The sequence below is a fragment of the Phocoena phocoena genome, chromosome 5, assembly GCF_963924675.1.
Source record: "Phocoena phocoena chromosome 5, mPhoPho1.1, whole genome shotgun sequence".
NCBI classification, from domain to species: domain Eukaryota; kingdom Metazoa; phylum Chordata; class Mammalia; order Artiodactyla; family Phocoenidae; genus Phocoena; species Phocoena phocoena.
Window position 1 is genome coordinate 56,162,261 of NC_089223.1, and position 144,179 is coordinate 56,306,439.

A 144,179-nucleotide genomic window follows, 5' to 3' on the forward strand; every position below is an offset into this window, starting at 1 on the left:
GGTTACTTACGTAATCTTACCTGGACACTTTCAAATCTTTGTCGCAAAAAGAATCCTGCACCCCCCCCCCCCCTTAGATGTTGTTGAGCAAATTCTTCTTACTTTAGTTCGTCTCCTGCATCACGATGATCCAGAAGTTTTAGCTGGTGCCTGCTGGGCTATTTCCTACCTTACTGATGGTCCAAATGAATGGATTGAAATGGTTGTGAAAACTGGGGTTGTACCCCAACTTGTGAAGCTTTCAGGAGCTACTGAATTGCTAATTATGACTCTCGTGCTAAGAGCCATAGGGACTATTGTCACTGGGACAGATGAACAGACTCAGGTTGTAATAGATGCAGGAGTACTTGCCATCTTTCCCAGCCTGCTAACAAACTCCAAAACTAATATTCAGAAGGAAGCTATGTGGACAATGTCAAACATCATGGCTGGCCACCAGGACCAGATACATCAAGTTGTAAATCATGGATTAGTCCCATTCCTTGTTGGTGTTCTCTCTAAGGCCGACTTTAGGACACAAAAGGAAGCTGTATGGGCTGTGACCAACTACACAAGCGGTGGAACAGTTGAGCAGATCGTATACCTTGTTCATTGTGGCATAATAGAACCATTGATGAACCTCCTAACTGCAAAAGACACTACAATTATTCTGGTTATTCTGGATGCCATCTCAAATATCTCTCAGACTGCTGAGAAACTAGGTGAAACTGAGAAACTTAGTATAAGCATTGAAGAATGTGGAGGTTTGGACAAAATTGAAGCTCTACAAAACCATGAAAATGAGTCTGTGTACAAAGCTTCATTAAACTTGATTGAGAAGTATTTCTCTGTGGAGGAAGAGGAAGATCAAAATGTTGTGCCAGAAACTACCTCTGAAGGGTATACATTCCAAGTTCAGGATGGCACTGCTGGGACCTTCAACTTTTAGATTGTACATCTGAGGCATAAACTTGTTTGTTGTGTACTATGTCTGGTAGAAGTTTGTCTTACTGTTTCTCTACTAACAACTCTTTACATGTGGTTTGTTATTGTAGCACTTTTTACAAAGAAACTATACTTGAACAGTTCCAAACTGTACATACTGTATGAAGCTTCTCCTCTCAATGGGTTTCTTATTTCTATGTGGAATTTCATCTCCTGCAGTGTCCTGTGAATAAAGATTAAATTCCACTCTTTTCTTTAAAGAAAATAAAAAATAAAATAGCCAAGACATGGAAGCAACATAAATGTCCATCGACAGATGAATGGATTAAGAGGATGCGGTACATATATACAATGGAAATTACTCAACCATATAAAAAATGAAATAATGTCATTTGCAGGAACATGGACGGACCTAGAGATTATCATACTATGTGAAGTAAGTCAGACAGAGAAAGCCAAATATCATATGATATTGCTTATATGTGGAATCTAAAAAAATGATACAAATGCACTTATTTACAAAACAGAAACAGAGTCGTAAATGTAGAAAACAAACTTATGGTTACTAGGGTGGGAAGAAGGGGAGGGATAAACTGGGAGATTGGGATTGACATATACACACTACTATATATAGCACAGGGAACTCTACTCAGTACTCTGTAATGACCTATATGGGAAAAGGGTCTAAAAATGAATGGATATATGTATATGTTTAACTGATTCACTTTGCTGTATAGCACAAACAAACACAACATTGTAAATCAACTATATTCCAATAAAATTAAAAATTTAAGAAAAATTTGAACGGAATTTATAATGGGATTTTTGGTATCTCCATTCACTGAAACATTTTCTTATTTCTGTGCTGATTTTTTTTTTTTTTTTTTTGCTGTTCGCAGGCCTCTCACTGTTGTGGCCTCTCCCGTTGCCAAAGGAGCACAGGCTCCGGACGCGCAGGCTCAGCGGCCATGGCTCCCGGGCCCAGCCACTCCGCGGTATGTGGGATCTTCTCGGACCGGGGCACAAACCCGTGTCCCCTGCCTTGGCAGGTGGATTCTCAACCACCGCGCAACCAGGGAAGCCCCCAATTTTTTATTGGTTTCTTTGGTTTTGTAATATTGAGCTGCATGAGCTGTTTATATATTTTGGAGATTAATCCTTTGTTGATTCATTTGCAAATATTTTCTCCCATTCTGAGGGTTGTGTTTTCATTTTGTTTATAGTTTCCTTTGCTGTGCAAAAGATTTTAAGTTTAATTAGTTCCCATTTGTTTATTTTTGCTTTTATTTCCATTACTCTATAGGAGGTGGATCAAAAAAGATCTTGCTGTGATTTATGTCAAAGAGTGTTCTTCCTATGTTTTCCTCTAAGAGTTTTATAGTGTCTGGTCTTATATTTAGGTCTTTAATCTATTTTGAGTTTATTTTTGTGTATGGTGTTAGGGAGTTTTCTAATTTCATTCTTTTACCTGTAGCTGTCCAGTTATCCCAGCACCACTTATTGAAGAGACTGTCTTTTCTCCATTGTATATCCTTGCCTCCTTTGTCATAGATTAGTTGACCATAGGTGTGTGGGTTTATCTCTGGGCTTTCTATCCTGTTCCATTGGTCTATATTTCTGTTTCTGTCCCAGTACCATATTGTCTTGATTACTGTAGCTTTGTAGTATAATCTGAAGTCAGGGAGTCTGATTCTTCCAGCTCCATGTTTTTCCCTCAAGACTGCTTTGGATACCATTGTACAAGCTTATATGAAAAACATATATAAAATACATGTGCATTGATTTATTTTGCTTAAATTGAAAGCAAAATGTATGTTTTTAAGATATGTAAAAATTTAGTTTATTGTTTTATTTCCCTATAACTTTTTTGAATTTTTAACTTTAGGCTGCAGAACTAGATATTTAGAATTAAAAAAGTATGGCATTTTGTTTCATTAATAATATTTAGTTAAAAGGGGAGTTCAATAGAAGACATTAAAATTTGAGGTAACCTTTGATAGTTAAAATCTTTAGCTAAACTTATGACTAATTTCAAAACAATTTATTTAAACAGCTTTTTATACAAGTACTTATATGTGATAATGATTTACTATGCACATTTAGCAGTTATCAACCCTATTACACGTATATCAAAGCTGGAAATAGATTAAATGATTCAATTTGGAGGAAGTAAAATCAATGGTGTAATCTTAGTTAAGTTGCTAACTACATGATTTTTTTTTCTGAGATGAATCTATCTAGTGATACTCAAATCCAGCACACATAAAAACAGCTGAACCTTAAATAAACTCTAACCAGTTTATATTTAGTATTATTAAATTGAGTCTTATCTGGATTATTGATTTTTAGTAAAACATATTATTCAGTAGTTTATACAGTTTTATTAAAAATTCTCTGTGCTAGACACTGCATTAAGCCTTTGTAAGATTTAAAACATAAAATGGACAGTATTTGTTTGTGAATAATCTATTGGAGAATCCACACTAAGTAACTGGGAACTGCCTAGGACACACAGCATATGTGATACCCCACTGAGTTAGAGACACTGTACATTAATAGCGATTGCACTGTAATAACAGTTACCAGGTTTACAAAGTTATAGACAATTTCTGAATTCAAAAGATATTTTATATGCATATGGTCTCCTTTAACCATTAGTAAAATGTGATCCTTCTTCAAGATTTTTGAACTTGGGGACCAAGAGATAGTAGGTTTTATATGTTTTTTAAACTGTCTAAATCTCTAAATATCACCAGCTATAGTTTAGCTCAATTTTCTTCACATATAGGAAGCTAATGTATAGAAATAAAGTAAAATTAAACAGATCTGCAGCAAGGAGTAGAGATCACAGGTCAATGGAAAAACCCAAAACCCAAACAAAGGCTCTCTAGCCCTAATTCTGGCTATCAAATTCCCTGTTGCAGGTTTGCTGGACCAGAGGTTTTTTGCTTAACTCTCCCTTATTCATGAAATATTCTAGTATCCCAACCATAAATCTCCCTTTCCTCCCTTTTCCTTTTGTTTTTCACAGTTAAAGTTGGTTTCAGTCACTTGCAATTGAAGTAGTACTTATTAATACAAAATTTGATATTTTTATACTGAGAGGAAATATTTTTTTGAAAACAGAATGCTATACTCTGATCCATAGGGATTATACCACCCAATTCCAGTTTTTAACCAAACTTTTATCCATATGCATTTATCTCTCAAAATAAGAATTCAAAATGAGTAAATTATAATTGAAAAGATAGTGGAATGCACACAAGGAATCTAAACAAAATAACCTACCAAAAGAAAAGACTTAATTCTGATATGCTTCAGTTATTGTTATGGTAACAAAGAGTATAAGTGACTAAAACAAAAATCTTGAAAAGTCATGCTTAAATATAATACATTATGGGTTCATAATTTATTTTAGAATTACTTGTGTATTTATTAATAATATGCTTATAAGTCTACCTCTGAATAATCATCTTGAGTCATTATATAATCACATTGCTATGATAGGTACCAACTCCTACTTGCCCTGTATTTCCAATTTTGATAGTAACATTAATATTTAATTTTTCTTTTGTTTTGTTTTTAATAAGAAAAAAATTAAATTGTTTAGCTCCATAGCCTTATGCCATCTCACTGGCAGCAATCTCTCCCTCTGTTTCATATTTTCTTTCTTAGGAGTAACAAAATTTTTGTTTTATCTTATGTTAATCATTTAGTGAGGGTCTCAGTCTCAGTTCCAAGTGGCTTAACAAAAATATTGCATAACGGTTCATGCAATGCTCTCACCAAGAGGATTTCTAATGAATACAAATAGCTTTGCCCCATTAAAGTACCAAACAACAGCAATAAGCAAGAACCATTTTGAGCCTAATGGGATACTGTAGTCAGTTCCCGTCAGTGTTCTAGCTTACAAGCAACAGAATTCAGCTCTGGCAGAAGTAAGAAAAAAAGTGGAATTATTTTAAAGGTACGGAGGATGAGAAAGGGTCACTAAAGCCTGGAGAAATAGATTTTATATAGGACCAAATCTAGCATGTCTGTGGAAATTAATAATTAAGAACAGTCAGTCAAGGCACGTCCCCACTCCTGTGCATCACCACTACCAATGGATGTCACTGCCCTTGCTAGACACCTTTGAATATTACAGTTTCCTCTCTCTTTTCAATGGAGTCATTCAATCAAGAAACTAAGTTGTTGGCGAGAAAGACTACTTACATAAGCCTAGGCTACCAATATCTTGTCTGGCAAAAAATGAAAATAAGAAGGACATTCCCCTTTCAGATTGCCATGTCCAAGGGGCATAATGGGAATTCCCAAAACTTGTAAGAGGATTCAAATGTCCTAAGGGCAAGAAATTACAAATGTCAGTACCGCTATTTATTAAACAGACTAAAAATATGGACAGCGAATAATAAAAAAGAATAAAAGAGGAAGTAGGAAGAAGTCAAATCTTGTGGTATTTTGACTCAAGTGTTTTAAATTAAGTTTGTTTGTTCTAATTAAAGAGCACATTAAATCAATATTGAGATCACTTTTGCTCATAAAATTTACAGCAATTAAAAATAGCAATATTAGTATTTTAGAGTGTGAAGGGAAATAGTTACATGCACTGCTCAAATGCATAAATTAGTAAAAACTACACTGGAAAATTATTTGAGAGTAGATAGAAAAATATTTAAAATGTACACATATTTTTATATACATTTCATGTTCAGGGACTTATAAATAAAAGAATAAAAATATTCACAATATTTACCTATAAATATGACCTCCTGATAGTCTCTGCCCCTCTACTAACACATCTCCTTCTGCAGTCTTAGTTGTTTATAACAAACCTACCAGCAACTCCCGTTTGTGTCTTGCTCCAGAATTTGATCTGGGGACCAAATTATCCCCACTACTGCCTCTCCAGTATAAGTCCATCATCTTTGGCCTAGAACATTAAAGCAACCTCCTAACTGGACTCACTGCTGTCCACTCTTTAGTCTATCCTCAACAAAGTAGTCAAAATGATACTATTAATTCAGATCATACCATTTCTCTCCTCAGAATCCCCAAAGACTTATCATTTCTTTCCCAGTAAAAGGTAAATCCTCACTACGACCCCTAAAATCCAGCATGACCTGACCCTCTGGTACCATCTGATGTCATCCCATGCTCTCCAATGCCTCCTTCAATCCAGCATTCTGGCTTCCTACTCATGGCATGTTGCCACTTCGAGACTTTGTACTTGCTGTTTTCTCTTCCTAGCATGATCTTCCAGATATCTGTATGACTGGTTTCTTATTCATATGTTAATCAAAACACTTTCTCAGAGAAACCTTTCCTGGACATGCTAATATTTCACACAGCAAGCCCTAATAATCTGTATCCACCTTTCCCACTTCATGTTTTTTTCCTCAACATTCATCTCATTAAAAAAATACTATATACTCACTACTATGTTATTTAGTGCTTGTTTTCACCAAGTAGATTGCAAGGTTTCTGCAGACAAAAATTTTTTCACATTTATTTCACTATCATATCCTGATAACTGAGCATAAGAATGGAGAGATGGGAACAACTTAAATATTTGAAAGCTAGAAGATTGGTTAAATTGGTTTATATATATAATACCATAGAGTCACCAAATTTATGTTGTAGAAGAATATTAATTATCTTGAGAAATAGTCCATGAAACTCATTTATATTAACTTTTCTATGTATACTTTTTATATCTTAGTAAAAACAAAATAGTTGCTTATACTAAGATGTTATCATTTCTTGGAGTTGTGTTTAAAAGTGGTTTTCTGAATTTTTCATATACCACAAATTTGCTAAAATGAACCTGAACTATAATTGTAAATAAAAATTCACACTATTTTTAAAAAAGCTAATCCTAAAGTGAATTTTTGAAGACAAAATGACCAAGACATACATAATTGAATAACACCAATTCTCACACTCTGTTAACCTAGTGATTCCAAAGGATGATAAGTAAAAAGAAATTCCCAGCCAGATATATTTTAGTGAAATCAGAACCAAAGATAAAGAGGGTATCTTTAGAGCATCCTGAAAGGGAAAAAGAGGAGTTGGATGGGATAGATAGATTACTTAAAAAAAGAATGAAAATAGAGGGCCAGTTGATATCTTAGTAGTGACAATGGTTGCATAAACAACAAAATAATATCTTCAAACAACTGATATCAATTGCACACCTAATGAAACTCTCTCTTGAGAAGAAAAGGGGGAAATATTTCCAGATATACAGTATCATACTGGGTTAGTTCCAACAGAGCATCTCTGTAGAAAACTGAAGGATGAGATTCAAGGAAAAAGAAAAATCACCTAAGAAATCTGAGGGAAGAAAATGGTAATCAGAGGAAATAGTAAATGTTTGGAAAATCTAGACAATCATTATTTACAGCAATACTGCATAATAATATGAAATATGTGGGATAAATAAATCAATATAAAACAAACATACTGAATAACAATAGCATGTGTTAATCACACAAAATAATCTAAAGTTCATTATATCACTTCAGAACTGAGAAAATCTATCAAATAGGATTCACATTCTTAAGTTGAATGTGAGTACCAAAATCTTAAGATAAACCATTAACGAATATAAATATGTGTAAAATACCCCCAAAAAAGGAATAGGAAAAAATAGTGTAACAAAAAGGAAAACAAAGAATGCATTAGAAAACAATCTAGGAACGTGGTTAAAGACAGAATAGGTAAGAAACATATACAAAAATAGAAATGAATCCATATTCATCGTATTGGCATATAAGAAATATGTGATAAATGTAAGTGGTCTTAACACTCCAGTTAAAGAAAACTATTATCAGAGTTGATTTTGAAAACCAGATTTCAGTTTCCTTGTTCAAAATAGGATACGACAGTCTGTGGCAGGCTAATCCTTACACTGAGAACAATCAGTAAAACAACTTAAAATATAAAAGTGATTTGTTCAGTCCAGGCAGAGGACTACTGCTGGTGGAAAAAGAAAACAACAGAGCTTTTGGTGGTTGCATAGGGCTGCAGTGACAAATTTGGACACTTGAGAGTCCTGAACAAACAATGGGTCAAAGAAGACATCAAAAGAGAAATCAGAGTGTCTCAAGACAAACAAAAATAGAAATGCAACAGCCCAAAACTTATGGGATGCAGCAACAGCAGTTCTATGAGTGAAGCTTATGGCAATAAATGCCTATATTAAGAAAAAAGAAAGATTTTCAATAAGCAAGCCAACTAGGAATTAGAGAAAGGAACAAACTAAGGAACTAGAAAAAGAACAAACTAAGCCCAAAGTTAGTAGAATGAAGAAATAACAAAGATGAGCAAAAGTAAATGAAATTGAAAGGCAATAGAAAAAAATCAACAAACTGAGTTTGGTTTTTTGAAAAGATAAACAAAATTGTCAAGATTTTAGCTAGACTAAGAAAACCAATGAGCAAACACTGAAATAAATAAAATCAGAAATGAAAGAGGAGACATTATAACTGATACAACAGATATATGAAGAATCATAAGAGATTACTATGAATAATTATATACCAACTAACCTAGAAGAAAGAAATTTCTGGAAACATACAACCCTCCAATAATGAGTCATGATAAAACAGAAAATCTGAACAGACAAGTAAAGAGATCGAAGTAGCACTAGAAAATTTTCCAAAAAAGAAAAGCCCAGAAACAAATAGCTTCACTGGAAAATTCTACCAAACTTTTAAAGAAAAATTAATGTCAATCCTTCTCAAATTCTTCCAAAGAATTGAATAGAGAAGAATATTTCTCAACTTATTTTACAAGGCCAGCATTTCCTTGATATCAAAGTCAGATGAGAACACTACAAGAAAAGAAAACTATAGGCCAATATTTCTGATGAATATAGTTGCAAAAGTCCTCAATCTGGTCTGAGATTCTGGCGCCTCCGAAGTCTTTGTGTTTTTCCAAATCCCTACCTCTGTTCTTAGCGGCCCCCAGGAGATTAGAATATGTCAAGTTCAGTCAGTGACCCAAAGGTGGGGAAATTTCCACATTCCCATTCCCATTTCCAGAGGACTTCTAATAGCCTGCCCTGTCAGCTCCCAGATAGGAGCTGATTGGAAGCCTTTCAGGCAGCAGCTGTGAAAGCTGGGATGTTCTATAGGCAGTCTAGCTCTTCTCAAGCAGAAACTGGGAACTGGTTATTTTGCCTACTAGCTCTTTGCTGAGCCAGAGGGAATAACCACTGGGATGCTTGTGCATCCATATAAAACTGTCCTTTGTCTTTGTGTTCCGGGGGACTTGAAATTGCAGAACACCATCAGCTCCTAGAACTAGGTGATTTAGGAGCCAGTCTCTTGTGTGGCAGCCTTAGAAACTGGGGCACAAGATGGTGGACACTTTCTTCTAGGGAGAAACTGGAGACTGTTTTATTTTGGAGCAATCTGGGAGGAGAAGACAGGGCAAATGTCCAAAAGCCCTTTCAAGCTCCCAGAGGATCCCAGTCAGCTCCCAGATGCAAGCTGATTAGAAGTTTGACCCTCAGCTGGGAAAATATGCAGTGAAACCCCATTCAGGGAAAAACTGGGAGCCTTGAGTTTTCACCTGCTCCTTCTGAGGTGGTCAGGGTTGGGTTGGGGGTGAAACAAAGCTGCCTCTGTTTCACATGGTCCGGGAGACTTGCAAATGCTGAGACTCATCAGCTCTCAGAGGTGGGTAATTTGGGAGCTAGTTTCTCAAACAGCAGCCTTAAAAGTTGGGGTGCTAAATGTGCATCTCTGGGAGAAGCTGAGAGTTGAGGGTTCCATCCTGAATAGAAAACTCTGTACCAGGGGCTGTGTTGTATGGTATGAGTGTTTCTCAGATTTTCCTACTCTTTTCAGTGTGGGTATTTTCTCAGTCACTGAATGTATAGGAGTCACTCAATTAATTTTCGTATTTCTCTCAGAGGGAATTGACCCCTGTGTAGTAGTTTATTCAGTGTGTCTGTAAAAGGAGAGAAAATCAGAAGTCTCTTATTTCATCATTCTTACTGACATCTTGTCATCATTTCTTTTTAAAAATGAGTTACAAGTCCTAATCAGCAGAATAAGAAAAAAAGACAATGTAAAGATTCAAAATATTGTTATTTGCAGACAATTCAGAGAAAGAATATAAATCATACAAAGTTATTAAAGGTAATAAAATATTAGTTTCTCCAAATTGTAATCACAGTCAAAATCTACACAATTTTCCAAGGAATGTGATAACATATATCTAAAATTAATATAAAAGAGAAAGAATCCAAACATATACAAGATATACCTGCTGAACAACCAAATGGGAGGATTTGTCCTAGTTCATATTATGGCTCCTTATAGTAATAAAAGTACTATAATAATGGTACAGGAATGGGCAATTTCACCAGTTGCACCAAATAGAGACCCTGGAATCAGATTTATACGGAAACTTCATATAGAGAGAGCTGGTGTTGCAAATTAGCAAGGCAATAGTGGCCCATTAAATCAATGGTGCTGTGTCCATTTGTTATTCATGTTGGAAAAAATATGAACCCTTCATTATAACATAAATTTTCAATTCTAATGAATTATATAGTTATATTTGGAAGGAAAATTTTGAAAACCTTTAGAAGAAAATATAGAGGAAAAGCTTTACCATTTTAGTAAATAGAAAGTTTTCTTAAAGATCCAAAAACAGTTAGGCAAAGAAAAAACCAACAAATTATACTACCTTGAAATTAAGAATTTGTGTTTATTAAATACACTACAGAGAGGGAGAAATGACAACTCAAAAATTTGTATATTAACAATATACATAAGCAATAAAATTTAAATAGAGAACTGTAAAAAGCCTATACAAATTATTTGAATGAGCAAACAATTCAATATATAAATAAATATATAAACAAAAATCTTGAGTTGGCTGTATTGAACAAGGAAAAGCATATCATCCAATAATCTATGATGACATGCTTGACCATATGAGTAATCTAGAAAATGGAAATTAAAATTGCAGTCAAAAAACATTTTACACATATTGTGTTTGAAAAAATGGGGCTGGTGATAATATCAAGTGCAGAAAAGCTTGTAGGGCAATGGAAATTTTATGCACTCTACTGAAAGTTTATGCAACAACTTTGGAAAACAATTTTTATTTCCCAATACAATTGAACATGTATGCACATGTACTTCTGGGTGTACAGCCCAGCTAATGTGTGTACCAAAGTCATGTTCTTACATTTTTGTTGCAGAATTGTTTGCAAAATAAAAAATTGCAAACAAAAACCCTGACAAACATATAATAAAAAAATTATGTACAATCACAATTAAATAAATTTTACTCTATGCCAAAACATTGAACGATATGATCTGACCATGTTATGTCTAATGATTGGTGACTATATTCTTCTATTGGAATCCCCTCTCACTGCATGCATGAATATATCTAAGTTTCAAAGAAAGTATATTTGGGAGAAAATGCAAATCACAGAAGAATGAGCACTGCTTATATAGATATCAAAAATTGGTTCTCAAAACCCCAAACAATACTATGTTTTTTAGGAATAAATAAGCCAAAATTAAGGAAAGGGTTAACTGAAAGAGAAAGCAAGACAATTTTGTGGAGGGGCATAAAAAGAACTTTAAATTTTTTTTTTTAATTCTATGCCATGATACTTCAGTTTTGTTTTATTAATAGACTTTAAACTTTAAAGCTATATTATGTGGAGCATTTTGTACTCACAATACATTTCAGAAATAAAATGATTGAAACTCAAATGTACAATCACATGTTTATGTGTATTTTCTTTTATATAGACACAGTACCCACTACACCTATATAAACATGCACAAAGATTGGAGCCTATTAGGGTTAAAGTTTTAATATATGTCTCCATCATACAAGGAAACCTCCATTTTGCTTATAAATATTTTCATTTATCTTCATACTTTCTCCTGAACAAACTTTTGGGTTGAAATACTTTGTATCAGACAGTCATTTAAATTTTCCTCAGAAGACTTGGAGTCAAGCCCAGATGTGCCCTTTTTATAACTTTGTCAAATTGCTTAACCACCAGTTAAGGTTTTGCCGTACCCAGTTCTATTTAATGAAAATTTAAACACCTTTAAAAGCACACACACAAAAATACCCTATCACACATGATTATTTTGAGGAGCAGCTAAGATTATTAGAAAGTGTATGAGTGGCATTACACAAAATGTGATAATTTATTTGCTGTTTGTTTTCCAAAATCAACCTGTATGCTTTTCTGAAGTACAAATTGAAATAGTATTAATGTAATTTGAATCAAGAATATAGTTGGTTCTTCTCTGTTCTTCTATAATAAAAGCAAACATTATCTCATAGCAAATGACTTATTTGCTAAACTAATGATGACACAATTCAAATAACTCAGTGTGCCAGGAGCTATTCCACACAATGGAGTTTTCAACATCCAACATGACCTGCCACAAACAGTATAAGATTATGACTAATGATAGTGCCAGAGAACTATTAAAAATGTCAATTTATTTGTTTCATGTTGGCATTGGATCTTCAATTAAAGTATGTAATTATTAAGCAGAAAATCAAACAAAATTATTTTTCAAGTTTTCAAAAATATACATTAATGAAATGAATGTACAATCAAATATGATGATTCAACTGGATTTTAAAATGAGCTTAGTTTTTTCTTAATCAGATTTGAACTAGAAGAGTAAGATCCTATAACTTTGAAGTGTCTTTCCTGAAACCTCTTCAGACATAGAATTTACAAATTTATTACAAACAGTATAAATGGATATTAATTGCTTTAGTAATCTAAAGAGCATATCTTAAAAATTAGCCAGACTTTATAACAAGTTGAAATGAAAAGTGGTATAGAGTGAATATGTGAGTCTGAGCAGCATGCGTGTGTGATAAATATGTTGTTTTACTGATGTAAAACTTTAACACTTTATGTAATGTAACACTAGTATGAACCATAAATCCATTACAGGTTGAGCACATAAGGGAAAGTAACATTTAAGAGAAAACCCCAAATCTGAATCTACTGACGCAGTCATCAGTACACATTAGTTTTTACCCTAAAAATATATTGTCGCTCTGCAAAAGGTAAGCAATCTTTTTTTTAGTGCTGTGGGAGAAGTTTCATTTCCCCATGTGTTCCTTATTTTGCCAGGTAGTGTATTTATTTTCCATTCTCTATTGATTCTAAATTTTCATGTCAATATTCTATTCAATATTATTCTTTATCAGAGTAACTGGATTAATAGATCATTTAGTTTTGCCAAACTAGTAAGCATTGATGTGGAGAATATGAAATACTGAATGACACAGGTTGATTTTTATGAGAAGAATGTATGTTTAGAAATTTGACAAAAAATACTTTGTATAATTATGATGTGGATTAGGGGGAAATGAGAGGCTGTGAGATAGTGCATTAAATAAAATATGCATAACTTTGCTTAAAGAACAATTGCATGATTACTAAAAACATTTTTTAAAGAATTGTGACATATAAGCACTTTTAAAAAATTTAAACTGTTGCTGAACATTAGCTAGCCAGTGTTTGTGTCTGTTCTCAAAACTGGGATGGTCTACATCCACTCTTTTTCTCACTTACTACATGGAAAATGCAAGATATCTATTTAGATTGGCAACTAAGAAATATTATTCTATAGTATACTTGCATAATGTAGTCTACCTGAAGAAAGAAGAAAAGAAATCCTAGAAATTCTTTTAAGAAAAGCTTCTGGTCTAAACATTTTTCTAAATGCAGAGGCAAATACATGTATATTTACATATACATACATTATCGTGTATCTCGTCCATTTTGGTTTTGATAGCTACAAAACTACTAAATCTTAAGACTACTTTCGGCTACAATGATCTGCAGTACATTTAGACTGTCTGCTTTGTTTCATGTTTAACTTATTCAAGATACATTTAATAAATATTTTTCTTATACCTACTATATGCCTGACAATTATTCTTGGTGTTGAATATACAATGGTAAACAAACAGATTACTTCCTACTCTGTGGAGCTTATATTCTAGTGGAAGTAGGAGGAGAATATTTAAAATACATTCTTAATGTGTCAAATGATGATATGTGCTCAGAAGAAATGATGGAGGATAAGGACCCAGACGTGTGGCCAATAGAGACAGAATGGTTAAGAACATCCTCTTTAAAATGATGATATTTAAGCAGAGACCTGGAAAAAAATTTTTAAGTGGTCTTGAAAATTATCTGAGTAATTGGACTCCAAGGAGAGTGAAGACAAGTTGCAAATCTCAGGGGAGAGATGCTTGATGTTTTCCAGAAACAGCTAAACCAGAGTAATGGAGCAGAATGAGCAAAGAGAACAGTGGGAAAAGACAAGAGATTGGGGCTCCAGCAGTACAAGACTCTGCAGTGTACATTATCTTTGCGTTTACTTTTTAGGGAGATGATAAGATAGATTTGGTTTACCCAGGGCTTGGCTTTTGAGAAACAAGATTAGAAGAAGGAATAGGAGTTTGGAGGCTATTACCATATTAAAAATGAGAGATGATGATGTCTTGAGTGATATGACGTCTTCACAGCATTTTCTGTGAAGGTTGTGAAAATGCTCAGATTCCAGCTATTTTTAAACAATAAACTCAACAGCATTTGCTGTTGGACTGGCTATGGATTGTGAGAAAGGAGAGAGAGAAGGTTGATACATGAATGCTGGTCAGAAAAACTAGAATTGCCATTTACTGAAATGTAAATGACTGCAGGGAGAATGTTTGTTGGAGAAAATCAGGATTTTCAAATTTTGTTTTGTTTTTAGACATGCCATACTTGAGATGTCTCTTAGATTATTTATCCACATGAGATATAAGTAAGTAATTGGACATGGGAGTGTGGTGTTTATGGTACAGACCAGAGCTGGAGCTGTGATTTTTTTCCCCATGCATAGGCTGCATTTAAAAGTATATGACTTCCTGAGAATCCATTGCTCACTATTCCACTTTCTTCATGCCTTTGTTCAAATACCACCTACCCAACTTTTCTTAGCACTGATTTATTTTTCTCCTTAATATTTACCACCTTCTACTACACTATATAATTTGCTGTATATTACAGGTCTCTCTACCCAACAGAATGTGCACTCCAGGAGGCAGGCTGCTTGTTTATTTTGTTCATTGATATATCTCTACCTGTTGAAGCAGGCCATCAAAACGATGTGACCACCAATTGACCCGTGAGTTGGACCTGAGCAATTGGAGGCTCCCCACCCCCTCCTTGTCCTTTGAATATGCTTTCAGCTTGCCTTCCCTGCTCCCAGAAGCTGCTCCAAGCATGCAGCCTTGAAATAGAAATGTGAAGCTATCCGTACTGGTATGTGACTGTGACTGAACCCAGTTAGGCTCTAAATAAACTTTTAAGGTTGTGGTGGGCAGGTGAAGAAATCTACTTGTCTTTTGGCTGCCCAAGACAAACCTCATAAGTAGATTCACTTGCTTTTTAAAAGTTACCCCTGCCAATCTGGAGTGGCTACCTTTTCCTTAGGTTTCCCCCTACCCTCTTTGTAAGGGGGCCAGTTTCAGACAATACCCAGGAAGGTCCGAGGAGTTTTTGAAGTAACACTATCACCCAGCATAGTGTCTGGAACGTAGCAGGTGCTAAGTGAATATTTGTTGATTAAAGAAAAAGCCATAAAACAGAATAGTATTATTTAGAGAGTGATTGTTATGTGGAGAAAGCAAGAGTTTTGGGACTGACATAAGGGAAGAGCAGCAGCATTTCGGGGTTCAGGAGGAATTCTAGAAAGAAATCCTTGGGAGACTATGCAAGTGATAAAGAAAGAATGAGGGGAGATGGAGTCTCAGAGGTCAAAGGCTGAAAATGTTTTAGAGATTGTGACTTACTCGGTTAAACACTGCAGACTGGTTTGAAAACTGAAGACAGAATTGATAATTTGATTTGTAAGAAGAGGAAAGGAAATGGGACAAGGATTTCAGATAAAATTTGTAAGGGTTTCTATATAGAGAGGAAAATAGAAATAAAGGGGAACTAGATGGAAGAAGACATGGGGTAAAGAGAAGTTGTTTATTTTTTAATATCAGTGATATTATGACATTTATAAGCTAATATTAATGATACTGTAAGAAGAATTATAACTGGTGATACAGAAAACAAAGGACTAATTGCTGGAACAATGTTCTTAACCAGCAAAAGGAAATGGGAATTTGTGTACAATTGGAGGCTCTCTCCTTAGGTGGGAGAAGGTCAGTCTTGCAATATGAGTCCAAAAAGTAGGAATATATGGGCACAGAGGCAGGTTTATTGACAGATGTGGAACTTGTCTTACCACTGCTTATATTTTCTTATTGGTATGTGAAGAAAATTCAACAGCTGAGAGAGAGGAGGGTGGGGTAAAAGTGCTAGAAGAATAAGAAAAATGAGAAAGTTCCAGACACTCAGATATGTCCAGTTAAATACAGATGGGTCAGGAGTGGGTGGCAAAATGTACAGATTAGCCCTTTCCAAACAAAGTCTCTTACTATACATATTGGGCAGAAGAGAAATGATTTTATAACACATAATCTTCTGTTAACTTTTAAGAACTCATTTTATACATAGTTTTATATATATCAATATTATCACATTTACATATATGCACTTTCCATTTTCATTAGCATTTAACCTTCAAAAATTTTAGTTTAATTTTCAGTAATTTATTCAGCTTAAGTGCTTTTAAGGTCGACAGGCATAATAATAATATTTATTAACAAGAAAGTTAGTAGACATAATACTTGTTACATAAACTTGAATAGATGTAAAATAATGTTAACAGACACATACTTGTTTATAGAAAGATTTTAAATTGTGTTATATCAATGAGGAGTGAAATAATAAGCACATTAATATTCATCACTTAGCTGATGACCTATGTGATATTTAGAACCAACTTTAGAGTGTTTATAAAATCATCCTGCAGATTTACTATTTACAGACAGAAGAAAAGAGTCAAGAGAAATAACTAAATTAGAAGAAAAACAATTTATGGCATTTTTCACAGTTCCTGGTATAAGGTATTGTTGCAATGTAAATTTCATAGTAATTTTATGGTAATTACTCATTTCTATAATTTATTCTAAAGTGCCCTTTATGTGTAGACTCCACTAAAATATAAATGATATGTCATAACAGTGAAACTCATGGCTCTGAAGACAAGCCAGGAAAGGAAACAAAGCTACTAATACACTTACTAGGAGGTTAAAAATTGCAAGATGCCATGGATACCTGGAGGAAAACTCCAGATCCCTACTATTTTTTTCCATTTAATCTCATTGCAAATGAGAAATACATTTTAAATTAAAAGCTTGTAGCCTTATATATTTATTCTTCATCTCTTTTGAGTCATATAGTTTGAGCCTTTTCATTTATACCAGAAGTACTTCTTATTTTTAAGTAGTTACAAGGTTAAAGAGTAACAATAATAATATAAAGAACATCCTTAACCAAGATTTACCATTTTTTGACTTGTGTAAATACATTTTATTTTCCTAAAACTATTTGAGATTTAGTTCCAAACATCAAGGTGCTTTCTTCCTAAATAATTCAGCATTTATTTCCCAAGTACACTTTCTTACATAATTATGTTAAAAATTATTCAACTTAGAACATTATTTTTATAAAGATATTATTTAATATACAGTTCAATGTGTCTTCATTTATCTCAGATTCATCCTTTATAGCATTACACTAATTTCTACCTTATCCTGCATCCAATTGAGAAGTAAATACTAATTATTTTTCATGTTTCTTTAGTCTTTCTTCATCTGAAACAGCTATTTAGTAATTATTTTACATTGTAATTTTGAGGAATTTAGTTCAGATGTCTTATTTATTTTTATCTGATATTTCTTTATGATTAAAGTGAACAATTATTTATGGAAAGAGTACTACAGAATTAATATAGCCTTCTCAGTATATCATATCAGGAGATATAAGATATCAGTTTATGGTATTTTGTTGATGTTAATATAGATCACTTATGGTGATGGCTCCCAGATTTCTTCAATGAAACATTACCACTTTCCCTCTTTAATCTGTGATTATTTGATAGACACGTTGGAACTATGTAAATATAATGTTTTATTGTCCATTGAAGATTCTTGCCAGAAAAATTTTAATATGATGATAGCAAAATTGTGTTTTTGTGGTTCTCTTATTCCTTATTACTTGATATTCTACTGTAAAGAATTGTCATTCTTCACTATTTATGTAATTGCATAGACCAATAAGAAAGGAGATACAATAAAAATCCTGAATTTTATATCTTTCTGATATATGATATTTCTTAATTCATCTATTGTCAGTACATTCTACCAGGAGACAGAAATGGCAGAGTTTGACTCTTCTGTTTTCTTTTCTTTTCTTTTCTTTTTTTACTGAGGTATAGTTGCTTTACAATATTGTGTTAGTTTCGCTGTACAGCAAAGAATCAGCTATACATATACATATATCCCCTCTTTTATGGTTTTCCTTCCTATTTAGGTCACCACAGAGCATTGAGTAGAGTTCCCTGTGCTATACAGTTAGTTCTCATTAGTTATCTATTTTATACATAGTAGTGTATATATGTCAATCCCAATCTCCCAATCCATCCCACCTCCTCCTTCCCCCCTTGATATCCATACATTGTTCTCTACAGAGTATGACTATTCTTGACTGGATGTTTCTTTGCTAATATAATCAAAGGAATATTCTGGTCCCACATACAATCTAACCCAATATTGATATTCACTGTACTTATTAACATAAAACTATATCTTACCCATTATTTTATACCATCTTAAGCATAATTTTTATATTGCCATTCATTTTTACATTCATTAAATTTTTTTGAGCACCTTCTATACTACACACTAGGTATTGTGCTGTATCCTTTCAAAAACAGGTTAAGATAAATACTGATATTTAAAGAAAATACAATTCCTTTCGAGAAACTGCATAATATACCAAATCAAAAGACAAAATAACATGGCTCTGAGTATGGTGCGGTTTAATTTCATTATATAGTAAACAGAAGGATCCTGTGATGGCCTATTTTAGTCCTTAAGAAAGTTGTGTAACTCTAGGTATCACTATGGCCCAAGTAAATTCCAGGATGGCTAGGACGTAGGAATGGCAGGAAAACTGACTCATGTGTCAAATTTAGAGTGAATTGAAGTCAGAGGAGCATAAGCCTATATATATGTCAAGGGACATTATGTTTGTTATTTCGTTAAGAGCAAGCTCCCCAAAGAGCAGCACCAACTGTTCTAAGACATCACACACACACACATGCATTTGTAAGCACAGATATACTCACACATAGATGATATTGTGTGGTTTGCCATTGCAAAATGTGTGTTGATCATTTTGCAGCCACATTTATATTTTGATAATGTATACATGCAGCTTATTGAATGACTTTAACTATGCAATGACAAATAATAGATCCCTACATACGTATTTAGCTCTGTATGTGTATGTATGTGGTCATAAAATGTGATGCTGGAAAGTGATTAAGAACTTGGACTGGTTTGTGACTATGCCACTTTTTTTTTTTTTCCTTTGCAGTACGCAGGCCTCTCACTGTTGTGGCCTCTCCCGTTGCCAACGGGGCACAGGCTCAGCGGCCATGGCTCACGGGCCCAGCCGCTCTGCGGCATATAGCATCCTCACGGACCGGGGCATGAACCCGTGTCCCCTGCATCGGCAGGCGGACTCTCAGCCACTACGCCAGCAGGGAAGTCCTATGCCATTTTTTGACTATTCACTTTGGTGAAGTTACTTAAATTCTCTGTGCCTCTTTCTGCATCTATAATAAAAACTATATTATACAGTTGCTATGTGGATAAGCACTGAGTATATTGTCTGAACCATAATATGCTTCACATGGTCACTGACTATTATTCTGTGAATACCAAATACTTCACTACAAGCATAACTTCTGCTGTTTTCTAAATAGATTATGCAAATCTTGTGGCATAAAATGTATAAAAATGAAAACAACATTACAACCCCAGAGTATCACCAGACAAGATAATGTTTCAAATAGTGCTAGTCAATCTCTCTCCTTCAAGTTGAAAAGGCACCTCAAACATCTCGGGTTATGATACTTAAATTATTTGAAATGTGCATGAAAAACCTAAATAAAAATAATATTACTGACTTTTAAATTATAAGGATGAAGAGTTAATACCCTCACTCTGTTTGTACTGTCTCATTCTTAACTTTCTGATGTTTTTAAGTTTTCTTGAATATCTATGAAACCAAAAAATGTGCTGGCCTCAATTCCCCAAGCCCAAGAAAGAAACTGTACATAATACAGCTGAGTTCTTATTTCTCAAATGGAAAACTTTTTGTTTGACCATGATTTCCTCACAACTTACCAAAGTAGAGATAAAACTGCCTAGAAAGTGTATGCATTTGTTTCTAAATATATATAGACCCCGAGTATTTGGATTTTTTTTTCAAGTTTTTCTTTCAATATTGAGAAAGGAACTCTGTAGTCTACACAGTTCATGGCAACAAATCCCTTGCAGAGGAGGAATAGGCATGGCCTCAGCTCCCAAAATAAAGGACAGCACTTGCCAACACACATCAGAGAACAACTGCAATCGCATGGCAGACTCTGGGAAGGGCAAGCCTGAATGTCTGGAAACTCTCCAGGGATGAATCAGAGAACACAGGAGAGGGCATGGCCAACTGCCTTAATGAAAACATAGTGTGCAATCAAGGATAAATGAAGAAGGAAGAGCTGAGTTAAAGACTGAGATTAAATGGTTTGTGGTGAGTTTGTAATTTATGTAAATGGCCTAAAGAAAACATTTTGGTAAATACTGAACTCAAAATTAAAAAAAAATAGAGACAAGTTAAATAGAAATACATGGTCTGCTTGAAACTGAATATGAAGTAAGTTCCTCCTCTTTTTTACTTTTACTTTTCTACAGATATTTTAATTTTACAAGAAACTTGAACCTTGTACACACAAGATGAGACTATGTTTTCCTCAGTTTAAAAAAAAATGATTAAATCTCCGTTCAATTGATTCACTTTTCAGGAAACCATTTAGTTTCACCATAGTCTTAGTGAAATACAGAGACTTCCATTCCAGTCTAATTTATTAATTACTAATAATGTATAGGATTTCACGGGTCATTTTCACAAACATTATTTTAACGGTACAATAACCTTGTGAGGGAAAGACTACTATGCAGCTCTTATTTCTATTTTTTTTTATTACAGCTGATTTTAAACAGGAAACAAACTTTTAAATATTACTTGGATATTATAGTTCCAAGGATCATTAGATATCATTCTGAGCGTGCATTCATTTTATGAATGATACAACCAGTATTAAGAGAGGTTTCCCAGTTTATCCAGTATCACACAGCAGACATTGGCAGAGTTAGACCAAGAATCTACAACTCTGAATTTAACTCCAGAGTTATTTCCCCTACATTTCAGTCTTTTTTAATAGAACAACTATTATTTACCTACAATCTGAATTAATTTATTCATCATTATTTCTTATTGATGACTGCTTTAGATCAACTATCCTAATCTGTTGGTCAAAAATGTAAAATTGAAACTTTGTCATGGTAAGAACACCTGTTTTTCTTTCTTAATCCTTTCCTTTATACAAGTAATTTATTTCATATAACCAAAATAAATAATTATTATATAAAATGTTTCAATCATTATCTATTAGTTCAAATGTTAACATCAGTGGTTTTAACCACTTAGTAGTTTCAGGACTTTAAGAAGCTTATGTAATAAATCAGGATATAAAATATTCTTTTGGGAAAACTCATATCCTCTGGAGACTCAGAAAATAATTTATTTTCATATTACTGAAGTCCTTTCTATCGCCTTTAGCTTGCCTATTCAGAGCCCATTTCATAGTTCATTGGTATCACTAAAATTGAGAAAATTAGAGAAAAAAATAAGACTATATAAAACTTTATAGAGGAAGAGGTTGATAAATATACTTGCAGATATTTTAAGGAGTCAATTGAACTAGGTTAGAAAACTGTCCGCCCATCAGTGTGGTAATTATGAGTAAATTTCACTTTCCAGTGACTGTAACCATTTAGATTTAGAAAAGTAGAGAAGAGGAATAATCTGAATACTTGAGTAGGGTGATGGGAAAGAAAAGCATAGATCTGATTTGGGGAGGTATAAATCTGATTTTGCAAACCAACACTGAGAATGTATGTTGTATGTGTATATTGAACACCCTCCATTTTTCAGAAACTTCTCTATTTACTTTATATGCATTGTCTGACTATATATCATAAGAGTCTTGTGAAATGCATAATGTTATCAAAATGTGACTGCTAATGGAAAACTTGACATCACATAGCTATTTAAGTATTACAAGGAACTTCTTGAACCCATACTATTTCTACTAAAACTGTTATTTGCTAGACACATATTACTTGCTTATATATTTGCCTAGGTCCAAGTATAGTATGACTTGATGCTTATTTTAATATTCTGCTCCCACCTTAACTTTCTAAAATCTAATTCTTTGTACCTTATATATAAAATTTTCTTATGAACATTGACCAAAATATATCCATGACAAGTGGTTGGTCTTTGGCTTCCTATTTCTTTCTTTTTCACCCAACTAACTCCAGGTTTAGTGTCTTTAAGGATTTACTCAGGAGACAGTACAGATTAAAGACACAGGTCTTATCATGAAGCTCTTTCTATTATCAAAGGAATCCAGTGACTACCTTATTGTGATGTCATTGATTAGTATCAACTTAAAGAGGAAAATTTATTCACATGATGATTTATTCATTCAACAAACAATGTTGAGTACTTAGTATATGCCAGGAATTATACTATGCCTTGAAGGTAGAGTGATGGACAAAATTAGATCTGATCTTTGCCTCATGAATTTTAGTCTGTGGTGGTTAAATATCACAAATATGTTTGGATAATTATAATTTCCATTACTTGACTAAAGTATCAACAAAAAATGTAAATACAGAGAAATGAACTACTCTCTAGAAAAATGGCTGAGAACAATTTATCCAATGATGGGTATAATGTCCTTTCTTTTTACATCTTTGCCATTGATTCAGAGCAAAAGTGTATCAATTCTGTAAATTCCCAATATTATAATTTTATAAGAATATTCATTGTTAACATGCAGATGTTCAAATTTAAGAGACTATGAGTTAGAAAATCCACAATGAAATTTTGGAAATACATGGAGTATCTATCATAAACACTGAACTAAGAAACAGAAGACCCTCAATATTGAAGAAGAAGAACAAAGTCAGAGGGCCAACATTAACCATACATTAAGACTTATTATGAAGTTACCATAATAAGGATGATGTGGTGTTGGCAAAAGAATAGACAGATAGATCAGTGGAACAGAATAGACAGCCTAGAAATAGACCCACACAAGTATAATCAAGCAATTATAGGCAGGCCAATGGAGAAAGGATAGTCTTTCCAACAAATGGTACTGGGACAGCTCGAAACCCATGCAAAAAGAAAATGAATCTATTCACAGACCTTTTATCTTTCACATACATTAACTCAAAATGGATCATAGACATAAATGTAAAATGAAAAACAATACAATTTATAGAAAACAACACACCAAAAGCACAGTCCATGAATGAGAAAAGTTGGATTCATTAAAATTTAAAACCCTTGCTCTGCAAAAGATACTCTTAAGAGAATTAGAAAACAAGACAAACAGGTAGAAGGGATGTGGAAAACACATATATGATAAAGGACTTATATACAAAATACAAAGAGAACTCTCAAAAATCAAGAGTGGGGAAAAAAAAAGCAATTACAATAGGGACAAGAGATCTGGACAGACACCTCACCAAAGATGTACAGATGGCAAATAAGCATAAGAAAAGATGCTCTACATCATTTTTCATTAGAGAATTGTATATTTAAACAATGAGATACCACAACACACTTACTAGAATGGCCAAATTCCAGCAACAGTGATAATATCAAACACTGTGGAGAATGTGGCACAACAGGAACTCTCATTCACTGCTGGTAGGAATGCAAAATGGTACAACCATTTTGGAAGGCAGTCTGACAGTTTCATACAAAGCTAAACATAGGCCTACCGTTCAATTAAGCAATCACACTCTTAGTTCTTTACCCAAATAAATTGAAATTATACTCATACATAAACCTGAACACAAATGTTCATGGCAACAACAAAGATGTCCTTCAATAGATGAATGAATAAGTAAACTGTGGTACATTCATATAACGGGATATTATTCAGTGATTTTTAAAAAACCTCTAATTTTAAATGCATATTGTTAAGTGAAAGAAGCCAGTCTGAAAACATTACATACTGTATGATTCCAACTAATGATATTCTGGAAAAGGCAAAACTACAAAGACAGTAAAAATATCAGTGTTTGCCATGAATTCAGGAGCAGTGCAGAGAGGGATGAAAAGGTAGAGCACAGAACACTCTCAGGTCAGTGAAACTATTCTGTATGATGTTATCATGGCGGATACATGAATTTATCCATTTGTCAAAAGTCATAGAACTTTAGTTTAGTTTAGTCCTAAAACACCAAGACTAAACTCTAAAATAAAGTATGGACTTTAATTCATAAATATCTATCAATATTGGTTCATCAATTGTAACAAATGTTTCACATTAATGCAAGATATTAATAATAGGATGTATAGTGTATTGGGAAGGAAGAGAATAAATATATGGAAACTCCGCACTTCTAATTGCCCAATTTTTGTTTGAACTAAAACTGCTCTAAAAATGTCTATTAATTATTTTAAATGATCTCATAAGAAGTAGCACTTCAAATGGAAAATAAATTGAAATGATATGCTTTCTGTCAAAAAAATGAAAAATATGAGGATAAAGAAAAATGATATTGTAAGCCCCCCTCTTCACATTTTACTGTAAGTAAATGCAATTGGAATAAAGATTCCTGTTTTATGCTGCATTGTTTTATAATAGTTTTTTATTATAAATATATTTAAACTGCAATCTAGTTTAAAGTGGTATGTCAGGTCTAGTATTAAACAAATAGTAATTCATGGTATTAATTTCATTATGATGTATTTAGCAATAATCTTAAAAGAACACCTTAGCATATATAAAACATTTTATTTTTAAAGCTACTTCAAAATACAAAATGAAACAATAAATAGCATAATATCTGAAATGTTTTTTATTCTCTTCCAAAATTTTTATCTTAGGTGATCAGCAGACAAAAATCTACAATTTTCTCCTTTTAAATAATGCCATTTTTTTTTTGCATGTGTCGGTATATGTTTACTTCATACCTTTTACTTTAGAATAATTTTACAAAAACATTGAAAAGAAAGTTTTTTGTGTAGTTTTTACTCAGTTTCCCCTATCTTAACATCTTGCATAACCTTGGTCAAAACTCAGAAATTAATATTGGTACAATACTATTAATTAAACTTCAGATGTTATTCTTATTTTACTGGATTTTCTATTCATTTATTTTCTCTTCCAGAAAACAATCAGGATACCACATTGCATTTTATTCATGTCTTTACATAGTCTCTTTTGATCTGCCACAGTATCTCAATTTTTCCTCATTTTTTATATTCTTGACAGTTTGAGAGAATATTAGGTATTTTTGTAGAACACCCCTCAATTTGTGTTTGTCTGATATTTTCTCATGGTTAGACTGAGGTAATAAACTTTTGGAAGAATACCCCAGAGGTGAAGTGCCCTCATCTCATGATATCAGTTGGTACATGATATCAGCATGACTCTTCGTGGTGATATTAGACTTGGCCTCTAGGTTAAAATGCTGTTTGCCTGCCAGGTTTTTCCACCATAAAGCTTCTGTTTTCCACTTCCATTCATTGTGTTACTTAAATGAAACCCACATTCAAGGGGAGATTTTTATATATAATTTGCAATTCTTGTATATGGAAATTTCACCCCTTGTCCCAATTTATTTATCTATTATTTATTCAATCACTTATTTATAACAGTATGGACTCACAGATATTTACACTGTTCTTTGAGTTAGAATATATTATCATCAGTATTTATGTTCCTACTTGAATTATTCCAGTGTTGGCAATGGGAGCTCTTGCAGTTTGGCACCTGTGTCCTTCAACTATTCTCTTCTTTTTTTTTTTTTAAATAGAAACGATCTCTGAAGATTATATTATATGGGTTGCACAGTTATGTTACCTTGCTATAATGTGCTAGTAGTTTACCTCAGCATGCAATTAATTTACATCATTCTGCCTACACCGTTAAGATACATTTATTGATCGATTATTTATTAGTTGATTATTTGTTTAATACATATGTATTAGGCACCTGCTGTGTGCCAGACACTGTTCTGAGCACTGTGGATAGGTTAGAGGATGAGATCAGAGATATTAAAAAACGCTGATGGGGCTTCCCTGATGACGCAGTGGTGAGAGTCCTCCTGCCGATGCAGGGGACACGGGTTCGTGCCTCGGTCCAGGAAGATCCCACATGCTGCGGAGCGGCTGCGCCCATGAGCCATGGCCGCTGAGCCTGCGCGTCCGGAGCCTGTGCTCCGCAACGGGAGAGGCCACAACAGTGATAGGCCCGCGTACCGCAAAAAAAAAAAAAAAAAAAAAAAGCTGATGATGCAGAGCCCTGTAGACGTTTTCAGAGAAATTTGGCTTTTTCATTACATAAAATAGGAATCCCCAAACAGTGTGTTAAGCAGATAATTGCATTACCTGTTTTAATATAAGGATTGATCACTAGCTGCTGCCTTATAAAGAGACTATAAATTGAACAATATTGACAAAGGGAGATCAGTTTGGAAAAGCAATACAGGTGAGATTGATGCTTTGAAGTTAGCTATGGAGATGGTGACAAGATTGTGTTCTGGATTTCTGATGGATTAGATCTTAGGTGTGGGAGAAAGGGAAATGTTAAGGGTAATCCCAAGTTTAAAGTCTTGAACAACCGGGGTGGTAAAATTGACAATGTGTGTGTGTGTGTGTGTGTGCACATGCAAATATATATACACATACATCTCTGTCTTCTATTTTTAATAATAAATATTGAGTGTGCTGGTGGTCTAGAGTAGGAAAATGATAACTGAACAATGTGTAAGTGAATCTCCAGCACATAATGTGTAGTCCAAATTTTTTAAATTACATACTTTATTTAATTATAAAAGTAAAGATTAGTTTAATGTAGATATTTAGATTTCCCCATCTACTGTTGTAGACATTTCCCTTTTCATGTTTTCATTGAAAATAACATCCCAGAATATTTTCCTGTAATATTCCTTTGAATCAATGACACTACAGTTTGGATTTTTTGTCAGTTGTTCCTTCATCAGATTTACAGGTCTCAGAGTACCTGGAATCTTTCACAAACCCTTCTTTCTAGTTTGTTTATCACTTTTCAGTGTTCATTCTGAGATTATTTGAATTTGCCATAACCTAGTTTTGTGATAAATGTGATGTTTAGTACTGATTTTGTATATAAACTTAATGATCTCCTTATGATGTAATGTGCATAAAAATGTTAAAATAAGGTTTACTTCCTTTTCCTTAAATTATACAGTTCCTCTCTCTATATTCCAATCTCATAGATGATTTGCCATTTTTCTACTCCCTGTATGGAATGAAGAACTTGTCTGTTTTCTATCAGATGTATATGTGTGCATTCAAAACATGGCACAAATCTTTATCCTAGGCAGCATTTACCAAAAAATGTTGTTATGTAATAATGTACTAGGTATTTTAAAATCTAACTATAAGATAGCAATAAGCTAATTTTAAATACATCTACATGTGAATGTGTGAATAATAATATATGTGTTTAAAGATTAGTGTATCCAGAGTTCAGAGATAAAACTCTTGTCTATTCTTATCTTACTTTGGAATTTCAGATACTACTGGCCATATTAAGAAGCAGAGATAAAAGGAGAAAGCTAGAAATAATTCCAATGCTGGTCAAGTAATCTACATTGCAGCAATTCACAATAGTGTGTTATATATAGAAAGAGATCAGTCATTGTTTTCAAGCCTGCTAAATAAAACTGAACTCTTGGAATTGCATGCCACTTGACCTTTCCAGGTTTCACCAGCAGTATTTAACTTGTTTGAAGGGAACACACTTGCAAGTGTCTCCTGTTGACAAGACAGATTCTCCTGGTAGTTCACACAATGTTCAAAAGGCACAAGTTCCTTGCTTCAGAACGCAAGAGAGAATTAACTTCCCCAGGAGCTACACGGTCCATACTGAAGAATGACCTGAGAAATTTTCACTCTTTGTCGCAATTTATACTCTCAGCAGGCCCTCTAAAATCAACTCCAGCTGTTAAACATTCAAAAACTACTCACTTTGAGATTGAAATACTTGATGCTCAAACCAGAAAGCAGATATGTATTGTGGACAAGGTGAGTTTCATTTATTTATTTAAAATTCTCTTTTTTGCCCCAAAGATTACTGATCACTTGCTTAATGCTGATAAGACAATACCAAAATGTATCTCTGGATTTTAATATTAATTTTAAGATGAGTGGGATGGATACTTTATAATATACTTTGAAGTATACTTTATATACTTTGTTTCAGTAGAAAATATTCACTGAATTTTCATACTCAATTTAAATGGTAACTAATAATTACTAGGTTTTGGTTTTCCTCCTAACATTGGCCATTGGCAGGAGGTAAAATTTTAGTGCTCACCTTCTCAGCCTACATGACAAAATGTCTTTCTATTCATGCACTTCCTTGCATATTCAAATTTTCAGAGTCTTAATAGTGTTTGTAGAAAACAGCAAGCAAAAGGCCCCAAAGTTATTAAAAGTAATATTTAGCATATGTGATAAAATCTAGTCATTTGAAAATTATTTATAATTGCTTTAACTGTCTTGAAATATAACAATTTCACTTTTTATGAAAAGTTAACTCATTTCAAAACTACAATGTTTAAGTTCCTAAAAAAAAAGTCTTGCTTAATATGCTATTCCTCTATATTCATATCACATATCAATGTTTCACTAAGGAAAGATAAGATATATACTTCCTAGGTTACAAAATTAAAAAAAACAAATATATGTGTGTATTGTAGATATACATGTGTATGTACAATATTCCAGTCATTTTCAGTTTTCCTAAAGTTTGAAAAAACATTAGTATTTCAATTTATTATGAGAAAGATTGACATTTTTAATAAGACATATCTTTATTTTGCTTTACAGACAGGTTGAATAAGTTTTTTTCTGTTGTTCTAAAATTAAAATTCAATCACTGATTCCATTTATCTATGCTCTAGCTGTGTTTCTAGATAAGAGGAAAAGAGAAGAAATTGTTTACTTGCTTTTAATTGCCAAGAAGATAATAATACTTTCTTATTTAGTAATTATAACACTATGACCAGCCTATTACTCGTGTAATATTAACTTTTATTTACATATGGAAATGAAAAATACAGACCTTTTACAAGTTCATGTAGTTCATATGTGGAAAATATGAAATTCAAAACCATTTCTTTGCAACTCTAAATCATATTCTTTTCTATAGTACCACTGGGGCCATGTATAAATGATAAATATGAATTATGTATAATAGACCTTTAAATTACAAACTTCAGGCATGTTACCATTTAAGTATCTCAGTAAAATGTATTTTTTATATCATACAGGAATAAGACATTTTTTTTAATTGAAGTATAGTTGATTTACAATGTTGTGTTAGTTTCAGGTGTACAGCAATGTAAATCAGTTATACATATATCCACTCTTTATTATTTAGATTCTTTTCCTGTATAGGCCATTACAGAGTATTGAATAGAGTTCCCTGTGCTACAAGGCAGGTTCTTATTAGTTATCTATTTTATAAATAGTAGTGTGTATATGTCAATCCCAATCTCCCAATTTATCCCTCCCCCCCTTATGCCCTGGTAACCATAAGTTTTTTTTCTACATCCATAGAATTTTAAAAATAAAATTATCATCCAGAGGTTGTTGATGTTTGCAGTTTCTCACTACTGAAAATTTAAAACTTAGAAGGAAAATACAATGAAATGAAGGGAAATAAAACAATAAGTGGAATAGATATTATACTGGTCAAGGATTTACAAAGACCAAAATTCTAAAATGAGGCTGGTTGTGTCTTGATATGTGTCTAAATGTTGACACAAAATCTACTTTAAAGTAATGAGAAAATGTTGGGCTACTAATTATTTTCCTAGTACATTTAACATTTCTGTTTTTGAGATTTTATTTGAAGCTAAGACATGGAGCTTTACATTTTTAGGTATTAATTAAACAGCACAAAATTTAAGCATGCAGAAAGCCATCATTCTTTCGAGGTAAGGATTTGGTTACACTTGAACTGTAAGAGTCCTGGTAATTGCATCTCCAGTGGCAAACCTTTAGGGAAACTCAGTAGACTAGCTAGAGGATTAATTTTGGATTCCTCACAGCCTTTATTGCACAATCAACACCATCTGATGTGCAACTTACTGCATCCAAATCTCTGACTTGTCAGCAGCACAAATTTTGTTTTGTCTTGTTTTAGCTTTGTAATTTAAAACTGTCTCATAAATAATGTCTCATAATAATGGCAAGACATTTAAAAGAAAAAAATAATCTGTATTAGTTTACTTTTTTTTTTGCTTAATGATTGTAAACATGAGAAACATTTTGTCCAATATATTGTTCTTTTCTTGGACAGATTAACAGCTATATTAAGAGTAAGGTCATGTTAATTGCCTCTCATTAGACTTGGTTCTACCCAGTATACAAAAGAAGTGTTGCTTATAACTTAGTCCCTGTCTTTCAGTAACTATAATGTTATAAAGTAGTCAAGGTTGAAGGTCATATATTTTGGAACTAAGTATACCTGGACTGAATCCCTGCTACATCAGTCATATTTATCAAAGGCTTGGGAAAGTCACTGAATTGCTGATCCCCAGGACTCTTATTTAGAACATAGGTTAATAAAATCTATTTTGTAAGCCTATAGTGAAGAGTAAGATATGTAACACATTTAGCATAGTGTCTTGAACATAATAGGGGAACTAATTTTTTTAATTTAATAATCACTTGGAAAGAGAAATTTAATCTGCATACAAATCCAAGAAAAAATAAGTGATGAAACTCGTGATACTGGCACAGTCTATAAATTTGACTTCTTGACAATTGCCTATTGACATGATCTGGTATAATGCTTATGTTAGATATGAATTTTCAAATATGAATAGGATGTATGTATTTTAGTAATATATGCTATCTCAGAAATTTTGTTTGCATCTAGATATTATAACTTTAACTTCAGAATGGACAAAGTATTTACTCAAGATATTCATAAGACAAAAACATTAAATGAATTCCTTGGATTAAAGAAAACATATTGAATCATGTTCTTTTACTTACACACACACACACAAACACACACCCCAAAGAACCACAAATCCTTCTACTGCCTTCATTATCTTCTCCAGCTTCTATCCCGTTTCTCTCCTTACTTTCATTGTGTTCATGTTGTCTGTACACATTTTCCTCTTCTCATTCTATACTGAACCCACTGTATTCAGGCATTTGCCTCTATCACTTCAGAATATGAACTTGCTGAGGTCACCAGTGAGGCAGTAATAAATACCTTGCTAAATCCAAAGGTCGGTTCTCATGCTTCACTTACTTAGTATATGGGCAACATCTGCCACTGCTAAGCACATCCTTCTCCTGAAAACATGTTTGCTCTTTGAGTTCCAGAATAACACACACATTTTTAAAAAACCCACATCATTGGCTTCTCCCTTTTCTCCTGCTGCTTCTTCATTATCTGACTTATTAGGTGTGGACTGTCACCAACTCAGTCATCAGGACTTTTCCACATCTTTAGTCATTTACTTTATTGAGTCCTATAGCTTTAAATATCATCTGCATACTGATGACTCATAAACATAAAACTACAGCTTATTCTTTTCCCCTGAAATACAAATCCATTTATCTATGTATGTATCTATCTGTGTATTTATCTATGTATCTGTGTATTCATCCATCTATTTATCCATCTACTTGGATGTTTACTAGGCATTTCAAACTTGGTGTATCTAAAACTGAGTGCTTGGTCTTCCCAAAAAAATTTTCCACAGAGTTTTCAAAATCAACAAGTAGCAACTACATCTTTCAAATAGCTCAAACCAAACACTTAGAGGCATCATGACTCATCTCTTAATCTCACAGCCCACATACAATCCATCTTCTTTGATACTTTCAAATATATCCAGACTGACAAATTTTCACCATCTCTAATGCCCGCACTCCTAAATCTTTCCTCTGCTCTGTCCTTAGCACATTCAATATATTCTCTACATAGCAACCAGAACTAGCCTGTTAAAATCATGTCAGATAATATCATTCCCTACTCAGAACTAGTCAGTGTCTTCCTTTAGGTCTTTACTTACCTGTCACTTTTTCCTTGGGGCCCTTTACCTGTGTAAAATTGCAAAATCTGCCAGTATCCTCTATTACTCTTTCCTGTTCTACTTCTTTGCTAACACTTATCACTATTTAACATACTGCTTATTTTCCTTTTTTTTCATTTTGGTTATTATTTGGCCTACCCCTATTATTCCAGTTTCACAAAATCAGGGCTTTGGGTATTTTCACTCCTGTATCTCCAACATTTAAAACAGTGCTTGGCCCAAAGAAAGTGTTTAACCAATATTTACTGAATAAATTGATGCCTGTTCAAGGGATATATGGATTTGACAATGCACTCATGTTTAGCAGCGACAGTTTTTGGATGGAAGAGTATGATATTTGAAAGTACTTTTTACTATTTTCTAAATCTAATTATCAATCAAATAAATGCAAATATATTCACAGAAAAGGACATTTAATTAAATTATTCCACTGAATGTCCAAATTCCTCTCGGCTTGCTCCCAACAAAAATGTATAGAATTCAACTTTGTACTGTGTATAATTTACTAACAAATAGTCATGTTCTGATTACAAAAGCTAACAAGCCCTTCATAAAGAAGGAAATGCAGTTGGGAATATTTAACTGATGTAGTTATTTACCATGAATAATTAAAATAATATAACTATAAAGAATGATGAAAATGGAGAGCATATTTTTTAAAAATATTGTTAAATATCACCTTAATTATTTTTTGGAACATCAAAAATGTATATGAAAAATACATTTTAAAAATTTAACAGTGTAAAATGGAATAATTTCCAGTTGCTAACTATTCCTGTCTCACTTCTATTTTTTAAAATGTCAGAAGCTTATCTAGTGACAAGTGGATGATTCAAGAGCAAGGAAAGAACTCTAAAATGTTAGGGTTGATAAACATTTCCAATATCATCACATTCTTTTTTCTTTAATCTTTTCTTCAAGGAACTTGACCTCAAGAGCCCTCTATCACCTATATACGCTAAGTAAAAATTCTCAAAAGTTTTTTAAAGGCTTCTTATGAATAAAATAAAGTACTCAAAAATTCTCCTCTCCTTTTAATGATAAAAATACCAATGTTCACCAGAAAACTGTAGAGAGAATAATAGGGTAGTAAGATTTCATAAAAACTGTACTTTTAATACTTCGGTTAGAAAATTTGAGAATTCTTAATGTCTGAGTTTGCCACTTTTAATACTTCACCTTGTACATGCGATTATTAACCATGTAATATTACTTCATGTGGGGTGTCTCTGAATTGTAATTATTGGTTATTTGATTTTTTTAAAAAAATCAAAATGTGATGTAGTTAGTAATATCTTTTTACAAGACATTTGATGAATTACTGCCTAACTGAGCCCTTTACTTGTCAATACTGATCTGTGTGCCATTAAATATATATTTATTATCTGCTTCTCATAAACTTTATTTAATAAAATCCTGTAATAGTCTGAATTTAACTTAATCGCAACTTTAACAGAATCCCGAGGCAATCATTCAGATATAGGCTACTACTTTTTTATAGATAGAAAAGTTTCAAAAAGCTCTCACTCTAAAATCCTTGAGAAACTACTTTTATCTAAAGAGCTATTTTATGTAGAATTCTTTTAACTTTTGACATGATAAGAACACAAACAGCAAGAATAGCCACAAACCCTGAGGTGTTGATTGCTAAAACAAAACTGGCTTTCTTTCAAACTGGGAAGAAAGAAATCAAATAGGTTTTTTGTAATTATAAATAAATAGATCCATAAATTTACTTGCTTTTACTTTTCAGTTGGCATTTCTGGCATCGTATAGACATAATGTCTTCCTAGGCCTTTGTTGATAATAGAATTCAATAACTTAATGCTCCATGTCAGTTTAAGTATGTAAGTACAATTTGGCTAAAATACCTAATTTTCTAGTTAACTGATATTGAGGCTGTTCTGTATTATAATAGAAAAAAAATCTGGACTCAAAGGTTAGCTTTACTTCTGTATAGAAACACACCCATTTCCTCTTTGCCTGATTATGGCTCTTCTATTTACACATACTACTTATCACTAAAATGATGCATAATGTGTATGTGATGGAATGTGCAATTTTTCCATATCTGCTTATTGCCTCAAAGTTATTCATTTGGGAGGTTGAAGAGGCCAACAATCAGCAAGTGTTTGCAACATGATCAAAGTGTCCTCATCAATAGAGAATTCACCTATGAATATAATTCTTTAATGAACTGATGGAGAAAGTCTCACCTGAGCCAGTTTATCAAGCTGCTGACTCTCTAGAATCTCTCCCTGTTTTTACTACATGCAATCAATCAGTAAATCACTTCATTTTATACACAATATATCTCCTTACTGAACTGTACCCATCCAAGTTTAAATTACCATCATCTCTAACATATGGACTGATCTACACTCTACATGATTCTTCACTGAACACCCACAGTATATGTAGCAAAACAGAGTAACTATACTATATATACTAAAAATATACTATTTCTATCAGATGTAGTTATAGCCCACAGTTTCCACAATATTGCCAGGTGAAATAGAATTTGGCATTTGTTATTGCAGGTGAAATAGTTTTGTTATTGCATTATCACTTTGTCACCTAGAGTCTGTTCAATTTACAGAAGCCAGAAAACATATGTCCAGAGGTAGAATTCCTTACCTGTAAAATACTTTTTATTCTTGTGTTGTGGTGTATTTAACAAAAACATTTTACATTTAAAACTGTCAATTGGAACTATGAATTCTGTGCTTGCCTTTTCTACATTTAAGCCTGTGAGATGAGTGTACTCTAGAAGCCTATGCCCTGCATAACTACTGAAGACTAATTTTTCTAGTTTCAAAAGAAACTGATAAAAGTTTCAAAAAAATGTTAACTGTACAACAATGAGGAGAACGATAATGTTATGGTGCCTAATAGCTACCACTTCTGGACCATGAGGAACAGAGACTAAACTGCCTGACATATGCAGTGGGGAAGGAATTTTGATTATTATTTGCTATCATGATTTTATGGACACTATATATAAGATCACACTGGTGATAGAGGTAACTTTGTAATTCATGTAACAAAATAGTTGATCTTATATTTATTTAATAGCTTATGAGCTGACTATATTTTATTTCTGTCATGTACCTAGGAAACTAATGTCTTTCTTGGTCAATGATGGAAAGCCTATGTCTTATGTAAAGCAGGGAAAATGAATTATATTTCATATTCTGTCTCCCCAACCTGAAAAAAAACTAAATTTTCTGGCCTTCCTCTCTTCTCTTCTCCCTCCCTCTCTTCTCTCTCTCTCTAGCATGTATAAAACAATGTTTGAAATATATATGTAACATTATATCTATCTATCATGAGAGTAAAATAACATGCATTGTGTATTCTTACTTAAGACACACAGAGAAACGATGGAAATAGTGCCTGGTTTTATGGTCTTCTAGAATATTCTAGATAATAAAATTTTAATCATTTTGGACACTGACTTTAGAAGCATTAAAAGCATTTTTGGTTTCTCAACATCCATGGGTAGGAAGTGGGCTCTTGGAGAGCAGATACCTTGTCTTTTAGTTCATAGGTCTCTGAGTTGCATAAGTACATAATACCTCACATCATTCAGACATCTTGGACATTGAGATTGATACCATAATTGAAAAGAATTTTTCATTGCTTCTGTGAGGACATGGTGTTGTATTTTGAGTAAATGATAAGGGTGAGTAAAGGATACTCATGAGTAAAGGATAGGGGACCAACTATTTGATCAGAGGTAAATATTAAACTCTGATAAATATTGGTGTTGTTTATTAAGATTTTTTCTTGTTCTCACACAGAAACATGGTAGAATTAAACTTGCCTACCTCTTCAAAGTAACGGATTTTGTTCTGTGAAATGAGAGTGAAAGACATGTATTTATTTCCTGAGGGAAGTTTTAAAAACCTAATCTAATTTCACTACCATTTTTCCCCCTAACTTTTGCCTTGGAAACAAGCAATGTTCCATATGTTGTCTGCTATGTCAATATAGATCCTAGACTAAGGAAAATGCAGAGTAGTTGCATCAGTCAACCTGTGATATACATGTAGTGCATGTGAAAACATAGCATATGTTGTTTCAAACCAATGAGTTTTGCAACACAACCTAAACTATTCTGACAGGTGCATTCAATGAAACTTGAATTAAAGATGAGATTCATGATTTTGTCATTTCAATATTAGTGATCCTTTCATCATTAGAAAAATATAACAGAGAAAGAGAGGAAAAACAGTTATACATATATATATGTATATATATACATATATATGTGTAATGTTTCCTTTTCTATTTAAAACTGTAGGATTACAGTAAGGCAGGACTACTCAAACTAAAAAGCTTCTTCATGGTAAAGAAAACCATCAATAAAATGTAAAGACAACCTATGAAATGGGAGAAATATGTGCAAACCATATATCCAACAAGGGGTTAATATCCAAAATATATAAGGAACTCATATACCTCAATAGCAAAAGAATAAATAACCCAACTTTAAAATAAACAAAAGATCTAAATAGACTTTTTTCCCAAAGACATACAGGCGGCCAACAGGTACATGAAAAGATTTTCAAAATCACTAGTCATCAGGAAAATGAAAATCAAAACCACAATATCACCTCAAACCTGTTACAATGGCTATCATCAAAACAACAAGAGATAATATGTGTTGGCCAGGATGTGAAGAAAAGGGAACCTTTGTGCACTAGTTGGTGGGAATGCAAATTGGCACAGACACTATGGAAAACAGTATGGATATTCCTCAAGAAATGGAAAATAGAACTACCATATAATCCAATAATCGAACTTTTGTGTATATATCCAATGGAAGTGAAATCATTATCTCAGAGATATCTGTACTTCCATGATTATAGCAGTATTATTTACAGAAGCCAAGTATTATTTACAAAGTATTATTTCCAGTATTATGGAAACAACCTAAGTGTCCATCTACAGATGAATGGATAAAGAAAATATGTAAATATATTTTGTGTATATATTCATTGTATATATATTCAATGAAATATTATTCAGCCTTTAAAAAGAAGGAAATTCTGTCATTTGCAACAGTATGAATGAAACTAAAGGGCATTATGCTAAGAGAAATGTCAGACAGAGAAAAATAAATACTGCATGGTATCACTTATATGTGGATTTTGTTTTTAAGTTAAACTCATAGAATCAGAGAGTAGAAAAGTGACTGCTGTTGGCTGGGGGTTGGAGGAAATAAAGAGAGGTTGTTAAAAGGGTATGAAATTTCAGTTATAAGATGAATAAGGCCAGAGGATCTATTGTATAACATGATGACTATAGCTGACACCACTGTATTGTATAATTGAAATTTGCTGAGAGTACAACTTAAATGTTCTCACCAAAACCAAAAAAGTAAATATGTATGGTGATGGATGTGTTAATTAACTCACTGGGGGAGTCCTTTAATAATGTATACATATATCAAGTCATCGTGTTGTACATTTTAAGTATCTTAACATTTAATTTTTAATTATACCTCAATAAACCTGAAACAAATTTTAAATAAAATATTTTAATAAACACATACAGAAAACTGTAAAACAGGTTAATAAAATATCTTATTATACAAAGAAGATAATTCAATAAATTGACTATATTAGATACTCCACCTATTCACTGGATATTAATTTCTTCAGTGAATGTTTAATGAGTACTTAGTGTATTTCTAGTAGGAGATATTGAATAAAATAGGCAGCAGAAGGGGGATGATTCTAAATATAGGAGGTTGGATCAATAGAACTCTGAAATTTCTCAGATAATGAAGTTGAAAATTCATTGTTTATAAAAAAGATTCTAGTTTGAAAAACTCTTTGAATATTAGTGTCATTAATAGAATAGAAACAGTTCTTGGCTTAACCCACATAGCATTCAGTTCTGGATGTTTAAATTTGTGATCACTGTCAGATATCCATGTAAATGTATTAAATATCTAGTTGTATATATAAGTTTGCAGCTATGAAAACAAGTTAGTGCTGGAGATATACACCTGAGGGTATGAAAATACATGGCATTCAAAGTCATGAGAATGCATTAGATCAGCTTTACAGATAAAGCATGTCTTATTTTTACCCAGGACGTAATGTAAAATGATGTAATGAAGGTATTGAAGCTTCATGGCTCACTTAATCATCAAACATTTTTTAGATTTTCAGGCATATTAAATAATAAATTTTTCATTGTTCTAAGATGAAATATACTCAGAATTTGTTTAATTGTTGATGAATTTGTCCATGAACATGCAATACACAGTGAAATTTGAAAAGTAATGCAATCACTTTCAGTGGCTGGCACTCTGTAGTAGCATTTATGAAGGCAGTGAGCCAGTGATGCAGAAATAATTGTAGCATCTATCTCTGTGGTTTGATGTCAAACAATTAATTAATAATATAAACTTTCTAAAGTTGGTTTTCCTCCCTAATTATTTTTTTCTTGAAACTCATTTCACATTCTTCACATTTTAAAAACTGTAACATAATCTTGAAGTAGCTAAAAAGAAGTTTATGACCATCACTTCAAAATTTGAAGTGATCTCTGATGTTTTGGAAGTCATTTAAAATCTATCAAGATTATAAGATATGGAGTCCTTCCACATCAATATGTTTAATATAGTTATCTAAAAAAAAGTCCCACAAATTTTTGAACAAGTAAAATTTATTTTATAAAACAAGTAAGAGTGACTTTCAGTCTAGATTATGCAATGACTCCAAATAATCAATGATGGACAATAACAAAGGTTTACTTCTGACTCGTGGCATGCCAGTGTTGATGAGCTGTGGCTGTGCTCTGAGCTCTCTGTTCTGTAACCAGGTTGATGAAGCAGCTCTTGTCATTGTCATTATCATGTCAGTTTCCAAGTAGAGTGAACAGAGAGGAGGCATCTTAGTTTCGACTACTATAAAAAGTGACACAGACGGGGTGGCTTTTAAACAACAGAAATTTACTTCTCAGTTCTGGAGGCTCGAAGTCCAAGATCAGGGTGCCAGCATGGTCAGGTTCTGGTTAGGATCCCCTTTTGGGTTGCAGACTGCCATTCTCTTATTTTATTTAGAAGACTAAACGCTCTCTGGAGTTTCTTTCATAAGGGCACTAACTCCATCATGAAAGCTCCACCCTCATGACATAATTACCTCCCAAAGACCCCCAGCTCCTAATAACATAACATTGTGGGTTAGGATTTCAGCATTTGGATTTTGGGACACACAAACATTCAGTCCATGGCAGTTGGTGAGCTACACTCTGGCTTGTAAAGCTTCTGCTTGGACATTAAACATTTGTTTTTCTCTCATATTTCACTGGTCAATCTGTGTCAGGGCTGAGTTCAACATGGTAGAGATACCAATTATTCCCTCTAGAAGGCCTGCCCTCAGAAGGACAACAAGTATTTTGAGCAATTATAAATCTACCAGAGTAAGCAGACTCTTTGCAATGAAGTTATTTATTCCAAAATTCATATTCCAAACTTCATTCACTTTAATCATATATGGAGCCCCAATTTCTCATTCAAATTCTACTCACAGATTTACTTAGTTGAAACAATACTGGATGCCTGGTTTATAAGCAAAAAATAGAAGTGACACTGTAGCAAGAGAATGAAGGGAAAAGTTAAGAAATGAGAGCCAGCTTCCAGAACATGTACTTGTCATGGTAGAATTCAGTAGCTCCCAGATGGTCACGTGAAAGCTCATAATGCCTTTTAGGACCTAAGGCTTGAAATTGACATTGCCTCATCTGTCCACATTCCATTGTACAAAGCAAGCCAAAGAGCCAAGTCCAACACAACCAGCATCACTTTCTAGAGAAGTGGAAATGATGAATGAAACAAATATTTGCTAAAATAACTAATATGCCACAGATATTCAGTTTCTAAGAACCATTAAAATTATCCTTCTTTTGGTAGGGCAATAAATATATTTTAGGAAGAAAATTATTCAAAGTGGACGGATTTAAATAGTTGATGCATAAAGAGGTAGGTAAAATCCTACATCTCTAGAAAACTGGCCACCCATAATAACTCTTTTCCCAAGAGATACTATGAATCTTAAACTGTGGATTTCCTTGAATCACCAGGGGGAAAAAAACCTCACGTTTTAAGATCTTATGCAGTGTAAGATTTTGGTTATATTTTTTATTACTGTTTTTTGTTTTGTGTTGTTTTGGTTTTTGCTGAAATTCAGTTTAACTGCATTGTGCATCTTTCAAAAGCAAATACTAGGTATCTTGAATATTAAGGTTAAATATTTATGGAGTCATGAATAGTTTCAGATTTATTATAAAACTAAACATGACATATTTCACAGTGGTACCATGTTAGTTTCACTTTTGCATATAGAATTAGATATTTGAGTGTATTTTTTCAAAGTTAATTGACATATCTCTTTAACATCGTCAGTAGAAAAAAGGCCAAATATTAATTACACAACAGAGTTAACATTGCAGGTGATTTACAAACCTGATGTACAATTTTAAAAAGTAAACATCACCCTTCTGAATTTGTTTGTAATCTGTACAATGAAATGGTTGAGCGATAAATTTCTTTTCCTTGTCCTCCTTACATGATTAATGTTTTTAATAGTTCTTTACCACTTGAGAGAAAATACTCAAAAACTTAGCAACTTAAAATAAAGGCCATTTATTTATCTCATTATTCTGTTATTTGGTGATTTAGCTTATAGTTGTTCAGCAGATCTGTTGATGTCTGCTGGGCTCAAGCCCGCTGTCAGGTAGCTGGGTGATTGATCTGGGAGTGAGCTCTAGGAAAGGGTGCAACAGGGCCCATGTGTCTGTCATCACTGGAGAAACTAACTCGGGCTTCTTTATGTGAGGGTGTTGGCAGAAAGAATAGAAATACATGGCCTGTCGAGTCTTAGATTCATGACTTGCACAGCCTCACTTTCAACACATGCTTTTGGTTAAATCAAATCATAAGGCTAGCTTAAATATAACGTCCAGGGAAATAAACTCTAGTTCTTGATGGGAGGATCTGCAAAATATTGTGGCCAATTTTACAATCACCACAATAGTATAGAATAACGTATACTTTTATTAATAATAAATATTATATACATATGTACATATATACAAAACAGATTATAGATACTACTAATACTGAGCCCATTATTACTTATCACTTTCATTGCTATTTTCACTATATTTGAGCCTTTATTCAAAATATATTTCATGGCACTTATAATTGAAGTATTCATAAACATCACCTTTTCCATTTACAACTAAAAGCAAAGCAACTTTGGTAAATGTTCTTGTCATTGTCACTGCAAATCAATAAATAGAAAACAATTATGTTTTAAGCAATAATTTTTCAATGGACTATAAATGCTTACTTCTTCCAAGACTTTTTATTCTGATTATCATTAGGCAATTATATCACTTAAATATGGCCCTGAAACATTTTACAAACTGCAATTAAGAAAATTCAAACTAGATTTAAAATATATCACATGGACTTTTTATTTCCCCTTTATCTGCATTTATATTTTGATGAACAGTATTATTGATGTAGAATTTTTTTACTTATGGAAAAATCACCTTTTTCAAAGAAATGAATATAAATTAATTTGGATTATGCATAGATACATTAAGTCTTTTCCCTATGATTATGAAGCTGAATGATTAATCAATAGGTAGTAGAACATCATTCATTTGTTAACTATTTTCTTCATATAGTTAATTTTCATGTAACAATATGTGTGACTATTTGGAAAGGAATATGATTGTCATTCGATCACTACAGGGTTTTTTTTGTTTGTTTTTTTCTTTTTAACATAACAAAAGACACCTTTATTACGCTCATCACTTAGGAAGTTCCAAGGGTTTTAGGAGCCAGAAACAAGAGGAAGACAAAATATATATTTCTTAATATAAATCACAATTTCACACAAACCAAAAGAGTTTATAAGAACACATGAAATAATCCCCACTGCTACACACATACATTTTATACCTTCTTAGTGGCAATTTGACTGACATAAAGATCTACCTACTTCATGACATATAATATAAGAAGCAAAGCTAGATATAGACTAAACCTTATGACCAATGTTTGAGCCTCCTACATTACTTAGAAATTACCCAGATATCCAAAATTATACTTACCATTCATACTAGATTTTAAAGTTAACTAAGGGCCTTGGGAATTATATTTAAGCTGACATATTACAGAACTTAATTATTGTTGCTATCAAAAAGTTTGTCAGAATTATACTTCGGTTTAAATAAACATAATTTTTTCTTACTATTTATTTTGTACATAGCAGTGTATCTATGTCAATCCCAATCTCCCAATTCATCACACCACCCCCACCACCCCCACCGCTTTCCGACCTTGGTGTCCATATGTTTGTTCTCTACATCTGTGTTCTATTTCTGCCCTGAAAATTGGTTCATCTGTATCATTTTTCTAGGTTCCACATATATGTGTTAATATACAATATTTGTTTTTCTCTTTCTGACATACGTCACTCTGTATGAGTCTCTAGATCCATCCACGTCTCTACAAATGACCCAATTTCATTCCTTTTTATGGCTGAGTAATATTCCATTGTATATATGTACCACTTCTTCTTTACCCATTTGTCTGTCAATGGGCATTTAAGTTTTTTCCATGTCCTGGCTAAGGTAAATGATGCTTTAATGACCATTGTGGTACATGACTGTTTTTGAATTATGGTTTTCGTAGGGTATATGCCCAGTAGTGGGATTGCTGGTTCATATGGTAATTCTATTTATAGATTTTTAAGGAACCTCCATGCTGTTCTCCATAGTGGCTGTATCAATTTACATTCCCACCAACAGTGCAAGAGGGTTCCCTTTTCTCCACACCCTCTCTAGCATTTATTTATTATAGATTTTCTGATGATGCCCATTCTAACTGGTTTGAGATGATACCTAATTGTAGTTTTGAATTGCATTTCTCTAATAATTAGTGATGTTGAGCAGATTTTCATGAGCTTCTTGGCCATCTGTATGTCTTTTTTGGAGAAATGTCTATTTACATCTTCTGCCTATTTTTTGATTGGGTTGTTTTTTTTTTAATATTGAGCTGCATGAGCTATTTATATATTTTGGAGATTAATCCTTTGTTTATTGATTTGTTTGCAAATATTTTCTCCCATTCTGAGGGTTGTCTTTTCGTCTTGTTGGCAGTTTCCTTTGTTCATAAGAGCTTTTAAGTTTTATTAGATCCCATTTGTTTATTTTTGTTTTTATTCCATTACTCTAGGAGGTGGATCAAAAAAGCTCTTGCTGTGATTTATGTCAAAGAGTATTCTTCCTATGTTTTCCTATAAGAGTTGTATAGTGTCCAGTCTTACATTTAGGTCTTTAATCCATTTTGAGTTTATTTTTGTGTACGGTGTTAGGGAGTGTTCTAGTTTCATTCTTTTACATGTAGCTGTCCAGTTTTCCCAACACCATTTATTGAAGAGACTGTCTTTTCTCCATTGTATATCCTTGCCTCCTTTGTCATAGATTAGTTGACCATAGGTGCATAGGTTTATCTCTGAACTTTCTATCCTGTTCCATTGATCTATATTTCTGTTTCTGTGCCAGTACTATATTGTCTTGATTACTGTAGCACTGTAGTATAGTTTGAAGTCAGGGAGTCTGATTCCTCCAGTTCCGTTTTTTTTCCCTCAAGACTGCTTTGGCTATTTGGGGTCTTTTGTGTCTCCATACAAATTTTAAGATATTTTGTTCTAGTTCTGTAAAGAATGCCACTGGTAATTTGATAGGGATTGCATTGAACCTGTAGATTGCTTTGGGTAGTATAGTCATTTTCAAAATATTGACTCTTCCAATCCAAGAAAATGGTGTATCTCTCCATCTGTTTGTGTCATCTTTGATTTCTTTCATCAGTGTCTTATACTTTTCTGAGTACAAGTCTTTTACCTCCTTAGGTAGGTTTATTCCTGGGTATTTTATTCTTTTTGTTGTAATGGTTAATGGGAGTGTTTCCTTAATTTCTCTTTCAGATTTTTCATCATGAGTGTATAGGAATGCAAGAGGTTTCTGTGCATTAATTTTGTATCCTGCAACTTTACCGAATTCATTGATTAGCTCTACTAGTTTTCTGGTGACATTTAGAATTTTCTATGTATAGTATCATGTCATCCAGAAACAAGAAAGGACACTACATAATGATCAAGGGATCAATCCAAGAAGAAGATATAACAATTATAAATATATATGCACCCATAATAGGATCACCTCAATACATAAGGCAACTACCAACAGCTATAAAAGAGGAAATCAACAGTAACACAGTAACAGTGACGGACTTTAACACCTCACTTACACCAATGGACGGATCATCCAGACAGAAAATTAATAAGGAAACACAAGCTTTAAATGACTAAATAGACCAGATAGATTTAATTGATATTTATAGGACATTCCATCCAAAAACAGCAGATCACACTTTCTTCTCAAGTGCACACGAAACATTCTCCAGGATAGATTACATCCTGGGTCACAAATCAAACCTTGGTAAATGTAAGAAAACTGAAATCATATCAAGCATCTCTTCTGACCACAACGCTATGAAATTAGAAACCAATTACAGGGGAAAAAATGTAAAAAACACAAAAACGTGGAGACTAAATACATTGCTAAATAACCAAGAGATCACTGAAGAAATCAAAGAGGAAATAAAAAATACCTAGAGACAAATTACAATGAAAACACAATGATCCAAAATCTATGGGATGCAGCAAAAGCAGTTCTAAGAGGGAAGTTTATAGCTATACATGCTTACATCAAGAAACAAGAAAAATCTCAAATGAACACTCTAACCTTACACGTAAAGGAACTAGAGAAAGAAGAGCAAACAAAACCCAAAGTTATAGAAGGAAAGAATTCATAAAGATCACAGCTGAAATAAATGAAATAGAAACAAAGAAAACAGTAGGGAAGATCAATAAAACTAAAAGCTGGTTCTTTGAGAAGATAAACAAAATTGGTAATCCTTTAGCCAGACTCATCAAGAAAAAGAGGGAGAGGACTCCAATCAATAAAATTAGAAATGAAAAAGGAGACATTACAACGGACACCACAGAAATACAAAGCATCATAAGAGACTACTACAAACAATTCTATGCCAATAAAATGGACAACTTGGAAGAAATGGACAAATTCTTAGAAAGGTATAAGCTTCCAAGACTGAACCAGGAAGAAACAGAAAATATGAACAGACCAATCACAAGTAATGAAATTGAAGCTGTGATTAAAAATCTTCCAACAAACAAAAGTCCAGGACCAAATGACTTCAAAGGCAAATTCTATCAAACCCTTTGAGAAGGGCTAACACCCATCCCTCTCAAACTCTTCCAAAAAATTGCAGAGGGAGGAACCCTCCCGAATTCATTCTATGAGGCCACATCACCCTGATACCAAAACCAGACAAAGATACTACAAAAAAAGAAAATTACAGACCAATATCACTGATGAATATAGATGCAAAAATCCTCAACAAAATACTCGCAAACAGAATCCAACAACCATGAAAAGGATCATACACGATCACCATGATCAAGTGGGATTTATCCGAGGGATGCAAGGATTCTTCAGCGTACACAATTCAATCAATGCGATACACCATATTAAGAAATTGAAGAATAAAAACCATATGATCATCTCAATAGATGCAGAAAAAGTATTTTGGCAAAATTCAACACCAATTTATGATAAAAACTCTCCAGAAAGTGGGCATAGAGGGAACCTACGTCAACATAATAAAGGCTATATATGACAAACCCACAGCAAACATCATCCTCAGTGGTGAAAAACTGAAAGCATTTCCTGTAAGATCAGGAACAAGACAAGGATGTCCACTCTTGCCACTCTAATTTAACATAATTTTGGAAGTCCTAGTCACGGCAATCAGAGAAGAAAAAGAAATACAAGGAATACAATTGGAAGAGAAAAAGTAAAACTTATCATAGTGTTTTTGACAGATTGTTTTCTTAATGATTACTTATTAGTTTGCCCATAGGTAACACTATTTTATTTGAAATAGTCCTTCAGTATTTATACAGAAACCACTTCATTTAAATAGGATTTGAGCTTCCTTATTTCAGTAATATCATGTTTTAATATCATGTATTAAGTCTAAACTTTCCTGAATGCAAGGATTATTTTCTTGACCTCACAAACCTGCAATAGGAAAGCATAATCAAAGTCATCTAAGAAGTAATCATACACATTAATTTCACCAGACTTTATTTTATTCTTAAATATATGCTTTTAATTCTGTGGTCTTCATGATCCTCTCTAGTCCTAAAATATTCTCGCCTAGTTTATAAATCATACATCCTAAAAAATATTCCAGAAAGACCATTCACCATGGAAAATTGTGTGTTCTATAAACCAGAATTATTTTCTACTTTAATAAAACATATTTCTTTTTTTTTCTTTATTTTGATAGGGTATCAAACTCTAGTTGCAATGTTAAATTTTCTTTCATGTTTTCCATATGTTAGAATTTCAAGTTATAAGACAGAAAACAAGTGTATAGAAATAACCATTTATTCAATACATATTATATAAAGACTACCATTTTCATATTGAATAGAAATGAAATGGCTTTGCAATAAACACTATAAATAAACATTCTAGTCACTAAAGGACATTTAATTTTATTGAAGGATTATAAAAATTAAATATTAGTTTTAGAGTGGTTACTGAGATTTTATTTATGTCTGCAATGTTGAACAAAAATTACATATAATAAAATCAGATATTCAGTCATATTTTTCACCATATTTTCCCTCTACTCATATTTATAATATTTATATGATATATATGTATATGTAATAAGAAAATAAATAATATCTAGGCTATACTCCTAAATAAAATTTATATTTACACATAATTTACTGGGGAGTAAAGTATTTATTTAAAAGCTTATTATTCAAGGTAGTGGGAAGCAGCTGCATAGCACAGGGAGATCAGATCTGTGCTTTGTGACAACCTAGAGGGGTGGGATAGGAAGGGTAGGAGGCAGATGCAAGAGGGAGGGGATATGGGGATATATATATATACATAAAGCTGATTCACTTTGTTATACAGAAGAAACTAACACAACATTGTAAAGCAACTATACTCCAATAAAGATGTTTTAAAAATTAAATAAATAAAATAAAATCAATATCATCAGGGTAATGTTATATTAAAACAATGTGCAAATAGATTTTTTCCAGTTATGAAACTTTAGGATAATAATAAAGTGTCTTTTGTTTTTTTATTTTAAAAAAAACATATTATTTCAGAAGAATATATTTTTGAAAATTTCTATGGTAAAAATTATAAAGAATTTATTAATGTTTATTTTCTTTTTGAATTAAAAATGAGTTGACTAAATGTGTTATTGCAACATAAAAAGAACCATTTGTTATGATACTAAAAATTGAAAAATATGTGTATATATGTACATATATTATTTTGACATAACAAAAACTCATTTTAAATAATCCAGTGTAGTATATAAAGAAATAAAATTGATAGGCTAAAAATAAATTATCTAATTTCTTAAATAGTAAATGAAATCCAGTTAAATTTAAAATGTTTAAACCTTATTAAAACTGATATTTCTGCATATCTATAGTATCATGTCACTTTCATTCATAGCAAAAATTCTTGATATTCTATAAAATATCAAACATGTTCTGAATTTATAAGAATGTTTTCATATAGATTGCTTATTTGTATCTTAGTTATAATCTGAAGGTTATTCACTAGTAAAATAATATATTTTTACTCAGAAAACTTCCTGTCCATTCTGAGTAATGTATATGCAACTATATATTCTATGTGTCTTTTTAGTTTATGTATACTATACAGTCTCTCTGTGTCTTTAGTAAACACATTTTTTTTACAAAGTTCATTAACAAGTTTTGGTTTGCACTTTGCAATTACTCTGTCAAACAAATTTCAAGTTGTTATTTTTCCTTACTATTTAATGTTCATTTCTCTAAGCAGGATAAACAGTATTCTGGAGATATCTGTTCATTTTAAGGAGTTCCTGAGAAAGTGGCTAAAATATAGTTTTAAAAATTAGTAATAGCGCAAAAAAAAAGTTTTTTTGTGAAATACTGCAGTATCTTCACAGGGGGCAAATTCAAGCAAATCCTAAATTTCACTTGAATGTGAAAAGCTTTATCTAAGTCCATCAACTTAAGTGTTGAATAAAGTAATGATGACCCAAAATTCAACTACGATCAGTTGAAATTCAGAGGTAAATTTCTGTTTCAAACATCATTTACCTTGTGTACTTAACATTTTAAGATTAATTTTCTCTAATTAGAAGGAAACATTAATGAAAAGAATTTCAGGATTTCAGATGACAGAATACTTATTTCTTCCATCTGCACAATTAATGGTGATATATAAAAGTGAATACATTATTGTAATGATAGTTTGTCCTTTTTAAGAGGTAAAACTGGCTAAAAAGTAGAAGTTATTACGAATAAACTTCTTGATGAAGCTACAGAGTCATCAATTTAGTAATCAGAAAGTCCTATATGCTCTGTTAATTATCACCTTTTCCTCTTTTTGTGTTCTGAGTACAGCTAAAGTACTGAAAGAGTTGATCAAGCATAGTCTTGTGGCTAATTGAGCAACGCTGTCTGAATCATTTAATGGTTAATTATATTCTTTTCTGCTGTATTTGACTAAAATTGCTCCAGAAAGGTCAGTTCTCAAAGATTTATGCAAAATCAACATTTTAACAAGTGAAAGTCCAATGTAATTTAAAAAAATTAAAAAAAAAATTAAAACTTTGTGAGAAAGCTTTTAATAACAACCCACTTCCCACATGTAGGTATTTTCAGGAGAACATAATCTTAGTCTTGAATGTTTGTAAATTCAGGAAAAAATATCCATATATAAATTAGAATATTGTCATTTAATGTATGCTGGTTTGGGAAAAAAACATACAGCTTTTTGATAGCAATCTACTTGTGAAACACTTCATATCAGATCAAGGAGCTTCTGTTTTCATATGACTTTTCATTCACAGCTTTATTTTTGACTTCAACAAAAGTGACTTAACACTTCCTTATATGCTATGTGGTGTGCTACATGTTGAGACACTAACTGCAATACACCAGATCATTGTTTTCAAGGACCTGATAGATTGTTGGAACCGCCAGCGCATAAGCACAAGATTATGTACTCTCATAAAGCAGAAGCTAAGCATATAGCAAATCCTAACAGAGGAGTTGTTAATTATGAAAATTATTATTTTTTTAAAATTAGATGGCCCTTGAAAAGACTGATGGACCAGTATTTGCTACTGTAGGTATAGCACGTAGATTTTAGGCATCTCTGTCAGAGGACACAACTTATAATAGTGCTTCGTGATTAAGTAACAGTGAGATAAAGCAATGAACATTGTTAAAACAAATCATCCCCTTTTAAAAATATAATTCAAATATCAAATGCAATAATCAAAATTAAAATGAAATATGACATGTTCAAGCAAATAAATATATATTACCCTCTCTAAAAACTTTTTCAAATATTTCCTAACATATTCCAGAAAAGGACAATGCTATGAACAATTTAAAATTTCATAGTAACAGAATAATTTAGGGTTCTTTTAAGCATAACATAACTGGAAATTAATATCATTTTTCAGTGCCCAAATCTTAGAACTTTCTTGTTAGTAAACTATATAAATAGAAAAAATAAGAAAAAAATTCTGAATAGTATATCACACACTTGGTTATGGGAGGCAGTGGAATATAGTAAAAGAAATGTATTCATCATCATGCTTTTGATATATAATACAATATTAAATATAATATAATAATGTTAATAAGAACTGCCTGGAGTATTATTATGTGGCATCCCTTTATGCACTTTTTTTTCATTTTGTCCTCCAAAATAGACATAAGAAGATTTTTAGTGTAGCAAAAAATAAAATAATGTATGCAATATTCTATACATGTTTAGAGAAAGGAAATAAATTTGACTTGTATAATCATGAAAATGTCTTTGATGTAGACTTTGAAGGATTGTTGGGTTTTTCATAAGCCAGTGAAGAATCAGAGGCAGAGGGGAATTTCAGTTGGCAAGTTTGATATGAACAAAATCAGAAAGTCAAAAAGTATTGTGATGGCTTGAGGTGTTTGGATAAAACTCTTATCATGAATTTTCCTATTTAGATGAAGAAATATTTCTCCCTTATGCACTTTTCTAACATTAGAAAGAGGTAATTTTAGTAGATTAGGATCAAATAACAATAATATACTTAAAGATTCCAAACAAAAAGGTATCTAACATAGATTTTTGATGGACCTATTATATTTTTGGATGGAAGTTTTAAAAACATAACTAACTACAGGGTTTAGATAGGATATATTTTTTTTTCTTATAATATTTTGAAGTAAACATTTCCCTCTTTTGTCCATGTAAATCAATTTTATATCCCTGGCCTCCTCTGATAAACTCTTTTACTATATATTTTTTCTCTTTTTGCATTTACTCATACTTTTAATTGATAGTCTCATAAATTTGGAAACCAGAAATTTAATATTATGGGCAGAGAAAATTCAAAAGTATATTTTGAGATAAAAATTTGGATGAACTCACATGATTATACTATTATTATTATATACAAATAGAAAACTTTGGAAAAAGCTATACTGATGAAAATTTTCAAGGTTGTCAAAGCAGTAGTGCCTAAAGAGCTAAACAAAACAAGCTGGCTATTTTGTACTTATTTTACATTTTGAATATATTAAATTATGTTTTCTTCTTAAACAAATATGTAGCAAACAAATGAACACTTTTTCCTTATAATTCTATTTTATTTTTCAGGTGACACAAAAATCTACTATTCATGACGTGAAACAAAAATTTCACAAAGCATGTAAGTTTCATACACAATTTTGAATTTATATTACAGTCTTTTTTTCTCAAATTGCTTAAGATTTACCTGTAAGAATAAGTTCAATATTACGATGGAAAGAGTGTGTGGAAATCATATTTTTACATGGAACTCAGAAATATTCTATTCTATTCTAAACACTTCTTCATTGTGAACATTTTCATATCTAACTTTCTAATTCACATTTTAACCTTCAACACTCTTTCAGTTTTTTATTTGAACTTTTTTCATACCAAACAAGAAACTTCCTATATGTGAAAGGCATTAATCAATATAAGATATTTCTTTACATTTAAGCAAATATAGAGCAAAATTTTTACTTCAGTATTTATACTGGTCAATTATCTTCCACATAGAAATTCTTTAAACAATGCATTTAAATTGTTATTTAATTTTATTAATAGCTAGATTTAAGAGATCTCATTCAGAGGTCTGCTGTTACTATTTATCGGGAAATAATTATATGAGATTTCTTTTATTTTTACAACTTTTCAATTAGTTTAGCTATAATTGTTAACATAGTGGTAATGTCTATAATTATTAGGTAACAATTTTTAAGTAACTAAATTTTTAGAGCAGTTTTAGATTCACAGAAAAATTATGCAGAAAATACAGAGTTCCCATATACACCTGCCCCACAGGGGTACAGCATTCTCCACCACAAACATACAGAGTCGTACATTTTTACACCCCCAAACTTACATTGACACATCATAATTACCCAAAGTCCACAGTTTACATTAGGATTCATTTTTGGTGTTGTACAGTCTGTGGATTTTGCTAAGGAGCATTTTCAATACTTTTGGATTTAGTTGAAAAACATTTCTTTTCTGAAAATAGTTAAAGCTCACAATTTAATACATCAAATTGGTTAACAATACTTGAGAGTAAAATTGGTAGAACTGTTTTATTATTTTCATTATTTTCTTTCAGGAAAAATGTAGACTATTTGCTGAATACTTTTTGTGATATGACATTATGTTAGGCATAATGAATAATCAAATGAAGATAGAAGACATTAGCCTTCAAAAAATTGCTCATGAAGAAGATTATATATATATATATATATATATATATATATATATATAAAATATAAAAATAAAACCCAAGTAGTCAATGTATATAAAATTTATAAATATTTGGGGAAAGCTCTATTTAGAATTTTTAATAGGAACATAAAGCAGATACAGGATGAAATAGAATTATTTGAAATATGCTTAGCCAGTTTAAAATTCTTGAGGCAGGTGAGTTTTGATATTTTGCCATAAAGACATGTAAGATTTGGATATGCAGAAGAGAACCAGAAATGCATTATAGTAGAGAAAAAAGAATGAAACAAGTGAAGTGCAGAGATCTGTTGTGGATTACTTCTCTAACTCTTAGCTTGGTAATTAAATTCTCTGTATATTTATGCCAATATTTTCTAAATTATTGAAAACTCATAATTTCTACCTTAGTACATATGTGAAAGATGTTACCCTGGTTATTTCAAGTATTTCCAGTTTATTTACATTCTAAATGCATTTGTTTTGTTAAGCTAGCAATTGAATTTCCATCCTTTGAAAGACTTAGTAATTTTATCTAGTAAAGTTTCAGAAAGTTTAGATTGTAGTAATAAGTGCGAAGACATTTTAAAAAGACTTTTTTGCTATAAAGCAGAAAGATACAACAAAATTATTTCATTTAAGTTAATAATGACAATGTAAGAATATATTATTTCTATCACTGTCTGGAAACAAGGAAGTTAATCAAAAGCTAATGTATGTTTAGAAAGAATGTGCAGTCACCTTGATGTGTGATATTATATTATTTTTATGTTAGTTTGTATCTACATATAGACATAATTATACGGTGACTTAAAATTTTAGAACCAGATCTACATTTATGTGGTCTAGAGCCTTTTCTAGTAATTAGGAAAGTGAGATGTAATAGCTTGTGAAAAATCCTAGTAACATCCAGTTTCAGAACCGGACAGTTGAAAATATGATGATAATATGGTTAGTTTTAATACCTGTATCAAGACTTAAGGATTTCTTGACCCCGATTATTTTATTCACTTTTTGAAGCACAGTTCTAAACTTTATCAGCTTTAAATAAATTGTAACTTTTTCTACTTTTTCAAAATTACCTTTACTTTAAAAGTATACCCATCACTTAAAGAAAAATAATATTCAGAAGATCTTGTATTTATTATAGTGTATTGCAAAGACGTATTGGTCTTCAGGTTTTACAAAGTACAGAAACACAAAAACATGTTTTTCTGTATCACATTACAGAGAAATATCTAGAAGTGAATTAAATTGGACATTATGCTTAATGCATTTGCCAAATGGTGAAAAGAAATTAAAAAATATTGCTAAATCTAACAATATGTGACTGTATATATAATGGTAAAAAAATTGTGTTGATTGCCTTAATATTTCATGTTTTTAGCATATTTTAAGATTGACCAATATTGAATATTTTATTCAAATTCATAACTTATTTTAACATAAAAATATATATTATATATGTAGTTTTATATCTACAGTTGTTTTATAACTACAGTTTTGTAACAGTAATGTTTTTACAGTTACTTCTTTACTTTTTGACACCAAATCATTTTTGATTAAGATGTTTTGGATGATGTTTATTTTTAGGCCCTGGAGGTATAATAGGAATTGTTAATCTTGTAAAGAAAAGAAAAAAAAAAATATATATATATAACTTTTATCAGAAGACTAGGTTTCCTGAGGGGAAAATTCTCTCTACATGTCATTTATCTCTATCCTTTCTTCTCTTAGGTGTTCTGACTAAACTTGATTTCTTGTCTTCCTCCTATTTCTCTGACTTGTGTTAGTGTAACATTTTTCTTAGCTCTATTTTAGAACTTTCTTTACTGTGATTTTTCTTGTCCTATAAAATGACTACCTTATGCTCTTCTAAGGCTCATAATTTTTCAGTTCTGCTTTGTTATGAGTCATATTTTAGATTACCTTGGTGACATCATAACAATCAGACTGGTGAAGAGGTAGAAAGGGGAGGAAACTACAGTCATAATATTAGCTGTTAAGGCAAAAGGGAAAGAGCAATGGTTTTCATGAAAAAGAGATAAAATTATAAATTATATATATGCATACACATACAAATATATACTTTGGCCTATTTCTCCTCTTCTTATTTCATGTACCAAAATGGTAAAAAGCCCTCAGCTGCAAATCCTCCACTAGTCTTTCTTTATCTCCATTTATTTATTCATTAACACTTGTAATTATCATTCTTGTTTGTATCTTGAAGTCTCTCCTGGAGAGCTTCAGTGATTTTCATACTCATGTCTCTATACACCACACTCTAGTCATTCTCATCTTCTCACAAAGGTCTCACAGAAGAATTAAACCTTGCTTTGAAAACTGAGATGAAAAATAAAGAATTATACAAGTCCAGGTGACATTCTGCCTAAAACTATGTGGATCTTTTTTTAAGATTTCAAGAGACTTAAAAAAAACTTCCCGTGGGCTTCCCTGGTGGCGCAGTGGTTGAGAGTCCGCCTGCCAATGCAGGGGACACGGGTTCGTGCCCCGGTCCGGGAAGATCCCACATGCCACGGAGCAGCTGGGCTCGTGAGCCACGGCTGCTGAGCCTCCGCGTCTGGAGCCTGTGCTCCGCAACGGGAGAGGCCACAACAGTGAGAGGCCCACATACCGCAAAAAAAAAAAAAAAAAAAAAAAAAAAAAAAAAAATATTACTGGAGATATACTTTTGCTCGGATGAGCAACACACATTCTCTGGATACATACCTAACTGCTTCCATAATAAAGCAATATTATGTTTGTTTATTCAGCAATATTTGTTGAATGTTGAAAAATATTTATTGAACATTTACCATGTACTATGCATTGATGTATTCATCATTGATGTAATACATTATTGCAAAATTTACCCTCCTAATTTACAGACTCAAAACAATACTTCAGAATGTCTTTTTTCCCTTTTCTCTATAACTCTGGATATTCACAGATATCAATTTTTAGTAATTAAGGATTGGAAAAACAATTTCATTTAGTATTAGATTCCATGTATTGGATCACTAGAGAAGTTTTTCATACTCTTGTTTGTGATTTATATGTATTTTTTCTGGATATTGCCCATTCAAGGTGTTTACCCACATTTTTGTTTATTCAGGTGTTTTTATTGCCTTAATAATATATGTCTTTATTAATTGGTGTACAGGCCACAGTCACTGTTTTTTATTTTCTTCTGGAAAAAAATAAATCTTATAAATCTAAATTTGGCAATTACATATTTTCTGTAGCTTAGATTTTTTCATCCTCCAAACTTTAAAAATGTTACTGATGTTTTATTTTTACACTTGTAAGTTATGGTTTTGTTTTTTACATAAAATATTTTTGGTATCTGGAATATATCCTGGTATAAGGAATGGATATAGGATTCTCACCATTTCAATTGTCTTTGTCATTTTTAAAATTTTAGCTTCTACTCACATATTATTAATAAATTTATAGAGCTATTTTCTCTCATATAGATATTTTATATATTTTCTTTTTCAAATATCTAAATCTTAGAAATTTAAATCTTAGAGAATTAATTGTACTTTAAAAATGTTCCCATGGTCATTTATTTTGTATCATGATTTCTCTGTTCTTTCATTCATAATTCTCAGAAGATAACTTCTTGACATCCCTTTCATTTATTTTTAGGGTTCTATAAATTTGAATTCTAAACATTTTCAGGGGCATAATGCTTTACAAAATTATAATCCCAATATTTATATAAATCAGTAATATTTAATTTTTAATAGTTACCAAATATCACCCTGAATAGCACTCTTATCTTTTCACCATATAGTTTATTTTATTTTTTAAAATAAATTTATTTATTAAATTTATTTTTGGCTGCATTGGGTCTTCATTGCTGCACACAGGCTTTCTCTAGTTGTGGCGAGCAGGGGCCACTCTTTGCTGCGGTGCAGGGGCCTCTCATTGCAGTGGCTTCTCCTGTTGCGAAGCACAGGCTCTAGGAGCACGGGCTTCAGTAGCTGCAGGAAGCAGGCTCATCAGTTGTAGCTTGTGGGCTCCAGAGCACTGGCTCAGCAGTTGTGGTGCATGGGCTCAGTTGCTCTGCGGCATGTGGGATCTTCCTGGACCAGGGCTCGAACCAATGTCCCCTGCATTGGCAGGCGGATTCCCAACCACTGCGCCACCAGGGAAGCCCTCATCATATATTTTAATGAGTACTAGTTCTCTCTTGAAATGAGTTAGAATAAACTGTCAAATAAAGCCACACTGAAACAGCTTTTATTCATAGTACCATCTAAATGATTATAGGGTAGCATTATAGGGTATTATATAAGAATTCTGTGCATTTTAATATACAGAACTTAGGGTGTGTGTGTGTGTGTGTATGATTAGATGTTAGGGCAAGGTGTATCATCAATTGAGCATATTGTTAAAATATTTACCTTTTCCACCATAGAGCTGGGAAAGTATAGAGATGTTCTAAAGTCTTTTCAGAAAATTATGAAATGCATTTGTATGAATTAAGCAATCTTTCCTGGCTAACTTATTTAGTATAGACAAAAGATTTTCAGAAGCCCCAAATAATGTATATATAATACAAATATATTATGATTAACACGTTACTACTTGTTATATCTATATGTTCTTAACAAGAGAATATCTTAATTCCCTATTACAGTATCACTTGAGTCTAAAAGCCTATCTTGGTCATTTCTGAGCTGTACCAAAATAATGTAGGAGAGTCAAAAGTAAAATGATTTAATCTAAAAAGAATATTTTAGATAGACATATCTATAGTATAATTTGAGGTTGACTGTATGTTCATCAAGTAAAAGTCCTATATTTTGTCATAATCCACAGTACATCATTCATCTAGTTAACTTTTAAAATTTAAGTCATTAAATTTTCTTTCACATAAAACTTCAGCTTCTGTAAGATTCATGTTATTCTAGTTTACTACCTTTCATTCCTCTTTATTTTGTACTTACCTACATAACCGTTCTCTATTTTCTTTGATGGCTCTAGAATCTGACTAAAATTTCACCTTCATTCAAAGTTCTGGCATTTCATTGAAAATTACATCTAAAATAATGACCATCCAGTATGCTAGTCCTAGAACTCCTTGACTTTCTGATATTTTCACTTCCACTCTGCTTTAGCTACTTACCCCCTTATCAATACCATGAGATTTGTCATTAGTTAGAAGTTAATTTCAATATTTGAAACTCTGAACAAATCTTTTGACCATCTATTATTCTAAACATCTCACTCTTTTGCTTCAGGACTTCCAGTTTCTGGAGCTCGGGGAGATACACAGTCTCTAGAACACCACCTGTCTTTGGATTTATCATCTAGCTTAACATTGATTTTTTTTTTTTTTTTGTACTCTACCTAAACTGCTCTCTTTCTGGTTGATCCATATCAAATTCTTAGCTCCACTGTGCAATCCTCTCTCCATATCCTTTAAATAAATGAGATTTATTCCTTTACTCTCATTCTCCTTATATCTTCAAATACTTCCTCGTTATTCTTTTATCAACAGTATCTGATGAATCAACTGACAAAGGATTAATCTCCAAAATTTACAAGCAGCTCATGCAGCTCAATAACAAAAAAACAAACAACCCAATCCAAAAATGGGCAGAAAACCTAAATAGACATTTCTCCAAAGAAGATATACAGATTGCCAACAAACACATGAAAGAATGCTCAACATCACTAATCATTAGAGAAATCCAAATCAAAACTACAATGAGATATCATCTCACACAAGTCAGAAAGGCCATCATCAAAAAATCTAGAAACAATAAATGCTGGAGAGGGTATGGAGAAAAGGGAACACTCTTGCACTGCTGGTGGGAATGTAAATTGATACAGCCACTATGGAGAACAGTATGGAGGTTCCTTAAAAAACTACCAATAGAACTACCATATGACCCAGCAATTCCACTACTGGGCATATACCCTGAGAAAACCATAATTCAAAAAGAGTCATGTACCAAAATGTTCACTGCAGCTCTATTTACAATAGCCAGGACATGGAAGCAACATAAGTGTCCATCAACATGAATGGATAAAGAAGATGTGGCACATATATACAATGGAATATTACTCAGCCATAAAAAGAAACGAAATTGAGTTATTTGTAGTGAGGTAGATGGACCTAGAGTCTGTCATACAGAGTGAAGTAAGTCAGAAAGAGAAAAACAAATACCATATGCTAACACATATATATGGAATCTAAGAGAAAAAAAAAAAGTTCATGAAGAACCTGGGGCAAGATGGGGATAAAGACACAGACCTACTAGAGAATGGACTTGAGGATATGGGGAGGGGGAAGGGTAAGGTGTGACAAAGTGAGAGAGTGGCATGGACATATATACACTACCAAACGTAAAATAGATAGCTAGTGGGAAGCAGCTGCATAGCACAGGGAGATCAGCTCGGTGCTTTGTCCCACACTAGAGGGGTAGGATAGGAAGGGTGGGAGGGAGGGAGATGCAAGAAGGAAGAGATATGGGAACATATGTATATGTATAACTGATTCACTTTGTTATAAAGCAGAAACTAACACACCATTGTAAAGCAATTATATTCCAATAAAGATGTTAAAAAAAAAGAATATCTGTATAAAATAGATAACTAATAAGAACCTGCTATATAAAATAAATAAGTAAATAAAACTTTAAAAATAATAAATAAAAAAGAATATGTCAACTTACAAACCACTTCTAGCAATACCATCACTCCTTCTTCTGTCCACTACTTAGCAGTCACTTCAAAATAGTTTTCTTTGTCAGCATGCCAAAGACCTGTCTAAGGTCACTGGCAGTTTCTGTTTTGCTGAGGCGGTGGATCATTTTTGCTCATGTGTAACTTGAACTCTCAGTTGCATTTGACCTAATACACCATTCTTCTCTTTGATTGTCTTCGTTTGTTTGTTGATTTTAACTCTCTGCCCATTTGATTTTAAGACATTATACATGACTTTTGTCATCTCTAACTTCTTGTTCCCAGACTCCTTTGAGGACTGCTCATCATTTTTTGGCCTCTTAAATATTCATTACTTCTCAGATTCTATTTTCAACAATTTCCCCTTTTAATTCTACATTTCTTTCTCTTATGTTATGTTCTCAACAATTCCCGTGGCTTAGAAAATATCACTAATGAATAAATGAAATCAAAACTGTCTCCTTCTTAGAACTTTCAACTGTATATTAAACAGCCAATCTGGCATCTCAATATCTTGTACATATTGCAGACACCTAAGAGCAATTCATTAGAATTTTGACACACATACCTGGGGGAATAGACTCAATCTGGAAACATTCAAGGTTTTTTCCAAGTCCTAACAATTGGTGAAAACTGAAAAGAAGTAATCTTTGGGACAATATATAATAAAATATACTTCATATTAAATCACCTTGTGATATAAAAATGTCATTTAAAAAGTTCTAGGGTTTATTGACATGGAAGAGTTTCACCTTATGAACTGTTTATCTGCCTTAGCTGAAAACTGTGTTTGGATTTCTCAGTAATTGTAGTAGTTTGATAATGAGAAGTCATATATATCCTAAGCATTTTGTTTATATTTGAAGCTATTGGGTTTGGGGAATGACAAATTAATGTAAACTTTCCTAATCCCAAAAAAGGTGAAATATCTCAATTATAAGAGCAACTATTTGTGTTTGTTTGTATATAGGTCTGGCTGTGCAGGCATGTGTACATAAAGCCATATTACACGTATATTTATTAAAATTCTTAGATTGTGTTCAGAAATTACAATGCGATTTTCTGAAAGGGGCCTCTGATTAATAAATAAATGACTACTACTGAAAAAAGTACCAATTTGATACCATTGGTATATTTGAAATCTGCAAATCACCGTAATTCTCATAACCACAGTTTAAGTCTTTGTAATTTTTAATCTAGATACCTGCATAGACTCCTGTTGGATACATTTTCTCATATATTGACCTGCTCTAGTATCTTGTCCTTACTACCTAACTACCTCCAGCATCAGGTTCAAGCTTCTTATAGCACAGAAGATTCTCATAATGTCCTCATACTCTGCGTGTATGTGTGTATGTTCATCTTGGTGGCGGCAAAGAAAAATCTATTTAATGTATAATTTGAGGTGTGGGGTGAGGAATGTTTCCTTGGTTTTGTCCCTGTTGAAGAGCAACTGTGTTTTGACTGTGACATTATTCGTACTCTATTATTTATTTGCTCTATTAGTTTCTGTAACTCTAGTGAGTTATTATATGATTGATAAATAGTAGAATTATATTAGCATAGTGTGAAATTTATAATTGTTCATACACATTTTCTATGAGCATGATCACTTTGCACCACTGAGAAACAGTAACTTACTGCAAAGTAAATAACATGAACACATGAAGAAGATGTAGGCGAATAGACACTGTATCACAGTATTTATTTCTTACCTGGCTCAATTTGCCCATGCACTCTGTCTTGGAAATGATTACAATCTATTTCCCCCTTATCTTTGTTAATTTCAGCAGTCACAAATCTTTCTTACACACATCACATCTTTCAATTAGTTGTTGAGAGTTTTTGATTATTTGCATGCATTATCTCGTTTAAGTCTCAAAACATCCCTAGGAGTTAGATAACTTTGTTACCCCTCCCCTATTTGTTTTCAAAAAATTTTGCTTAACATATGAGAAAAATAGGATTCAGAAAGGTAACTTGCTCAAGATAAATAAGACAACTAGTAGATTATAGTCTCAGGATTTAAACCCAGTCAATGTCCACAGACTTTGCAATTAACTAGTAACAAGACACTGATTCATTATACAGGGAAAAGGATTTATTATAAATAACTGATATTACATTTTATTAAAACTATGGTGCGTATCTTCTGCCAATTATTCTTCAATAAGAGGCCATGTGTTTATTCAAATCTTATAAATTCACACATTCCTCTGTGCCAGGTAATCTTCTAATCTCTCTATATAGTGGTAATACAAATGACTATAACTACCTATCCTCATGATGTTGCATAACAGTAAGGAGGAATGTATACTAAGCATCTTAATAGCTACATAAAATCATTTCAGATAGAAAGATCAAAAAGCAAGGTAATGGGAAAAGTAACTGGGAAGTAGTACTGGGGTCTGCTCATTCTGATAGTATAAGGGAAACCAGGGAAGTGATAGCATCAGAGGAAAACCACTCAAAAACTCAGATTCAGACACAGAGAATGGAATAGTTGAATACAACAAGGTTTAGCATTTTCTAAGTAGAATTGAGCCTAGAGAAAAATTTAAATGTGGGAGAAATAAAAAACTTATCATAGTGAAAATAGTAAGATAATTTTTGGGAAGTCCTTGGAGAATCAAAAATTATCTGAGCTAGAAATACTAACTTAATTAAATAGGAAGGAATGGTAGTGATGATGAGGAAGTAGGATGTTGGAAATATGTGTTTTGGAGGCAATGCATTTATTGGTGAGCATGAGACTCTGGGAAAGAGTGAGAGAGTAGACAGAGAATATTTGGATGAGTAGATCAAGGCACTAAAGGACAGGGAATTTAAGTGATATTAAAATCACCTACAATGGTACAATGGTAGATGAATAGTGGTAGAGAGGTTGCTCTGAGTTAAGTCCTCAGTGACTTAGATGGAAATACCTGTGGATCATAGATGTCAACAAGAAGAAATAATGCTAGGTAGTAAAGTCTGTTGATAGGCATTACCTGAGGAGAATGGGGAAAAATGTTTTGGATTTAATAGCAAGGAGGATTCCTAATATACTTTTAGGCACACAATTGGGTTTGGCATAAAGAATAAATACCAGTTGAAGAAGATGCAGAAAAGTTTTATATTAAAGTAAGAAGATTGAGGGATTTTTTGAGTGGAAGTTGTTGATTTAAAAGTTGTTGCTGATGACAGACTATAAATGCCCTGAAGTACATTGGAGGAGTCTGAGAAAACATGGAGAGGTGGACAGTTAGGTCTGATTAGTTGTTGTACAAAGCCAAATTGGGAGAAGTATCACTCTGATGTTGGATGCTCTGAGACACTTGAACAACTAAATGATATCTAAAGTAAATGGGAGTATAGGCATGATGATCAATCCTGGTGGTTCCTTAGAAGTATGGTGGGTAATTACGTGAACAAACTGGTTATAAACTTAAACCAGGGAAGACAAAGAAATAGTTCAGTTGTGCTCTGTATGCTCTTCTTCCTGTCCCACATTTTCTTGCTTTGTGCCCTGTATTTTACTGTGAAATTGGCTCGTTACTTTATGTCTCTTGCTTTCATACTCTTTATTTTATAATTCTGAATATTTGTTTATGCAGTTTTTAAATATTTTTAGAACCATGTCTGTTTTCCTACAGAAGGCTTGCTTTGTGGTTGCTGATTACACAGCATTATAACACTTTTTCTTTCTTACTTGAGAACTTTGTAATAGCAAACTCTCTAGCAGATGCATTTTCTTTTCAAGGTCAGCAAAATTTATACACATTGGTTGATGCTGGTTTGAGTGTTAAAACTTGTTGTTATTGCATATAAGATAGGAAATTGTCCTCTTATTTTTCAGATACATAAACACTAATACACATAATTTTACTGGTTTCCTTGATTCCATTTTAGCGTTTTCACTTAATTGCGTAGGTGGCATTTATGGTGTACAGGGAATAAAATGGTTCATTTATTTCTAGTGAAGTACTATAAGGAAGGAATCATTTCTCACAAATAAAACAACTGATTCAACAATATTAAATCACCAGAAGGTGTTTTAGTACATCAAGGAAGGGTTTTGTATGATACTTGGTGTTTATTTCCAATGAGAAAAGAATCAGAATTCATGTGTTTTCCCATTTGTTCAGGCTTTTAGGCTTTTACTGTTTGGAAAGAGTATAAAAGTACTACTAAAGCAATGTAGCTAAAGTGATAATTCAATGTACACAGGACATTCTGTAATGCTACCGTGTTTCCTATTTAGCATTCCATGGCCTGGTCAATATTTCCTGTCCCTTAATTTTGTTTTGTATACATGAGTACTTCCCATTGGAGCAGGGCTTTTGCTGGACAGGAAAGGAGAAAGTTGTGTACATCTCTGGATGCCAGAATAAGGAAAATAGTTTGCCATTATTAAGAAAAAGTTTGGATTCCCAGATGTATAAAATTTTACTAATAAAACTGCTCAAAAATTTTAAAAGCCTTTTATCAAAATCTGAGATTAACTACTACTTTTTACATCCTTCTTAAATTTTATAAGGTATTCAGAATGCTTAAATCCAAAGAATACTTTCCACTTTGTACATTATTGCTGTCTAGTATTTTGTTTTTGTATATGAATGTAAATTATTATTTATCATTATTAATTTATATATTCAAATTATATAAATATTCTGCTATCTTATATAAAACATCTACTTATGTGCTAGTTTCTTTGCTCAATATTGTTTAGTTTATCTCATCAGTCCTAGAATCAATTTCTTTTTCTCAAAGTTGATCCTTTGGATGTTCATCTACTAACAGACAACAAGGGTCTATTAATGGTAAGATTTGTGAGTCTAACTAATAATGTTACTATTTTATATTTCCTTTAGAAAGTACTCCATTTGGAAGCTATTTGGACAATATCTCTTGTTGCCATCATTTTGAAATCTGTTCTCAGTCTAATTGCCCTTCATGAAATTTGAAAATATCAAAAAATGTGAGGTAATTAAAGACTCTGGATAAAATTGTATGTCTCCAGAGATTTACTTTTGCTTCTTCAGGCAGTAGGGCTGGACTTTGGAACTTACAGATCCCTTGAATCCAAACAAGTATTAAGATGATTCAAAATTCAGCTTCATTCTTTGTGAGAACTTGTGTTTCTGATTTGTCCTTATTTTGTGATACCGGTTGAAAAAGTGGGCTTTTACTAGGGCTTTTCCTTCTTGATTGAGAATAAAATCTGCTTTTCTGCTTTCTCAGGCTTGTGAGTCTGAGGAAAGCCTTGTTCAGCTGTCTCTTTCAAAATAAGCAGATATCCTGGGAGGAATGTGGCTTCAGTTGCTGGGCTCAGCTTTCTGGAATTCCCTTTCTCCCAGATATTAGCTTCATAATACTTCATTTTTGTTATTAACTCTATGGAGATTTTTTTTTTTCCCCCTACGGAGATTTTGATAAAATATTTTGCCATACTTTCTTAGTTGTCCTCAATAGGAAGAATTGGGTAGAACATATAGTTTACTATTGCAGTTAATGGAATTCTTTGCATATGCTTAAGGATGTATGGATTATCCTTCAATTTTCTATTTCTTTTAATGTTTTTTATATTCTCTTATTCCTTTTAATTTTCTACTTTTTGAGTAATTTCTTCTGGTTCATCTTCCAATTGACAAATTCTCTCTTCTGCCTCGTAGTATTGACTATACCATCATTCCATTACATTTTTATTACTATAAAATTAACTGTTTGTTTTCTATAAATTTTATTTGGTATTTTATCAAATAAAACTCTAAATGTTTATAGTGCCATATTCTTTTCTCATGTTTTTGGTTCCTTATTTTACATCTTTACTCATTTTTTAATAAATTTAGGTGATTAAGTTTATGAGACACTTTACATATCTGATGCTCTCTGGACTTAATCTTGGTCTTTGATCATTTATTGTATTATATGCTGCATTTCAAATGTTTATTTTAAAAAATACTGATGATTGAGTATATTAATTTGACTATTCATATCATAAACATACCTTGGAAGGTTTATTTATTATCAGTGTGAATACACTGAATCATGATCATGGAAATATAGTTTCCAACCAAATGCAATCATTGACTATGGAAAGTCACAAAACTAATCATCCCTAAATGGAATCCATCAGCTTTGTTATCTGCTATTTTAATTTGTTATTTTTAGGGAAATAACATACTTTCTACAAAGTTACATTTACTTCAGTGCATGTATTGAAGATACACACACATATTGGAAGGTAAATGATTCAATGTATCTTTTTAATTTTCCACATATATTTCTCACCTGACCTTTCCTATTTTCTTCTAATTAGTTATATATTATGTGTTAATAAAGTCTCTGCCCATGAAATACTCCCATGCCTTTCCAGTACTCAGTCACTTCAGCCTTCTCTGAATTCCAATGTCTCTTAAAAATGACATTGTAAAATATCTTATGTGCATCATTCTGAGTCATCAGTTGTTCTTTTTAATTTATAAAATACTGAAGAATGGCAATCATGCCATATAGATTCTTATAGTGTATAAGTGGGCACTTAGTATGTATTAAATATAATTTATAACATTGCAGTGCATTTCAATTCCTGCATAAACAAGAAGACACAGATAGGGCTTCCCTGGTGGCACAGTGGTTGAGAGTCCACCTGTCGATGCAGGGGATGTGGGTTTGTGCCCTGGTCCGGGAAGATCCCACATGCCACGGAGCGGCTGGGCCCGTGAGCCATGGCCACTGAGCCTGCATATTCAGAGCCTGTGCTCCGCAGCGGGAGAGGCCACAACAGTGAAAGGCCCGCGTACCGCAAAAAAAAAAGAAAAAAAAAGAAAAAAAGACACAGATAAATGATCATATATTTGGCAAACTTGCAATAAGTTTCCATCCAGAGAGACTCCACAGATTATGCAATACAAACAGTGATATGCCATTTAAACCATTTATAACTGACATGATTTTTTTGTCCTTTAAATTTGCTACTGAAATGTTTCAATTTCAAAGATATTAATATGCATAACAGAAAAAAAGATAAAAGGAAACAAGAATTTACTTCAATATTTATAGCAGCATTATTTACAGTTGCCAAGATATGCAAGCAACCTAAGTGTCCATCAACAAATGAATGGATAAGATGTGATATAGAAATATGCAATGGACTAATACTCAGCCATAGAAACAAATGAAATTTTGCCATATGCAGCAACATGGATGGAATTGAAGGGTATTATGCTAAGTGAAATAAGCCAAACAGAGAAAGAAAAGTACTGTATGATATCACTTATCTGTGGAATCTAAAAACATACAACAAACTAGTGAATATAACTAAAAGGAAGCAGACTCACAGATATGGAGAACAAACTAGTGGTTACCAGTGGGGAGACAGAAAGGGAAAGGATCAACATAGCGGTAGAGGATTAAGAGGTACAAACTATTATATATAAAATAAGCTACAAGGATTTATTGTACAACACAGGGAATATAGCCAATATTTTATAATAACTATCAATAGAGTACAACCTTTAAAAATTGCAAATCACTATATTGTATATTTGTATATAATATTGTACATCAACTATATGTCAATAAGAAATAAATAAATAAAATAAAAGTCCCAGTTAAAGCTTAGAACAATCAAGGGATTGAGGAATAAGGGTGGCTACATATATTCATTTTTCTTTCCTTCACTTATTGTTTTCCTTTTACTACTCTTTGACATGCTATTTACTGATTTAAAAGAATCAGAAAAAAAATAAAACATGGTATATTAGAAAGTTTAGTAAATTGAGAATTGAGAGTCTTGGGTGCTAGACCAGATTTAACCATTAAATCATTGATTTAATTTAGGCAAATAATTTCATCATACTTGGCCTTATCTTTTTCATTTTTATGATTAATAGTAGATATATTTTGAAGAATTTTACAGTATGAATATTCTATGATGAAAAATTTTGTGTCTGCTTATTATACATGCAAGCATTATGCATGTTATGTAGTTTATGCTTATTATGCCAATTATTTTTCTTAATTTAATTTACCTTAAGCAAGGATTAAAAATATATATTATTAGGATGATTGACAAAACCTGATACAAAGTTTCAGGTATTCATTTTTTAATAATACGGAATTATTAAAAAATGCTTTTTTGAGAAGTGATGTGTATCTTAAAAGTTTTTCAGTCCACCTCCCCACAAAATAGAGGAATTTATGCTACATTATCTTTTAAATTCACATTACACATATCTATGAGAGGAAGACAGTGGTTAACCACTTTCAGTGAAATTCTTACCTTGCACAAATACTCTTTCTTCCAGTTAACCCTAAAGGTGTTTTTAATAGTCCTTGTCTTTATTCTGCTTAATAATTTTTCAGTATTTAAAAATTACTTTCATTTTCCCCTAAATCTTTTTCTTTAGATAAAATATATACAATGTTTCAGAATCACCTCATGAAAAGCAGCATTTCAAGACCAATCATCATGCTTGATGTTTTCAACAAATGGCCTCTTGCCTGTTATCTTTTCTTCAAAGTGTTGTGCATAGATGTATGTTCAAAACTCAGATCTGGTGTCATAGAATTTAAGCACAGGAGACTACTACCATCCCTTTTCTGGAAAATTAATTTGTTTATTTTACCTCGTGCTTATAGTTCCTTTAATTTATTTCTCATTACACTCTGGTTTTATTTGCTTGCCTTACAAGGTTATCCTGAAATGGGATGCCATTTGAAATGCACTTAGCAGCTACTGGTTCACAATTGTTTTTCAATTACACTTGCAGTTATTTTAGTTCATTTCAGGAAATCATTTTAGATTAAATCAAGTTGATTTCATAAGTTTTAGAGATTTTTTAAAAAAAATGTTTCTTTCCTATACGATTTTAATGGCCTTCTAATTATGTTTATTTTAGCATTTATAGTATTACTGTCATTTTCTGGGGTAAGAAAAAAGTCTACTGAAGGTGAAATGCAGTGTTCTATGCTGAGAAATTTACCATCAAAACCTCTTCATCAACTATTGATGATATCCTTCCTTTATTAATTTTCATATAGGGAATGTCATTAAGAGATTTTGCATTATATTAACTTTTAGTACATATTCACATTATGCCAGACTTTATTATTCCAGATAGAATTCTAAATGGTTCCTTTGTATTAATGTCTTGTTATTCATCTATTCATATAACTATTTTTTCCATTTTTTATATTTTTAACCTTAAAATGAATCTACATTGTTTTATATATATATACACATAGTGCTTTTATATGTACTTGTATTTGAAAAAAGTAAATATATATAATATATAACATATTTATATTACATATAAACACATTAATTATCTGTAGTTCACTTAAGTGGGTTATTGAAAATAACAATTAATACACTTTAAATTTATGATGCTACATTTTTGAGGCTTTATTACCTAAAGGTTTTGTTGACATGTCACATATTTATTTTTCTGAACATTTCAAATGTATTTCCTAATATCCTGTATATACCAATTATTTAGAAAATATGGGCCTTCTTTGCTTCTTCCTCTCTGGAACTGTCATCTCCCAGATTAACTCTGACTGCAACACTTGTATCTAGTGGTAGGTCACAATGAACAACCCAGACAAATTCACTTGTTTTCTCCTACATGCAGTTATGGAATTTTGAGGCACTGAACTGAGCCGCATAGAAACTTGTACAACATTGTTTTATCTTACTTCTGCTAAACTCTTGAACACAGCCAGCTCTGCATTGCATATTCTTAAGAGCTGCATTCTATTTCTCTTTACTCTTCATCCCATCTCACTGCACCAGCCACAAAGCACCCAAGATGTAAACAACAAAAATAAATCACTGCTTTCTTTCCCCAAACGTCTCTGTGGTCCGCTATGAATATTCCACCATGTTAATTAACTGGTTTATTTAATTAATCCTTAACTGTTCTCAGAATTTCTCCTTCCTAGTAGGACTGGTGATCAAGAAAATGGTAGAGGTTAGGGGGCAAGTTTTACCTAGAGTCTTATGTAAGGGAGTCAAGTTCTAGGTCATGAAAGATACTAATTATTTCTGAAAAGTTCCTACAGTACTTTTTCTTCTAAATTTCTCCTCTTTCAGTATTAATATGACACATATGTTTCATTTAAGTATTCAATACCATGTGTAATCAAGAACTATCAAGAATAATTTTAATACCTTATAAACTATACCACATTAAATAATTTAATCTATGCATGCTTTAGTCTGTATGTTGTAACTACTAATTGGCTCTATATTTTCATATACACAAAGATAGAACACATGCCATCAGTGAGTCAAGAATAAAATACTTCTCTATTGCTGACTTTCGTCATTTCTAAAATTGAATACCTGGAAATATGAATGGTGCATTTCAGTTAAAATTTATACTGTTGATCAATATTTTATAAGAGGAATTCCAATCATAATAAAATGATGGCAGTCAACATGTTCTTAGGTTAAAAGAAAGTAAGGACAGGCATCTGGCATATGTACTTGAGTGTATGTAGCTTATAACATATTTTAGATGATTTATATCCAATATAATTATATTATTGCCCTCTTCCTTTGTATTTCAAAATTTTAAAACAAATCTTTTTGAAGAAAGAAAATGTTCAAACCGTTAAATCTGTTTTATTTATCTCACAGGATTTAATTCAATCACTGATGCCAATTTTTATAAAAAAGCTCTATAATACAGAGCTTTAGGAAATATATTTTATTTTATAATAAAATACTATGTATATATATTAGATCCATATGATTCAGCATAAAGAATGAACATTAATCTTACAAAAACACAAATGTATCTCTACAATTTAAGTTATTGAAACAAAAGTTCAAGAAACAATACTGAACCTGTCTATCCAGAGTTTATCCTAATATATGACATTCAGTGCCATGACAATCCATTTCTGCTTTATTCTATTCTATTCTACTCCTTTATATAATGCTGAGAATAACATTAATTCTATTTTTCAACTTACTAATGGGTCACAACCAGCAGTTTAGAAAGCCCTATCTTATTAAAATAAATATATTTGAATTACATGCATACATTACTTATTTAGGATGTTACTACATAGTGATATGAACCATTCATCAAGGATAGAACGCGAAGTCATGGCTAGAATATGACAGGAGTTACACAAGTCAAGTTCAATACCTTAAGTAATTTAAGATACTGGCAGATGCATTAGATCTACTACATAGTCATAATTCAGCTGTGAGCCAGTTGTCCAAGTTCAAATGTACTCAGCATTATAAATAATATTCTAGACCATTCATATATGCTAAAAAACCTTGTACAATATGGGTCCTTTATCCTTTATAAACTGTCTTTTTCTCTGCTGTTCTTCCAGCCTATTCCATCTCACCCCAACAATCACAGAGCATTTCAGAAAATGTATGTTTTGCTCTTTGAAAAGATGACTGAAACTAATCTATAGCTTTAATTAGGCAGTTATTAATTCTCTTTCACTAGGACACAGTATTCAAAGATCACAATCGTTAAGTGCAGGGTTTATTTCATAAGTAGATTTATAGTTTATCCTTGTTGAGAGAGTTGGAAGGACATGGTTTTCCCTGAAGGTGTTTAGAGCTTCTGACTCCTCAGACTGATCATTGTGGATTCAGCCAGTATTGATTCATCTAGTTCATAGACATATCTATTTGCCTAGAATGATAGACTAAGTTTTGAATTGGCATTTCCACCATTAAAGGCATCATAAAGTGCTATTAAAAATGATGTTTTACATGAATATTGTTAAAATGGACCGAACTTGACAGCTTATGCACACTAATCATAAGTGCTCAATGACTATTTGTCAAATATAAATGGAATGTCATAAGTTTTGTCTTTTCTTCAATATCCATAATTGGAAACAATTAAAACTGTAGACATCTCTTTGCATTTGTTTCCGTCATGCTTCTTTGGCAGCAGATTTTCAGTATGAATAATAAAGGTAGCTATTTATAAATGCTTTTCAACAGATAATGTTAACATGCATTTCAGAACAACAAATGGCTATATAAATAATAATAATTATTAGTAAATACAAAACAAAAATAAAGTCTCTTTACCTGCATATTTTCTAATTAAAAAAATCAGATGTCAGAGTTAAATGTCTGTGTCTTCCTCATTTGCCTTGCTATTACTAAATTTTGTTTAGATATAATCCTAAATAGCTTTTAACTTGTGATTACACGTTTTGACTTATGAGTTTTTTGTCCATGAGAACTTGCATGTATAGTTGTCTTTTTGCAGTAAATTTAGAAAGAATTGATCCCAATAGTCTAGTTATGCCATGTTATCATTAATTACTCTGACACTTTAGAAAGTAATGTTTTGAGAATGAAATAACAACTGTGGAATATTCTTTTGATGATTTATTCTTTTAATTTATTTTTGATTAACTGAATGTGCTTAAAATTGTACTTCAAAGTTAAGTATTAAATTTTCAATAGAGACTTTAAAATAGTAACATAGAATTCATTTTAAGAGAAAATAATTATATGCTGGTAATTGTGAACCAACTTTTTTTTATGGCAGTGTATAATAAAGGTATTTTGATTTTCCTAACCAGATAGAATTTTTAGTAATCTATGTATTACTAATAGTAGTATAAGTAGAAGATACTAAAGTGATGATTCTGCTATAATTAATATGCCCATAATACTAAAAGTCGATGGTATATATTATTCTGATAGAGTGTCTTACTCCTGATAGAGAAAATAACTCACGTTCACAAGCTAATGTTAAATAAATCTTAACTGAAGTCAGAGTTCTCCAGTTTTAAATTAAGATGTTTAAGATTATTTTTTTAAGAATAATTTTCAAAAAGCACACAAGTCATAGGTCACTTATTTTAGAACATGTCCACAAATTGAATGCAACTACTTAAAAAGTCCTCAGATCAAAAAGCAGAAAAACACCACTCCTAAAGCTCCCATCATGCTTTCTTCCAGAACTATCCACAGTGCTTCTCAGCACCCTGCAAAGGATAACCACTATCTCCATTTCTGGCACTGAATGATAATTTTTATTCACTTCCTGAGATCTAATCTGTCTTCCAATGGAAACTATTGCTTTTAAAATGTGTTTAGGGCTTCCTGGTAGCACAGTGGTTAAGAATCCACCTGCCAATGCAGGGGGGCACAGTTCAAGCCCTGGTGTGGGAAGATCCCACATGCCGCAGAGCCCGTGCGCTACAACTACTGAGCCTGCTCTCTAGAGCCCACAAGCCACAACTACTGAGCCCACGTACCACAACTACTGAAGCCTGCACGCCTAGAGCCTGTGCTCTGCAAGAGAAGCTAATGCAATTAGAAGCCCGCACACGTCAACAAACAGTAGCCCGCTCTCACCACAGCTAGAGAAAGCCCCTAAGAAGTAATGAAGACCCAATGAAGCCATAAATAAATAAATGTATTTATTTAAAAAAAAAAAATGTGTTTACACCTGTGCTTACAATTAAATGTTATTTTTCATTGAATAGGTCCAAAGTGGTACCCTTCTCGAGTGGGCCTGCAGCTAGAACGTGGTAAGAACCAATTTCACGAATCTATTTGTTTAATTTAGAGTCCCTTTGCTGTCTCAATAGATAATATTTATTTATCACTTACTAAATGGCAGGTATTGTAATAAATACTTTAAATATATTATCTCATTTGATCCTCCCAAAAAGGTAGTGTTCCCCTTTTATGGGCAAGGAATTTTAGTCTCACAGAAATAAATTTCACACATTCACTGTCAATGTGTATTGGAGACAGGATCTGAACTAACATCTGTATCAAAAGCTTTTACTGCTATATTCCTGCAATCTACTGCTTCCTGATATATTCTCAGGGATATAGCTTAGCTCTGTTTCCTTTTTTTTTTTTTTTTAAAAAACAGAATAATGGAGGTAAGGAGGAACAGAATGAATGAATTATAGGGAAAAGTATTGTATCCATTAATAACCCTCAAGTATTTCAAAATTTCAACCCCTATTCTCCATTCAGAAAATTTATAAATATACACACTAAAGCGAATCCTGTTTAGAATCATTGTTTATGACATTGCATCAACCTGACCTTAAATTTGGACTTGTTAAATAAAAGCTGTGGGTAGAATGTAAATTTGGGGGGGCTACTCAGTTCAGGTCCATGATAGTAAGTCTACAAGAGGCATCTATTAAGGAATTTCAATATCTAACTTTTTCCATTCAATTGTGAACTGAATTTTATTTTTCTGCAGTTTTTGCTTTTCCTAATATTCAGGGTATCATTTCTTAGATATCACATTCACTTAAGGACAAATGATGATTTTCTTGGATTTCTCTAAGATATTCTGTTTTCATTGTTATCTTAAATATTCCATCTTTCTGTGAGACATCTATGTTGAAAACATAGGAATCCACATCATTCTTAAAAGTCACACTTTCTTAAGGTCTCACATTTTTCCAAACTCAATTGTTCAAGACAAATTCCCATCTGGCTAGAGTTTAAAAGAGAATCATTGTCTTGTTTATTTTTGCCTCTGCAGGGCATAGTATGTGCCAGGCACATAAATACCTTTCAACACACGGATACTGAAATAACATAAAATGAAATAGTGGTTTTGTTTTCTGAACTTGACTCTTATATAAAGAAAACTGAGAATGCCACAGGCGTCAATGCCAAATGTAACTTCAATTTGAAGGACACTATGTGGGACTGGGGGATTTCTGTTACTTCACCCTTTCTGGTGAATGTGACTTTTTACTTTCCCCCCATTTATATACCTGGTTGAGTGTTCCAGGGTGTGATCTGAATAAAGTATAACCCTCCAAGTGTTCTTTGATAGGAATATGATGGCATATTTTAAAAAACAAATCAATGCATTTAGTAATACAAGCAGGACATGGTGCCAAGAAGAGGTTATTTGCAGTAATGCAGAATTTTAAACCTGACTCTTCTACTTATCTTTAGAGTCTTCTTTTATAAAGTAGAGCTAATAAAGAACCTAACATGTTTTTTTGTGTGGCGGGGGGGTGGGAAGGTTTGTAAGTATTAAATAGGATTATGTTTATAAAATGCTATCATGATTTGTACATGGTAGATGCTTCATTGAACATAGTTGTAACTGTTAATATTAAGGAAACAGACTTAACACCAAAACAAAGCAAGGCATGAATATTTACATTATAGTTGCTGCCAGAATACATTTGACAGAATGATTGCACTATAAGTAATGATGCCATGTGAATTTAGAGTCCTTTATAGTTTCCTGACACAAAAGACTGCTAAAACACAAATAAAAGAGTAAGCAATTGATTTTTATGTGAAAAACAGCAAAGGTTTATTTAGCTCAGTGTTTCTGCTGAGCTGGGCTGGACTTGGCTTTGCTTGGCTAATCTCACTCAAATAGCTACAGTCAACTGGCGGATTGTTGAAGACTGACCTTTTTAAGACGGCCACGACTACAGTCACTCCTCTCTGCTTTATGCTTCATCAGAATATTCTGGGCTTGTTATCATGGTGGCGTCAGAGGTGCAAATAAATGAGCACAAGCACCCAAGAATTCATGAGATTCAGGCTTAGAACTGGGATATGATCCCTTGTCCCACATTCTATTTGTCAAAGCAAGACACTAGGCTAGCTTATATTCAAGGGGTGGGAAAATAGACACCAACTCTTAATAGAAGGAACTAAAAGTCATATTGCAAATGGTGTTGTTATGGTAATGGTGAATAATTGCAGTCATTATTGCAATAAATCTGTCATATAAACTGGTAACTAAAATGTGCTCTCTCTTATTACTGCGATTAATATACTTCATAATGTCCTGGAAGTACAGTGTTGAATTTCTAATTCTTAGAACCATTAGATTTGTTCAATAGAAAGTTGAAGCGTGGGTAGAGTTGGTCCTCTCTTCCCATCCCTGTCTCCAACCATCCATACCCATTATAAAACAGCCTTGACAAACCCGTAAGGTTAGAAGTATGCACCTTAGTGTCTGGCCCATTCTTGGGAGAAAATGCCCCCAAAAGATGTATTACTTGAGTTAATTCAGGCAGAAAATTCAGTGGTCTTAAGTGGTCAAAGTATCATATAAATGGATGGGCTTCCATTAGGCATGGTCTCCTGGGCCCACATATTCCGCGGGGGTTGGGAGCAAGAGCAGGGTGCTGCGCATGGCCCCTGCACACAACACCACCTAAGAGGTGGGCAAAACACCTAAGCCACCCCTCCGGCCCTGTCTCTGGACACACCGCTACCCTCACCCCATATAAGGAACAAGCACTCCCCTGCCTCAGGGAGTGGGCAAGCAAGGAAATCTTTTGTTTGTTCTCTCTTCCCCCTGCTGTAGCAGGAGTCCCAATAAAACCTCACCTGAATTTCTTGTCTGGCCTCTGATCAATTTCTACTGATTAATGAGGCCAGAACCCTAGTCTGTAAAACTAGTATCAATATATTGAAGCTCTGTATCCCTCTTTCTGACTCCTTCATGCAGATTTAAAGAATTTGTTATTAACTCAGGTCCACCTAGATGATCTCTTTTGAAGCCATATATCAAAACCTAATCAAGGGGGCTTCCCTGGTGGCGCAGTGGTTGAGAGTCCGCCTGCCAATGCAGGGGACGCGGGTTCGTGCCCCGGTCCGGGAAGATCCCACATGCCGTGTGAGCGGCTGGGCCCGTGAGCCATGGCCGCTGAGCCTGCGCGTCTGGAGCCTGCGCTCCGCGGTGGGAGAGGCCGCGGCGGCGAGAGGCCCGCGTACTGCAAAAAAAAAAAAAAAAAAAAAAAAAAAAACCTAATCAAGGAAGTGATAGCCTATTATATTCATGTTATATTTATTAAAATTAATATATAACAATTTTATATTTTTATCTTACGTTAAAATACCTATAATTGTAAAACTATGCCTTGGATTTTGAAAATCATCTAATGATAGTCATAAATTAACATCTTACTCTTTCTTTCAATAATAGAGAATAAAATGAAACCTGTACATGACTGGAGATAATATAAATCACAAATAGATTAACATAAACTATAATATAAATAAAAACAACAACAGCAACACTAATAGCATTATACTTGTGAGATACATCCGTGTTGGTACATATGGCTCTAATCTACTCATTTTTCTTTCTGTACAGTATACTGTACAGAATAAAAAAATTTTTTTTAATTTATTTAAAAAAATAAAACAAAATATAGTTATCCATATCTCATTTATGAACACAAGATTTTTTACAATGTTTCGCTATTACAAACAGTGCTAAAAAGGACATCTTTGTACATATTCTTCAGGACACACTTGCCAGACTCACCTACTGTTTATTTTTAAGAACAGAATATTTCCCTTACACATCCTTTGACATGTTCTGTTTATTTTCCTCCTATTTAATGAGAAATTCCTTCTCAGTAATCTTTGTGGTATATATGTCTTCTTACTTCAAAAGCCTAGAGTGCTAGAAATCTCAGTCTTAGTTTCCATCTTTCCTTTTCAAACTGAATGCATAAATAATCTCTTCATGCCCCATGGCTTTAACTTTTAATGACTTTTAAATCATCTACAGAGCTACCCAACTGCCTACTTGACAGCTCCCACTTGCAGGTCTAATAGATATCACACACTAAATACACCCTAACCGAAATTTTCATTTTCACCCCAAATCCCACTCTTTCCTCAATCTTCTTCATGACAGTTAATGAGATTACAATGCACGTAAGTGCTCAGGTTAAAAATATAAGCACTGCCTGTATCTCACTGAATCCTTTTCTCTCAAGTTGAACCTGCTCTAAGTTCAAAATATGTCTGGGATTGATGAAATTTTAACATTTCCACCAGTGCCATGTTAATCCAAACAAACCTCATAACCTGATTGATGAATTTTGACTTCCTCCTAAGTAATCTTGCTCCCTTTCTTCCCAGTTACCACACAGCACCCATCTTTTAAAAAGGTGAATCATGCCTATCCCCAGGTGCTTTGCAATGACTTTTAAAATCATTCTACTCCAAATAATTTATCTTATAATAAAATCATTTATAGAACGGTTGATATGTATATCTACTGACACACAAAATTATACTTTAAAAATACCTTGTATCATAGTTGATTATGATATCACCTAATATTACATTTTCTCAGAACACAATATGATAGTAGCTAGTGGTAGTCTGTACTTTGTTTAAATAGCATTGGGAAACCACTGTGTATTTGAAAATTTGCCAGATATATTTTATAAAATGGGTTTACTCATGTTATCTTACTTTAAAGATTTACTGTAAATTGCAATTTCTATGTAAAATTCATCCTTAGCTTTCACTGGTTTCACATTAAAATTATTTATCATTATGCCTTGAAATTGTATTAAAATGATATTTCCTTGTCGTTTAAGGTGGGCCCTTTTTGAAGGACTACATAACCATTCAAAGTGTTGCATCTTCCTCCATTGTCACACTTTATTTTACAGACCTAGGTCAACAAGTCAGTTGGACTACAGTAAGTATCGATTTGAAATGCATTAAACATGTCCCACATTTTGACGTAATTTGTTGACATAGAGGACATTTTCTGTCAAACAAATTCATAGCGAAACAAAATATTGCACTAAAGGTATTTTAAATTTTCCATTCTTACTATGATCAGTGGCCAAATTTCCATTCAAGAATTGGAGAAATGAAAATACATGGTTGAAAGGAGGATAAATCCCTTTTTAAATGTCAATCTATCTTATGACCGATGGCTTTCTGCTTTCCCTATGCTTTGTCAGTTACATAGTGTTTCTTCAACTTTTCCTTCTAAGAGCCTTGTGATAATGAAGACCCATTTGTTTGGAAAGAGTGGAGAGAGAATATTCAATAAAAAATGTTCCAAGGCAGTGGGGAGGACATTTTAAAGACTGAGAGTGAAGTAGTAAGACTTGTGTTGTGAGGGGTGGGGCATTCTTTTGACTTTCTTGAAGGAGGTGTTTTCAAAGTGGTGGCAACTGAATCCAATAACATTAGAAGAATGAAGACCATATTAAAAAACAGGAGGACTAAGAAACATAAAATACTTGACACTACTTCACAAGTATTGACATATTCATGAGTACTGGAATAGATGGATGGAATATCTTCAGTAGAAAGAAGCTATGAAGCTATGTGATATTTAGTGACAGGCAGTTAAGGAGTTAATCTGATAAATAATTTTGACTAGTGCAATCATTCTATTATTCAATTAAATTAAACCTATTTTTATATTGTTCAGATTTTTAAAGTTTTTTTCTGATTACCTTCTATTTAATATTTGTGATATGGTTACTTTTAATATTTTCTATTCAAAATGGCTTTCTTTTGCCAGCATAGTGCTTTGAGTTTTCCCTTTATAGTTAAACAATCAATTTTTAAAATTATTACAGACACATGATAATTTATACATTGTTATTTAATTCTCAAAAGGAGAAATTCCAGTTTACATTCCTTAATCAAAATGTTGTCACATGCTTTACTTTTCCAGCAATTTCTCCTTTAACATACATTATCTTCCTGTATTTAGATAATTATTTTAGTGTGTTTGGTTAAATGGTTCCTTTAGTTTCCAAGATTTTCTGAGCCTCTGAGTACTAATTTGTTGCACTAAAAACTGAGTTTATAGTATTCTGAATCCTTGTGAAGTATATCATAATGTTTACAAAACAACCTACTAATACATGCATCAAATAAGCAAAGGGCTTAATGTTTAAATGTGATATCTACAGACCTTTGCTAAAAGAGATCTTAGACTAGCAGATTTTGATTTTCGAAGGTTAAAATATTCACAGAGTCTTTGTCCACATTTATAATGAAAAGGGAATTCTGTCTACAGAAATAGTATCAGAGTGAGTGACAATAACTGTGAGTTCATAAGAAATTCCAGCTGCAGCATTTGGATAAGCACTGAGGAGAAAAAGTGCTAAGGTAGAATTCTATGACAATTGTACTAGAAAATTATAGCTTATTTGGGAAGAAAGTCATTTAGGCGACAAAGAGAACTCTGAAAATAGGCTGGATATTTTAAAATCAACCCTATGGTTCACACACTCTTTTGCTCCAAATGAGTCAGTCCTATTAAATGCTAAAAATATACACATTATATTGCAATCACACCCACTTTATATCAACCAAATTATACAATAAAAGCAATATTTTTACCACACATAACATTCCTGCACATTCATAAAATATTAAAATGTACTCCTATAATAAAAGCATTATCATAAGTATTCTTTTTTTTTTTTTTTTTTTTGCGGTACGCGGGCCTCTCACTGCTGTGGCCTCTCCCGTTGCGGAGCACAGGCTCCGGACGCGCAGGCTCAGCGGCCGTGGCTCACGGGCCTAGCCGCTCCGCGGCATGTGGGATCTTCCCGGACCGGGGCAGGAACCCGTGTCCCTTGCATGGGCAGGCGGACTCTCAACCACTGCGCCACCAGGGAAGCCCTATCATAAGTATTCTTTTTGTGAGAAATAATCTCTTCAATTTAGCAAAGTCAAAATTAAGATTTTAATAATATTTTTCATGAAATAAGAGTTTTTTACAGAATATTGAGAAAATTCTTGCCTCATGGAACTTATTGGAAGACTTAGGAGAAAGGCTTATTATAATAATATAATAATCCCCATCACACAAATCCTATTAATTAAAGATCTTATTCAGTTTTCACCATTTTTATATTCATTCATGTGTGTACATAGTCCTATGCAATTTATCTCTTGCATAGATTCCTGTATTCACCACCAAAATCAGATACAGAATTATTCATTCCCACAAAGGAACTCCCTCATATTACCCCTCTGTATTCACACACTCTTTTTCCTATCCTGGGGCAACCACCAATCTGTTTTTCAACTCTATATTTCTGTCATGTGACAATTGCTATATAAACAGAATCAAATATTTTTTGATTGATGTTTATTTTTCTCTAAGCATAGTGCCCTTGGGATCCATCCTGCCTGTTGCATGTATATCAATACTTAGCTTCTTTTTATTGGTGAGTGGTACTCAGTTGTATGTATGTAACAGGGTTTGTTTAATTATTCACCCATTGACAGACATTTGACTAGTTGTCAGTATTTTGCTGTTACAAATAAAGCTACTACTTATTTGAGTGTAGGTGTTGGTATGAACATAGTTTTTTATTTCTCTGGGACCACTGTTGAGTTTTAAGAGTAACTTTTATATTCTACATACAAGTCCTTTGTCTGATACTTGGTTTGCAAATATTTTCTCTCAGGTTTAACTAGTCTTTTCACCCTCTTAACAGGACTTTTGTTGCTGTACAAAAAGTTTTCAATTTTAATGCAACCTAATTTAGTTATGTTTTCTTTTAAGGATCTTGCCTTCACTATCATATGTAAGAAACTTTTGCCTAGACTTAGGCCCAGGAGTTTTTCTTTTATGAGTTCTTCTAATGGTTTAATAGTTTAATATTTTACATTTTAATCATAGTTTTCTATTATAAAGAATTATCTATTTTTTAATTGTCAAACAATGTTTATTTTTAATTTGCCTCATGTGTCCTATAATCTATTGTTGGCTTTTTTTTTTCTTACTCCATATGGATTAATTGTCATACTATCTTTTCTATTAGCCTCTCTGGTATTTTGGTAGTTATATCTTATTTTTCACTAACTCTAGTGATTAACCAAGAGATTATAATGTGTAACTTTAAAATATTAAATACTAATAAAAATTGTTTGTTTATTAATGTGAAAATACTTCACAGAGAGTTGAATACATTTAAGGTATTTAGGCTCCTCCTGACTTTTCTATTACTGTGATATATTTTAATTATATACTTTAAAGTTAAAATCCACTACTATAATATCACATGGCCAATCTTTATTTAAATTTATCCTTTTTACTGCAATTTCATTTTTCCTTCTAATACTGAGCTTACATCTGGTATCATTATCCTTCTTCCTTAAAAACACTTTTAATGCTTTTATTCTGGTTCTGTCTTTGATGAGTTCTCTCAATTATTATTCATCTTAAAATGTATTTATTGAACTTATTTAACTTCTATTCTTAGAGAATATTTTTGCAGAAAAAAATACATGTTGTCAGTTATTTTTGTCTTTACTTCACAAAACTGCATTATTTTGACTTCTGACTCCCATTGTTTTTGTTGAAAAGTCTACTGTACTCCTTAAGTCTTTTCCCTGGCTTATTTAAAATTCTACTTTTGTTTGATTATCAGAAGTTTGATTATGGTGTACATAGCTATGATTGTGGTTTTATTTATCCTGCTTTGGGTTTATGAGTTATCTGAGTCTATGGTTTGATATATATTTAATTTGAAAAATTAGCATAATCTTGTCATCTTTTGATTCTCTGTTATTCTCTTTGTATTCTCCTTCTGGGATTTATATTACGTTTTCATACTTTTCTTTTCAGAGTTTTCAAATATCTGCCTCAATTCTCAACCTTTTATTTTTCTTTGAACATTAAAAGATTGTTTTCTAAATCTAACTGATAATTCTGTTATGTGAATCTTTAGTTCTCCTGTTTTCAATGTCCTTCGGTTATGGTCACAATATCTTCACTCCTTGTATACCTTCATATTTCTGACTTAGTGTGGGAAAATTTATGTGAATAAATTTAAAGATAACTTGAGGCCTAGGATGATGTTATTGTCTTTCAAAGATAATCTATCATTCTGCAGATGGACTAATGGCACTATTGTGTACAGGTCATCTCATTCCAATCCATGATTAAAATGATTTCAGACTGAGCTTCAGTATCTATGAAGACAGATCTATTTCTGCCTCATCTTCACTCCTAAGTTGTAACTCTTCTAGATCCCAGCCCAAATCCTGGAGATTTTATAGAGCCACCTCTGTCTTTGAAAGATACCAAGCAATAATTTTTGTACTTCCATTCTCAAGCACCCTCAAAAGATTTGGTCTTTTTATCAGGCTGTTACCAAGCTTCATATCCCAGGTCAATCACTTCTCTGGAGCTCCATTTAAAACATCCTGACCTTCTAATTCTTCAGTGACTCAGTAGCTCTTTGGAGCCTGAAAAACATTTCGATCAATTTTTCTTGCTGATCTCATTAGGATGGTTTGTTTGAATAACATGGGAATAGAATTCTCCATTATATGTTATGCATATAATAGTTATTTTTTCTTTTAAAAAATCCTTCTACTATCATATTATCTTCAATAGTATTCACTGAGTAAAAAGTGATATTGCTACTGGGAAATGTTTTTGTAATTTTACTTAGTAGCTCTCCTATCTTTGGAAAATTAAGGTTGGCACTACTTTATTTTTGTCAGCAATTTCCAACAACTGTGAAATGTGCAATTTATTTTGCTTTTGACTGTCAATTGCTATTTTAGAAAATAAGTAAAGCCAACACCACCCTAATAATGACAGGACTAAAAAAAAATTTAAGGGAGAATGAAATACATTAAGTGCAGTCTAAGTACAAGGGTCTTAATCAGTTCACAACAATTGCAGCTGAATGTTTCAATTTATATTCTCTAAACAGCTTATTGCCTTCTTCCTTTTCAATTTAGATATATACCAATTTGAATATTCCACAGAAGCTCCAAAAATCCCAATTACATACCTTGCCTAGTAGAAATAATGGATTTTACATTTAAAGCAACACCTACGTTTAAAACAGAGAACTTTCTATAAGGAGATGCATGAAAACTTGATGTCAGAAATAAATTGGAATTTAAAAGTAGTATATATCTTCAAAGTAAAAAGAAAGTGCATCTGCTTATTTTGAATATAGAATCTCTATTAAACTTTTAGATTATGGAATTCCCAGTCTTTGTAAATTCACCTGCTTTGCTTAGGCTGTATACCTGTAAATACATATGTTTGTATGTTTACTTTGGCTTTAGTCTTGTTTTTACTCTTTTTTGGTAGAAGAAGAGCAATTCCTTTTTCAGAAGTCTGTTTTATTCATATTTCTCTACATGGCTCTTGTTTTTCTTTACTCTAAATCTATTTTCTGATTTCTTCCTAAATATAATCAAACATCCCTATTCCTTCTATCTGCACCCAAATAGACATTTTGCTTGAAAGATGCATTGTCTAAAAGTTATTTCTTATTAACCTCCAGTTCTTTCCGGTCCGGATGTATCCTTCATACTTCGGTACTCTTTTAACCCCCATGTTTCAGCATGAACAATATTTGTGATAAAATGCTGGGTCTTCTAGAACATATTATTGTAAGCTAGCAGGCTCCCCTGATTTTTTTAGGAGATGATGGAGACAAGATTGTAGTTTAATTTTCTCTGATCCAAAAAAGTTTCATATTTGTGATAACATTTTTACTAACTTAATAAAGAGTGACATTTGGTCAGGTTAACTATTGTTTACAACATTTTTCATTTCTGACATATTACAATAGAACTTGCTCAAAATTGACTTGACTAGGTCAGAGGCACTGAAATAGATATTTTAAACTTTTTGTTGTAATAAAACAATCACTATCCTAATTATTCTAGAGTATTATTAACTAGATTATATTATCAGATATTCAAAAGTGGTAAACAGGGCTTCCCTGGTGGTGCAGTGGTTAAGAGTCCGCCTGCCGATGCAGGGGACACGGGTTCATGCCCCAGTCCGGGGAGATCCCACATGCCGCGGAGCGGCTAGGCCCGTGAGTCATGGCTGCTGAGCCTGCGTGTCCGGAGCCTGTGCTCAGCAATGGGAGAGGCCACAACAGTGAGAGGCCCGCATAACAAAAAAAAAAAAAAAAAAAAAAAAGTGATAAACATTTTTATTCCATATCTGAATAATCAGGAATGTTGTATGCCATAAATAAATACAGTCTCTTCTCTCAGTAAAAATGTTGCTTTAATACTGAATTTATTGGATGTTGCACTGTTCTTACCCTCACATAGACGTCTTTCTTGCCTCATGAGATAATAAATATCATTTAGAAAAAGTATAACTGAAGAAACCTGCATGTATAAATAGGTATTTATACGTATGTATATATACATATATATGTAATTATATATGTATGTGCATATATCATATATTTTAACCATGTATCTACACAAAATTCTCACCAGAGATGAGCATAATTAATAATCAATGTGAACACCTGTATTTTTGAGCAAAATATGTACAACTTCAAGTTTCCTACCTTAGAAAAATGATAAAAATTGGCAAAGACAAAGCAAAGTAGTAATGGCAGTCGAATTAATCATTGTCATATTTGTATTCTTTCTCTTCTCTTTGAACACCCATAGAGGAAATTATTTTTGCTTTTTTGCCTGAAATTTTCAGAATGTGACTTTAACCTGGTTTTAGCATCAAAACAAAACCAAATAATTGACAGTCACCAGATTCAGAAAACTATTAGAAAACAAGTCAATTATCTTTCTGCAATCACAAGGTCTCATTTTCAATTATCTTTCCAATTTTTATGATTATGTCTCTGTAGATTGGATATCTCTCTCCACACACATGGTTGCCACTTAGCTCCAGAATTCAGAAGTCAATCTTATAAAACTACTCACTCAGACTCATTAGAATTAATCTAAAATTTCCAAAAATGAGAAGTAAATTATTTCAATCTGAATACTCAATCAAATCAATTGAGTTCAAAATGACATGGCCATAAAAAGATTAAAAGAAAGAAAGAGAAACTATTTCCCATTCCATTCAATGACAAAGACAGTTAACACAGAAGATTCATTTGTATGGGGCTGGAGAGACATGAGAAATGCATTTATGATTGTTTGATTAAATAAAAATTCCAGTGTACTATTTATGAAGAAATCATTATGTTCAATATTTTTAATTAAATTAACCATTTATGATTGTCCTTTTCCTTAACACTTGGTTAACTCTTCCAAGGAAGACTTCTTGCTATTTGTGATAGCACTTAATTTAGTTCTTTTTCAAGAATAGATGCTCACCTGTCCATTTCACCAATTTACGTAGCAGGCTAAGTCTGTGGACATGCTTATTATGGTCCTAAGTAAATCTTAATCATATCTATAAAATGTACTGTTTAATCTAAATCACCTTCTTTTTTTAGGTATTTTTGGCTGAATACACAGGACCTCTGCTAATATATCTCCTCTTTTATTTGAGGATCCCATATATATATGATATGAAAGAGAGCTCTAGAAGATTACGTCACCCAGTGGTACAGTAAGTAATACATATACATGGAACATATAGATTAAGGAGGAGACAAACTAGTACACAGACATTATGCTAATAAATATTTTTTGTAAACACAATTATTGTGGATTCAATTTTAGGGTAATATATTTTAGATAACAAGAAGTAATGTATGCAGGCCAACTTTTAAGTTTATAAACAGGAACTATTACTTAATATACTTAATACTTTAAGTATACCTTAAAGCAGAGGTAATTTCAGTTAATTATGATCACAATCAACAAGAGAAAAGCTTAATATTACAAAGTTGAGAGGCCATATATAGGACTCAAAATATTAATACTTCTCTAAAAACATGGGCAACATTGCATAGAAAAGAAATAATGACTGAACTAATAAACTGGAAGAAAAAGGTTTTAAAAATTACAAAATTAAATTTTACTTTTAACCAGGACAGTTATCAAAGCAGAATATATAACTATAGTTCTTCACGTATTGTGGAAATAGTCTCCCTCTCTCTCTCTCTCTTCATATCAAATAACAAATTAAAAAGAAAGAATACTCATTCAAGATGCTGCATTGACATGTAGAGTTAGAAATTTGTTAAAAAAAAAAAAAAAAAGGAACCTGGGCAAATGACTAAACTCTAAGTGAATTAAGAAGCAAAATTCAGGTCATAAGGATGCTAGAAGACAGAGAATAATTTGACTCCTGGATTTCTCATCTCAGATTTGTCTTTCCTTCACTCTTAATTCTGTACTCCAGCCACAATTACCACCCTTGTCCTGATACCTACCATGCCCTTACACACCATCCCTCTTCCTCCATTGCCTCCCTCTTCTTTATTTTTTTCAAACTTCAAATAGAGCTCAATATTACTTAGTATTATCCATTCCTATTCCTTCAATGAGAAATACGTTACTAAAATGTTTTTCCTTTATACAGTTTATTACTTTAAAATTATATATTTACATAGTCATTTGTGTCTTTTCCTCTATAGAGTTTAATCTCTATAATGCGTGTCTTTTGGTGCTCAGTCAATTTTGCTGCTTAACACATTACCTGATTTATAAAAAATACTCAATAGTAATGTTCTGTATGAATAAATACATGAACCAGTTACATGAAATTTATTTTATATTAGGCACTTTTAGAGTATAAAAACAGAGGAACCTGATATGGATGTGAGTTCTGAAATGGGCTTTTCTATGACAGTTATGTTTGAACATTTTTCTTTGTTTTCTGAAGGGACGTGTCAGATTTTAACTAGTAAATCTGAGGAATCTTCATATGGAAATTATCTGCGGTACATAGCAGTTTGATGCTTTGTAGGAGCAGACAGAAAGCTAGGAGAGTAGAGGCACAGAGAAGCAAGGGGAGATTGGATGTCAGGGATCATAGTCAGGTCAGTATCTGGCAAGTTGCTCAGGGCCTTTTGGAATGTTAAAGTCTACCTTTCTTTTTCTTAAGTTAAGAGAATGCCCAATTCATTTAGAAAGTCTGGAATGGAGTGTTCATAGGAGAATGTAATTGCCCTCATTTTTTAGATCAAACATATAATGTGTACCAGATATATATCACAGCATGAAAAAAGAACATGTTTTTTTTCCCCAGCAGCATTCTCAAAGGAATTGACTGACAGTTGGTTATTATTCTTAAACACAAACACAGCATGTTTTATAACTTCTCAGTGATAAATGTATCTGTTCCACATTCTTCCTAAGGAGCAAATATGTTAAGTTTATATTAAATCATTCAGAGGAGATATACACAAACACACAAACTACTTTTGAAATTTGAGTGTCTAGTAGAGGTCAGGTCATCCCTCATATACCACACTCCATCTAAAAAAACTCTAAAATCTTCTATTTGTTGCCTTTCCTGAGCCCTTCTCAACTCCTGGAATCCTTCCACTGTGCCCTCTGCAATTCAAAGTCCACTGTTAGCAAATTTCTTATATTGTCAACCTTTTATCTGAGCATTGCCTTCATATTCTTCCTCAACAGAAACCTGGTACACTGCCTCCCTTGCAGCTCTATAAAGTGTCTTCTTTCACAGTCCTCATACCTTGAAAGTTACTTGATGAAACATAAGATATTTTCAAATATTACATTTGGGAAAAAGAGACCCAAGCCTTTTTATGGATGTTCAATTAGTTTAGCACTGGAAAGAGAAACAGTTGATGTTTGAAGGGAAGTCAACCATAATTAAATAGAATATTTTGGAAAGAAATCAAACTTGGTAAGTGCAAAGTCCAATAATGTGCAAAGTGGTATATATCCAGATATTAAGTCATAGCTAGCTGCTATGCTAATATCTATGCCCTAATGGTGTAATATAAATTAAGTATGTGAACTAATTTAATCATAGTTTAAATTAAAATTTCTCATTCAGTGCTCTGCTACATTGCTGGGCATAAGATAATTTTTCTGCTTTCTTACAAAATGGAAAATTCTACTACTCAAGTATTGATATAAATATTCTTCAAAAGAACCAAGAAGTTAAGAGAGATGCTGATTCTCTTACCAGTCCTTTGAACCCACATGCAACCTCCTATATCAGGATGTTTGTTTTTGCTTCTCTTACTGTCTAGAAAGCTCTGTCTCCAAATATCTACACTTTGTTTTCTCACTTCTTTCAGAATTTGTCTATTGTTCTTAGATATACACATCACACAGAACATGTCTCTCCCATAATAGGTGCACAATTATATTTTTATGAATTAATGAATAATGATATATTCCCTAATGATTTAACCAGGTTGGTTTGTTTTTGTTTGATCATTTTTCCCTAAAGTCATTTTTATTAATACCAGAAATCATTAATTCATTGTGTTTAATATAAACTTACAGTGTACACTCAATGTTTGATTTTACATATTGTAAATGAAATGCTTATTTTTATGCTTAACCTTTATACATTTAAGTATATAATCTTTGATCCTTATTGATTTTCTTGAAAAACAATTATAGTTTTTGAAGTTTTACAGGTTTATTTATAATAAAATAGATGCATATTTTAATAGAAATATATTTTAAGTATAAACAAGAATACATGCTTCTATAAATCATATTTGACATTTACTTTTAAAATATTAGTTATATAAATGACAAGAAGAGGTGATACGTTAGAATAGCGACAAAAACAAAGCAACACAAAATACTGCAATATGTTAGGCAGTCAAAGACCAAACATAAAACAAACTAAACAAAACAAAAGCTGCATTGACTCCATAGGAAAGGAAATTCCAACTTTTTCAGTCTATGGTACTTGCTAAAGGACAATCAGACAATGAAAAAAGTATTTTGGATATTATAAAATGTCAAATGCATTGTAAGTATGTTTTGAATACTTTTAAAGTTGTAAATTTTCTGCTTCAGTCTTAAGGCATTTTGAAATGAGCATATTTACAATTATTATATTTATATATATATTCCTTGGGCAGATGTAAACATACAGTTAATGACTATTATTATGAAATATCTTGAGAGTCATCAGAAGTAAATTTATAGAAACTGTTGTTACAGTACTTTTATTATTAAATAAATTTAGAAATTTTCTAGAATAAAATAAAAATATCAAAAAAAACTTGTGTTTTGGTTACCAGAAACAATATTTCCTGATAAATAGAAAGTTGTAGCATACAAATGAACCTATTTACAAAACAGAAATAAAGTCACAGATGAGAAAACAAACTTATGATTACCAAGGGGGAAAAGTGGGGGAAGGATAAATTGAAAGATTGGCATTGACATATACACACTACTATGTATAAAATAGATAACTAATAAGAACCTACTGTATAGCACAGGGAACTCTATTCAATACTCTGTAATGATCTATATGGGAAAAGAATCTAAAAAACAGTGAATATATGTATATGTATAACTGATTCACTTTGCTATACAGCAGAAACTAACACAACATTGTAAATCAACTATACTCCAGTAAAAATTAATTTTAAAAAAGATGTAACTTCAGAAATAAGAAAAAGGGACTTCCTTGGTGGTCCAATGGTTAAGACTTTGCCTTCCAATGTAAGGGATGTGGGTTCAATCCCTGGTCAGGGAGCTGAGATTCCCACATGCCTCGAGGCCAAAAAAACAAAACATAAAGCAGAAGCAATATTGTAACAAAGTCAATAAAGACTTTAAAAATGGTCCACATAAAAAAATAATAAAAAAAGATAAAGAAAGTTGTAGTAAACTAAAAAAAAAAAAAATTAAAACATCTTATATATAAGGTGACCCAGATTTTTGTAAGGGAATTTAATGTGTTTGTGTTTTATTTTCTTTCTAGCTTGGCCTGCTTCTGTCATTGTATACACTATATCCGATACCTTTTGGAAACCTTATTTGTTCACAAGGTTTCCGCAGGACATACACCTTTGAAAAATTTGATAAAGGTGGGAACTGATATGTTTTGTAATTGTAATTGTTATTGAGAAATTTTATGTATTGGATCATCTACATCATCATTAAATCATGTTTATTTCTCTCAAGCTTAGACTTTTCTATTCAGCTTTATCAGCATATCTTAAACATTCCGCTCCTGAAATGCCATTTCCTGAGCGATCTAGTTCATTGGAGCTGCGCTCAACCAATAACATTACATAAAATATTTGGCATGACCTTACGTTACAAGTTACATACTTTTAGGCACCTTTAATTTTGGAAATACTTAGCACTGAATTCAGATTAAGTGCCACTTGAAGAGAAAGAATCTCATATATAAACCCTCTTATAAATATACATTTGTGTGATTAAAATGATGATGCTACACCCTATATTTGTGATTGGTGTCAGTGTAATGACAATATCTTTGCTCTTCCCCAAAATGGTAAATACAAACCTTATTAACCATCAATTAACTATCAAGAAAATGGGAACTGTTATGGAACATTGAAATGGAAATGTACATTAGATAACATGGTGCAATTCAGTTTTCCAATTCAAATTAAAATTTATTTTAATTTTTTTTCCAATTTAAAATTTAGTTTCAGAATGAATTATTTCTTTACTAAAATATTCCTGAATTTTAGCAAATATCTGTTTTCTTAGAATTTCAACAAGCAGACATTCTATTGTTGTCATTATAATGAAACAGTAAACTCTAGAACTTTTACAAACCTCAAAAAATCATTTAGACTAGCTTCTCTTTTGAGAGAAGTTATTAAAATTCGTCATGTAAGATCAGCATCATAGCCTAGTACACCTAAAACGAGGCCATTTCCCTCTATAATCAATCACAAAACATTATTAATAATGATTAAATAATTCATTCTTTTATTCATTTACTGTTGGAAAATAGCTGTTTACTATTTTTATTACTTCACTCCTATATACTATTTGATAGACAAAAGCTATTCTTGAAAATCTTCATAAAATACATTGTTACATTTCACTATATCCTAAATCCTCATTTATATTAACAAGTGTTGAGCAAAGAAATGCATTTTCTTAGTGATATCAAATAGGTACTTTTAAAATGCTACTTTACTGAATGAAGAAACATTCCATTTAACTAGCTTAGAAAATGTATAACATTTTTTATACCAAAATGCTGCAGTGTGGCATATAAATGTATGGGGTGACTTCAAATGATGTGATATATATATATTATATATATATATATATATATTCCCTAACTTTTATTTTGTTTTATTTGTAGAGTTGTGCCTTTTATTGGGGATTCACTTCTTGGATTGCCTACTACATTAATCACCCATGGTATACACCACCATGTATGTAGAATTTATTCTTCTATACCCATACTAAATTCCCAACAGCAAAACTCTGTTCTAAACTACATAGAGATGCTGAACGACATGGCACATATAGAGGAATAAGAAAATAATGTCAATTTTAAATTGCTTTCATAATACTCCATTAAGTATTTATGTAGGCTTAAAAGACCAAATTTGACTGACATATTTTGATTTATTTTCTTTCCATAGAAACACTAGCAAAAAATGTAAGTTGATTATAAACCTTCAAAATGACAGACAGTAAAATGAAAGAGTAAAGATGAAAAAGAAACATGCCATATAATCACATAATCATGTACAACCATCAGGATTTTTAAAATAATTAAATTATTCTTTTAAATATAACTTCAAAAGAAAAAAAATAGAGGCTTTTTTTCCTGTGACATATTGTTCCCTATTTATAACTTTATTAAATGTCTTGTCCCTTGACTCAGATGAAGCAATTTAGTGAACTGCACACTGGAACCAAATCTAAATCCTCAGTTCCTAATCTTGGGGGAAACATACCTGTCCTGATCAAAGAATTACATTTCTTTTATCTTCTGTGGACCTTTCTCTTCTCAGCTTTTACTGCAGCTCACAAGGCACACACAGCAGAGCCCTATTGTTATGTGTTGACATTTCATATTTAACTGAGAGGTTTTTGTTTTTGTTTTTGTTTTTGTTTTGCGGTACGCGGGCCTCTCACTGTTGTGGCCTCTCCCGTTGTGGAGCACAGGCTCCGGAGGCACAGGCCCAGAGGCCATGGCCCACGGGCCTAGCCGCTCCGCAGCATGTGGGATCTTCCCGGACTGCGGCACGAACCCGTGTCCCTTGCATTGGCAGGCGGACTCTCAACCACTGCGCCACCAGGGAAGCCCCTGAGAGTTATTTTTTGTGGTCTATTTCTAGTTTATAAAGTTTGAAAATAAATGGATATAAATGAGGTATTCAAGCTTTATTTTAGATTTTATAAAATAACATAAATCTTAAAGACATTAAAATAAATTAATATCTTTTCTTGAAGCACTGACACAGAGAATTACATTATTCAGGGTTTTTGCCAAAATCAGCAAATCTAGTTCAGCAATCACAGTAAATGATTGCAATGTTCAGAACTTTAACTCTTCTAAATACTAACAAATTAACTATGAATATTGAAGGAGAAAATTCCCTAATCTCACAAAACTCTGATTTTTAAAAATATTTTAACAGAAGATGTACCTTCTAAGTTTAGAACATGAACAGAAAAATTTTTAAAAAGATATTTTTTATCCATAGTATGTTTAAAAAGAGGAGCCTCTGAAAAATGCTACATTCATATACCTGATACAAAATAATAGACGTTAACTGTGTTCATATATGCAAAATATTTATGGAACACTTACTGTTTGTCAAGAACTGTAAAATTGCTATTTCTTTTGTAATTAGAAACAATATTATTATGTAGGTGTTAATATTCCCCACTATATATTAGGAAAATAAGGCTCTGAAAGTTTAATTGTACTGTGCTTAAGACTCTTAAATGAATATGATGTAAGTAGGACTCAAATAATGTGAAAATACATAGAGCATTACAATACCTATTCCAAGTGGAGGGTGAGTATCATGTACACGCACTGCATGCTTTGCAAGGCTCTGATATGCATGGATTTCAGTTTTTATGGTTTTTTAAAATAATACCAGCCCCTAAAACCATGCTTCAAATTCAGTTACCACATACGCTAATTGTAATTTCACAAAGTACAAACTTTGCAGCTAGCTCTTTAGTCCACATATCACTCTATAAATAATGGATGCACATCATGGTCAGTGACATCTGATGGTGGTTGATAACTGCACATCTCTTATTCAGTTCACTCACAACCAGCAAATAACTGGAACAATTGTGGAGTCTGGGAAGTCCAAGATCAAGGTGCTGGCAGATTGGGTTCCCTGGTGGGGACTCTCTTCCTGACTTGCAGATTGCTCCCTTCTCACTGTGTGCTCACGTGGTGGAGAGAGAGAAAGCAAGCTCTCTGGCATCTCTCCTATTAAGGACACTAATTCCCATCAAAAGGGCCCTAACCTCATGACCTCATCTAAACTTAATTACTTCCCAAAAGCTCCATCTCCAAACACCATTATATTGAAGGTTGTGGTTTCAACATCTAAATGTTGAGAGGCACCATTCAGTCTATAGCAATAGTGGTGAGGGGCCTAGGATAATTAGCCCACATTGCAGGCAAATAATGGGATCTAAGTTGTCATGTGATTATGACATTTGTTAGGTTTTATTTTTTCCTTAGAATTTCACTTTTCTGCATAAATGTTACAAAAAGTTCGATCCTTGCATTCATTATCTCTGCCTAAGATTTTTAAAGATTGTTCTTCCCCTTTTATAACTCTTTGATTAGAATTTATAGATTAAAATTTTTGTTTATATATTAGATTGTAAAAATCCAATGCTGTCCCTTCAAAGTAGAGCTAGTACAAACTATACTATCTTTATTTTTTAATTAATTTTATTGAAGTATAGTTGATTTACCATGTTGTGTTAGTTTCTGCTGTGCAGCAAAGTGAATCAGTTATACATATACCTGTATCCACACTTTTTTAGACTCTATTCCCTTATAGGTCATTACAGAGTATTGAGTAGAATTCTCTGTGCTATACAGTATGTTCTTATTAGTTACATATTTTATATATAGTAGTGTATATATGTCAATCCCAATTTCCCAATTTATCCCTCCCCACATTCCCCCTAGGTAACTATAAGTATGTTTTCTACATCTGTGACTCTATTTCTGTTTTGTAAATAGGCTTATATGTGGAATCCAAAAAAAAGAAAAAAACAGTACAAACTACATTATCTTTAGATGAGATGAACTAAACCTGAAAACATAGATAAGTACAAAAAATTTTTAAACAAAAATTTTAAAACTAGATACTTAAAAACCTATTCCTAAATAACTCTTGAATCTAAAAGTAAAAATACATTAAAGACAATGACAAAGTGACAAAAGAGTAAACAGTACATATCAGAGCTTTTTTATCCAAGTAGTTATAACCTTATTAAATAATCATATTTAAGGAAAATGAAACAAACATACTAATTAAACAAGTTAAAAATTCCTTTATATTAAAACACTGTACTCAAATTATATGCTGCATTAAGTTCAGGTACTTAAGAGTTGTAGAACAGTTGAGCCAATTTTTAAATTATTTCCCTTGAAAATTTTCTTTAAAACCTGAATGCTTACAATGTAATCTTCCTTCATTTCATCCTCACAATTAGAAGAAAGAAACAGTGATTGTATTTTTTATGCGTGTTTAATTTTTTCATCATATTTTTCTGTGCTTTCACTTTGTATATGTTCTTTTGACTTACATACTCAAGTGTTTAATTCAGGATATTTTGTCCTTACTACAGATATGATAATTAATTTTCCGTTATTTTTATGTTGTCATAATTTACATTGTGCTTTGTCCTTTACATCAACTGGGGTTTTTTTCCACCTCTTTCTGTATTCTCTGCACTAACAGTTTCACATTTTTTATAGCCCTATTCTCAACAGATCTGACTGCACAAAATAAATTAGCATTTGCACATTTACACACACAAAGTACTTAAATGAAAAACAACATATTGGTATGTATTTCCAATGCATATACCATTAGGGAGGTCACTTTACATACTTGAACAATATTTAAAATAAATAAGAAAAATATATTATCATAATTGGACTGCCCAATGGCAGGAATATTCCATTAACCATAAACTGGAATGAATATGTTCAGGAAGTTTAATACAAAAATATTTAGTATCAAAAACAGTCAAGGAAAAATGACGTATATTTTTGCCTATCTAAATGTGAAATATTATACAAATTATAAAAACATTATAGAAAGTTTTAATGGTGTCTAACATTTTTTCTAGAAAGTTTATTTCAAGTTATATTATCTGTAACTTTTTTTGGAAATAAATATAAAAATACTTTAAAATTACACTCTTTGGCCCAGTACCTTTTTACCACATCATTATTTTTTCTCACGAAAAAATGGAAACAAGGCATATCTTCACAGTCTTGATGCAGGAAATGTTCTGAACCCTCTCATCTCTGTGTTAATATCTATTCACTTTTTTAGATAAAAGTTCAGTCATGTACTCAAAGTTCTCCCCGATCTCCCTGATTACAACAAATCTTTCTTTTTAGCTCTTATATTAAATATGGCATAGATCCTTCTCAGTAACACATTAAAGTTGCATGCTTTCATTTGTTAGCGTGTGATGAGCATTTGTTTCCTTGTCAGAAAATAATTTCTATTAAGATAAGGGTTGCATTTGTGTTTATTTATAATTAATTTATCCACAGTCACACAGCCTGCCATATAAATTTCTAAAAACTAGTGTTGAATTAGTGAAGTTTAGTCTAGTAGTAGATACAAATTTTTAAAAAGTATGCTCTATAGGGATGAATACCAACTAATTATTATGATTTAGCTAGAGAAAAATGTTTAATTATATGGCAAAATGTGTATAACATAATATTAAGGGACTAAGTGATTATAAAATAATTCTATCAAATATGGTAAAAGTATATAACAAATATGTATATTTCCAAAGGGAAAAATCTGAATATTAATTGGTTTTCCATGGATGCATTTTATTTTCCCTTTACACTTTTATGTCTTTCAAAAATGTCTCCATTAATATATTTTATTTTATAATATATATGTACTTTATAAAAAAAAACTTCCAATACATGTACATGTTTTACATATATCCATGCATAAATACTTATATAAAATTTAAGTATATTACCCTCTTAAGTTTCTAGCCCATGGAAATAGAACTTAAATAAAAGATTTATATGGAAAGATGTTTGAAACAGTACTGTCTCTTATTTATAAAATTAAAGTAATTCTAATTATGCAGCAATTGGATAATATTTAATGTTTTAAGACTAGCCACATTATACATTGTGATGTAGTTTCTATCATACCTGTGACCACGAATATTTAATAATATCGTAAAAGTCTTTAAATATATTCTTATGTAAAAAATCCGATTCAAAATGAGTAATTACATTAATTTTTATTTGTAGATGTGTTTATATAAATAAATGCAATTTACATAAAACTAGAAGAAATGCAACTGTTAATACAGATAATGAGCTTATTAGATAATTTTAGTTTTCATTATTTTTGTATATTCTAAATTCTCCTCTATGAACAAGGTGAATTTAGAACTCTGTTTCAAATTCCATTTTGTTCATTACTCTTTATATGATTTGGCAAGTTATATAAAGTATAATTTTTTACTGTAAGGTGAGAACAATAATATTTGCTTCATGTGTTTGTTTTTATGGTGAAAATATACAAAACACTTAAAATATTGCCTGTTGCAAAACATCAATGCAAAAATAAAAATTACTATTATTAGCATTTTTCTTTTTATTGTTGAACATTTAAAAAGAAGAGATATTATTGAGTGCAATTACACACTAGGTCATACTAATATGCTTTTAAAAGGACAAACAAGGTAAATTAAATCTGCTTTCAAATAGTTTAATAATAAAAATTATAAATAGACTCCATTTATAGTCTAAATATCATTAGGTCACTAGAAGATAAGTATACATAGAAAGCAAAATATTGTCATCTCTTTAGATTGCAAAAGTATCATTCCAAAAGGTCAGATAGTACATATCACATAGTACTGTTTATTACAGGGTAGTGATATCCAATAAACCTTTCCTGAATTATATCTATAGTTTGCCAATCCAAAAAATGAGTGTTTACATAACATCTTCTTCTGCTTTCTAGCATTTGGAAACAGGCAAGTCACAGTATCTGCTATCAATTTTCTGGTATGTATTATTTATATAATTTGCTATTCATGCTCTAGTTGTGACATTATTAAGCATTCAAATAGATTGCATTTAAGGATTTGTCATGTAGAAAATATGATTTATTTTTATATTATATGCATAATGGCATTAAATTAAATAAATCAAATAACTTCCCATAATCAAGTCATTAGCTCTCTAAATCTTTTCATCAAAATGTTCTACTCATCTATAAAGGACGATTAGAATTATTTGAAATATAGTAAAATTTGGGGGGAAAATTAAACTCAGTAATTCTTCCAATTGTCTGCACATTTACCAACTTACAAACTGCTAAGAGCAGAAAGTTTTACAAGTCTACATGATGATTATGCAGAAAACTTTGGCGTAATTATTAAGTAATTCTGAATGAAAACAAAGTCTACTTTTGTGAATGAAACAGGGCTCTATACTAATTGTCCTCAGTCCAGTTCTTTAGATCATTCTATTTAACTTCACATATGCATTGTCTGAATCTGATACAAATCAATCTGACTACAAAATATTCTCTATTATTTCTGAAATGCATTATTTTATTAGATATATATTTAGCTCCACGTGCCATATAACTCCATGATTTCATTCTTTAGTCGTGTTTTCCCTCATTCTTGCCCTTGATAGATTAACTCTCATTATTCCTGTCCCTGATACATTAATAAACACCCATGACTCACGTACATGACAAGATCCTTTGTGAAGTTTATATTGAACAACTTATACCCCACCATTTCATACAAGGAACAGATTATACACTACACTTTGTAAAAAGCTCTCATATGAATCTCTATGTGTATGTGTGTGTAAATACACATAGATATATATGTATATAGAATTAATAATTTAGTTAATAACATCCACTACTGTGTTGGCTGTGAGAGGGGCAGGTTATGCTTTTATCTTTTTAGCACCTAGTATTGTACAAGTGTACTCACCACTTGCTTGAATAAATTACAAATCATTTTATTTAGAATTTTAAAGCAAATAGTTTGTAAATATATCACTGCCTTTTACTTTTCCATGTGTGCATATTGTTTATAGTCAGCAATCTTGCAATTCATTTATTTTGATGCCTTCATTGTTAACCTATGTTGAACCAAGTCTAATGTTCTCTGTGTATTAACTACTCAGTAAATGTGAGCAAATGGAAGAATAAATTGATGAGTGAACAAAATAATAACCACACACTTGCTATTTATTCAGATATGTATTTAGATTAATATCTGATTGTTTTATTTTTCCTCCTTAAGATATCTCCTACTTTTTTTTGCAACTCATTTACTGTCATTTATTTCATTGTAAATATTTACACAGCTCCCATTTTATATAATATTCTTGATTTCTTCCCTTTTCTCAAATGTGATATGGTTATAAATCCATGGCTCTGGTGTGAAAGAAAAATTTTAACTTTTTAAAGCACTATATGTCATAATAGTTATAATATTTTTCTTAAAAAGTGAAAAGAGACATAATTGGAAATAATCAAAATTCTAATAGTTTGCTATGTACATTTTCCCCTAAAGACTTTTTAAAAATCTGCCCTTTTTATTAACATACTAGTTCTTCCTCCTCATACATGCCTTTATTAGTCAGTGCTATTTTATACATTATCCACTGGAAAACATTTATTAAATAATAACAAGAAGAATTAGGCAAATAGGAAAACTTTATCACAGTTGCTGTCTTATAGGAGCCAAGGCACCAAACTACACAAATACCAATTAATAGTAGCATAGACTATGTCCAATACAGACGTACTAGGTAAATGTAAGAACTTTAATTTCAAAGCAACATAAGTTCCACTGTGACTCTGTTAAAATTGTAAATTGTGATGACAAATTTCAAAGGCCTTCTAGCATAACCCTCCCAGACTTCAGACAAGACTACAAAGCCACAGTAATCAAAACAGCATGGTACTGGCACAAAAACATATAGATCAATGCAACAGAACAGAGAACCCAGAAATAAGCTCCCACACCTACAGTCAATTAATCTTCGACAAAGGAGGCAAGAATGTATAACAGAGAAAAGAAAGTCTCTTTGGCAACTGGTGTTAAGAAAGCTGGACAGCGTCATGTAAATCATTGTAGTTAGAACACTCCCTCACACCACACACAAAAATAAACTCAAAATGGCTTTAAGACTTAAATATAAAACATGACACCATAAGACTCCTAGAAGAGAACATAGGCAAAAGATTCTCTGACATAATTCGTAGCAAAGTTTTCTTAGGTCAGTCTCCAAAAGCAGTATAAATAAAAGAAAGAATGAACAAATAGGACCTAATCAAACGTCTAGGCTTTTGCACAGTGAAGGAAACTATAAATGAATGAAAAGACAACCTATATACTGGGAGAAAATATTTGCAAACAATGCAACAGACAAGGGCTTAATTTCCAAGATATACAAACAGCTCATACAACTCAATAACAACAACAACAACAAAATCAAAAAACAACCCAATCAAAAAATGGGCAGAAGACCTAAATAGACATTTCTCCAAAGAAGACATACAGATGGCCAAAAAGCACATGAAAAGATGTTCAACATTGCTAATTATTAAAGAAACACAAATGAAAACTACAATTATGTATCACTTCACACCACTCAGAATGACAACCATTCAAAAGTCTACAAATAACAAATGTTGGAGAGGGTGTGGAGAAAAGGGAACCCTCCTACACTGTTGGTAGGAATGTAAATTAGTGCAGCCACTAGGGAAAACAGTATGGAGGTTCCTTAAAAACCTAAAAAATAGAGGTACCATATGATCCAACAATGCCACTCCTGGGCATGTATCTGGAGAAAACTCTAATTCGAAAAGATACCTGCACCCAATGTTCACAGTGGCACTATTTACAATAGCTAAGACATGGAAGCAAACTAAGTGTCTATTGACAGATGAATGGATAACAAAGATGTGGTATATATAATGGAATATCACTCAGTCATTAAAAATAAAATAGTGCCATTTGCAGCAACATGGATGGACCTAGAGATTATCATACTAAGTGAAGTAAGTTAAACAGAGAAAGACAAATATCATATGATATCACTTTTATGTGGAATCTAAAATATGATACAAAACGGAAACAGACTCACAGACATAGAAAACAAACTTATGGTTACAAAAGGGGAGAGTGGGGTGGGGGAAGGGATAAATTAGGAGCTTGGGATTGGCAGATGCAAGCTACTGTGTACAAAATAGATAAACTACAAGGCCCTAATGTATAACATGGGGAAATATATTCAATATCTTGTAATAAACTATAATGGAAAAGAATAAAAATAAGTAAATAAAATTAAAAAGCCTGCTAATCCTGGAACTGCTTAATGTAGGCAAGACACCTTGAACTTTTACTAATAAAATATGACAGTAAGATATACATTTTAGGAAATTGATTCTAATACAGAATATAACAATTAGTGAGTTTATTGAGCTTGTATATAATCACCTAAACTGAAGATTCCTACCATATTATTATGAGCATAACACCCTATAGTTCAAGGTTAAATTTTTCATTCATAATAACTGAAAACATATGTGTGAGTTTCAGGTTTATCACAAATACATATGTGTAAACAGTTTAGAAAAAATAAGCAAACTGTTTTTAAGTCTAATCTATTTTAAATTATTTTATATTAAAATTACCAGTATATAGTAGAATCAATTATATAAAAGAAACAAAGGGGAAATTCGTGGGTCAATCTTGTATAATATAAAATTCAACCAGAAAATGTGTATCCTATTTGCAAGTGCTAATGTTTTTGCTAATAAAATGTTATGTTTGCAAAACGTCATGTTCTTCATTTATTGATCTATACACTCTTTCAACACAGAAGAAGAAAAGTATTATTCATTAAAGTTGGTTTAGCTTCTGTAGTTATGTGGAGCCAGATTTCCACTTGGTAAGAAGATAATATGTTAGAACTGTGTTGAATATGATTACAGTTAATTCTTAATTATTAATGGATGAATCATCCCTTTTGCAGACTAACCATTAACAATTATAACTTTTTCTTCTACTCCGTCCATTTTCTTTCTACTAATATTCTGAGTTCCCTAATACACTAAACAAAATATGTCAAGCAAAACAAGACACTTCACAATGTGTACATAATATATTCCAAAATTAGGTAATGATTCTTTGTGGAAAATCTGATTTTGCTGAGTTTTGACATGTGTAAACTATGTTCTAAGAAGTATTTTATCACCCCTCCTTTTGTATAAATTCTTTTTGACTTGCAACACAATTTACTTCCCTTGAATATATTCTGGTATCACAAAATCTACAAGGAAAAAATCAAATATGGAAAATCAGTTATATGCAACTCTATAAGCACTTTAGAATATCTCTCTACAAAACTTTTAGATGCAATTTTGATTTTTCTGCTGCAAATATTGTTGAGACACACTATAATCCAGGCTCTTCATATTTCTATGATCCCCCTAATTATCCTCTGAACCCAACTTCACCTACAAAACACCAAAATTACCATTGCAAAACAATATATATTTTACATAAATAATAATCCTGTTTCCTTTATCCACTCTTTCTTTCAACTTTATTTTTGCTCTCCAGAAGCAACTGATTGTCAATTCTTTGTACATTGAGCATTACATCAGAAAAGAATTTTTTTTTCTTGCTTTTCTTACTCTCTTCAATAATGTACAAAATGGGAGGAATAGATAATAATGCATAAGACATGGTTTGAAAAGTGGTGACATTAATTTTTCTCCGTGGTTTTACCTCTGTGTCCTCATTCTCACAATTAGTTATTCACTCATTTAGGTTGAGTTTGTTTTCTCATTATTAAAATGCAAATACTCTTGGAGAAATAATAAATTAGGCTCTTATCAAGAAGTCACACCTGCTCTTGTAGCATTTAGCTGAAAAGGACATTGTACATAGCACCATGATTTTTGATTAGGGGAGAGGATTCTGGGAATGATATATCATAGCTTTTAATAAGCGTGGAGGAGAGTGGGGCCCTGCTGTGGAAACCACAGAAAGGCTAGTGAAGTGCTTGTGAGTATTTAGTATTTGTGGATGAGATGAATGAGGGGAAAAAAAGATGTACCACAGTTAAATATTTTCAGCAATTTGCTCAGATTTGGTCATGACAATTTTTTTCTGATCCTCTGCCAACTCTTGAGAGATATGAATAAAATGATTTACATTCACTCCTTACTGCAGACTTAAAATCTAGGACTCTGTTTTCTCATCATTTTTGCTTCTTCTCAAAGCCCCTGAAATATCTGATATAAATAATAACATAAATAGGAATCAACATTTATACCTAAATTTGAACTCACTTCTTCTTAAATAACTTATTTAGAAAACTAGTTTTAAGAAATTAATGATATAAAATTAATACATATTATATTTTGCTATTTCATTATAATTTGTTATAATTATTGTTTTTCAGCTAAAACTGACTTACTCATAATTATAGTAGTGATTTAAAATAAAATCAGCAGTTACTATAACCATAAAAATTATCATCTTGATATATAATTATCAAAATATATAATTATAAATTATAGATAAATATATAATATCAAAGCTAATGTAAAAGAATCCCCAAAATAATGACAAGTGTTTTAACAATAATTAACTACATAGTATATATTTATTTAAAAAAATAATATTTATTTAAAAAATTCTACTCTATTGTGCTGTTCTTATACTATATTGTTATGCTATATGTGCACACTCTTTTGTTATACAATATTTCATGAAAGCTCTATGGATTAAAACAATTCAGATATCCCCAAAATTGTGATAATGAGATGGATCAGAGAAATAAAATATTTTTAAACATTAAATCAATTCCAAAATCAGACTTCGAGTTGCAATTTATGAGTGAAAGTATCCTCTCCTATAGCAAAGTTTAGACAATAAACTATTAGTCTCATGCAAAAAATAAATTACTAAAAGAACTAGTAAAATTTATCATTCATATCATACAATAATATAAATATGATGTCTGAAATTTTTAAAAAAATCTTTCAGTTTTTCATTTTCAAAAGTATATTGGTTAAAGCAAAGAAAATACAATGGAGCAAAGACAGTCATAAGTGGTGCTGAAATGACTAGATATTCATATGTCAAAAAAAAAAGTCTAGGCCTAGAACTTACACTCAACACAAAAATTGACTCAAAATGAATCACAGACCTAAATGTGAAACACAAAACTGTAACATCCTTAGAAGATAACATAGGAGAAAACCTAGATGAATTTAGGTATAGCAATGACTTTTTAGATACAACACCAAAACACAATCCATGAAAGCAATAAGTGGTAAGCTAATTTATTAAAATGTAACACTGCTATGCAAAGACAATGTCAAGAGAATGAGAAGACAAGCATAGACTGGGAAAATAATTTGCAAAAGACACATCTGATGAAATACTGTTATCCAAAATATTAAAAAAAAAAAACTCTTAAAACTCAACAGTAAGACAAACAACTTGATTAAAAGATTGACCAAGACCTTAACCAATATTTCACAAAAGAAGATATACAGATGGCAAATAAGCATATGAAAAGATGCTCCACATCATCTGTCATCAGGGAAATGCAAATTAAGACAACAACATGATACCACTATACACCTATAGAATAGCCAAAATCCAAAACACTGATAACACCAAATGCTGGTGAGGATGTGGAACAATGAGAACTATCATTCACCACTGATGCAAATGGTACTGCCATTTTAAAAAGACTGACATTTCTTACAAAACTAAACTTACTCTTACCATGTGATCCAGCAGTCATGCTCCTTAGTGTTACCCAGAGGAGTTGAAAACGTATGTCTATACAAAGCCTTGCACAGGGATGTTTACAGCAGCTTTATTCATAATTGGCAAAATTTGGAAGCAGTAAAGATATCCTTCAGTAGGTGAATGGATAAATAAACTGTGGTATATCCAGACAATGGGATAGTATTCAGTGTTAAAAAAAAAAAAAAATGAGCTATCAATCCATGAAAAATATATGGAGGAACCTTAAATGTATATTTAAACAAATCTAAAAAGCTTATATACTGTATGATTCCAACTCTATGATATTCTGGAACAGCCAAAGCTCTGGTGACAGTAAAAAAAAAGTGGTTTCCAGAAGTTGGGGGAGAAGGATGAACAAGAGGAATACAGAGGATTTTTAGGGCAGTGACAATACTCTGTATGATACCATAATGATAGATAAATGTCATACATTTGTCCAAACATAGAATGTATAACACCAAGCAAACTGTAATGTAAACTGTGCACATCGGTTGATAATGATGTGTCAATGTAGGTTCATCAAATGTAACAAATGTACCAGTCTGATGGTGGGTGTTGATAATGAAGGAGGTTATGCATGTATTGGCAGGGAGTCTGTAAATCTCTGTAACTTCTCCTCAATTTTGCTGTGTACTTCACACTGCTCTAAAAAAATTGTCTTAATGAAAAAAAATCATAGGTTGGCATTCATGTACTTTCTGTTAAACCAATAATTAATATATTGAATATATTTCTTCTGAAAGACATGTATATTATCCTTTTTAAAAAATGAAATAAAAAAATGGAATCACATATAAGTGGGTTTCATAATAAAAGAGTAGAGATTAGGAATTAGAATAAAGTTCTATAATTTTATGATCATAATATAACTTATCATAAATTATGACTTAATGAATGCTGAGACAGTATATTGGCTTATATTATCAAACAGTATTTCAGTGTATGTGATATACCTTATCCCTTAAAGTAGAAACTAACTCCAAAAAGAAAAAAAAAGAGAAACTAACTTCCCAAGATCAGAGGAGTTGATATATTTTACAGGTGAAACTTTTTGTAATTATATATTTAACCTAGATTTTCGTTATTTTTGAAATGTTTATTAAGGTAAAATAAATATAACAAAATTATAATTATTGTTATTATCATTATTATAGAGAAAAAATAGCCAAAACTCAAGCTTAAGAGTGTTAGAAACATTTTAGCAGATTCTGTTTCATATAAATTAGTAAAATGATTATCACATTGCTTAAATGATAAAGTTATAAGATATTAGAACTGCCAATAATTAATAATAATGCATATAAAAATGTAGGGATAACATATGCAGAAAAAAGATAGATTATGGTCATCCTCTAAAAATATTATGAGATCACAGAATAAAGGTTACTTGTTTTTGCTGTGGAAACTAGAAGTATTTTAGTTTGATAATATGACAGCCTGACTACTTGATTCATGGCTACAAATTCTATATTAGGGCATTTGTCTGCTGTTGTTTGTTTTTCTATAGACACATCACTTTCACTATTTAAAGCAGGGACTGCTTAACATGATGAAACTTGTTAGGAAGAGCAAGATATATATCTCCCTGCAAGTTGGTCTCCCTGGAACCTTTGTTTTGGTCATTGGCCACTGGCATCTTTGCCACAATGCCAACATGCTATGACTGAGTCACAATACAATCATCTCCCCTTATCTGTGGGGGATACATTCCAAGGCTCTCATTGAATGTCTGAAACCTCATATAGTACTGAACCCTATATATATCATGTATTTTTTTCTTAACATACATACCTATGGCTAAGTTTAATTTATAAATTAAGCACAGCAAGAGAATGTCAGAACAGATTAGAATGGCCTGAGATTTCATCATGCTGCTCAGGATGGAGGGCGATTTAAAACATATAAATTAATCTGTAATTTTACATTTAATATTTTTGGATCTCAATTGACTGTGGGTAACTGAAACCACAGAAAGTGAAACTGCAGATAAGGGGGAGGGGCTACTGTGCCTAGTATTAAACAATAAGAATCTTACTGCTGAAATTTTATACATTCTGATACAATCATATCTTTCAACCTGAAAACAGTAGAACTTAATCAGGAATATTTTCAGAAAAATCTGTGGAGTACAATGTGATGCATGATACGTCACTTCTAATATATTAACCAAAGTGCTTTGTGGTTTATTAAAATTTAACATTCCCCACATTGTACATTGTTAAATGTTTAGGTGTACTGATTAAAAATAAAATTGTAATCTCAACGAACTGAGAGTACAAAGGGTGCTGAAAGAAGTAAAAATGCTTTCATTACATTCTGAATCAAAACATTTTTTAAATGATGATTTTTTCCATGTAAAAACTGTGATTTTTTTTCAATTCTGTTAGCTGGAAATTTCATATTTCTTATTTATTCACCTAATGATAACTCTGAAGAAGAGAGTGGACTATTAAATCATTTTTCAAACGAATGCTAGTGTGAAGCAACAAGTAGTCAATAAAGTTTTTATAAAATCAAGCACAAATGAATATTTTAAAATTTACTTTAAGCCACCCATATGCATCTAGGTACAAGTCTATTTGAATTTTTATCATTTACCATTCTAATGTTCTTTCTCACTTAAAACATTTTACCTAGTGGCTTCTTTTACTTTTAATTGTGGTAAAAATAAAAATATCATAACATTTACTATCTTAACCATTTTTAGTGTACAGTTCAGTAGTGTTATGTATATTCATACTGTTGTGCGATAGCAATTTTAAAATCTAGACCATCTTGTTCTTCACAACTAAAGCAATTTTGGTAATATCTGTGGGTTGCTTATATTTTGGATAGCATAACCTGCTATTAATAACGTAGTATTTATATATTGAATACATACTTTGCATTGAATCAGGTAAGGTGTATATGACAGACAAAGGAAACAGTCCTATCTTCAGAGGCTACATGTTGCAAATTCAAACAGTATTAGCCCAGGAGATATTGTTAACCCTGAAGCTTCCTAGAGGGTCATAGTGGTCTACTAAACAGGGACAACTAGTGGAGTGTACATGATTAAGAGGTAAGGTGACAGACAAGCAACAAGTGACTTTGTGGGGCAGTACTGCTTACAATACATTTTCTAAACTGAGCTGAAACCAGCCAGGAACCATACTACTACCCTTGCAGTGCAAGGGTTGCTACTGTGTTAGTAAACCTGGAATATATAAACCTATGCCAAATATATCTTCAGTGATATGGCTTGTCTCTTCACGCTGTGAAAATTTACCTATTGTATCAAATACAAAGCAGATAATCAACAGGACCAGATTAACAAGGCAATTTGAACATAACTATCAAAAGGGATCAAGAATACCTTCAAAATCTCTACCTCAATGTAACTCATTCCTTTGATTCTACATATGTCCACAGCAGCTTCTTTCATTGTTAAAATATAAAATTTCTTCTTACAGTTAGAGTAATAGTATATTTTTGGATCTTTAGAATCAATATATTACATGGATATTTGTATATCTAAAAATGTATTTTTAAAAAAGACAAGTATATCACACTGAAAAGGTTGAAATGTTTTGCAGATTTGTGAAGCTGGAAATCATTTCATCAATGTAGTGTTGGCTCATCCCAATCACACAGGTTAGTCACTTTTTTTAATCTCCTCTAGAGGGAATTATGCTAATTGTTATTTTTTAAAGCAATAGTTGGAAACATTTAAGATTAGTATTCCCCAATTATTGCTCTTTTATGCCTAAGTTTTCAAAATATTTGAACTATATTATATTCCCTAATTATGGTTTCTCTAAAGTGAAGTGTGCATGTACAAACACAAACACACACACACACACACACAATCTCTCTCTCTCTCTCTCATTTAAATATATGAAGAAACAAACATGATTAAGAAGTATGAAATCCTTTGATGAATATCCACATTTCTTAGGTTAACTTTCAATTCTTAATCTAATTTGCACAGTATGTTACAATCCCACTGTATTTCAAATGACTTCTTAAACTTTTTCTAATAAAAGTGAATTTTCTCTGACAAATTCAACGGCAGTGACACAGCAATGTTTGGGAGAACATTTTGAATTTACTGGTTTGCCAAAAGATTTGAAAAAATTTACAGTGTCTATATAATTTAAAGGTATTTTTGGTAAATCAATACTCTCATTCAGGTTAAATTATAGGTAGGGATTCACAATGGCTTACTGTACATTGTACATAATTTAACTGTAATTTCCAATAGTAGTGGTCAACATTTGGATTGCATGTTTTTATCAATCTAGTTGCAAATATAAAGTTGTGTCTGTCTCTTCAAGTTTGTTTTAACTTGAATCTACCTGAATTTCTTAACATTTTCTTGTCTTGAACAGTTCTGGCAGGCTGGGGAAATATATGAAACACTTTCCAGAATATTTTTTTCCATAATACATAAAATTACAAAAGAAATTTATTATATTAGAATATTTGTGAGCACATAAAAGCTGTAATATAATATATAACATAAATGTTTTGATTCCTACATTATATAACACTTTGATCAGTACCATATTGATGACCATAAATTATATATATGGAAATCTAAAACAACTGTAATATTATTTGAAAATATCTCTGCCTGAAAAAAATTAAGAGAATAATGCAAATAGTATTGTGTTTTGCTGTCTGAATTTGTATTGAATTAAATCTTGCATTTTATTTAGAGGTTAAATGCCATTTTTATCCAATCCAAATTCATAGATCTACTGATTTCTCTTTGGAAGTATGTGAAGCCCAGATGAAAAACTTCTGATTGTCTGATTTTTTTAAGTATAGAAGCGGAACACAACACAATATTATAAAAATGCTAACATTGCCAAATTTATGAATATCACACCTTTTAGTCTTGACCCTGACTCTCTAACAATGTGACTTTGCTCAAGTTTCTTCATCTATCTGGTATATGCAGTCATTACTTGAAAATGAAAATTTTAAATCATCATGTTTTCAAAGTCAAACTTTGGAAATGTTTATGTGAGAAAGACTTTTCTATGTGTGTGTGTATGCTTTTACTCCACTCTTTACCTTGCTTTGTATGTTGCTCTTGCCAAGTCACAAGCCAATCTAATCTTCCCTCCTTGATTAATTGGCTTGGTCTTTTGCCTCTAGACTCAGAATACTTTTTCTTTATCACTGAAGTCTATTAATTTTGTACAGAGTTTTGCAGGATGTGTCTTAGATTTGATAATTCCAGATCAATTTTCCCAGAGACATGATGTAATCTTCTAGTAGGTTGACTCATGTCTTTGTTTTAATTCAGGAAAGTTTCCTTGTATTATAGTTGAAAATTTGGTTTGTTACATTGTGGCCTGTGAGGAGGGGGTGGGGTTACATTACACGCATGTTACATCTGCCTCTATTTTATATATCTATCACTTTCTGTTTTTAACTTTTTAGATTTTTTTTCACTGTTTTTGTTCATCTACTTAATATCCCCTATTCTACTGAACATTCTACCCTTAGGCAAACTGAAAATATGTACCATATTAGTAATGTGATTTTTTCCTACAATTTAATTCTTGAGAAGAATCAACTATTTTTTTGTTCCTGTTTTGTCCATACCTATTTTGAGTTCTGGGATTTCTTAACAGTTATGTTCTTTGCATAGAAGAACAGTTATGTTCTTTGCATAGAAGCAAATGCTTCTATGCATTAAAATTTTTCTCTGTTTTAATTTTTGGGGGAGTTATTTTTATCAGTTTGAAAAAATTCTGGCTTTTGTTTTTATTCATATAGAAGCCTTATGTGAATATTGATCAACTTATGGTCATTTTAAGAGTGTAGATTGTTCCTGTAGAGAAATAACAAGTGTTTTTACAGATGGGGTGATTGAAGTGAAGTCTCTAAAGAATAAAGTGTGCTCTGGAGGGGATGGGGTGTTTCATTGTGTCTTTTGATCCTCTATACACTCCTTTGTTTTCTAAATTCCTTAATTCCCAGAAATACTACCTTCTTTCCCTTCCCCTCTAAGCCTTCAAAGTATTTTCTCCTTTCTTAGAAGCAGTGCCTTCTAATATGAAAACCTCTGGACTCACTACTCTCAATTCATTTCATTTCAGTTCTCTGTATCCAGTGTCCTGATAACCTCAGGTCTCAGATGTTTTCTCAGAGTAAACCCTCTTCTTCTGATCATGAATTCTTGATATCTGCATACACAGTGCACTCTTTTTCCTTACATAAAATCCTTATCCAACTCTCAGTTCCTGTGTCACCTCTAAATGAGTCTCTGTTGCTCTTGGATTTTTATTTCCCCACTTACATATTAATTCAAGTTTGTAGTAATATCTGTACCTTAGATATGCTTTAGGCATGAATCATGGATTGGGGGACCATTTTATATTGACTGTTTAAGCAAGATGTCACAAAATGTGTTCCCCAGAAAACACAATTTGATATAGAACACATTTTTAAAATGCTTATTACAAAGTACTGAAAAAAAGGGAAGAATTGTGCCTAGTAGGAAACTGAGTTATGATGTCTGAAGGGTCGCCTCAGTCATTTCTCTAGGGTCATCTGAAACTAGGAGAACCCTTCTGAGTTACCATAAGTTGGAATGACTAGAGAAAAGGTAGGTTGGATTTGGGGCTCCCTGGAAATGGGGAAATTATCTAGGATAAGGCAGTTCTCTTTTGTCAAGGCCATCCTTTCAGAGGGTGTAATAGGTGAAAGCTTTCTGCTACCAGCAGAAATTTAAAAGAGACATATTAGTGGGAAATTACACAGCCTTCACTGCTGCACATGGCCTTGGTCTAACAACTGATATGCACAATTTTCCTCCTCCACAAACTTCTAGATTCCCTTCACCCTCAACTGACACCTTTAACATCTCAGGGATTATCTGTGGTATGACATGGACCCTCACTTGAGGGTCCTTATCAGGACATGGACATGGCCCCTGTCCATGGGTCAAGGGAATACCAGAGATGTCCAAATACTAGAGGCAAAATATACTCTTCTTACCCCACTGTATAACAGCAGGTTTACCTCCTTTTTATGATAGGATCAATTACTCTGCCAAGAGTAGTGATTCATTCCCCACAACACTGGGGTCTTCAGGTTTTAAGATCCTTGTTTCCAAGTGGAGAATTTTCTGTCATGGGACATGGGTTGATTCCCATTCAATTATAAACCTTATCTTATAGATTTAAAGGTGTACTTTGCCCCTAAGTCAGCATTTCAACTGTGCCTTCAACAGATTAGCAAATTAATCCATCAGGTTGGCAACTTTTTTTTTTTTTTCCTTCGGTACGCGGGCCTCTCACTGTTGTGGCCTCTCCCATTGCGGAGCACAGGCTCCGGACGCGCAGGCTCAGCGGCCATGGCTCACGGGCCCAGCCACTCCGTGGCATGTGGGATCTTCCCAGACCGGGGCACGAACCCGTGTCCCCTGCATCGGCAGGCAGACTCCCAACCACTGCGCCACCAGGGAAGAGGTTGGCAACTTTTTGATGATGCTGTATTTGATATGAGAAATTGTTCCTTTGGTTATGGGCCCACTTCTGTACCTCATCTTTGAAAAATGGATTTCTTAAAGTAACAGTGTATTGTGGATGGACCTAGAGTCTGTCATACAGAGTGAAGTAAGTCAGAAAGAGAAAAACAAATACCATATGCTAACACATATATATGGAATCTTAAAAAAAAATGGTTATGAAGAACCTAGGGACAGGACAGGAATAAAAATTCAGACATAATGAATGAGCTTGAGGACACAGGGAGGGGGAAGGGTAAGCTGGGATGAAGTGAGAAAGTGGCATGGACATATATATACTACCATATGTAAAATAGATAGCTAGTGGGAAGCAGCGCATAGCACAGGGAGATCAGCTTGGTGCTTTGTGACCACCTAGAGGGGTGGGATAGGGAGGGTGGGAGGGAGATGCAAGAGGGAGGGAATATGGGGATATATGTATATGTATAGCTGATTCACTTTGTTATAAAGCAGAAACTAACACACCATTGTAAAGCAATTATACTCCAATAAAGATGTTAAAACAAACAAACAAACAAACAAATAGTGTATTGTGGAAGAGATGTGTTAACTGATCAAATACTGTGTAAATCCTCAGATAATAGGACTGACTCAGGACCTAAAGGAAGGAAAAGGAAATCCATTCACAGAGTATGTGTCTTTTCCTGCAAATATTAATTGCTGCCTCTTTAAAAATAGAAGGTGTTCAACAAATCACCTTGCCATCAGGTTACTAGATCATATCTGTGCAGAATGGTGCCTTGTTACAGTCTAACTGGTGTTCTTTATTGGTGACAGTTTGGACACTTGGTAGCGGCAGTAGTTATATCTGTCCTGGTATGTGGGAACTCATGCTATTGAGGCCAAGTATAGCTTCCATCCCTGCCACCATACTCCATTCATGCACCCATACTAGCAATAAGTAATCCATTACAGAAACAGGCTGACAGTGACTGGCTAAGTCAAATTTTCTACCTGTTTGTCTCTTCCATCATTGATGCTCCCTTTGGGGCATTAACATGTGGTACACATATCTTCATATTTCATGGCCGCTCATATTCATGGGCAGTCTTGCAATCCTTACTATTTTGTCCATTTGACACTGCCTGTTATTTTATGTATAATGTAGGTTGGATATATTTTGTTCAACTACAGAGACTATGCCCACTGGGAGAATTTACCCCTCACTACTGTCTTTTAGGGTGTGACCCCTAAATGTGACTCTATTGTAGCCGCTGTGCATTTTGGCTTCCTCCCACATGCCAGCCAACTCATCCCTGAACTAAGCTCAAGGTCTTCCTCCATTTCAGCTGGCCTGAAAGGATACCTAAGGTTTTCATGCATGTGAGTTAGGGGACATTTTGTCTCAACAGTGGTGTGTGACATGTCTGGATGCCTGGTAATGCAGCTTGTTTGTATCCTATTGCCTGTTTTCAGTTTCATTCTGAATGTATCACTTCTATCTTAAAATGAATTATTACTAGTCTTACCTAACCTTATGACTTGGTACATCTAACAGAACTCAGCTTATAGTGCTCAGTTAGGACCACATGGTCACTTGGTGCCCCTAGAGTAGAGTCTTAATTATACCAGGATTCAATAGCATTCCAGGACTATCTTGTCAAAGAGATATAATTCTGTGCTACAAAGCCATGGCCTGCTCCAGAATACCAAGGTTCAGGACTGTGATTATTCCATTGGGGCTAACGATAAGTTCTACATATTAAGTTTTTCCACCACTGATAAATTTAATATGTAGAGTCTACCTGATTATAAGTCCAAGTGCAGGAGTGCTTGCAGTAAAACTTGAACCTGCTGCAATTTTCTGCCTTGTGCCCTACTAAACTCTCACAGCTTTTTGTACTCCATGGTGTGCAGTTCAGAGGAGGTTTCCCTGGTGTATAATACACCTGCCAAACTAGAAGAGGCCTACAAGGCATTTTGCTTCCTTCTTAATGATATGGGTTTCAAGTTGCCACACATTTTCTCTGTTTTGGAAAGGTTGCCCCACAATCATTTGGCCCCTAAATCTTTGTAGTGTTTATTAGCAACCTCCCTTCTGTGGACCACACATGTCTTAGTAAGGCCACCAGCATACTAGCCACTTCGTACTCATTCAGTATGAATAGCATAATGTTATTGATCTAGTGATTTTCAGTGAGATGCCCGACCAACCTGGGTCTTCTTGAGCTATTTTTTAGCAAAGGGTGTGAGTATTAAACAGTTAAAGAAAAAAAGAACAAAAACTAAAAAAACAACTGAAACTCTATGCTATTGCCCATTTTAAAGAAAAGTGAACAATTCTGGCCTCCCTTTCTACTAGAGATGGAAAATACATTTGTCAATTCAGTGGCTATATCCATAGACCCAAGTTTGGGTCAATCTGCTTTAGTAAAGATATCATATCTGGTAATAAATTGCAATGGTGGATAATGTGTGATCAAGTTTGCAGTACTCCACTGTCACCCTCCTAAACACATCTGGCTTCTGCAGGACCTAAAGAAGTGAATTAAATGGAGATATAATGGAGAATATCATACAAACATACTTTAGATCTTAAATGTAGCATTAATCTCTCATTGGGATGCAGACTGTTTATATTTACAAAAGAATGAGTGCAATTTCAGAGGCTTCCACTTGGATTTCCCCACTAGCTCTTGCCCCAAAGGCCAGTAAATCAATGCACAATGGGATTATGCAAACTACAAAGTATGTATATTCCAATTATTCATTCAGTGTCTGGGGAAATAACCCCTATGAAGCAGTGGACTAACTGTGTTTAGCAGTCCTTAAAATGTAGGGATAGTCTACTCTCACTAGTATACAGTTCCCCAGACAGAAGACCGTAGATAGTTTAGTGAAGTTATTTTAATGAATGATTGTGAGAATCCTTATATGTATACAGTTATCTCCATGTTGCAGTCTTTCTCCCTGGGGTCCCCTTCCATCAATGAGTTTAACTAGTTTAAATCCAAAAACTGGGAAAGAAAACGGTTTTTCTGTGTCACAAGACACATTGGTTATTTAATCTGCAAACCACATCTGGAAGAAATGTGTGTTTGTGGATCCTGATCATTCCACTACCTCCAGGAATTGAACAGTCATAAACTGGCTTTAACCCAAATTACCTTGTGTGCACATTCTGCACCTGAAAGCCACTTACTATAACATGGTAGTTTCCTCAATTATCTTTCTTTTGATGAATACATGGATGCTACACAAAGATGTTTACATAAATGTTACCAAGAGAATCTGTTCTATTAAATGGCGTACATATTTATCCTTATCTTGAAATGAGCAATGCATGAAATCTGCACATTGCCTAATATATTTTTCACTGTGATAGTTCAACAATAGTTACAATTTTGAAAACAACATACTGACATTTCATTATGACTTTAGAATTACAACTAAAAGAGATTAGTTGATGTGTTATCTGATTAAATCGTGCTATGGAGAATAAACAGTAATTTTATAATTCATATTTACTTTTACAAAATGTCATAGCTCAAAGTTCAACTTGAAATCATTATAAATTTGTTATCCAAAATATTTCTCAAAAAAATTTGAAAAGCAAAAAGTAGCTAACAAAAATCAAGTGACAATATGCTAAGTATAATGAGTTGTAAATAACAATCCTGATTACTGAGCAGAAATAATTTATATGGTATTTCTGAATATTAACTATACTGATATTCACTGTAATCCTCTTATGAGTGCTTTTCATACTTTTCTGCTATACATGACATAATTATGAACTTCCCTTTGGATTTTCAGTAATTTAATAGAAAGAGGTTTGAGGTATTTAATATTCTCAACCAAAAATATATTCTTTGACACTAAAAGGAGAATAGGAAGAGGCATGCAATTGTGAAAACACATTTATGAATCTCAGTATGCAATACTGCTGCTCTACTTTGATAAAGTAACATCTATATATTGTTTGATTTTAAAACTTAAACAATTGATTATTATGGTGGTATTCTGTAATTTTACAGCAACATAGCTGTAGACATGGTCAGAAAATGATAGTGATTCTATTTCAGTCAAAAGGTTATAACATTTGAAACTGGGTCTCTTCTGAGTAATTTGTGAAATAGGTTTCTATAAATATATGATGACATTTCATGTGGTATATAGTTGTTCTAGGGAATTTAGAATTATACAATAAATATGTGATCAAATTTGCAATATGTAACATCATTGACATTTTACTCTACTTTTTAAAAGGAAATAATGCCTGTTTTCCAAGTCCAAATTATAACCCCTTTACGTGGATGTTTTTCCTGGTTTCATGTCCTAACTACACCTATGAGGTATGCTAGCTATGTATGCAAGTAACTGAACTTTATTTGATAATATACTAAATACATGTGTTTATGTACTTAAATGTATTATAGATTAATATATATATATGATAATATGTGTATATGTTTTGTCTGTAGATATAGGTATAGCCAGAGATATAGATGATTATATAGATTTCAATTTAAGTTATAGGCATAGGAAACTGGAATAGTTCAACCACAATTTTCCCTGCAGAATATAGAATATATGTGCATATATTTATCTAGATTTAAAGAAAATTTTATAATCATCATATAAAATGTCTTGAGAAGCTTCAGGATTTTATTTTTTATCAAAAATTTTGGAATAATGTCTCATTTTCTTATGAATATGATACTGTTTTATGGGATTGTTTAATAACTTTATTATATTTAACAACAAAATTATTGTCTTTAGGAAAGTTATTTCTACTTAGAATTTTCCTACTGTTTAGTTTTTAAATTACCTATTTAATTTCACAAGTGAACAAATTTCTAGACTGACTATCAATATTTGTTAATTTATGTTTTAATCTAACAGATTGGATCATGGATTAGTTTCACAGTCATGACACAAACATTGCCAGGTGAGATCTGTGTTTACTGACATTTAATTGAAGTAGATACACCTTTAGGAGAAGTGATTTCTGAGAACAGATTGTATGGTACTAAAATTAGGCATGTTTGTAAAGGGATTTTTTTGCCTTTATTTTTAGTTTGGATTTTTTTAGCAGTATTAAAATATATTGGAACATTATTTACTATGCATCTCTATATAATTGTGGCTTAATCCAAGCTAGAAAATGTAGTCCAAATATATTTATTAAGCAACAAGCTTTTGTTAAAAAGGAGTGGTAAAAATAATACACTTCATTTTAAACCCTCTCTTGTGCATGTGCACAGACTTGCATGTACTGTGTCTTCAAGTGTTCATATGCATCTGTGAAGGGAAAGCTGGGAGCATGAATGTGTAATCTTGAACGCTGGTCATTTTAACACACAAGGAAGTTAAATTGTAATGAACTGCATGTATTAAAGGGATATGTGTCATATCCTTTTCATCAATTCTTTGTTCCACTGTACAAAAATGTGGATTAAAATTAATGCTGCTTGTCGTATGTGTGTATGTGTGTGTAGAAGTATTTTATACACATATGAAAAACTATTATTGAAAAATTCAAGGAGATTTTTTAATTCCTTATTTGGGAGTATTTTGTGGCAGTGGGATGTAAAAAACATAGACTTATTTTGATCTCTATATACTTTTTATGTTTATTCAGCTATGCAATAAATATTGATTGAATGTATATGATGCTAGGCAATATACATGAGTAAAGAAAATTGATAGAGAACTATGCAACATGAGAAATATTTTAAGAAGTATATATGATTTTTTTTCTAATATAGCTTGCTATATCCATAATAAAAATAAGAAATAAAGAACAATTATTTCTTTTTTCTTCTAGTTGGGATTTTTACACTTCTGATGAGTATCCAGATGTCTTTGTGGGCACAAAAGAAACATAAGATTTATCTGAAGAAATTCAGTTCTTATATGCATAGGAAATCAGCAATGATTCCATTTGTACTGTAAGAAAAAATAAGTGATCTTATCTCATATACAGAAAGCAGTATATAAACTCACTAAATCAAACTTGATAAAGGATAGTTGCCTATTATGCTCCAGAAATTCACAAACAACAGTATTTTTGCTTGAGTAAAAATACAAAATGGTAGAATCTAGCTGAATTTAGAGTAATAAACTTGAGGTAAATGAAAAGTAGAAATTATCGATATAACTAATGGTAAATAGCATCCAGTATGTTTGCAAGGGACTGATCCTTGAATGAGATGTTCTTACTGCATTAAATATTTCATAACTATTTGCTTAAGACCATTTAGAATATCTGAATTTTAAAAAGTAAATATTTAAAAAAGTTGTAATATTTAAATCACTTGAATTTTACATATTATTTTGATAATTTAATTTTTTTCTTTATTGTTCAATGTTATTGAGAAATATCAAATGTCTTATGTCAGTAGTTCAATTTCCTATATTAAAAGTTAAATATTTTTAATTAGCCATGCATCTTATTCATAACATATACATTGTATATCATTCTGAAATTATATCAAAATATTTTCTAGACATTACTTATTAAATCATTTGAATATACTATATTGAAATATATATTTATACATACATAATATTTATATATGCATATATATAGAAATATATATATATATTTCAAATGGATTATATGTGATGATGAAGAGAGAGTGCATTGGAACTTTGAGATTTAGAGTGGAAAGATTTTTTGCTTTATTTTCATATTTTTAAATTCTTATGTATTCTCAAAGCCAGTGTGGTATGTGTATGAGTGTGTATGTAAATATGCATATATATTTTGACAAGGAGAGGGATGATATTACAAAAATTAAATACATATTAGGTAAATATTTTTTAAAATCTTAGTTTATTCATATTTAAATTGGGATTCTTTACATTGGTTAATTTCTAGAGCCTTTCCAATTATTATATATAAATGTATCTAGATAAACAGATGGATAGATAGATGATAGATGGATATACATATATCAATATATCCTCATTAAAGCATTTAGATATATACATATATGACAAAATATCCTTGGTAAAGGTAGGTCTATATGCATTCTGTGGGTGTTTACTGTTAACATACGTGACCAACTTTCAAGATATAAAAGAAGCACCCATTTAAAAGCTTTATCATTCCCAAATGCACAGTATTAATATATCTCACGGGAAGACAACAACAAAGTTTAATTCACTAATATTCATTCAGCAAAATAGCATGGAATCATAATTATTTGTCGATGTAATAGGCTATCCCAAATATGTTTCATTATACTATATTCCCGAAAAATGTGACTACTCTCATCTTATAAATAAGATGCAATTACATTATCAAATTCTAAAGTTCTTTTGTGTGTATTTTCAACAATTGTGATTTTTATGTCAATGTAAAGGTTATGATGATATTAGCAACTCATAAATTCCCTGCTTTCAATAGAGAAAGACAAATAGGTCTTATTTCTAATTTAAATGAGGTATGTATATGCATGATATCATCATCAAAGTAATATGGGATTGGTCAAAAGAAGTCTTGTAGTATGGGAAAGGAACAAGTTAAATGCTATGATTGGCCATATCAACTGGGAAACAGTACTAAAATACTGCCATTTAACATTCAAATTTTCATACTCTATTTATTGATAGATTTGTTAAAGGAACTAAATGTCAACTGTAGACAAACAGTAGATGAGAGTAGAAAAGGGAATAAATAATGCAGTCCTTGTTTTTTAGATAGTTTACTTAGTTAAAAGACAACATAATTCTTAAAGATAAAATGAATTGTTAGTAGCATTAATTGAAATTAATTAAAACATGTATGAAGACAATATTAAAGTTAGTCTTTGTTCTTTTATTCCTTGGGCTACATGGGATATAAAGGAATGGATATTACCTCAACCTGTATATGTCTGTTAAAAATTATCTGCCCTGGTTGTATTAAATGTCCTGGTTCACATGATCAGTCTTCTCTCAGGCCATTTCTCCATGACAATATATTAGAATGCATTTGCTCTCCATTTCTATCACTTTTGCAGAACATACCATTAATAATCAAAAGAAACAAAACCCTCAAAAGTTAAAAAACTGAAAATATACCATTACTGGTTGGTATATAAAAATATACTATGAATATTTCTTCTGGAAAATGCATAGATACATGAATTAATGTCCAATGATATCTTCATAGATTGAGTTATCCATTCATTCACTTTGCGTTTAGTAACTCTCTTCTACATATTTATACATGAATCAGTTTAAGGGGTCTTCAGGAGTAAACTACTCAAAGTAGACTGGACCAAGTAGGGAGTGAGTTTTTCACATAAATCTGCCCCTCAACCAAGTAGAACTTACTATATCTTTACAAATAAAGGTCCCATTCCAAACAAATGCTGGAAATAATCTTAAGCAGGAGTGGAAAAATAAAATCACAGGACACAGATATTAGCTTCTGCCTCCAAATCATTTAATGTAACAATTGGGATGCCTGGCAAGCTACAGTTTTGCATCTTCAATTTAAATTAAATATTAATTTAAATATTAGGATGGTAGCTAATAATGTATTTAAATTTTTTGAAAATAAGTATTCAAGATTTAATAAATTAACATTAGAATTTTCTGACAGATATTAGATTTGTGATTACATATAGTATTACAAAGAAGCATCATAGTTAAATTAATTTAGGCATTGATAGTTAATTTTTAAATAATTGTCTAGAATGATTTTTTTCTATCCAAAAATGAAAACTGAAAACAGTGCTTTTAAAATACCACATCTTCATCTTTTATACATTTCTTATAAAAAGTGCTAGAGAGGGAGAGAAATCAAAAGAAAAACAGAAGTACAAAAGTTGAATCAGCTGCTATACCACCCCTTATTATCACAGCCTCTTGCCTCACTTCCCCACTCCTTCATCATTTCTCCCTAAAGCTACTACTTTAAAGGTGTTTTTGGTTTTTTTTGCATGTGTGTTTTTTTTTTTTTTAAATTTCTGGCTAAGTTTAAATAAAAATAGACTCAACACATTTTGTCTTTTACAAGAGTTTTGTGGAAAATTATTCTCTAACTCATACACAGACACAGACATTTTAAGCAGTGTTATTTCTTAAAAGAGACAATACAAATATGGTAGCATTAATTTTTTTTAAATAAATGAAATATATTCTTATTTTTTAAATGTGCATGTTCAATTTTATTTCTCTATGAAAAGATATTATGCCTAATACTGAGGGGTAATCAAATCATAAAATTCAACATTATAGCTGAATATCTTGTATATTGACCTTTAATCATCTTCCAGTAATTAAACATATTTTCAAGATATTTTAAGCTCAATTTTGAGTAACTATCATTCAATGCATGTTAAATTTTAGCAGTTGCTGTACTTCATTTATAACATTTGTGCTCATAAAATAAAATGACCTGTGAATCAATAATGAGGGTTACTTATATTTTTATTTTAATAAAAAAGAAAACTGTTGTAGTTGCTCCTGAATACTAGAGGTGATTACAGCAAATGTTAATTTATAAGTACAATTAAAGGCATTTATGCAGCTTTTGTATAATGATAATAATTAAAAACCATTTTAAAGGCTGCTTAAAAGTTAATTTTCACCCAGGTGCATATTGAAGCCTATAATTAGCTTTCCCTCAGAGGAGGTTTGATCATGGAAATGTACAAAAGCATTTTTGGAGGCAGAAGTTCCCTGCTAAAATGGGATTTTGGCTTTTAGCTGTAGTTCTATAATGGTGCTTAAAACATGTAAGAAAAATATGCTCAGAAATATTTTTTAAAATGAATATAATCATAACAGATTTGTTTTCTTGAGAATATAGAAGATGTATTTTCATATTATTTGACTGAGTAATATGAGGGGCAGGATGAGTCAGATGGTGAGATTGTGAATTTTCTCTCTAATTGGGTGACCTTTCAACTGACACTTTTAGGGTATTTAGCCAGGTGAATGATTACTGGAAGAATGTTTTAGACAAATAAAACTGATTTATATAAGGCACTGGGACAGGAAAACCTTGGTGTGCTTGAGGACCAGCAAGTCACCCAGTGTAGTTGGAACATACTGAGTAAGAGAAAGAGTCATTTATCTTGGATTTGGAGAGGTATTGAAAGGACATGTCATGCATGGCTCTTAGACCAGTCTAGATCTATGTTGCTTTGATATATTATTTTAGAATATTCAATTTTGTCATAGAATACAAGAAAACGAGGAGTTGGAGGAGACACATATGAAATTGCATCAAGATAATTTCCAAGAGGATAGTAGAGAATTTATATTTTATTCTAACTGAAAGAAAAATTTTATTCAGGGCAAATAAATATTATAATGTAATCTGATACGCTTTTTAAAATGTATTATTCCATCTCATCTGGACAAATTGTTATGGTTAAAGAGATGACATAGGAATGCATTTAGAAGAATGCAGTAATATCCAAGGGGAGAAACATTTAGTTGTCATGAATGCTTTGGGTTTTGCTTTTGTTATAAAGAGAAGAAAATTTATGGGATCCTCACCACCATCTATGGGACATTCTAGTTTACAGGGAAGGATTGGAGTGAGGGCAAGATGGGCCTAGATTTCAAGTATTATTTAAGAAGCCCCTTTATTGCCCTGAGTAAGCAGACCAAAAAACACTTCAGTGTCAATGACCCCTCCTTCAAAGGGTTAGTAAGAGCTTCCCATGCCCATTCACATACATACATTTGCCAAAAATGCCCCAGAACAACATTCCTAGTTAGAATATGTAGGATTTTATCAAAGCCTATGAGCCTGCACAAATGCATCTTTCTGAAAAGACTGAAAGGACACAAAACCTGATTTTTCCAGATACACAAACTGGTCTTAAGGAAGATACTACTCCATACAATTCTGATGAGTCCCCCACACAAAAAATTTTATATGTACTGACCAGTCTGAACAGTGTAACCATAAAGATAAATTGTCCTGATCTTATTAGCCATATGAGACTGCTACATAAAAAGCTGGACACACTGAGTACAGAAAGTGCTACAGCAGGTTCAGAGGTAGAATAAATTCATCAACCTTCATTAAATTTTAAATTCTGATTTTAGATCCAAAGAAATCTCCAATAATTTTCCCACCAAAATCAATCAGACTTATTACACCCTAAAATTATGATACACAGTTGACCTTTGAAAAAGGTAGAGGTTACTCTGCATATAACTTATGGTCAGCTCTCCTTATCTGCAGTTCTTTCATATCCCTGGATTCAACAAAGTACAGACTGTGTAGTACTCTAGTATTTACTATTGAAAATATCCCTGTATTAGTGGACCCCATGCAGCCCAAACCCATGTTGTTCAAGGGTCAACTGTATATTCAAATTTAGCACTGTGCATCAAACACTATTTTAGTATCAAGAATTTTATCTAGAAACAATTGAGACAGGCATGATAATGTATATATGTATGCATGATAATGTTCAGGCAGACATCAGGTGTGGACTGAATGGATAAAGGATCCAACAAATCAATTTATGTTAGAGCTAAATAATGGAGTTATTTGTAGCCTTTAAAATACATATTCTAGGAATTTTAATTGGCATAATTAAATCCTCATATGAAAGATTAAATAAAATAGAATGTAAAAATAGGTAAACAATTATCCTGTAGGTATTTTACAAAACTAAAATAATAAAAAAATAAACCTACCAAAGAAGACAAAAGAAATTTATTTACATGTTAAATCATAATATAAAAGTAAGAATACCACAAATGATATCAAAATATTCACAATGATTTTAGGCTAGGAGGATTAAAAAAACTTTTTTCCTGTCTGTTTTATGCTTTCCAGATAGTTTTCCATGAACAAGTATAATTGATTATAAATTTTTAAACAACTTTATTAAACACAACAGATTCCTTAAGAACTGGTTCCTGCATTTTTTTTCTAGTGTAATCTCCACACATATTTTCTCATACTCCCTACGTTTAAATAATAACTGATCAACATAAAATGTATTGAATTTTTCAAGTGATTTTATATGGCCAAATTTCTGTATATGTTCTTCATTTTATAATATGAACTCTCTTAAAGATCTTTTTTATTTTACTTTATATCAAAATTCACCTTTGTACATAAAATATATAGCAAAAAGTATACATTATTCTAAGTATAATTTCTCAAACTGCATATAGTCAGATTATTTCAGAAACAGAATGTTCCAGCATCCCAGAAGCCGCCCTTCTTGCTACCTTGTAGTTACTAACCTCCCCAAAAGTAAAACTAGTATGACTTCTAATATAGATTAATTTTACAATTGCTGTAATTTATTCTTGTTTTTTTTTTTACTCAAAACATGCAAGATTAATATTGTTCATGTAGTTTTGCACACAGTTTTCTAATTTTGTGACATCCTCATCCCTTTCAATATCTTCATCAGAACCCTATGACACTAGTACCCTGATCCCAGCCTTTAGAACTGGCAAAAATATTTTTCCCCCTAAGGTACTCAGTCTATTATGGTATTTTGTTATAGCAGCCCAAAGTAAATAAGACACTGAAATTCTTATTTCCCAGTGATAACAGGTAAAAACAGAGTTTCTTTTAGTTTTGAGGCTCCATTTCTTTGACGGTAAGTCATAATCACCTGCAGTCTAGATTAGATGCAAAAACAAACAAACAAAAAACAATGTGGAGTATTGTTTATATTAAGTAGAGAACTGTAACAACCTCTTTCTTCTTGGCATCTTTTTTCCAGCTCCAACATCTATATTCTTATTTCCCTAATTATTTATTCAATACACACCTATATTTACTACTGTTTCCATCATCTAGTTAGCATATCTTTATTTAATAGAATTACTCAGAGTTTTCCAGTTTCACAAGAATAATTATTGTTTCCTCTTGGGGCTTTGCCATCTCCATCATCTCAAAACACAGAGTTGTACCCACCCACTTGCGTAAATCGTCTTCTCATTCTTCCATTTCCCACAAAAATCTAACATAATCACAACTTTCTTTATTCGTAATTTATTTTTCAAACAGGTAGAAAAATCATATATGCATAATTTATATATAATAAAGTAATCCTTTGTGAAATATATACCTCTATAATTAATATATATTTCACAAAGAAAAAACACATCTATATATTAACATGTATTACGATAAAATGAAAACAACGTGATAAGCTAACATTTATTGACAATTGGGAACTACATATTTTCATTTAATGTGCTCCAAATCTTCACAGTATTACTGAAGACATTGAATTTTGAGAGGGTATACATCAGTGGCTTACCAACAGGGTGTTTTTCTCCCACAGGAAATATTTTACAATATTTGGGACATTTTTGATTGCCATGACTGGGAGGTTACTACTGGCACATAGAGAGTAGAAGCCAGAGGTCCTGCTAAGCATTCTACAATACACAAGGTACACCTCCTCCAACACCCCCAACATATGTACAATAAAGTATTACCCAGTTAAAAATGGTAATAGTATTGACATTGAGAATCTCAGATATATAGGATAGGTAACTTGTCCACAATTATACTGTCTGTAATTAGTAAAGCTAAAATCAACTTTTTCATAGACTCTATGTACATATATATATATATATATATATATATATATATAATAAGTCAACTACAGAAAGAAGAACAAACAAAACCTAAAGTTAGTAGAAGAAAAGAAATAAAGATCAGAGCAGAAATAAATGAAATAGAGACAAAGAAAACAATAGCAAAGATCAATGAAACTAAAAGCTGATTCTTTGAAAAGACAAAATTGATAAACCTTTAACCAGATTCATCAAGAAAAAAACGGAGAGGACTCAAATTAATAAAATTAGAAATGAAAAAGGAGAAGTTACAATGACATTACAGAAATACAAAGGATCATAAGAGACTACTACCAACAACTCTATGCCAATAAAATGGACAACTACAAAGAAATGGACAAATTCTTAGAAAGGTATAATCTCCAAAGACTGAACCAGAAAGAAATAGAAAATATGAGCAGACCAATCATAAGTACTGAAGTTGAAACTGTGATTAAAACACTCCCAAGAAACAAAAGTCCAGGACCAGATGGCTTCACAGGCAAATTCTATTAAACCTTTAGAGAAGAGCTAACACCTATCCTTCTGAAACTGTTCCAAAATATTGCAGAGGAAGGAAAACTCCCAAACTCATTCCATGAGGCCACCATCACCCTGATACCAAAGCTAGACAAAGATACCACAAAAAGAAAATTACAGGCCAATATCACTGATGAATAAAACTGCAAAATTCCTCATCAAGGTACTAGCAATCCAAATCCAACAGTACATTAAGAGGATCATACACCATGATCAAGTGGGATTTAACCCAGGGATGCAAGGATTTTTCAATATCTGAGAATCAATCAGTGTGATACACCAGATCAACAAATTGAAGACTAAAAACCACATGATCATCTCAATAGCTACAGAAAAAAACTTTTGACAAAATTCAACACCCATTTATGATAAAAACTCTCCAGAAAGTGGGCATAGAGGGACTTACCTCAACATAATAAAGGCCATATACAACAAACCTGCAGCTAACATACTCAACGGTAAAAAGCATTTCCACTAAGATCAGGAAAAAGACAAGGACATCCACTCTTGTCACTTATATTCAACATAGTTTTGGAAGTCCTAGCTATGGCAATCAGAGAAGAAAAAGAAATAAAAGGAATCCAAATGGGAAAAGAAGAAGTTAAACTGTCACTGTTTGGGGATGACATGATACTACACATTGAAAATCCTAAAGAAGCTACCAGAAAACTACTAGAGCTCATCAATGAATTTGGTAAAGTTGCAGGTTGAAAAATTAATACATAGAAATCGGTTGCATTTCTATACACTAACAACGAAAGATCAGAAACAGAAATTCAAGACAATATATTAGTTCAAAATGTATCTCAAAACTTATTTCCTAAAAGTATGTCATAAATTGTTCTTCTCCTTATATTCTTTTGTGTTTATTAACTTTCATACTCTGTGGCATTTTTGAAACTACTCCTAGTTGATATACATTTTTTCAACAAAATGGATAGAGTGAGTTACATCAAATGGTAATCTGGACATATCTCTCTTATTTAAAGCCATTAAGTGGTTCTCCATTAATACTAAAATTAAGACCAAGCTGGTTGCTTTGTGGGTTTTTTGTTTCTTTCTTTTACTTTTTCCTGTTTTACTGAGCTATAATTGGCATGTAACATTGTGTAAGGTTAAGATATACAACATGGTGATTGGATACACATATATATTGCAAAATGATTACCACAGAAAGGTTAGTTAATACATATATCACCTCACATAAGCTTTTTTAAATTGGTTTTCTGTTTATTTTATGTGGTGAGGACATTTAAGATCAACTCTCTTAGCAATTTTTAAGTATAGAAGCAAGCTGGTTACATTGGTACACAGGTCTCTCCATAATCAGGCCGTAACTATCTCAATTCCTACTCAGCCAGAACAATCATTTATAGTTCCTCAATCATAATATTCTATTTTCAATATGTCTGCTTTCATTCATTCATTGTCCCTGCTTGTAATACACTTGATCTCATCCCAAGTTTTTCTAATACCCAAGATCCAGCTCAAGGTTTATGGTCTCTAGAAATTCTTTTCCAAATCTTTTCTTCTCCAGTAAGTTTTATATTTTCCTTCTCTCTTCCCCTAATATCATGTGCATATCTATTTATTTGCTTTGTATTTAAAGTCATGGAGCTAAAGATAGGCAGACAAGGCTTCAGATTGTGTCCCCATATATATTAAATATGTGATATTTTATAAGGCGGATTTTTAAGTCTCAGTTAAAATGAGGACAAATAACAAACTAAATAACTTTGGCAAAGACATTGTAAATATAGTCCAAATAAGAACTAATAGAGAACATTAAGTCAGTTATATAAACAATTTTCTGGAATCAAAATAGGATACTTTTTCTCATTCAATATCTGTCTAAATGTAGATAATCTGCCTCTGTATAACTTAGTTTCTTCCACAAGACACAGATATGCTAATTTACTCAAATAAATTTATCTTATAACTATCTTGTAGGCCTTATCAGGGTATGGTTTTGATATAAAGCTACTGTAAAATATTATATACTATAGGAATTATGATTTGAAAATTTAAATATAAATTCTAATTCACACCAAATTAGTGTTTAAATTAGTATTACATACTAAAAATATATTTAGCATTTACTAAAGTTAGTCTTTAAATACTATAAAGATGATAATTTGGAAATTATAAACTAGTAAACTGGTCCTAACTGTTCTGAAATTAATTACAGGTTATATGAGAAAAAGAATGTAATTGTTATAGATTTTAAAATAGTCTTCTATTACTACTTAATAGTCATGAAAAACCACGTCACAAATTGTGTTTAGAATTCAAGGGGGAAAAGATATCTGTATCCACAAATTTTTCATTTGGAAAATCTCTCCAAACTACTTAATTCATAAGCATCAGCAATAGGCACATCACGTGCATTTGGTGACTTTCTCTGTTGGTATCACTGTGCAGTTTTACTTTGACTTTTCACTTCATGAGCGAAAAGTTATTTTACATACCTATAACCTATGCTATTCTCAGAGTACTTTCCAGTTTTTATAAATTATCCTGCTAAGCTAATTCTTAACCCAGTACCTGAAGTCATCCCACAACAGCAGCAGATCTTGATTACAATCTACCTTCTCATTTCTGCACACTCCAAGCCCTTGTAGCAACTGGAACATTTCCACATTATTCACCAGTGTATCCTCTGTTGGTCCAGAATATCTGTTTATTGATTCATTTGTGCACCTTCAGCATTTGAATACATATAATCTCCCTAAATAAACTAACCTCATTGCTACCCAACAAAGTTTCATCAAGAGAAAAAATGAAAGCAAATGACTCTTTTAGCTATTTTGCTATTTAACATATTTTATTTTAAATAGCTGTTTCTCCAACTGATTCTCCACACATGTGATTAATTGGAGGAGAATAGGTACATATATACTTTTAAATGTTAAGGCCCTGATTATTATTACTTGTCACTATTTATTAAGCACTTACAACTTAATTAACATGTGGATTTAAGTTAAATTTAAATGTAAGTGAAAATAACGTTCTGCCTTCGGGTAGTACTAGCTTCTGAGCCAACCGAACAGTATTGGGCCAAATTTTAATATTCAAAATGTCCCTTGGGGCTTCCCTGGTGGCGCAATGGTTGAGAGTCCGCCTGCTGATGCAGGGGACACGGGTTCGTGCCCCAGTCCGGGAGGATCCCACGTGCCGTGGAGCAGCTGGGCGCGTGGGCCATGGCCGCTGGGCCTGCGCGTCCAGAGCCTGTGCTCCACAACGGGAGAGGCCACAGCAGTGAGAGGCCCACGTACGCAAAAAAAAAAAAAAATGTCCCTTGAAGGTGTTTGTCTAATCTGGCTTTTAACAGACTTCATCTCCATTACAGTTAACTCTGTGTGTATGTGTGTGTGTGTGTGTGTGTGTGTGTGAGACAGAGAGAGACAGAGAGAGAGAGCATGTGTGTGGGTGTGTGTGTATATGCACACACATGTGTGTTTATCCAGAAAGGGGAAAAATTTTATTTCATGAAGCTATGAAATCATCTTTAAAGATGAACTGAATTGACAGCTTCTCTATAAAACTTTCCATAACCTGACCCTTTCTTTTTCTCTTCTCTTCTGGCAGGTTCAGGTTGTTGTTTCTTTTGGGCACCCAAATATGCTTACTATACTCTGTTATACTCAAATATACTCTGTTAGAGCAGGTTATCTATCATATCATATTACATGTACTTATTATCTTCCTGCATTAGAAGATAGTAGACTCTCTGCTTTTCTTAAAGTCAAGAATCAAGCTTTAATCATCCATGCATCTGCAGTGATGAGTAATTATTCAAGAATACCACAGAGGTTTCAATCTAGAGATGACACACTTATAAAAGCTCAATTTTAGGCTTCTTTCTTTCCCTTTCTTTTTCTCTCTCAGTTGGAAATGTTGAATGTAGAGTTCTTAATGTGAAATCAGTTTTTGTTCTACGATAGTATGATTCAGATGACATCTTTTCTGGCAACTGCTACATGGGGAAAAGCTCAGTTTTAAAAGACTGACAATTGGACTATCATTCAGTAAGTATTTAGAGAAAATGGTCACTTTTGTCTACTTGAACTCAGTTCATGTAAGAATACCACATCTGTACACGTGCAACAGGCTACTGGGAACTGCAAAGCAAAGCAAGCAGCTTTATGTTCTAAGGACTATAAAACATATAGCATGTGAGAAAAAAATTGTTTTAATTTTCTCATTTGTAGAGTAGGTATAGTGAATGATCACACTGCTTCTACACTATTATTTATGAATAGTGCATTATAAAACATGATGATGAGACATTTACCCCTGAGAAGCACTGGGAATGTTATTTTTCAGAAATATTCTGAAAATGTAATTACAATTTTATTTCTCTTGTTGACATATACAATCTACAGACAATAACACATGCTATAATTTTATAGCATCAAAATAAATGAAAGTAGACAAAGGAGAACAGTCATTTAGGATTTTTTTTATAGATTAAATAAACTAATGGGCTGGGGATATACTAGACAGATTACTAAAATTTGCCAAAATACTATTAAATGTTTGTGGTATTGAATAGAAAGTCTAGGCAGATTAAATAAAAAATATACTTCAATTAAACATTTACCTTCAGAAATCAGTGATGTGGAATAATAAGGTTAAATAAATCTATGGATAGATGTTTCTAGTCTACCAGAGATTAAAATAACATATTTCATTTTGGGAGCTTTATTTGAATTGTGTATTTTTCTGAGTCTTTTTAAGTCTTCCATTTCATGGAAGTGTAGCTGATTATTTTTTTTCCTTCCAAAGGATGATGGTGTAAATGTAAAGGTAGATTTCACACATGTCTTTATTGGCAAAATATGTTCATTAGAAACTATATAGTCACAGATTGATTAGTTCTCTTTTTAGTCCACTGAATAACATGGTTTCTCTGAAGTACAGAAGACTATTTTAAAAATCAAGAGAACATTTTTAAGAGACAAATGGAAATGTCTTTGGTCATATGAATTATGAAATATATTTGAAAAGGCAGTACCATTTCACATAAATTTAATTCAAAAATATGGTGAAAAACCTGAATATAAACATCCAAAAAGTTCAATGAACTCCATGCAGGATGACCTCAAAGAGGCTCAAACCAAGACATGTTATAATCAAATTGTGGAAAGACAAAGACAAAGAGAGAATCTTGAAAGCAACAAGAGAGAAGTGATTCGTCACATACAAAGGATCCTCAGTAGTTTTCTTACCAGAAACACGGAAAGCCAGAAGACAGTGGGTGATATAGTTAAGCGCTGCAAGAAAAAACTTCCAAGCAAGAATCTCATATCTGGTAAAAATATCCTTCAAAAATGAAGGAGAAATTAAGACATTCCCAGATAAACAAAGCTGAGGAAGTTTGTTATCGCTAGACTTATTCTGAAACAAGTTCTAAAGGGATTCCTGCAGGTTGTAAAAAAAGGATACCAGAGAGTAACTAGAAAGCCATATGAAGAAATAAAAATTTCAGTAAAGGAAAATACATGGGGGATTATAAAAGCTAGTGTTGTTGTAACAATGGTTTATGGCTCCATTTTTTGTTTTCTACATGATATGAGACTAATACCTCGCAAAGTTATTGGTCTAAAAGCTAGTATTATTGTAACTTTGGTTTGTAACTCCTTGTTTTGTTTTCTAAATAATTTAAGAGACTAATGCATTAAAAATTATTACTTTATGATTTTGGACACACAATGTGCAAAGATGTAATTTTGTGACATCAATAAGTGAAAAGAGTAGGGACAGAGCTGTAAATGAGCAGAGTTTTTGTGTGTTATTGAAATTAAGCTGGTATAAATTCAAATTAGAGTGCTATAATGTTAGGATGATAAATGTAATCCCCATGGTAACCAAAAATATAGTTATAGAATATATACAAAAGGAAATTAGAAGGGAATTAAAATGTTTCACTAGAAAAAATCAGCTGAACATAAAAGAGACAGTAATGCAGGAAATGAGGGACAAAAAAGTTAGAAGGCATATAGAAAACAAATAGCGAAATGACAAAATTAAGCCCTTCCTTATCAGTAAGTAATTTAAATATACATTGATTAAACTTTCCAACAAAAGAATGATATTGGTAGGATGGATTAAAAAAAATTACATGAGCCAACTATATGCTATCTACAAGAGTCTCACTTTAGACCCAAAGACATAAATAGGTAGAAAGGGAAATGCTGGAAAAAGATAGTCATTGCTGGCATGGCTATACTAACATAAGACAAAATATACTTTAAATCAAAAATTTTACTAGAGACAAAAAAGACATCATCTATTAATAAAAGTTTCAATATATTGAGAAGACATAGAAATTATAAACACCTATGTCCCTAATAATAAACCATCAAATTATATGAAGCAAAAAGTTACAGAATTAAAGGGAGATATTGACATTTCTACAATAATAAAGATTTCAATATCACATTTTAAATAATGAGTAGAGCAACCAGCAAGCAAATAGAGTACTTGAACAACGCAACCAACTAGATCTAACAGATATATACGGGATACTCTACATGTTGAGCAGGAAGTTCCAAACTACCAATCACAAGTGAGGATTCCCATGGTGTGGAAGATGGCAAAAGTCATAATGCCAACCTCCAGAAGTAGGTGCTTGCAGACATAGGTCCACGGCATATTTTACAGGTTTGGAATCTCCGAGAAAGACTCAATTCACAAGTCACTGGTGGAGCAATGTTTTACTTACAGAAAGGAAAAGAAATAAAACAATTCAGTGTTTGTAGTGTGTGCAGGTCTCCCACTAGCCAGCAGGCCCTCCCCATAGCTGATTCAGGGTGATGGACAGCATGTACCCCTCTTGTGATGCAGGTGAAGATACCATTCCCTTCCTGGAGGGACAGATATATTGGTGGTGAGACTGGCCAAAAGCCATATAATGCACACTCTTAAGCAATACAAAGAAGTTCACTGTGTACCTAGAAAATGGGAAAGGTTTCCCCTAAGATGGAAGAAGAATCTGTTGCCAAGCAGCAAATAAGCACTCAGCTTTCATATAGTGGAATGTTCCAAATTTGGTGGGTTTTTTGTTTGTTTTGTTTTGTTTTACATATAGGTAGGGATTACAATATGTACAACTAACCTTTACAATCTATTTAGAGTTGTTTTATTATTTCAAATAAAATATATAACACTTACAAGTCATGTAAGTCCCTTTATGCCCCCCCTTTATGTTATTGGTGTCATATATATTTCACCTACATAAGTGAAAACCCCACCAATGTTCTAATTTTGTGTTAAACAGTAATATATATTTTAAATTATTTAAAAGAAGAACATTAGTCATTTATATGTATCCAGATATTCACCGTTTCTCTTGTTTTCTTTTCAGTTTGGTGGGTAGAATGTCATATAATTTTTTGAAAATATTTTTGTTTTTAAGTTGTTCTTTTTTTCTACCTCCCGTGTTTCTGGTGATAAATCTACTGTATTTCATATTATTGTTACCATATGTAATATTTTATTTTTCTCTGCCTGATTTCAGGATTTTTAAAAATTTTCAGCAGCTTGTTTATAATGTCTTTGTATTCTTATATTTGTTCATTTCTTGTTTATTGAGCATTTGCCTTTTACCAGATTTGGGAATTGGTTGATGTCATACATTTTTCTTCTCTGGGAAGTCTCTGCTGAAGGCTACTATGACATGAATGTTAGATCATTTGACATTGTCTCATATGTCCTTGAGTCCTGATTCATTTTTAAAAAAATATCTTTATTCTCCATTCTTCAGATTGAGCAATGCTCATTGATCTGTCTTTCCAACTACTCTCTCTTTCATCAGTTCTCTATTTTGCCATTTGACCCATCTAGTAAATTATTTGTTAAATTTGAAGTATTTGTTTTTCAAATCTTAAAGTTCCATTTAGTTATTTTTTATAGTTTCCATTTCTCTGCTGAAAATTTAATGTCTTTTCATCATTTCAAGGCTGTATATGTTTTATTACTATCGCATCCAAAATCTTATTGAAATTAAAATAATCAGAAAGGACAATGGTTATTATAATATGTACATTTTTATTTTGCCATCTATTAATTTTGCTAATTTATCCAAGATCCCCATGGATACCAAAATCTTCTGATGTTCAAGTCCCTTACAGTCAACCCTCCATATCCATGAGTTACACATCTGCAGATACAGAGGGCCCACTGTATAAAATTTGGGTCCCATCAGTCTTCTAAATAGAGCTACATAGAAAATCCATGGTTTTGTAATTAATAATTTCACACACACACATAAATATTTGTATTTGAGAGTCTGTATGTTCAAATCTTACATTTATGAGTACTTTCTAATCCTATTTAATTTTGATATAATTTTAACAGAAGAATATTTTTTTCATATTTCCAGTTTGGGGGTAAATTTCTAAAATCTCTAAAGATAACATACTAGATTTTCAAGTTTTTTCAACATTGCACGGAAAGTGAATGTTTAATTTACACAGAATTTGTGCTTCAGATTTGAGTTTTATTTGGAGAAGAAAGGATGGGCTTGCCAAGAAGAAAGGTATTTGAGAATTTAAATAAAACTCACTTAAAACTCTTTTTAAATTGGAATGTAGCAGTCATTTTTGTCTTCCCCAAACATGCTTAGTTGCAGAAGAACATTAATTGACACCTTCCAAGTTGATCTCTAGATGGGATTTTAAGTGTCCTCATTGTTTTCAGCACATGGAATCTTTAAAGTAAACATATCTTTGATTTCTTATTTATAAAAATGGGAATTAAGATACTAAATTATTAGATTAAGTGAAACACTATATGCATTATGCACCTGACACATAATAGGAACTCAATAATACTAGTTACTTCTCCATTCATCCCCACTTAAGTCTGACAATTGATAAATTTCCAGAGCCTTAACCAAGTAAGTTTTAATCTCTTACCTTAATCTCCACACTCTGTTTCTAAATCATGTAATAAGCATCATCTTTATTCATGATTTATATTCATTTTATTTTGGTCTCAAGTCCTGCCTGAATGTACAGCCCACTTGTTGTTGCAGAAAGTATTTATTGAACTCAGAGTGCTTGGGACCTTCAGTTCACATATCCAAAGATTGATTATGTATTAAGTTAACCAAATGGAGTGTCTGGAAACTACACTACAATGCAGCACATAATAAATATCTCTATAGCCTCAAATTTTCGATGTTCATGTTCTTGCATTCCTCTGCCAAGAGAACTTAGTAAGCCACACAACTAAGTCCACTGGGTTGAATGAAAAGGTTTGCTGTCTGCACAGGAAAGTTTTGAAAATAAATATTTTCATGTCAAAAATATTTGTACTTCAAGCTGGTTTTTTCTTATATGAAAAGAATCAAGGCAATTTAGCCAGGATTTGAAGGGTGTTGTGCTTTAGATTATAATACTTTCTACTTATCTAATCATTAGATTCTCAATCACAGGTAACCCTTGAAACTAGAGAAAATCACTGAAATGGAAGGCAGAATTTTTATTTCAGTTAAGTAATATTGTCCTTTAATAAGACAATTGTTACACCTCTATTTTCTCATAAATAGAGACGTTTGAACTAAATCAGTTATTTTAAAAGATCAAGTATTTTTTCCTAACAAGATCTTATGATACTCTTGGTAATCTGAACAAAATTATGTAATTATAAAGAAAATTTTCATGGTTTTCTACTTAAAAACTCTTAAATCAGATATCTAAATATTATTGTAAATTAATTAACATATTTTCCAGGGTCCCTGAAAATGCACAAAGTAGAGGATTGCATCTCATAATAGAAAGCAAAAGCACCTAAAAATCTAACTCATTCATTTATTTTTTCAAAGGCTTCTTTATAATGGTAGCTCCTCTCACAAAAATATCGATTTAATCTTCTCTGTTTCTCACGTTCTAGATCTGCCATTTTTCTTCAATAAATAAATCTGATTTTAAATGTAAATTTGTTTAGATGTTCAATTTATATACTCATTTATATGATTAATGTGTATACCTTCCACCTCACAAAATTAAACCATATTTCACAAAGTTCCTAAAAAAACTAATATTAAGACAAAAAAATCTTATAATTTTTCTAGTAAAGGTAATCTAAAAGCACATGCTAACTGACCATAAATGACTACACAGAGAAATATGTAGTAGTTATTTTTATCTCTTACATTTACAATTATTTTCCCTGGGTGTTTTGTATTGTTTGTATTTCTTAATATCTCATGGTTTTTTTGTTGTTGTTGTTTGTTTGTTTGTTTTGCGGTACGTGGGCCTCTCACTGTTGTGGCCTCTCCCGTTGCGGAGCACAGGCTCCGGACGCGCAGCCCCAGCGGCCATGGCTCACGGGCCTAGCCGCTCCGCGCCATGTGGGATCTTCCCGGACGGGGGCATGAACCCATGTCCCCTGCATCGGCAGGTGGACTCTCAACCACTGCGCCACCAGGGAAGCCCGCTCATGTTTATTTTTAAATGATGTGATGAAGGCAACTTTCTCATTACCATCCTTGAACTTACTTTTAAAATATTGACAGTTGTAGCTGAATATCATGTTTCTAAATATAAGCAATTATTTGTATCATTTCACTGAAATAGGAGGGGTCAATTCTTCTGGTATGATCATACAAGCAAAAAGATAAAGCTTCCAGAACTAAAATATCTATACATTTTTATACTGGATAAATAGCCAAGTGTTAAATATAGTTAAAAAATAAGAGAAGTTGTGTTATTCTTTTTTAGCAGACTCTCAGTTTAGAAGCATTCACATATTTATTTCAATTCAGAATATTCATATCTCTGAATAGACCTCCACTGGGATCTATTTCTCCTCTTGCTGTATGGCAGTGAAGAGTGGATCATCCCACCAATTATAATATTTAGCAAGTATTGTTCTTAGGTCAATCCAATAAGCCTGGAGGAACAGATGGGTTACCTGCCTCATTAGCATTAGACACTATGCCATAGTGTTTTCACTGTACATTACTGAGTCAAGTACACAAGCCCAGATTCTGCTCAATTAAATTTACCTAGTAGCTGAAGTGAAAATATCTGAGTAGTTGATGGCTGAAATTGACCTTAGGTGTTTAATAGCTTGATTCCACTGAGAGGATATCACCGATATTCATTACATCCTTTTTAATCCATTATCCTGATCAATGCAGTATTGTTTTCATGGTTCATTTGCTAGAATTTTATTGAAACTGAAATCACAGCAGTTTCAAGCTAAAAGAGATTTTACAAATGATAAAACTAAAGAATCAGGAAGCTTAAGTGTCTTCCTTTTAAGTCATTCTTCTGAAACTGGTTTCTATTTTATTTTTAACTTGAATGTTATGTAAGGATAATTAGAAATATGCCCTATTTGCTACCTCTCTTCTAGCCTAACCCAGACCAATTTTTTAGATGAACATACTCTAAATACATGACTTTGTGGTTTAAAAATTCATTGAAGGAGAAAGCCTAAACAACAAAATCAAGCAACCAATAAAAACTTGTCTGGGACTTTACAAATGGTATATAGTAGAAAACAGTTGGTGCCCTGGCACAGACCCAAGCGTGATTACATCAAAACCTTGAAAGAAGTTCTTATAGCTCTCCTATATCATAGGGCCACATATCATTATTAGAAGCACAGTGAAAAATTCTGGTTTACAATATATTTGTCACATAATGTTAGTTATTGATTGATTTCAGCAAAAGGCATTGATTCTGCTGTCATTTCTTTTAAGTCTTAGGCAATGTCTTTTTGTGTGTGATATGAAAATTGTCTTTAAGTGTTAATTTAAAGCCTTTAAATCCAGAAACAATTATTTTTAGAGTCTAAGTTTTCACAATAAAGTTAAAACATATGTTGTTATTATATGAAAAAAGTGGGGAAAAGTTATTTTTTTATCCTAATGTCATAGCAATCATCTTCCTGTTAATGATCATTTTGGTTCATAGTTCCATTTTTTAATCTACTAATATCTACAGACATTTTTTCACCAGAAAAAAATCACATGCACAAGCATGCATACAATTTAAGGGAATTTAAGGACACCAAAATATGTCCATGTATCTCAGTTAAAAATATCTGCCTGAATTAAAATCAAAGATGAAAATTTCATCAGTTACTTGAGAAAAAGGATGACATTCACTTTAAATGGCCTAAAATTTAAGGTCAGTGTAAACTGAACAGTCAATAGCTATAGTTGACTGATAGTTCTTTAACATTTCTAATAATGCCATTTCACATAGGGGAAAAAACAAATCTTCTTAACCAGTCACTGTTCAAAGTTAAAACATAGTGACATAAATATTCAATAGTATGTGAACTTTTGTGTACAATTAAAAATAAATTTTTTAATTTGAAATGTAATTCTTCTCTCAGAGAAGCATGTCATATTACTCAAAATTCACATTAGTAATATTTACAGATGAATATTTTTATCATTTGAGTGACAAAAATGTGTGTGGATTTAATAAAACTAAGGATTTACTTTAAGAAGTTCAGTTATGGAGATTGGGATTGAGACCTATACACTAATATGTATAAAATAGATAACTAATAAGAAAAAAAAAATATATATATATATAAAAGAGAAAAAAAAAGTTCAGTTATGGCATAAGAAAGAAACAGCTGGCTGTCAGAAATGTTTACTGTGACTTTAACAGACTACAGCAGCTACAGAATGTAGAGTCTTAATGAAGGAGAGGCTCTAAGCTGCCTGTGGATAGAATTACAAACGTTTCAGGAATGTCACAGTAATTTGTTTTCTTCTGAGGGTAACCAAATAAATCTGAGATTTCATTGCCTAAAAGAGGTAAAGTCCACAAGATGTGAATGTTAACAAGTTCTTCAGGCTCTTTGAACTTGTGTTTCATTTATTCTTTCTATTTTTCACTCTTTAGGTGTTATATTATTAGCAAGGAGCAAAGGGAATAAATCCTCACATTTGCTTTACAACCTGAAGTTCAGTATTGTGGGGCTTAATCAATTTAAATTTCATGTACCACTATTTCCCTTGACATTTTACCATGGGGATCCCACACATTTACCAGGTTTCCATAACAAATATGAGAGGATATTTGGAGCATAAAATGAGCTGATACACAAGAGATTGTGAGAGTTCAAGTCTATGTAATTTGTCAACTGATATGTGGAATTAGACTTCAATTGGGAATGAGCTGTACATTTCAAAAGTCAAAGTGTAATACCTAAGATATTTGGTGTCAGAAGAAAAATGCATGTGTGATAGAAATTAGGGAGTAATGAATGGTTAAGGCAGGAACATGTAATAAAATATGGTTTGCACATAGCAGTTTTGTAAGTTAATTAAGTAGAATCCAAAGTAGAATAGATTCTCAGATTCTTCTCTTTTTAGTTGTTTCAACCTGATTCCATAGACCATGTTCAGCAAACTATGGTCTGTGGACCAAGTCTGGCCTGTTAACAGTTGTTTTGTAAATAAAGTTTTATTGGAACATAGGACAATCATTTTTTATGTACTGTCTATGGCTGACTTAACACTGCACCTGCAGAGTTGAGTAGTTGTAACAGAGACTATAAGGCCTACAAACTCTAAAATATTATCTCATCCTTTGCAAAAACAGGTTGCCAACCCCACTCTAGATGTATGAAAATCCTTGTAGGTTAAATATACGTTGTTTGCTTTGCAAATTTTTTTAAGTTCAAGATCTCTTATCCAATGATGTAGCCTCTAATATAAGCTACAGAATTAAAAAAAGTTTATATTTCCCAAAGACATTTTTTTGTATAATAGGTGATAAATTCATGATTGTATTAATCAGTGTTCAAATAGGACATAACTATTTGAAATGTTATAGGGCTAAAGAGTTTACTGTAGAAATTAGGACTTACACAAATGTGAGTGAAATTGTCTAAATGAAATAAGAAAGACAGGAATTGGTAATAAGGTACAATCACTGTCAATAACAGCCTGAGTCACGGAAACAGTTGGGCAGATTTGAGCTTTAAGGGAAATCCTGGAAGTCACGCATGTCTAGTTGTCAAAGTGAAACCACGAAGGGAAATCTGGTGGAGATACCTGTGGAATTTGCTATGTTTCAACTTCAGTGAAGGGTTTGGCAGCTGTCTTGGGTCCACAATTGGCTGCTGGGGCCAGTAGTCTGAAAGATCACCTGGATTCTGGAGTCCTCTAGGCACCTCTATGTCTAGCTCTGACCTGCTCCTAAGGTCTTTGTAAAGTAATGCTTCTTTATTTCCAACTTTTAATTCTTATTCATTTTCCTGTTTTGGTCAGCTCTAACTTAGAAATATATATGAAAGAGGAATATGGAAAATATAGTTTCCAGTTTTAGCTAAGTTGTCAACTATTTATTATGCTCACAGATTCTGTGAGCCAGAAGTTTGGACAGGACACAGCGGGGAAGACTTGTCTCTGCTCTACTTGGCATCTCTTATTGCAGTTTGAAGGCCAGGACATGGAATCATCTCAGAACATATTCATTTACAAGTCTGGTGGTTGGTGCTGGGAAAACTCAAAGAGCTAAGGGCCAGTAAGGCTGAAGCTCCTTGGGCATATTTATTTTATGTGGTGTCTACATGTGAACTATTTAGCATAGAGGCTTCAAAGTATTTGGACTTTTTTGCATGTCCAATCAGGTCTCCCATGGCACCTATCATTAGAGAGTGAGAAGTCTATGCTTTTTATGACCAAGCCTTAGACTTGACAGCATGATTCCAATATCCTCTACTTAAATGAATAGTCCCAAGTTTCTGTTGAGATTCAAGGGAAGCAAATGAAGACCACACCTCCCTTTGTTGGGAGAAGAGTCAGTCATACTGTTGGAAGAGCACATATTTCTTCAACCAGCTTTAGAAAATAAAATCTGCCACACTTTAAAATTTTGTCATTCTTTTTGTAACTTCCTACAAGCACATTTAAAAATACATTTTTAGTGTTTCTAAATTTTTTGATATTAACACTCAAGAATATACATTTTCCTCATGGAAGAGCTCAAATTATTTTAAAATTTGATTATTGTTTCTTCTTTGAATCATGAGATATTTACAAATAGTATTCAGAACTGTAAATTTTTATAGCATAGCTTACAGTATTTTACAATTTGATTGCTATACTTTAACTCATGCATTATATACAATGGCGTTTCCAAGTTTCCAAATGTATAATTATGTTCTAAATATATCTTTCTTCATTATTAATGTCTATCCAAATTCTGCTATTATCAGAGCATGTTATTTAATGATATCAATGATTTAAGTTTACAAACTTTCTTAAATGGTCCGGTTTGCTCTTAAATTATATAAATACCTTTTGTATGTTAAAAAGAATGCATATTCTTCAGTTGTTCATTTTATTTTTTTAATACACAGACGTACTAAATTATGCTGTTTAAACTTGGTCATGAAAGAAGTACTTATTGGTACCTTCTATATCCTGAGCCTTGGGCTTTATGCTTGGAAAATGTGAATGAAGAAAATTGACAAAACTTTTAATGAGTTGAATTCTGTAATGACAGGTAAGGAATGATCAACATACTAACTAAATAATTAAATGGAAATTAGAGATGATAAATTGCATGAGGGAAACATGAGGTAATGTGTACCATTAACGTTACCTAACATTTGCAACACTATATAACCTGATTAAAGTTGACCTCATTGAAAGGCAACTTCTGTACACAGATGTCTTACATGTGAGGGAGGGAGCCAAACAGATACTCTTTCCAGTCAGAGGAGACAGTACAAATCCCCTTATTTGGGAATATCCCTGGCAGTTTTGAGAAATAGCAAACATGACCTTGTGTCATGAATGAGGTAATGAAACCTGAGTGAGAGTAATAGAAGATGAAGTCAGAGAAGAGACATGGAACTAAACCATGTAGTAAGAGTTGCGCTTTAACTCATATGAAATGGTGAGTTATGACATGCTCTGCTTTCTGTTTTAATGGGATTATCTGCTCTTTGAGAATACACTCAGTGCAAAGAGGCAATCATGAGGCAAGTGCAGAAATCCAGGTAGAAATGATGGTGACTAGAACTAGGGTCCTAGAAATGGAGATTGAGACAAGTAGCCAGGTTCTGAATATATTTTGAAGACAGATTTAATAGAACAGTCTAGTAGGTAGGAATGGGTATGAGAGAAAAAGAAAGAGGAGGACTCGACAGTGATTTTTTTTTTTTTTTTTTTTAGTTTGGCCAACAGGAAGGATGATACTGTAATTAACTAAGTAAGGAGGACTGCATATATAGAATGTTTTGGAAAATACCAGTGGCTCAGTATTTGGATATTATAAGCTTTGGATGAAATTAGACTTCCAAATGGAGATATTGAGTAGGAAAACTCTGGAATTTAGAAGAGTTGTATGGCCAAAAGATATACAACTGTGAGCTGAAAATATATACACAGTATTTTATAGCAAGAGACCAAATGAGTGCACCCAAATAATATTTGTAAATAGAAGAGAGAAAATATCTTGATTCTGGGACACTCCAATGATTGTTTGTCAAAAATGTAAGATGATTCAGCAAAGAAAATTATGAAGGACTTGCTAATTTTTTTTTAGAAAAGGAAGAGCACGTGTGTTTCTTAAAAGCCAAGTTAAAAGTATTGATGTATCAACGAGGTGTGTTTGCCAATGTTAAATGCTGCTTATAGGTAAAGTAAGATTAATGAGATTTAAAGAAATATTCTGTTTTCTCTGCTTGGAAATCCTTATGTGACACATGGGTATAGAAATATCTACTTCTTATAGTAAATTTCTTTCTTTTTCTACCAATTTATAAGATTTTTATTTTGAAAATATTTGAACATTTATTAAAGTTGAAAGAATTTTACAGTGAGCACATGTATACTCATCCCCTAGATTTACTATATTTAGCTATACCCATTTATTACATACATGGCCATTTGTTAAACTTCATATAAATGGAAACATGCAGTATTTACTCTATGTAAAAGGTTGATCTCAGTCAGCATAAGGTTTTGAGAATCATTCAGTTTGCTGTGTGTTTTCCATGTCAGCACACTCTCCACCTCATACAGATGGATGACAAAGTTTAGTTTTTGGCTATGAAAAATAAAGCTTCTATGAACATTGTAGTATGAAGCTATTGTGAAACGTGTGTTGTATTTTCTTGGGTAACTACCTGAAAGTGGAATTTCTGGGTCATAGGGTGAGTTTTATAAGAAATATTTAGTTTTATAAGAAATGGTTAAAATGTTTCCTAAAGATGTGGGAATTTTTACATACCCACAAACAAGCTATAACATTTCCAGAAGCAATTGGAAATTTACCAACATTTAGTAATGTTGCTGAGTGTAAAGTAGTATTCCATTGTGGTCTTACTTCACATTGCCTGATGTCTAATCATGTTGAGTAATTTTGCATGTGCTTGTAGGGCATTTGAATCCTTGATAAAATATCTGTTAAAATACTGCTTATTATTTAACTAGATTCTTTCTTTTGATAATATTGACTTTAAGTATTCTAAGTATATGTTGTATATCAGTATTATATATATGCATAGTATAGCAGTATATGTATATCACAGTACATATAACTATGTACTGTAAATATTTATCATATATATTATCTATAAATAATTTTATTCCAGTATGTGGCTTGTATTTAAAACTTCTCAAATACTGTAGGTTGATGAGCCAACAGGTTTTAATTTTGATGAGGTCTAATTTATCATTTAAAACAAAAGAAACATTATTTCCTTCTGTAATTTTTCTAGATAAATTTTACATATTTCCAAATCACTAGGACCTTGTTTTCTTTAAAAGCTTTACAGTTAATTTATAGTTAAATTACCCTCAATTTTTTTGTTTGTTTGTATATGGTATAAGGTAGAGTCAATGTTTTGTTTTATTTTGTTTTGTTTTATTCTTTGTGAGTATCCAATTATGCCAGCACAATTGCTGAAAAAGCATTTCTTTCTCTATAGGATTGATTTGGTGCCTTTTCTAAAAATCAGATGATCATAAAACTGAGGATCTATTTCTGGGCTCTCTATTCCAGCCTACTGATTTATCAATATTTATGCTAATACTACTCTGTCTTGATTAATATCATTTTATAATAGGACTTGAAGTGAGGTAGTTTAAGTTTTCTAAGTTTGTCTTAGTACTGTTCCTTGTACCATTACAAACAATGTTCCTCTTTATCTCAGGAAATACTTTTTGTGTTAAAGTTTATCTGATATTAATATTGCCATCTCATTCTTCTTATTCTTTTGGTTTGTATAATATTTTCCTTCCTATTTGTTTTGAAAACAACTATTTTTTATATTTAAAGGGCATTTAACATACGCAGCATTTAGTTGGAACTTGATTTTATGTCCTTTCGACAGTTTTAAGAGTAAATGTAATTATTGATATGAAGAGATTTACAAGTACCATTTTAAAATTTCCTTTCTTTATTCCCTCTATTTTTTGTTTCTATTCTTCCTTTTCTGCCTCATTTGTGATTATTACTAATATTTTTTAGAATTTCTTTTTAGTTTGTTTTTAAACTATACCTATTTGCTGCTTCTCTCTTCCTCTTTTTCCTTGTTCTTCCTTCCTCTTTCTCTCCTTCCTCTCCTTCTTCTCCTTAATTGCCCTAGGGATTATAATATGCATCCTTAAATCTTCATAATGTATTTATAATTAAATTTTTCTGCTTTATGTGAAATATAGATACCTTACCACTCTACAGATACATTTTCCAGTCTCACCGCCCTTTATGCCACCTATGTTATATGTATTACATCCATATGTATACTATGTTATTAAATTTGCTTTGAAAGGATATATGAATGTTATTGGAACTAAGAGGAAAAAACAAATATTTTCTATTTACCACAATACATGCTATTTCTGATGCTCTTCATTTATTCCAGAATATTCGATTTTCCCTTAAGTATGATTTCCCTTCATCTGAAGAATGTCTTCAGCTTTTTTTATAATGTACATTTGCTGGTGATGGACTCTCTTGATTTCCTTTCATCTGAAGATGTCTTTAGTTCTCCTTAATTCTTGGTTGATATTTGGCTCAAAGCTTAGTTCTTTTTTTTTTTTTTCTTTTTTCCCCTTCAGTA

At 32.2% G+C, this 144,179-nt stretch overlaps 1 protein-coding gene and 1 pseudogene across 1 annotated transcript; both read left to right on the forward strand.

Moving 5' to 3' along the window:
• LOC136123669 (importin subunit alpha-1 pseudogene) overlaps positions 1-928 on the forward strand; it is a 1,596-nt pseudogene extending 668 nt beyond the window's left edge.
• A 27,139-nt stretch (positions 929-28,067) lies between these two features.
• On the forward strand, positions 28,068-117,464 carry TECRL (trans-2,3-enoyl-CoA reductase like). Its single transcript, XM_065877949.1, has 12 exons — positions 28,068-28,342; positions 51,250-51,301; positions 72,547-72,591; positions 77,419-77,522; positions 85,057-85,172; positions 89,445-89,550; positions 90,816-90,888; positions 96,700-96,743; positions 107,128-107,185; positions 115,290-115,375; positions 115,926-115,971; positions 116,851-117,464. Exons 1-12 carry the CDS (start codon positions 28,109-28,111, stop codon positions 116,976-116,978), a joined length of 1,092 nt encoding a protein of 363 aa, XP_065734021.1. The 5' UTR covers positions 28,068-28,108; the 3' UTR covers positions 116,979-117,464.
• The last annotated feature ends 26,715 nt before the right edge of the window (positions 117,465-144,179 follow it).

Excerpts from the sequence above, each read along its gene's own strand:
- TECRL (XM_065877949.1), top strand. The coding sequence starts at position 28,109 with ATGTTCAAAAGGCACAAGTTCCTTGCTTCAGAACGCAAGAGAGAATTA. Across the intron at positions 90,889-96,699 it reads CCCATGGTATACACCACCAT|CATTTGGAAACAGGCAAGTC; the intron begins GTATGTAGAATT and ends TCTGCTTTCTAG. Across the intron at positions 96,744-107,127 it reads TATCTGCTATCAATTTTCTG|ATTTGTGAAGCTGGAAATCA; the intron begins GTATGTATTATT and ends AATGTTTTGCAG.